The sequence below is a fragment of the Megalops cyprinoides genome, chromosome 5 (assembly GCF_013368585.1).
Source record: "Megalops cyprinoides isolate fMegCyp1 chromosome 5, fMegCyp1.pri, whole genome shotgun sequence".
NCBI classification, from domain to species: Eukaryota; Metazoa; Chordata; class Actinopteri; order Elopiformes; family Megalopidae; genus Megalops; species Megalops cyprinoides.
This window is the reverse complement of record NC_050587.1, coordinates 8,019,998-8,128,260: the sequence shown is the minus strand read 5'-3', so window position 1 is coordinate 8,128,260 and position 108,263 is coordinate 8,019,998. Positions and strand designations below refer to the sequence as shown.

At 38.6% G+C, this 108,263-nt stretch overlaps 4 protein-coding genes across 4 annotated transcripts; 3 read left to right on the top strand and 1 right to left on the bottom strand.

Annotated features, from left to right (window-relative positions):
* Positions 1–11,038: 11,038 nt before the first annotated feature.
* Positions 11,039–27,963, top strand: skor2 (SKI family transcriptional corepressor 2). Its single transcript, XM_036529941.1, has 9 exons — positions 11,039–11,099; positions 13,214–15,035; positions 15,577–15,640; positions 16,153–16,230; positions 18,934–18,999; positions 19,150–19,248; positions 25,546–25,613; positions 26,484–26,546; positions 27,887–27,963. The coding sequence occupies exons 2-8, from the start codon at positions 13,254–13,256 to the stop codon at positions 26,541–26,543; spliced, it is 2,217 nt and encodes a 738-aa protein (XP_036385834.1). The 5' UTR covers positions 11,039–11,099; positions 13,214–13,253; the 3' UTR covers positions 26,544–26,546; positions 27,887–27,963.
* A 16,176-nt stretch (positions 27,964–44,139) lies between these two features.
* Positions 44,140–50,201, top strand: hdhd2 (haloacid dehalogenase-like hydrolase domain containing 2). The gene is made up of 6 exons (XM_036529773.1): positions 44,140–44,240; positions 47,077–47,285; positions 47,511–47,595; positions 47,998–48,214; positions 49,829–49,892; positions 50,048–50,201. The coding sequence occupies exons 1-6, from the start codon at positions 44,140–44,142 to the stop codon at positions 50,149–50,151; spliced, it is 780 nt and encodes a 259-aa protein (XP_036385666.1). The 3' UTR covers positions 50,152–50,201.
* Positions 50,202–51,143: 942 nt separating this feature from the next.
* Positions 51,144–62,548, bottom strand: katnal2 (katanin p60 subunit A-like 2). The gene is made up of 16 exons (XM_036529623.1): positions 62,382–62,548; positions 59,863–59,933; positions 58,832–58,998; positions 58,674–58,710; positions 57,485–57,608; positions 57,162–57,260; positions 56,261–56,359; positions 55,640–55,717; positions 54,679–54,777; positions 53,963–54,026; positions 53,165–53,283; positions 52,829–52,920; positions 52,469–52,579; positions 51,637–51,799; positions 51,404–51,506; positions 51,144–51,283 (listed from the first exon to the last, which is right to left on the bottom strand). The coding sequence occupies exons 1-16, from the start codon at positions 62,430–62,432 to the stop codon at positions 51,144–51,146; spliced, it is 1,617 nt and encodes a 538-aa protein (XP_036385516.1). The 5' UTR covers positions 62,433–62,548.
* Positions 62,549–64,672: 2,124 nt separating this feature from the next.
* On the top strand, positions 64,673–95,873 carry ggcx (gamma-glutamyl carboxylase). Its single transcript, XM_036529844.1, has 15 exons — positions 64,673–64,972; positions 69,416–69,571; positions 71,057–71,215; positions 71,301–71,466; positions 73,984–74,062; positions 76,628–76,734; positions 76,835–76,998; positions 79,666–79,967; positions 80,657–80,788; positions 81,184–81,335; positions 83,738–83,907; positions 85,161–85,291; positions 85,448–85,595; positions 93,399–93,603; positions 94,875–95,873. The coding sequence occupies exons 1-15, from the start codon at positions 64,942–64,944 to the stop codon at positions 95,032–95,034; spliced, it is 2,262 nt and encodes a 753-aa protein (XP_036385737.1). The 5' UTR covers positions 64,673–64,941; the 3' UTR covers positions 95,035–95,873.
* Positions 95,874–108,263: the final 12,390 nt, after the last annotated feature.

The following is a 108,263-nucleotide window of genomic DNA, read 5'->3' as shown; positions in this document are numbered from 1 at the left end:
GATCTGCATTTGCCCTCTTTCTCTCTTATTTTTAGAGTCATACGAAAATAGTCCACCATGTCTATCCGATAAATGGATCCCCTTGTTTATCTGCTGTGATTCTGTAATGTTCTTTCCACCCGGTGCATATACTAGTTACTAGTAGACTTGCATTAAAGGGACATGTTGCGACCTCCTTAAAAACGTAGGCTCGTCTATAATGTAGAGGGAGAAATACGGCAGCAGATAAAGGGCAGAAATTATTTCCATCTGATGTGAGGCGCCGTATGGTAACCCCGCTTTAACTGTTTATCCGTCAAGTGTAAGCATCGGTCCACATCATTATCTGGAAAGGCCTCTGCTTCTCATCAGCTTCTGTGAATGCTGGGATCCAAAAATGGCTGCAGATAATTACATTAATCTTAATGGGAATATAATCCGAAATCACTCTGTCTGTTTTTAATCTGAAATCACAACAGCTATCACTGTTTATTTTGACATTGCATGTGATAAAACACGGGAAATGACATGTTTATTAATCATGATTGTTATTGTTCTTAATGGTTATTATTGTTATTATGTTATTATTGTTTATTTCATTTTCGTTTTCATATCGGAATAATATTTAAATGACTTTGAGATAATCTTCTCAAATGTGTTTCAGCCAAAAGTGAGAAAGCATATAGAATATCATTATGGGCCATTTTCACTGAATGGCCTATTTTTAAGAAATATAGTTTTGCTTGTTATTTATTATTAATTATTGACCAGAATGGTGATCAATGGTGATTTTAAAAATCAGTTACAGGATCAGGAAGAAAATGTGGTGTCTCTCATGCGCGTATTACTCCATTGTTTCAAATTTACTGGGATTGGCTGACATCGCTTGTGGAAAACGGATAACAATATTCTAATCCGATCGCTTTCAGTTGTACAATACTTTCAGGTAGTTTTATCCACTGAAATCGTACTTTTGTGGTTTAGGGTTTGTGATTTAGGACTGTTAAGTACTGTGTAGAATAAAATTCTGCTGGTTGTGTGGTTGGTCCTTTCACTTTTCATTTTTTGCAGTTGTCGCAGTTTTTAAATTATATTTATGTGGCATGGTTTAATCGTGGATTGTGAGCAATGTTGTCATTGCATGTTTCTTGCACCTAAATTAAACACCAATCTGTTTCATTCTTAATTTAAACACTTGGCTTTTTGAAATTCTGCATCAGAGGTACGGTTAGGCAGGTTAAAATCCACTTTAGCCTGCTAGTGCCGTTTTTGTGAGTTCGTTAATGTATTCATAGTTTAGTCTTGAATGAATCTTTTAATTGAGAGAGCTGTCCTGTCATTAATACTGACTCCTGCCTCATACAAAGCTATGTCCAGCTAAGTTGTTTAAGGCTGCGTAGTTAGTATTATGGTCAGTACCTACCCCATGCCCGAACTGACTTTTTCTGCTTTCTTGTAGGCTATTCCACAAGTTCCTGTCTCCTTTAAAATAATACGAATTAAAATAACCATGCGAGTGACTATTTCTAAAGAGAAATAGATAATACCTTTGCTTGTGCCATACGATGACAAAAATGTGCCTTTTCTTATGGCAGTCATTGTAATACTAAGAATGAATTCAGTCGCACCTTACGGTGTTAGCCAGTAAAGTGTTTTGTTTGAAAAACTTACGGTTAAGTGGTTTCTCGATGTGCAGATATGTCATACGTTTTCGTGTCTTGAGGAATTGAAATATGATTTGAAATGATCCTATAAAATATACTTTTACAAGTGAAAACTCTATTCCTATTCGCTCAGGTGTGTGTTTCCTGTATGAACTGTTTGCATTGGCTGAATGAGTGTGTGTTTCATGATTGCCTCTATTGTCTGCGCGCGCCTGTGTATTTTATTTGGTAAGATTTCATATCCCTTTGCACTACCTCAACGATGAAAGCGTACGAGACATAGCATTAAAGCACAGAGTGATCTGAGATATTTAACAAAAAAAAACGTCTTGCAAAACATGGCACATCAGTGGTTGTAAAGGGAAACTGAAACAACTTTCGTGAACTGAGTTCCTTAACGTCGTTTTCTTACCAGAAAGAAGAAAAGGGGAGGGGGGCACGTGTACAACGGGAACTTCATCTGTTCGCCTCGTTTTTTGTAAAGGCATGTTACATCCCATCCTGTATATTCTATAAGGTAAGATGGCTACTGCAGATCATTGTTCAATTTTTTATGCATTTCAGATTGCAGTTTAAACCAACAATGCAATGTAAGCATAGATACAAAAATCCATGGAGCAACAGCCCTGATTGATCAATCTATTTGCATTTTCAAGTAGCGTGAAGGGGAGTAATTCAGAACATTTTATGAGTCTGATGTGGCACTGATACGTATGTAGGATTATCAACCGACGCGAATCCCGGGTGTAACGCAAGTCTTCTGTAACAACAACTTGCTTATACCTTCAAATTGAGTCTGCCTTAACATTCTTGACGTGCAGATAAAATTAACACCTAAATTACGTAAAACGTGACTTTAGCTCTCCCCTTACGTCCCCACAGAGTTTGATACAGAGTAAACGACTATAGACATTCTGCACATAATGTCGTTCAAAGGGGAGTGGGATATTGTAAAATGTATACTGTTATTAAAAATATTTGTGGTCCAAAGGATGTTTGAGATTGCCTGTTGTGCAAAATGTAATCCCAGATGGGTTTTTGAATATTGTAGCAGAAAAATGACGTTTATAGATGCGATAGAAACGTTAAAATAGTTCATTGCAAATATCTGCAGCAATATAGATACTGCAGATACACCCAAGAGTTGGTTGATTGAGCGCTTCACAAGAGAAGACGTCAGAGATATGTGTAAGGGTACATCTGTTATCCGAGACATATTCAAGACTATGGATATGTTATACTGAAGTACTGGAAAATGACAAACAACTAAGATCAAGAAGTCAACATGTCCTAGTGGTAAGAGTTCTGAGACAAATGGGTGGGGTAATTTATAAAAGTTTTATAAAATCTTCTCACAGCCTTCACAAACTTGAGAAGGTCAAGATGATTGGGGGAAAAAAGCAGTATAATTCCAACATACGTGACATTTCACCAATCCAGGCCAGTTCAGTTTGCATTACATTTAAGATGTTGGGTTTAGTCATTAGAGGCATGCTGGAATTCTTTCTGGAAGAAAGCAGTATGATAAAGGGATAGTCAAAATGATTTTTCTGGTTTTCATACTTACCAAATACCTGAAGCTTGAGCCACATGAATGACTCTTTATCAGTAAGAATGAAAGGGGCTTTCTCAAAGTAGATTCCAAATTGTGTTCTGGATAGCACACAACCATAGGGACGGCCCATATCCTTGCCTGTAGTATTTAACTCTCTTTCTTCTGCAGCACAACAGCTGATGGCAACAGCTTCTCACAATTACATGTCATGAGATACAGTCAGACACACAGAAGACTTCTTCCATTTCCACATGCAACTCTAGGGTAGTACCAGCAGCAGCATTTTTCAAGAGTAGTGAAATTGCGTAGAAGAATTGCTTCCAAGCCCCCTTATGTTTACATCGCTCACTACAATACTCCCCTTCTTTTGTGGGTATGCATGACAGGGAGTTAGTTCTGTAGTGTCATTTTCTGAAGCAGTAACTCCTCCCATGCCCTTGGTCAAAGGTCCTATGGTGGAGATGCATGTCGTGTTATACAGAGAGACTCTGCATCGTTCCCACTTCCCTTTATGTTGAATGGGTTCATCACTGCATGAACACGGAAAGAAGAAAAAGGATAAGAGTAAGGATAAGAAGGGTCATGTCAAAGCAGGGTGTTGTGGGAAATGGAGTCCCACAGGGATCCACGATGGAACTTTTGTTTTGCCTTAGTGACATGCATGACCTTGATACATACAGTAGTAACCACATGATAAGATTTGCTGATAACACAATTTGTGGTGAAGCAAATAGTTTGAAATCTCTTGAAAAAGGTAGAAAGAAACAGAATCCTGGTAGAGTGGTGGGGGTTGGGGAAAGATGGTGAGTTGGGTAGCGATAGTGTGTGTAAAATGAAAAAAATATTTGGATGTGATAGTTTTCTAGATATACATACTGTTGCAACATACCAGGTGAATATCAAATAGGTTGTATAAATGTTATATATGGCCAATGTTAGACTACAATTGGAGTATTGTGTTCAGTTCTTGGCACCACACAATAAAACTAAATCAGGGGCTCTTGAAAAGGTACAGAGGAGGGCAACAGGACTTGTCCCACATATTCATCATATATGTTATACAAGCACACTTCAGACATTTCCTCTTTTTAGTCTCAGTAAATGGAGACAGAGTTGATTAATAAAGTAGAAAGCAGCCCTTTTTAAGTTTAGTTCTGTCATCAGAACAAGACAGTGCAAGTGAACACTGACAAATAAATAGATACATTTTGTGCAGTATTGTGTGTCCCATAGACAGATATTAATGTATGAAATTGCCTAAACAGAAGCAGAAACTTTTGCATTGTTCAAGACTAGGATTGATATAGTGTTAGAGGCATTCGAGATTACAGACAAAATAATGAACCAAGGTGGACTGAATGACTTTATTTGACATTATTATACTTTCAAATGTTTATATGTTCAAACACCAGTGTCAAAAGCAGTTACATTTACATTTAGTCATCTAGCAGATGATCTTGTCCAGAGTGTCTTACAAAAGTGCATACATGAAGATTAGGCCAAGGGCAGAGACAACACCAAATCATCAGCAACTGATAGAAAGAGTCATGACATACCATGCAGCTAAGTACCATAGCTAAAAGAGGGAGTTCTTCCTCAAGTAATTTGAGTTGAAATACCAGTTAAAAGACCAGGCTTTTTCATTGACATAAATCTTTGACACAATGATAAATACATATGAATCATTCTTACAGGAAGTAGTGACTGGACTTAGGGCATATGCATTGTATCATTTTGAATGGGGAAATATGTAAAGTAATTAGATTTGACACCTGACTTGTTCAACCCAAATGTTTTAACTTTCTTCATAAATTTTATTTACAAAGAACAGATATGAGTAAATATATGCATCCCTTAATGTCCTTGTAATGGGGACACTGCTTTGACATGATAAAAAAATTGAATGAAAGTGAAATTTACGTTTAAAAGATTTGTTATTCACAAAGAAGTTTTAAATAATAGGTTTTGTCTGTTGTCAGAACCTAGTGTATACAAGTAATGATTATGGTAGATTGTACTGTAGTGTACAGCATGGTAGAGTGCAGTTCTGGCAGCCGTTTCACATGTCAGATTCACTCAGAGTGCACTGTGTTACGAGAACATTTCATATACTACAAAGATTTGGACAGAAAGACCTGAATACAGTAACTATTTTGTGTGTTATACCAAACGTGAGTATGAAATATCACATCCAGAAATAATCCATAAATATCCAGAATTAACTGTGAATAGCTTTGGCAAATATGAAGATACACAGAATTTTGTCTATTTTTGAAAGAGCGTTGTATACGAATGTCCTCCCAAATGTGTTTAACTTTTTTCGAGATATCATTTTACTAATGTAGTTTTATGAAATCACATTCCACTCAGTAATTCTGTAGCAATTCAAACCTAAATAATTAAGATTATGCCATGTTTTCCTTTTTCACACTCTGTGCTGTAGTCTGAATCCATTGTTACATCAGTGCTTGCACTAAAGATTTCTGTAAAAAGCTGATATATAGGACCCCTAAACTGTAATGTGGGCTGGTGCTATTTTAGGAAATGCTTTATAATTCAAATGTTGTGCAAAGGTTTGTTTAGTTGTTTTGCATACACTCAGTGTTTTGGTCTTACCTTGGATCCATAAATGAACGTCACCATCTGTGGTTATCCAAGGCTACAATTTTATGGTTACATCAATTGATATGTTTCTATTATATTTACTTTGCATAAAGTCATGGAAGTACGCGTGCATTAAATATGTCGACTAACTTCTCTCTGGGAGTACAAAACAAATTCTACGCTCTCAGATTTCAATGTGAACCACATCAATGTATATTGAACTTGTCATACTGTTACTCAACATCAACTCCCAAGAGCCAATTCTAACACCTTGACTTAATTTGTTGGCCACAAGACTATTTAAATGTTATAAACAGTGTCTAATTAAATTTAGTAATGACTTCAGTTGTCAAACAACAAGCTAAGGGACTGTGTTGGTAACCTAGTGTTCCAATACATGCAAAGTGTGGTAATATCTTCTTGATTTGTGTATATTAATGGCACTCATATGTTTATCTTCTCCGCAGCAAGAGTTCCATTGATTGAGTACAAAAGCAGTTCACATTACTGGTGTGAAGTTCATTCATTTGAACAGGGAATATGCAATGGTTTCACATTGAACTGTCAGCTCTATTGTTATTTATTACAGTTTTATTTAGTATGGAGTACTCCACCATCATTCTGTAAGGCCAAAGTCCTCTTCATTCTTAACAATGGTATTTTTTATCCTCTTTAAGTCTGTCTAAAATTGGAAGATGAATGTAAGTACTCATAGTTTAAATACAATCTACAGTATAAATAAAACAAGATAAAGAGAATTATTCAGGGTGTGTGTCAGATTTGTTACAATCACACATACAGTGAGGATTGCCAGGTGAAAACAAAGGGAAGCTGAGCAATACAGAACATTCAGACACAGGGAAGGGATTCTTGTAAACTACAGAGGCAGCTCTTGAATCACTGCATTATTCTTTCATGAGAATCATTTTTTGTTAAGGCCAAAACCAAAGCAAGCTGTACTATTAGCACATTACAGGCCATTAGCAATTACAACTGCCTACCAAGTGCAAGTGCACTTGTCTCTTGACCCTGCATATTATTTACTGTGTACCTACATTTGTTAAATGCACATTTGTAAAGAACCAGGAGTTATGCTCTTGGTCAGTATCTTGCTTGCTCTTGTAAACAGAGAAAAATCCGAGTTAACAGCCTTTCTTGAACACCTTAGTATAATTACCGCACTCTGATAGTAATTGGCACTATCAGAGTGCAGAGTGCAGACACGCTCTTAATGTCATATCAATTAGTCAGAGCCGTACACAACTCTAAGGGCCAGTTTTTATAAGAAATTATGGGAAATACAATGTTGTTAGTTGTCAAGATGGGCACAGACGACATATAAAGCCCCCCTGGCCCAAAAGGTGCAAAGGTGCAGCACGCGCACGCACTGTACTACCAGCTGTCTTCAAGCCGTGAAGTGTCAGCACGTTTCTCAGACTGTACAGAGATAAAAAAAAAAAGTGCCAGGCTTCATAAGCCAAGCAGAACGTTGACAGCTCTATGTTGTGCAAGATGTGCATTAAGACTGTTGCATGCTTCATTGCGTCCAGTTATAAATATATTGCATATCTTAGAACAGTCACCGTTTTTTTTCCCCGAAAACCGTATGAGGATTATCAGGAGTGTACAAATACGATAAATTTCGAGTACGTCAATGTTCCCCAACCGCACCCCCCCCCCCCCCCTCCCTCCCGCGTAGTCTCGCAGATTATGCTTTCTAAAACTATTTATTCCATCCAGTTTATCCAACGCTTTTTCACTGTAATAAAATAGGGCTGTGATTCTAATCACTTAGGTAATGCGACGAATACGCTCGAAAACTGATTCGCTTGCGCAAACCGAGAATGGAGCCCAAATACTTCAGGTCATGGCGTCAGTACAAGTCTCAGGAACCACAGGAGGTATTATACCCTCTTTCCAGTGACTGTCTTGTATAATATTAAAAGTAATCAAGAGTAATGGAAAATGCTAATGGAAAACAAACACATCATTCATCTTTGACAAAAAAGATTAATAAACTATGCTTAAATTGCATCGATACATTGTTACCGAACAAGGCGAATTTAGTTACATTTTTGCCTTGGAACTACAGCATTAAGCTTTATGGTTTTATATCTGAGAAACGTTTAAAACCAATTCGACTGTGATGTCGTACAGTGCCTTTTCACTGGATTCAATATAATCAAACTGTATATAAATAACTGACAACACACATAAACTAATTACCATTACAAGTCGAAAAAAGGAAAACTTAGAAAACTTTGTGTGGATACATTACTCTCCACGTGACTATCATAATGGATGAGGAGTATAACTCGTGTTTCATGCTGTGAACAGAATTAAAGCAATATTTAAATCAAAATGAATAATGCTGGCAGAGAAATTTGTCGTATTTAAAAATGATAATCAGTCGCCTAGAGCATTTGAGTTGTTGACAGATGTTGTGGAGAACGTTACAGTTTTGGATTTTTTTGGACGTTTGATTATTATTATTATCATTATTATTATTATTGATCACATAGGTCATAATTCCTTTAAACGCACGATTAATTTCACAGTAGGGTTACTGCATATACGTGTATTATGGAAATGCAGGGAATTTATGCTGAGATGTGAAAAGGGTTACAAACGGTAATAGCACCTGATAGTAGTCCTAATGCAGTTAGGTTAATAGTTGGCATGCTATATTATGCGAATAATGTCTCACTTAAAGAGACTTATGGTATGTTATAAACTGATGACAAAGGCGTATTTGTACATAGTCACTCAAAAATGATCATTTTGAAACAACCCAATTATTTCTGGTTTGAATTAATATATGGTAGATTCCTCCCAGTCTTACTTCATAAATGCCTCATGAAATCGGTTCACTTATTCGTCCAGTAACCAATGATCTTCGTAAGTATCGAAACTGCTCTGGTAGCCTGCGTATAGCTGATCTACATATAAATATTTTCTGTCGTTTTTCTCTGTGATTAACACAATGAATATTAAAGGTTATTTTTTTCAAAACCTTGTGATACTGAAAGAAATGAGAGTGAGTCCCATCTGTTGGGTCCCAAACCTAATTTAGGTCTCATCCTCCCCTCTTTTGTCTCGGCTCCGCTGTCGCTCTCGTAGCACAACGCCGCGCAGCACCGCAACTGCGCGCGGGCGCATAAAGGAGAAAACAGTGACGATGGAAATAAAAAAAAGAAAGAATCGAACGAGCATCATTATTACTGTGTATGCTCACGCTATGTAAAGGCCGTTCATTGCAGTCATGTGGATGAATGTTTATGGAACCAGGGATAAACTGAATCCCACTTTCTTGACATGAAAGCATCGACTTCACGTTTAATCATTTAAACCCAGTAAAGATAATGAACGTACAAGTAATTTGTGAATGCTATTTGACAAAGTGTCTTTTACACAGATCTTTTAAATAAAGGAAGGCTTAAGATATAAGACCCAATAACACGGAAAGTGCGGTGAAAGTCCTTTAAAAATTAAATGCTAACTATCGTGTGGCATTAAATTAGGTATGGAAGATTTCAGAATGTTGTTCAGTTTTAACCTCTCACTTCGATCCGTGAAGATGTATTAATTTTATAAATGGTGATATTCATGAAGACCAATGTGTGTAGTAATAAATCATCGACATTGCAGTGAATCGAATGTATTAATTCCATGACAAAAACTAGATAAATATCACTGCATATCAATAGTTATACCGCTGAAGTTATCGATAAAACAACAATGTCATTTTAACACTATAATCATTTTCAGCTTGAGAGTAGTCGATGGCAGGCATTAATTATCTCAAATAATGACAAAATGACAGGTCGTCCGCATGTCAGCCCTTTCCTCCTTCCCCACTATACTCGGTGTAATTTTAGTGATGAAGGTGTGGATTTTTTTTATTCGCTGAAACATGTACATTTTAGATTTGCGCTTCTCACACTTTCTCGTCTGATCTTGCTGTTGGTGTCATCTTAAATCTACACAGGTGACGAGCACAAATATAAGAATAATAATAAGTCGAATGTCACCTTTGCCCCCTGTCAACAGTCTCCGTATAGCCTACTCTTCTACGTATCATTTGGAAGTGTAGGAATAGAAAATCGATGAAAGCGAGCGAATCGTTTCTTTTTTTCCTTGTAGATTAAAGTTTGGACTTCTCTGTTGAGACACATACTAATTTTAAAAATCATCAATGGATTCAGTAGATTCCGCCATAGGCTGTTATATTTAGCATCGAACTCGTAAATTGATTTTTCATTTTAGCTTTGAATGCGAATGAATGTTTGAATGTTGGTTCTCGTCATGTTTGCTTTTTCTGGTTATGGTAGAATTCAACCAAATAATGGAATTTTGCAAATTAATTATAAATTTAAAGACGGTGCCGTTTGAGATGATGAGTATTTTAAGCAGATCTGTTCATCGGTCGGTTTTAAATGAATCTGTTTGCTGACGACGTGCACATTCACGGACCAAAATAGAATTGATAATTCGTGTATGTTGAAGTTGGCCTACAACTGTTAGAACACTATGTGAGGACAGCTAGATCTATATGGAAATGAGAAATTATTTCAAATGGACCATATAATATAGTTAACTCGATTCTGACTGTCGTAAAATAATAAAATAGTGTAATAACATAAATCTGTGCATTTAACGATATTTCAGAATAAATGATGACTGTAGTCTTATTTGTTCTAGTCTTATTTGTTACGCAGGTGTAACAGGTCATAACCGAAAAGAGCGATGTATGAAATTAAATACAAATATCGTTTAGCGTCTCCGAGATTCGGTCTCTCGCATATTTTGTAGAGATATCCGTCTTGTTCCTCTCGTAAGTGTTAACAAACTGTGCGCGTATAGCGCGTGTGGATTGGTGAGTTTTCCTTATTCAGATGTGCAGTAAGCGGCGGTTTCTGCAGCCTGGGGCTTGGCTCGTATTAGCCTCTCTTTAGAGCTGAGTGGCAGTTAGCGAAACGTCATTGGCTGTTCGCGAAAAGGCATTTCAGTGGCACTACCAGTCCAAGTGCAGAGCTCCGCAAATCCACTCCTATAGAACATCACTACACATCCGTCTTTTAAAAGGGAATAAGTTGTTCGGCAATGCGCAGCTATTCATTGTTCACCGACTATTAAAACGTTGGAAGAGAACAAATCAAGTTTCCAGAGCGGATTCTATCTGTGTGTTTATTTTCGGCAATACGTCAATAAATCTTTTCTTTGTGCACCAGTTTGATCACGGCTCATAGAGATGTGCCATTCTTTCATTTAGAAACCTTCGTTTTTTCTTCCTGGCGGTAAGCATTTATTCCTTTTTATATGCTTTTGATTTAGTAATGAAGGAATCAAGAAATTCCTGATGGTATAATATGATAATATAATCTTAAGTATTTCCCGTTATTGTCATGCAACGGTCTGACTTTCTGTTAGCATGTTTGTTCTGTCACAGTTAATAGCAGTAGTAAATAATATGAATTTTATGTACATATAGCATAAATCCATGTCATTATTATGAGGTGATTTGAGTGAGGCTGAGATGACACTATAGTTTGTTATTAGACTCACAACAGGTTGGAGTAGAGCAGGAAAAAGCCAATATGACAACATATGCCAACTGCACAGTCGTGTATAATAATAAGAATCTAATGATATTTAATAATTAATATAATAATTAAACTGGCAGCATTAGCTGTATATTTTGGTTTAAACGTTTGTGCACATCGTTCACGTGGAGCATGACTGAATTTGTATCATCAAAGCTATAAATAAAATGTAAACTGGATACAAAAAGAAGATTCTGAATGTTGAAGATAATACTCACATTGTAATCACATATTTTAAATATGAATAAGGAATGATTTACGAGCGGGTAGTTTAGATGGACGGTAGTTTAGACAATCAATGGACGATAAACTTTTCAGATGCTAAATTTAAGAGAAAATATCCCGTTGTATTTACATGGAATGCAGTTGACTAAATAAATTTGGTTGATGTTATAAGCAATATGGTAAATTATCTGAATCATGAATTTAGAGGGAGTGTATTTCAAATACACTCTTCTTTCGAAAAAAAAAAAACGTTCAAAAAGTTGTTCTGTTGTGCAAGTTTGTAAGTGAATAGGTAAAGAAAACAGTGATAATATGGGTAAATGGAAAGATAAAAATAATAATTCTAAATATATAAATAAGCGTTTCAGGCACTCGTAAGATTCAATTGATGTTTTTCATGTATTTGTCAAATCAATGAAGTACTACCAAATTGACCGAGAAAGACTTGTTGAGAAATGTTTGAAGTTTTGAAGATGAACATTTCGCACTTACCTTTATTTTACAGTCTTGTTCTCTTCTCCTTTTCATAATAATAATTATTATTGATAAAATACTGTTGTTACATCCAAGTGGTTGTAATCTCTGATGTGAAAACAATAACTAAAACAGTTCATAATGCATTAAATTATAGAATTTTGGTGAGATTGCAGTTTGTATTTTTTGCTTTGTGTTTAAACACCATAAAACATTCAGCAAGTTCAGAGAATATTATTGATATTATTTAAATGCCAAAAGGGCAATACATTGTAAATGCTCATAAAATGAGGATGCCTTAAAAATTATGGAATGTGTTGCGTCAAATCAATTGAGAAACTCTAATTTCAATTCAAATAACTACCTTAAGAGAAAACACCTTTAGCTCACTTGGCCTATTTGAGTTTTAAATTCAAGATTTTCTTGGCACAACTCAAAGCTTTACTAAATCTTGTCAATGTATATTCACTATATACAATCTGCAAGTATTTCTTCTTGTAACTTAACTAAAAGTAAGTGTTTTAAGTTTGTTTCAGTTGTTCTGTAGCGTGACATGCATGACATATGGCCTTGGATAGTGAATGCTTCACTTTCAAGTGTTAAAAAGCACAGCTTATAGGTTCCACTAAGTACAGACTTTTTAATGTAGTTGCGTCTGTCTAGATCAAAGCTACAGAGAGAGGAAAGAACACAGTTACTTCCTACACACAGCATTTCTAGTAACAGTGATTATTGAATAGTATGGTGAAAATATCTGTTGAATTATCCTCTGCTATCTGATGTACATGCAATCTGTCAGTATGTAGCAGGCAGAGTGCTTTGTGCATGATGTTTGCATAGTGCCATGATGAAGGGCATTAGTCTCACAGCTCTATGAAAGGCCTTTTTCATAGACACATAGACACTTTCGTGTCAAGAAAGTGCAAACTTGTGTTTTGAAAATTAATTAAACTTGAACTAATTTAAACTAAGTTCAAAGAACTCAAAACTTAAAATTGAACATAAAAGAACACAGAACCTAAAATTGAGTAGTTAGTGAACTTGATGTAATGAGACCTTTGTCACAATGTACATGTTTATTGTATTTCTTCCTTTTAATTGCTTTCCAGTAGAGGAAGAGCTGTTTTATCCTTAGGAAGTCTCCGTAGCATGGACAAATCCATTCTTCCTGGACCCAACGACATCGTGATGACCTCACCGCCCGGCTCCTTCCAGCAGCAGCCCATCACCCCGCCCCGTCAGAACCACTCCTCATCGCTGAAGCCCAACCAGGTGGGACAGGTGATCCTGTACGGCGTGCCCATCGTCTCCCTCGTCATCGACAGCCAGGAGCGGCTCTGCCTGGCCCAGATCTCCAACACCCTGCTGAAGAACTACAGCTACAACGAGATCCACAACAGGCGCGTGGCGCTGGGCATCACCTGCGTGCAGTGCACGCCCGTGCAGCTGGAGATCCTGCGCCGCGCGGGCGCCATGCCCATCTCCTCCCGCCGCTGCGGCATGATCACCAAGCGCGAGGCCGAGCGCCTCTGCAAGTCCTTCCTGGGCGAGAACACGCCTCCCAAGCTGCCAGACAACTTCGCCTTCGACGTGTCGCACGAGTGCGCCTGGGGCTGCCGCGGCAACTTCATCCCAGCCCGCTACAACAGCTCGCGGGCCAAGTGCATCAAGTGCTCCTACTGCAACATGTACTTCTCCCCGAATAAGTTCATCTTCCACTCGCACCGCACGCCTGAGGCGAAGTACACCCAGCCCGACGCCGCCAACTTCAATTCCTGGCGCAGGCACCTGAAGCTGACAGATAAAACCCCCCCGGACGACCTGGCGTTTGCCTGGGAGGACGTGAAGGCCATGTTTAACGGGGGCAGCCGCAAGCGAGCCCTGCCCTCAAGCCAGTGCTCCAGCATGGGCTCGGTCAAGTCCGTCAACTCCGTCCTCCCCCACATGATCGCCCCCGACCTCAACCAGAAGAGGGCCCGATTCGAGGAGGACGAGGACATCGACGGCAGCAGCCTGTCACCTAACAAGAACCCCCGCAATTACCCCGTCATCCCAGTCCCCAGCAAGGGCTTCAGCATGCTGCAGAAGTTCCCCACCGCCTCGCTCTTCCCCAGCCCCTACACCTTCCCCGCGTTCAGCCTCTGCCAGCAGAAGAAGGACGACAGCGAGGCATCCAACGGACAGAAAAACAGCGGCCTCTCCGGACTCTTGTGGCCCGGGCGCAAAGACGCCTTCTACCCACCGTTTTGCATGTTCTGGCCTCCCCGCACCACCAGCGGCATCCCGGTCCCCACGTACCTCCAGCCACAGCCCAACACTATAACCTCACTGACGGAAAACTCCCCGCTGAGGCAGGCCTTCCTCGACCTCTCGGAGCAGGGCGAAGTGGGCGCCGGCGGCATGGGTGCCAACCCTCGAGCGGGACTCTTTGAGAACGACTGCTCCCCCATCACCCCCAGCCTGCAGCCCGCGTCAGAGAGCTGGCTCAAGCTGCTGGACGCCCCCTCCCTCCACGCCAGGAAAGCCAGCTACCACTCGGCCTTCCGCCCTGTGGTGAAAGACGCGGAGAGCATTGCCAAGCTCCACGGCAACCTGGAGGACTTCGGGTCGGACCGGCACCTGTCCCCCGGCACCAGCTGCAGCTACCAGAGCGAGAGCAGCGACAGCGACGAGGAGCAGGAGGTGGACGTGGAGACTAAGCAGGACGAGGAGCAGGAGGACCTGGGCGGCAGGCAGCAGGCGGAGGCGTGCGGCCTGAACCTCCAGGGACTCGCCAACGGCATGGGGGACCAGAGCAAAGACTCAGGCCCCTTCCCCAGCGCGTCCCCTGAAAATATGCTGGACAAGCGGGGCCTGGCTGTCACTCCATCTGCCGTGCTGAAAGACCCCAGCCCAATTTCTGCTTCACTGGAGGACATGGCCTACAAAAATGTAAATATTCCCTTAAGGCTATTTAGCTAATTATTATTTAAATGCTGCTGTAGGCAGGGGTGATCTATATGCATAACAAGATTGATAGCGAGAGCTCCCTGCAGAAATGAAATATTCAGAGCACTTTGATTCCTCCTAATAAGATGAATTGTGTATTGTTTAATGGCTACATTATATTTGTTCCCCTTTTGTCGTGTTTGCCTATTAGCCTTTTTAATCTTTAACCTGTCGACACGGTATTAACTGGAATTGGTGTAGGAGCTGTACGCAGCTGTGATGGGTTTCAGAAATTGTTCCTGCAGCTATATAGTAATCTGTCTGTGGATAACAGACATGAACAGGCACAATATCTACAACACCTGTATCAACAATTCACCCCAGTTGTGAATGTATGAATTCAGCACACAGGCCTCCGGAGCCATGTTGGTTTTCAAAGAATAGTTTAAGTTTGTTTTTGTTTCAGTTTCAAAGTTCACAGAAATGTCCTTTTCCCTGGTGATATAATGCATAACAATGCATAATATTTGTTTCCTGTATGCAGGCTCATAAAAACAGAGGGGATGGGCAGTCAGCATTCACTACCAAAGACAATAGTAATTTTTCAGGTGAGTAGCGTTGTCACACTGTGCCTCTCTGTGTACTAAACACTGGTAAAAAATGAAATCCCATATTGTCATTGATAAAAAAAAATAATACTGTGTAGGACACTAAATGCATTTTATAAAACAAAAAAAAACAAAAATAAGATGTTATACCAATAAGGAATACTTCTAAACCCATAGATACTGTAAAATAAGGAATGCAAGAATAAAAATATAAATAAATTAATAAGAACATAAGAAGGCCAAGGTCTTTGAGAATAAAAAAAAAAATTAGGTACACTTTTCTGATGTAAAGATAGGTTTATGTTTTTATTAAAAAATAGAGGGATGTATGATGATCATCCAAAGATTTGTCCAGTGTGGGGTAAATAGCCAGCTTTTTCACTTTCACTTACATAAACGGGCATGAGATGAAGTCTGTATTTAAATACTCCAGATTTGTATTCACGCCTCAAGATATAACAACTGGATTGGTGGTCATTGTGCTTCCTATATTGCTCTCTCTTTTCTTCCAGATGAAAACAAAGAGGAGAGAAACTTCTTTGTCTCAGAAACGGAATCCTCTGGGCAGGAGTACTGGAGAGACAGTGCAGGTATGGAGATCCACACATAGAATTATGTCCATATGCGGAATGTTTTATTTGACATACATAGCTATTTATGGAATAATAAAAGAAGAAAAAACAAGCAAAATGGTTTCTATTTCAAAGACATCCATGTTAAGAGGTTCATGAAATGTCAGTGCATTCAGGAGATTAGAGAATAAAATAAATAGATGAAATAAAAATACACTCACAGACAGCAGCTCCTTACAGCAATATTGGTGTATGTGGTCTGTTGGGACCCATTACAGTTCAAGAAGATGATCAGCTTAACACAGGGAAGGTGACAATCATCATTTTAACAATATAAAATGGATATAATTGCCTTTTCCTCTGAAAAACCTTCCATTACAAAGAGCACAGCTTATTGCCTTTTATATCTGTCAGAAAGACATTAAAAGTGTTTTATGACATCAGTGCCAACATTTATATTATCTCGTCGATAATGATCTCCTCACACAACGTATCGTATATTTCAAAAAATTACACAAAACAAATTAAATGAAACCATCTTTGCCTGATTGCTGAATGTCTCCCAGGCTGTTAGGGACGTGATTAGAAGTTCTGATTCCAAAGAGTCCAAGGCACTGTTTTAAGGAGAGTTCTGTTTCTTGGGAGAAAAATAATCTAATTTTCCATTTATGTAATGCAAACTGCCTTGGCTTTGACTATTCACGGTTAATTGACTGTCAAACGAGGTTGTTATCCTCAGGCAGTGTCTGCAAATTTGCTTGTCAAATGAGACAGAGAGGAACAGAGCGAGAGCACCCGCGTTTCCAAATCAAGAAAACGCTGGGCTTAAAAAGGCAACACATGAAATGAAGGGAAAAAAGGAAGATTATACATACAAATGTATGCTTGATTGCTTCATTTAAGGCATTCAATTTTTTATACAATATGTCTTTTGTGAACAGAAAAAAAACACACAGAGACACCATGTATATGTATAACATTGCTGATGTGCTAGTTTCCAATAACCCAAGGTAAAAGGAGACTGATATGCTGCCACAAAAGAAACAGTCTGGTAAAAAAAAAAATAACAGCGATAATGGATTTCTCTATGATAACCATAAATATATGAATCCAGTTTGGATGGGAAAAATTAGACATATTTTACTTAAAACATCTGTTTTTTTTTCAAAGTCAAATGAATATCTATACATTTGTAAGTGCAAAGATACATGAGACACTTAAAAAAAAAATTCACATGTACAACCACTTCGAAATAGTGGCTCCATACAATAATTCCAAAGGATAATTCAAATTGCCGTTGTTACCATGAAGAATACACTGTGCTTCCCAGAAAATATTGGCAGAACAGACTGATTATGCAATTATTTTTTCTGCGGTAATAATGTCTGAACAAAGTTTTTTCATTATTGTAAGTGAATGCAAGTTGTTGTAGATGGTCGCACAATACATTACAAAATCATGCAAATGCTATTGTTATTATTATTTTATTTTGTTTAACTGGAAATATGAGATCCTCATCTAGTGTCCATCTCCCTTAAACACAATGTTTAATTACATTAATTAATTTAACGTAAATGGTTTAATTGAAAAAAGAGTAAAGTAAGAATGGCTGAGATCTCAAATGTATTCATATGTATTTATTTTCTATAAATTATCTTCAAATTACTGAAAAAAAAATCAGTGCACTGCTATCATCTATCATATGACACTTGCATTGTCTGGATTCTTCTGCTATTAGAGTTGAAAACTGAGCCAGGTCATTTGTCATTTTCCCAGACAGACACTACAGAGTGTGTACATTTTTCAAAATTTTATGAATATTTTACAAATTTTTACAAAATTTTCATCATGGTCCATTGCTTTAGTTTTTAGGTTATAACTGGTTATTTGCTTACATACCATTAATTTTTCATTATTGTAAAAAAATAGAGTCTAACAGATTAAGCATCATGCACCCTGTACAAGCGAGGCTTGTGTGGAGGCACGGCCACAGCCTTGTCAATTTAAAAATGTGGTATTAGGTTAGCATCTGCTGGACACATTTGGAACTGCAAGTGGAGTGCTGATTGTTAATTCTGGGTCAAACTAATACAATGATTTGAGTGTTGTAGTTATGTCACATGGTATGACAGTTGTACATATGCAGAAGCAGTATTTGCAATAAAGTAGAGCCTGGAGCATGTGTTATGTGAAGCCTGTGTATTGTAATGATACATAGAAAAAAGTGACATTTACAGGCTACATTGTAAACCCAGTATAGTGTGGCCAGGTAGCTTGTGTGTAGTATACAGTGGGACAGTGAAATCATTCATTGCCTCAGCAGAGATAAACTTTAGCAGCATATAAAAAGATGCAGGTAGCTCATAAGTAGCTCAGTGGTTAAGGCGTTCGCTCTGAGAGCAAGTTGAGCTCTCTGGCCTGGGGTCGGTCCTAGCTGTATCATTTGCCAATAATGATCTGGAGCCTGTGCTGGTGGAACAGATTGGCTTTGTTCTGCTGGGGATAGGGGTAGATGGGTTAGCCAGGGTTTCCTCACCTCACAACTCTGGAGCATGCTGCAATTTCTCAAGCGCTCACACAACAGGGGAAAAGGGCAAAAGAAAAAAAACGTAAACAGAAAGGTGCGGAGCAAAGGCCACAAAGATGATCCAAGTGTGTGCCACCCAGTTTAGAGCAGGAACCTTAATAATATTTATGAATTATCCCTCTCTGGTTTGATAGGTGATCAAAGTCAAGAAGCAAATTCACCTGTATCCCTTAAAAAGGATGTTGAAAACATGGAAAAAGGTATGTCCAGCAGTAGCACTGTGACAGGAATGTAACCACTGCTTTCAGACGTTTGTCAGTCTCTCACACCGTTATTTTTTTCAACTTGAAGCACTTACAGCTTGCATAGTTTTCTCCCCACACCTCAATTTCTCCTGTTTCTTGACCCAGAGGAACTTCAGAAAGTCCTCCTGGAACAAATTGATTTGCGGAGGAGACTGGAGCAAGAGTTTCACGCACTCAAAGGAAACACCACATTTCCTGTATTTCGTAAGTTATTACCATCTTTTCTCTTTAAAATGAAACAAATGCTGGATTCTTTTTGTTTTGTTTTTTTTCAGTATTCTATTTCTTATGGTCTAACAAGTGTAATCTGATTGATCTAGAAGTCTTCCTCAGGCATTGTAGGGGCATATTCATCCAGATTCTTAATATGTGGACCAGGTAGTCAGCTCAGTGGATTCCACATTGTAAATTATGCTTCTGTCATTGCTGAAGCTACAAATGTTCTACTGATTGCCTGACCAATTAGCAACATGCTTGGATCATTGTCGCAAACAGAACATCGATAGGAATACTTAGGAATACAAGCAATATCAGAACCTCCTGTTACCTGTTCCCTCCATTCTCCTAGACAGAAGGAATATTCAGGAGCTGAATATGTGGTCATAATAAAATATCTGTGGTATTTGATCACTTCACATTCCAGTATGATCTTTATAACTTGTACTCATTTGGCTCTGCTATGAGGATGCAAAAAGACATTGCAGTGAGAAAATGCCATTGATATGCACATATATATATTTTGATATTGACATTGATATTGTGAGGCAACAATGAGTCTCAAAGTGTAAGTCCTCATACTGCAGATGTATAACTATGATTTAACCTGATGTGGTACAAGTTGTAACTGTTTTATTTTGGCTCAATAGTGTGATGGAAAGCTTTTAAATGTTTACTGGCTACCCAGTTTAGGCTTTTTAAGCAAACGCAAAGAGAACAAAGCAATTAAGCAGTGTGAATTTAAGTTGTTAACACTGACACTTCATTTTATGTGATTCAAAATAGAATAGAAAAAGGTGTTTTTGACATAACTATTAATGATGTAAGTTTTAATTGTTTTATATTCAGTCATGGGTTTAAAATTCAGTATTTGCGGTTATCATAGCTGCTTTACATGCAGAAGGTCCCGGGATCGAGATTCAGTGGAACCAGTCCTTTGCCTGTGCATCAGTGTGGTGTAGTGACAAAGGCATTAGGCCTAAAAGTTGCATGTTCAATTCTATTCTATCAGCTGCAAAATATTTACTTTGAATTATCTCAGTAAATATCCAGATATATAAATATTTCAAAAATGTTTGTGTTGCTTTAGTTAGGGAAATTTGGAGCACCGCCCAATGCTCCCACAAGGCGTGAATCACAGCAAACATCTCTCTTTAATCTGTAGTGCGTCTGTTTCGTTAAAATTAATTTTAATAATATCAGCTCATTATATTTGTATCTTTATGAAGTGGTGAGCTCACTCTACATTCCCATAATGTCCAGCATATACCAGATACAAAGGTCTTTCTTTAACACATCCAGATTTAAGCAAAAGTGATGGTGTCATCAGGGATAACTTGTCCTCACAAATCATCTGTGCAAGAAATAAAGGAATCTTCGATCTTTGACTTTCCCTGTAGTCCTATAAATAAACGTTGTACAAGGATTACAAGGTTTTTGAGCTTGAAGTGGAGTAGAAAGAATGTAACTTAAATTGATAATTTCACTCACCCTGCTTTCATTAGTTTTGCTTGATTAACAGTTGCACCAATTTGTTGAATAATCCTTACCCATTGGCAGATAATAGCCTTTCTCTTAATTGTATCTCCAGTGGCAGTGCTCTTCTATCCAATCCACATTAGAGTAAGGATAAGATCGCGAACAATTTTGTTAAAGCAGTTTCATCACTGCAAAGACAACGGCTTTTATGTCATGTAATTGTATAGTGTACTTTAACATCCAAGAAGCACAGAAGGCTGGTGAACAAATTCCATTAACCTCCTCCATTTTCATTAGCATTTACTGCACAGAATCTGTGCAGATTAACTAACCTTTTACATCATCGACATGAGTTGCAGACACGAAGAGTGAGTCTATCTATATCTTTTTAGTAATTACTGGGATTTCATTATGTTACGAAAAAAGATTCTACTGGAAGATGCAATGAGGAGAAGGCCATCACAGTTATATTATTCAGCTAATTGATTGCTCCATTGTTAACACACTTAAACGGATTATAGATTAACCTCTGGGACCCTCATAGACATTCTCAGATCTCTTTGGCTCAGAGCGTCCGCTGTTGTGATTTAGAAATTCAAACATACTTGTGAAGTAATAAAACAAGTTTGAAATGTGTCCTCTCTTCTCTTTTAAACTTGTCATTTGCCATTTGCAATCTGTCCATCAGAAGACGCTATCATTTGCTATCTATTGAAAAAATAGACATGCATATTTCACTTTCTCATTTATTATGAATATTTTTTTCTTCACAGAAAATGTAGAATTTTGAATTAAAATGATTTTATTCAGTGAATAGTTATTTCCCATGACAATTATGAGACTTTTTGTTATGCAGATTTTCAAAATACAACTCTTCCAATTTGTAATAATGTTATAGCGATCGCCCCTATCATATAGGGTGACATCACTGGTAAGAGCTTGCACCAGGACATTCCACTGCAATGTGTGGTCTGTTAGATACGTGCTAATGTCACTGCATTACAGTCTGACACCAGCAGCAGCAGTGATCACAGGGTATGTTACATTCATTAGCTTTGTGGCCTTGGTAGCACAATGTATATAGCACTAATCTAGATCATCTACCTCACTAAAGGTTTGTTTGAAAGAACACATGGTCTCTAACATAAATTATTTGATGGGATATATCCTGATAAGTTTTCAGTCAATTTGTAATGCAGCTAATTAGCTACACATTAGCTGCAGAAAGTAACCAACATTTATGTTAGTTGGCTATCAGACCTGGTCGTACATCATTCACTACCATGCAATTCTTCCATGAATATTTTCTAGCAGGCTACCATAAGTTATGACAAATGTCTTATTATATCCCATGACCTTTTTAATTTGTACCACAGGGAATGGCACTAGCTATCTATATAATGCTAGCTATTTTTCACCTTGGCACAAACAGGATAGTTATCTAGTTAGTTACTGGTAAATTGTGTATGTTTTCCAGATTAGCTAGCTATCTAGCTATTCTGTCTGAGCTGGCTTTCCATTTTGCATCAGATTCTTTGATAGCTGTTGAATTATGGTTCAGTATAATATACTATAGGTATTAGACCTGAAAGAATATTAGCACTTGTGCTATACTATACGCACTATATATATACGGTATATATGCATTATCTTGAAGCGCCCTGTGCTAATGCTAATTGAGCTCCATGCTAATTTTTACTATATATACATATATATATATATATATATATATATATATATATATATATATATATATATATAGTATCTGTTGGATTATTTGTAAAATTTCTAGCTAATTTATACTAGTTAGCTGTTTGAGTCTAAACTTAGTCTGATGGCTGTTTTAGCGTGTACAGTCGTACCATACATCGACTTGATAACTGAAACTAATTGGTTGCTTGTCAATTTAATTCTAACCATGGAATAGGAGGGATAGAAAGTAATGCTGATTGTCTTTTAATGAAAAACTTTGCTTTTTGAGTATGAGTAGCCTAGTTAAGAGGCTACTCATACTAGTAGAGGCTAGTAGAGATTTGATCAAAGGCAGAGAGAGACTGGCTGTGAGTTGAGTTTTCAGACTCATACCCTTTGACTTGCACTATTTATTTTCTTAATTTCAATACTGTCAGCACTTCTTACTTCCTCTGGTACAGGTAAACAGGTTTATGTACATTAGATATTCAGAATGTGATGCCCCCCATTTTGTTTGTATTGCCCTTCTTCCAACCCATTATCCAGATGTGACTCAGGACTCAATTTATTTCTCTCCTTCATCATCATTTGTTTTAGTCACTTTATTTTTTAATGAAAATAGTGAGGAGGACAGAAATGTGAGATGAGAGCCATACGGATTCAGCTCCTGAGCAGCAGCTCCACTCATGTGGACAATAGGTTTTCATCGTCGAAGCTCCCTTTTTGTCAAACGTAACTCTCTCTAAAGTGTGTCAGCAAGTTTTAGTCTACATGCGAGAGCATACATCGCTATCACCATTACACACATGGACAGACAGTAGAAATACAAACCAGTTGCTAATTTGGCGATGTCATTTGAATGTGGGTTTTTTTTTTATTCTTTACACTGATTTGCAATTTTATATATTGCTGGCAGAAACAGAGATATATACACTCATACCAATATTTCATGTGTTAAAGGAACACAAACACACATGCACACTATTCCCACATGTACTGTGGGCAGTGAGTCTGTAGGTCTCCTTCATTATGTTTAGTCTTTTCACTATGTCACTAATTTGCTCATCTCAGTTCAGTCCAAATTCTGTGTCTCACCTGTGACCTTGACCATTCACGTATTTTCAAATGTTTAAGGGCATAGCATAAGAATTACACAAAACTTTTTTATTATATTTTATTGTAGCCTTAAAATTTGGCAACAAGAGAATTCTATCAAATGCTGTGCATTGTCTGGCATACAATAAATATTTTGCTCAAAGTAAGGTTTAATGTGTGGGGGTGGACCACTGTATGTATAACATCACACCTCCACTTCCAAACTATTCCACTTGAGCAACAAAATGTAGATGGTACCTGTCCTTGGGCAGACGTATGAGAACAGAAGTGTGACAGGCCACTGGGGCAATTCTGCATTTTCTTTTGGAATGTGTTTGTGCTCAGGCATTATGCACCAGCCTGTGCCAGTTACACTACACTAGACCTTCTTACAGTCACTGTTTTACTGTATTGGAGCTAATCTTAACATGGTGATGTCCAATTTTCTCTGTACAAGTTCCGGATGTCAATACCACAGATGCATCATTCAAAAATATTGATCTCACACACACTGGAGTTAGTGGCATAAAGTTGCCCTGGCTGTTGTCCCATGTTGAATGTGTCTGAATGTATCACAACTTCAGACATGATATTATCAGTTCACACCAAAGTGTCTGGTGGCTCTGTACATTGACGATCATGGCTTCAGCATCCCAATGCCATACCTACTGGCAGTTGTGGCATTTTTTTTCAGCCATGTTCAGTGCAAGTTTTCTCAGTTTTTTTGTATGTATGATATATGTGTATGACATGAAAATCAGCAGTCATCCCAGACTGAGATGAGTTTTTCAGGTTTGGTTAAATGATTCTATTAAATAAATTTGTTCATACATAAATGAAATGCTTTTCACTGATGGATATATTCTTCTGGGGAAAAATTGAAGCTATTTGTTTGTTAATATGGTTGTAATGTCTCTCCCTCTCTCACATGTATATATGCAAATATGTATGTATGTATGTGTTTTACTTGCTAATAATTGGTTATTAGAGAGTGGGTCACAGTTTTGATTTGAGTTTTGACTCTAGAAATAGATGATATTGCAATCTGGTTTTGTTATATTTATATATACAGTCATGCGCCACTTAACGTCCATTCAGACACTGTCCGTTCGCATATGTGTCCGTAGCCCATAGTCCCATTATAATAAAGTTTAAAAATCCCGATCGCAGAATGGGACGTAGTGGACATAACCGGACATAGTGAAGGCAATGCTTCCCACACACAACACATGTATCTCATGTATCATGGAAATAAAGCGATTGCGCTGCCAGGCGGATAATGTTACAGTACATAGTATACCATATACTGTATTTAGTATAGCGTTCGCACAACATCCAAATCACATAAAGTCCTATTTTACAGAACGTATCGTGGACGTTAAGCAATGCGTGGCTGTAGTTTTTATATGTTAACAGAGCATTTTGAAAGGGGTCGCAGGGTATTCAGTAGAGGTGCTTGTTCTGCATGCTAACCCGTTAGTCTAAGTCACAGTGTTTCTCAAACCTCTCCTGGAGTACCCCTTGTCCTGCATGTTTTAGATCTCTCCCTGCTCCAACACAGCTGATTCAAATGATCAACTCGTTATGAACTCCTGAAGCTGCTTAATAACAAACTGATCATTTGAATCAGCTGTGTTGGAGCAGGGAGAGATGTAAAACATGCAGGACAAGGGGTACTCCAGGAGAGGTTTGAGAAACACTGGTCTAAGACATCACACGCAGATTTGTTCTGCTGCTGTAGGGTGGGTTACATTGACCAGACACCTCATTACTCATTAGCACCTTCTAGCAGCTCATCAGGCATCTATGAGTGGCTCAGATGGCCTCAGTGAGAGAGGTGCCTCCATTTGCTCTCCTACGGTGTGCACTGTGGGATTTTGAATGTGAAATCCTTGATGGCGTGGCTGTGTGTCAGAGGATTGCATTCATCATGCTTCACTCATTGTCAGGGTGAAAAAGAGGGGAAAGGGCACACTGAAAATAGTTTTGTTTCACAGCATCTTTATTCTGACCCTACAGATAACTTTCAGGACCAAATGAAAAGAGAGCTGGCATACAGAGAAGAGATGGTACAGCAGTTACAAATGGTAAGTGTATTTAAGTACTGAGGCAGCAATGATAACTGTACTCTCGCTACTGGATGTACTGCTACACTGTGCTAGGCCACTGTTTGACTAAAGTGAATTAAATTCATTGTTTAACGAACAAAAGTCAACAAAGAAAAAACGTTTATGCACAAGTGAATTAAATATAAACACATTTAAGAGTTCCTTTTGTGTAAGTTTAGTCAGTCAATTTTGTATGGTTCGACATAAACGTCTCCTTTGCTCCCTTATTTACCTGAAGTAAAATGGTTAAACATCATTGGCACAGAACAAAATGTGACTTTATACAGCTAGTATTAATCATTGTAAGAAAATCATTGCTCAAAGAGGGGCCACTAGGTGGTTACGTCAGTTAAAATGCTTGTGCTGAGCCCTACAACCATAGACCTTGCAAGTTCAGGGGCTAGGCTGTATCATGAGCTGTCAATGACTGGGATGTCTGCAGCAGCAGAAAGCCATTGGCTTTGTTCCACTGGGGAAAGGGTAGGTTACATTGGCCAGGGTTTCCTGGTCCCACTGCTCATTAGTACTTGGATGACATCAGTAGAATGGTGCATATCCTCTGGTTGCATTCACCATACATCATTCCTACTGCACAAGTGCTGGGGATGTTGCAGAGGTAAGCTTAATGTGCTATCTCTGATTCAGAGAGGGAGAAAAGCATAGAGAAAATCATTTACAAACTTGCTTAAATCATTGTTAAATGATTACTGAATTTTGATTATTATATAAAAAAGTATAACAAGCACTGTGGGCTCAGATTGTATCTGGATTACCCATACACTGTGTAACACCATACTGGTAACATTTATATTTGAGGCAGAGTAACAAAATATTTTTGTACCTTTCCAGATTCCCTATGCAAACATCCTCAGAAAAGAGAAACTTGGAGCAAATCTCAACAAGAGCTAAAAGGTAAGGACTACCATGTATACTAATGTCCCCCAGTGAGCACTTTCCCATAGGACACAATTTTTCAGACACAAAACTTTGGTGCTTTTTTTTAACAGTAATACACAATCTTAGGGCAAGTGGAACTCTGGGACCGTATATTGCAGCCGCATGTTTTTTCCAAGTAGATTTATTGGAGGATCTATAATATTACTCCACCTGCTGTGAGGAGTGTGGACTACAGTAGTTCCTGCCAACCAAGTGTCTGCTACAGAATTCATTTTCCAATCCATGTCTCTGGGAGAGAAACTGAATTGGCATGCCTCCAATTCACTCTATTTTGATGTTAGTCCCAGTAATTGCATTCTGAGTGCAGAGGGGGGCATTCAAATTCTGATGACATATGTGAAAGTGCTCTTAAATCTTCAGTCATTAAATCCTTTATCCTAAATCAATTGCCCAACAATTGTGAATGTTGCACTTGTCTGGGTGAGTGCACCTGGCATTCCTCAGCCTTACATGTGGCCAACACACATGTTAGTGTCTCAGACCAACGGCATAATCCTCATTTGAACATTGAGGGGACCACACACAGTAAATCTTGTCTATAATAATTACTGGGGTGGGGTGGGGAGACATGACAATGACATTACCATCCAATCAGTCTCAACATTTTAGCATAACCATACAGCAAGCCATACAAATATGTACAGTACCCTCCATATTTCTTCACACCCCTGACTGAACAGGGACAAAGACATAATAACAATAAAATGTACACGTTAGATTATTTTATTCAGCTAAAAAAAGACATTAAGTTTACTTTTAATAGAATTGCACAAAACAGTCCTATTGTTCCAAAATCACAAATTTTCTTCAAAAAACACCAGGTTCAAATTTATTCATAAATTAATTAATTTTTAAAAATAAAATAAAAAAGAAGTCTACACCATCATTTGGCTCTTTTGAAATCCAGTGAAACCTTTAGCACAAACTGAGGCATCTGAAGGTTTTAATGTTTCCCACTCATTGCATTATTTTTGGGATAAATGTGAAGCTTTCATCTCTTCGTAGTTAATGGGAACCATATAATAATATTATTGTTTATTTTACATTTCCTTATCTTAAAAAATGAATAATATAAAAATTATGTTCCACTGTCAAAATCAAAACAGTTCATCACAAAACAAAACTGTATTCTGCGTAACAGTTTCACTTTTATATTATCAACGTTTTAGCCATAGTAAAGCGTAGTGACTATATAGCATACAGACAGTGTAACACAGGTTTTTATACTTTAACAATATGACAATAATACACCGCCCAATCCTTGCCTCTCTCATATATTCATGTTGATTTTGCAGGACACCAGTCTGAAAGCACATCTGCCACAAGAAAAATCAACAGGACCAGGCTTTCCAGGAATATCTGGGACAAAAAAATCATCTGAAGCAACTTGGGGATTTCCCACAACACAACAAATGTGACCTCGCTCCTCCCTAATCAGAGCTTCTCTCCAAGTACTGAACAAAGTAAAAAGGACAAGGGACTGAAGTGGTTAGACCACAGACAATGACCTCTGAAACATTGCTTTCTCTTCATCAGTGCAGATTATCAAACCAAATCCTGAATACTCTGTCCCACTAACTTTAAGATGGGAAATTAATCATCATTTTCCATGCCTCAGATCCCATTTCCATTCCTCAGACATCTATATGTACAGTGACCCCGCATTCCTTTTCTTGTCTATTTATACTCTGCAGTATTATTCTGACAATGAAAATTATATGAAATGTAAAAAGGATTCTTTGAAGATTCCATTCATTGAAATTAAATGTCAGAGATTAAACAACCCCTTGTTTTGGATGTCTAATTCCCACAATAAATGCAAAATTAAGAATGTTATTATTAACTGTCAATGCAAATGTATTTAAATATGTTCTTGTAGTTTCTCTACTATTTATGTGGATAAATAAAAGTCTATAAGATATTAAATCCAAACTGTATTGTCAATCCCTGAATTACAAATGTATGCTAATTCTGGTAAAAAAAAAAATGGGCCCAGTTGAGGGTTAGTGTTAGGGTTAAATTAATCTTGCATATGTTCCTTTTTCCTTGCTTTAGCAACATTTTTGTTTATTTCAGCATGAAGCAAACCACAAAGGACATTTTCACAAATATAAAAAGGGTTTAAATTTATTTTATTCAAGAGGAAAGAATTAGGTCCCTTGTATAGGAATGGGTCCTTTTCTGGACCACTTGCTTGATTCTCACTTGCTGGGTCATTCTTTTCAAGCTTTCAATTCAAGCTTTATGTATTTTTCTATTTAAATTGTTTTTGCTTTTTTAAATGGAAAGATGATTACAGACAATAAGACGAATTAATTTCCCTGTGTATATATTCTCTTGAGAAATACACAAATCATACAACCCACAAAGAGTGTAAGAACCATTTACATGCTGCACAGGAATGGCTGAGGTGGAGATCTCCTCTGGCTTTATTGACACTGGCTTTATGAAAGTTAAACTTGTGCAAGTCTTCAAACTCAAACTTCCCTTATTTTATCTTACTTTGAATGCATAAAATATTATTAGCAGTGTTATTTCTATTAGGCAGCCCTGTATTTTCCTTGTTATTGCTGCAATGTGAAAATACTGTGTGGCAACCTGGCCTGATTAGTCCTGTTACCACCGAATATGTGTGACTATTGACATGATTAAGGCCAAATTGATCAGCATTAATAGCATGGGAGGAAATATTGTGCAGTATTTCAGATGGAACACCAACAATTCCCAAACAAACCAGTCTCCCAGGTATGTATGTGCACGTGAATATAAGTACTGTTCTTTGTAAAGAACCTATGGTGCAAGGCACCCTGTTGGTGTTGTTGTCAGAATTTGTCTTTCTTCTGCTACTTTGGAAAATGGTGGTTTAGTGAAATCCAGACAACTTGTGCAAACTTGCAGAATTCAGAATCTGATTAGGCCTCATGGGTGCCCTTTGATTACATGATTCTGCAACAAAATCCAACATGGTGGTCGAATTTTGACATGTAGGACTAAAATAATAAACCCCCCTGAAACTTTAAGGATATATTCCCAATGCCATCCCACACATTACATTGACGGGTCTGTCATAATTCAGTTTTCATGGTAATGAAAATTTAGCACATTAGTTTGAACAACATCTCATATACATTTGATTCTTCTCACTCAGATAATGGTACACATTCACTATTGACAATGAGACCTTTCAAATACATATTTTAGCTAAAAATATGGCCACCATAGGTAAGTCTGCAGTGTTTCTACATGATACTCATATGGGGACATCTCATTTACCATTTAATCAACAGTGTCACATTTACGTGTATTAATATTGTGGGCTGAATCTCATCACTTGTAATCAATTTGTACAAACTCTATTCATGGTTACATTGCCATGAGAAAAACAAATGAAAATCAGGGTTCAACATTAATGCTTGCCCAAATGCCTCAGCCAAGTAAATACATTTATCAGGCAAGAAAAACTGTCCGGTTACTTTAAAAACTACAAACTAGGCAACTAAGCAATTTCACACATTCAATGGGATTGCTGAGTAGACAGCATCAAGGTGCTTCTCTACCAAATGGCAGAAGTACTTAATGCCCTTAACGTATTTGTCAACTACGCTGTTGAAAAACATCACAACAACACACCTTCCACCGCAACAAGTCTGGCAAAGGATACTGGGTCATGGCCGGTCATTCTCTCTGTTGTCAACTGGAATGACATAATGTACCGAATTTGTCATTTCAGCAAACTGCATCAGAGCTCAAGTGTGGCTATTGACACACTCAAAGGGAGAATTCAGAGGTGTGCAAAAGTTTCTACAGGGTATAGAGACCTGAGAAATCACTGAGGCAACTGACATAAAAATAGGTTTTTCATCCAGGGAGAGTTGGAAAGAGAATTAGTCAGTTCCCTTACAAATGTCCCAAGGAATTGACTCTGAATCCCAAAGGCTAAGTCAATCAGGAACTGTACATTCCCTTAGTGCATTCAACTATCACCAGTTTGTTAGATTGATTCACCCACTTGGAGGCGTCCTTTTATTTATTTAGATTTTTCCACAGCACTAGGGAAATGAGCAAGGCAACTGAAGAAGGCCCATTGCAGGGTCACTGCAACAAAACATGGAGGCCAGACTTGGGGACACTGCGGCAGAGGATATGGCATGTGAAAAAAAACAGGCCACCAAAGTATCTGAAGAGATGCTTCTGCTTTTTCAAAATGCTGGATGATGTTTACAAAGACATTGTCCAGCATTTCAAAAGCAGAGGCTCTTCCTAAATTTGAGCAACGCAATATCTCTGCTTGTAATGGTTCCAGTAACTGTTGCATTGGGACAGTATAGCTTCTCCTGTCTCAAGCTGATAAAAGCCTGTCTGAGGTCCACCATGACTCAAGAATGTTTGCTGCCCTGGCCCAGCCCTGGCATCAGCCTGGCTTGTCAGCTTCAGCTCATATGTAGCCTCTCCACTTCCACTCTCACTGCTGCTCCAATTGTTATTAGTGTTTTATTATTACAATGTACACATGTCTATGGTTTATAAATTATTTCAGCTAGGTAGCCCATTGATGTCATCAAAATTCAACAGCTTAGTAAAATCATGGCACAGTATAACATATATTTGTTAATGGTAAATGTCTTAAATACAGCTGGCTGTAACTGATTTCTGTTATTCTCAATAGCACTGTTCATCAAAACAACAATACTGACTTGAAAATAATCTGAGTAATCCTAAGAAATGTATTAATTTACACTGAAAGCCTTTTTTATTTTTTATTACAGCATTTAGAAGGTTGTAATATCTCGTCTTGCTTTGTTTGTTCTGTGGTTTTATGTTGCAGATCAGCACATCAATAACAAGCAAGATTGGTTGCTTGTATGAGAGACTGTCCCATCACATCATTCGTGCTGGTTTGTGGGATGTCAAGCTCAAAGTGACCATTGGTTTCTCCTTGGCTGAGGGCTTATTTGATGGCTGATCTCAGGCACCGCACCTCCATGACTAGGGATTGAGATGGCCCTTAATGCTGGGGACATATCCTTCCTGACTCCCAGAACGAGGGCTTGAGAGCTTAAGGGTGGACTCTGGAATGCAGCATCATTTTTTCTACTGCATTACATCGTCACAAATCCTCTGGTGCCCCAATAATACCTTAGTAAACTCAACATTGGTCAGTCTTGTCTGGATAACCTATGAACACATTCAGCCTACAGCTGCACATGTTTGTTGCAGTGTGTTGCAAAGTATTACACGCAATACCAACTACAGATGCAGCGAAGTGTTAGATGAGATAGCATTGCTGCAATATCTGTCCAGAGGATTGAACACTTGGAACAGCTAATAAGAAATGATTAAAGAACGTCTACACACAAACAAATGCATGTGGATTTTAACATCAAAAATAGGAGTTTATTTACTGCTGCAAGTTGTTTTATGAACACTCACCTGTCCTTCTGCTTTGGTAGTATGTAGTCACTTGTGGTTTCAGCCCTGTGTTTGGCACTGGTGCTTGTTTTGTGTGGATGGTGGTGTCCCTGTTCAACCTTTTGTGACACTGGACGTACTTTGCGCCACATTTTGGGAGTTGAAAATAAAATCATCTTCTAGATGTCAAAAATATAGATGCAATATTAAATGCACTCAGATCTTGTATGTTGCTCCAGATAATAGTGTCAGCTAAATGTAAAGAGCCTGAGTAATATCTTTTTTTTGCCATGACCAAAAAAGAAAAACCGATAATCAATTAATTTCTACTCTAGGCCTGTCACTCGTTCTTCTATGTGAAAGTATCAATTTGACAATATGATGATAATAAACTGTAAATAAAAACAGAATTATGGTAAGCCAGTAGTATTCATGTGCCATTGTATGTTTCATAAATGAAACATGCAGTGCTTCTAATCATAGTGAAACCTATGTGCTTTGTGTTGCTGCTGCCATCTGGGTGAAGGAAATCATAAATTAAACAATAGACAGAATTCAGAGATTGTTCTGTGTCTCTCAACACATGTCTGGAAAGCATTAAATGTCAATATGTAGATCCTCTCAGTTTGATATCTCTTAATTGTATAACAGTGTAAACAAGGAAAAAATCCATTTGCAGAACAGTAGTATGAGAAACCATGACAGTAGGTCATAAAGATGTGTTTAAAGGATATATTCTGTTACAGAGGAAGAATTACGCCTGCACAGTAATCAGAAATCGGATTACTTTGACTTTTACTATATAGCTTGACCTTTTTTTCCTGGATGATTGTCAACATATGGAGGACATTAACTGGGCTCCATTTAAATTTATCATTGAGCAGGACAGATGTTTTTATTAACACTCAATTTCCCCTAAATATATAAAAGTAGGAGATTTTGTTGAATTGCAGCCATATGTTTTTCAGAGGGATCAAACCTACCAGTGTAATCTGAGATTAGTTTGCCATAATCTTAGTCCAAGATTATGTGATGTGGCTTCATTTTTTGTGAAGTATCACAGGTCAGAGTCTTCAATGTTATAGGCACACCAATGACATCTACGTACACATAGTTGTATCCATATATATTTTGTGAAACCTTATATTCTGCATGTGAAAATCTGTGCAAATAACAGTGTTTTATACTAGTTGTAGGCTCCATGGTGAATCTATGAATTATTTTGAAACAGATACATACAGTAATATGTAGTTAATGTGTTTTATAAATGACATTTTTATAAAAGGGTTTATCATTTCCTATAAAGACTTTTGTTCTGCATTTTGTGAATGCAAAATGGGATAATATCCTGACTGTAGTGTCCATCATGAAATTCAGATCTTATTTAATATATGCATAATTATATAGTAGCAATACAAGCAGTAGAGGTAGAACTTAACATTATAATGTATATTTACCTTCGAATAAATTAAAGGATTTCTGTGATAATTGTCAAATGCTTCGTTTGACTTGGTTGAAATAAGCAAAAGCTTTTCATTGTGTGCAAGCTATATTGTAAGCGAAAAGGTGAGAACCTACCTTTTTAGAAAATGTAAGGAAATCATCATAATATTCTTTATCTCTCAATTGTAAAGAAGAATTACAGCATGGCAGAGGCTTGGCATATCAGTTGCAAATGTATAAAGAGGATTTTGGCTGTCATCATCTCCTGTGATGAAAAGGCTTTTCACCATTTTATTTGATCTCTTAGCAAAATACCTTTAAATGCGATGCATCTGTTAATGTTTAGTGAGACACATATGTTTTTAATGAGTGATTAATCCATCTTAATGCTAACCCTCTTAAATGATTACCAAAGAGGCCAGGGTACACAAACTCACCCTGAGCAATAGATCTGAATGTTTTTCACATTAAACTCTTTCCCCAAAACAATCACAGTTAGCCAGTTTGCTTAAACGCATATTTGCTAGCCCAAAAAATAAAATAATTGACCTTATTTGTGGGAACTGCAAAAGCCACCTGGCTTTGGAGCTGGATCTCTGTTATGGATGAGCAGCTGTGTTGACGGCCACCTAACCTTACTGCTTCAGCCAACATGGAGAAAGCTTCAAGTCAACATGAAGTTAAAATTCAATAAATGGGTTGATTAGCTGTCTCCATCTAAACTGGCTTTCACATATACCCTATTTAGAGTGGTCTATTTGAACTACATTTTACAGCTTTAGTTCAGTTCATTTGGCCAGGTGAGAACATGCATTTGAACTTAGGCGTGTACCAAACAATCGTACCAATTTGCCTAAAAATAGTGATCTCGGTCCTCTTCCAAGTGAAATGCGGTGTGGTTTCTTTGGAGTGAGAACTAATCCAACTAATTTTATCTAACAGGAAACAGCCCAAAATATGCAAAGCATTCTTGGCTGAATAAGCTGATATATCACGGTTTCCTTTTTCCCTATAGCAAACCTTTTCAGATGTACCAATGATGATTAGGTGATTTACGCAGATAAATACAGTCTCCTATGGCTGACAAATCTCTGGCCATGTTCAAGTACACCAGCTCTGCGTAGATCCTGCACAAATCATCTGATCATCATGGGTTCATTTTGAAAAGCAAATCTGTTCAGATGTAAAGATCATTTTAACAGGCTTACATGAAGATGGCCTGTCTTCTCCAGCTACATAAAGTCATTAACCTACCTGAGTTGTCTACTCTGTAAGACACTGACAACATGTCATGGTAGGTACACATCAGAGTGTACCTTCTTCTACAGAAACATGTGAATCATTACATTGTTCATGCATTGTAGTCTCGACAAATGTTTGTAATGCACATTTTCTTCATAGCTTGTTAAAAAAACAAAGAAGGATAATAAACATGATATGTAAGAGATGGTCTATGATTGCCCCTGGATTCGAATCAGACCTTATATGTTTTCGAGCATGCAACCTCATAAGACATGGAATATGACGTGTTCTCCCACACACTGACTACACATATTGCTACAACAGAATTTGTACGTGGTAGGAGCCAGAAATTACGTGGTAGGAGCCAGAAGACGATCACCTCTAAGTCTGGCCCCCTGCCATGGTCAAAATCCCCTGGCAGAGCAGCAATTAGACGGTGCATTGACTGTCCTGACAAACAGAAATCCCACTGAAGGTCACTGACTCCACAGCAATAGATCCTAAGGGATACATGGTGATTTATTTGTCTGTAATGTATTTGACTGCTAACCTGAGAAGAAAATGTATAGCTGAGTAAGAGGAATTTTAATCTTGCTTTTTTTGAGTTAACAATGTTTTCTCACTGTTATACGATTCAGTCATAGAACACACATTCAGTATCACTACAGATCAATTCACTGTCATAGAATACACATTCAATATCTCTAAACACATTAAATATCACTGAAAATGAATTCAAAGTCATGGAATATGCACTCAATATCATTTAAATAAATTCACAGCAATTCAGTATCACTGCAAATAATTCCCACACATGGTAGTGAGATTGCACAGGGGAAGGGGGAGTTGCACACCTGCCACTAGGAGCAGTTAAACCACCCTCAGATGGAAAACACCAGATGGAAGGGAAACAGGAAAAGACAAACCAACCCTCGGTCCTGGTTATCTACAGTTTATCATCAAAGTTTACCAGAGAGCCAATGAGCTCTATAATGTAATTACAGGCATTCTGTTTAAAATTGTACATCAGAAAGCATTAAAACAGTTGTGAATCCAAAAGAAAACCCAGGGTGGGTGAAGCAGGACACACAAACAAAATAAAACAAACTTACAAACAAGACAAACGGGGTGGAATACACCTCTGTTAGAACTTATATTAAACACAGACAGCAGGATGAAAGCCTTCAGTTTAAACATAGATGTAGAATTGATGGAACTGATGGAGTCTAGCTAAGGAGTTTGGGGTAGAAAGTGAACTTTTAATTTAATGCTGATAATTGTTTCTTGCTTCTTCTCTGTAGAAATTAGTTGCTTCATAAAAGAGGTGCAGCAATGGCTTGAGAGAGTGTGTAGGTGTTCAGACAGAGGACGTTTTGAGAGAATTTAAGGCACTATCAGTGTCCTTGCTGTTCTGTTAAAAACATTATCTTCAAGAAACACCTCAAGCACTTTGACTTATGCCATCAAAGTGAAGCCAATTCTGTTGCTTCTAAGTCAGGAGCACAACACCACAACATGTCAGGCTTATTTTGATGGCTGGAGTGGAACAGTTTCAAACACATTCATCACATAACTACTGTGTGTTTTGGTCTCAGTCACCATCATAATGTGCCCATCTTCCGACTTCTCCCATAGGATCCTCCATTGCTTGATGCTGTTTACAGATGTTGGGAGGTCAGACTACTTCATGTGATGTACTGAGTAGACGTTGGCATGCTGCCACTAGCCATAGTTTTTCTCTCTCTGCTTGCTATGGCTACACTGCTGGAGGTTACATGAAGCCACCTGCTAAGCACAGCCTGGGATGCCTGGCTTTTGCCCTTTCAGTTGTGCTGCTGATTTTACTGTTGGTATACTCAGGTATGACCTGTTCCCACTGCTCCTCTTTGTAAGATCTTCCCACAACTGCTCCCTGTTCTGTTTTGTCACTCTGTAGAGACATCTACTGTCAATGGGACACCTGTGGAGCTGTGTCTATTTACCTGTGGAGCTGTTGACTGAAATCAGGTACATAGTACTCTCTTCCAAGCATGCTAGATTGCTTGGGGATGGCCACAACTCGTAGAGTGAAAAGAAGCAGCGAATGGCTTTCCTAGCATCTGAGGAGGCTAGTACTATCATGTGATAAGGAGACCTGCAATGTTGGGTATTTCAAAGTTTGCAGTTGGGAGAAAAGTGGGGAGAAAATATATATTAACTATATAAAACTTCTGTCCTCCAGAAGCTTGAGTTAAAATGGTCAAAACAAATACATAGTGGTTCAGTGTGGCTATGATGAGGGGTTCAATATCTCCAGAGATCTCCTAAAAAGTATGTACTCACTGTACTCGCACTCAGACTGGATAAAAATGACAGCTAAGTGTAATATTTATTAAAAATATCAAAATAAGTGCAAATATATAAAAATACTCCTTATTTAACCTTTGCCTTCCACTATCATTGCTCTATTACACACAATCCAACTCACCTGGAGGGAGGGGCTAACCAATTAACTTTTTTCAATATACACACTATTATACAAATAACTACATTGCATGCATAGGATGAAATGATGGTAAAAATATGAACTATGGCTGAATACAAGTAAAATGAGTTGATTAAGGGGATCCCAGATGCATGTTTAAACATTCACAAATTTATTTATTTTATGATGTGTGTTGGTTGTGTTGACTACTGTTTGCAAACCAAATTGCCCCTCGGGGACAATAAAGACTATCCAATCCAATCCAATCCAAATACAGTGTAGAATACAGAAATAAGTTGCTACCTCTGTGTCAAAAGTAGTGGGAATCCATATATCTTATATCCCCAATATTTTGTTGTTATACTATAACAACAGTTTTTATAGCAGGGACATCGGCTAAGAAAATGTCAGTCATGAGATGGAAGCCTGCACACTCTCTCCACATCAGCCAGTGATTCATGGTTTTCCTAGATTTATTTTCACCAGAGCTGTCTAAGTGTATTGATACTAATGGAAAAGGTAAAATCAGGTTATGATGCCATAGACTGTTGAACACTACCTTTACTGAAAATACTTAGGAATAAGTGATTGGGTGGGATATTTGTATTTGCAGTCTTGACAGTATGAGATTCATTTTCATGTATAGTCCAAGTATCTCAATCTTTGAAGGTTTTTTGCAAATGAATTCTATAAGTGTGTGTGTGTGTGTGTGTGTGTGTGTGTGTGTGTACAGTAGGGGGAGCACCTGAAATATTATACAAACTAAGTCTATATGAACAGGGCAGTATGGATTTGGTTGATACAATTCAGCATTTAATAGTGAATGTTTAATTAATTTAATATGTAAACTGAAATTCCCATGTGTGAGTGTGCATGTGTGAGTTCCATTGTAACTTTGCCTGTGTATATACAGGTTTCGCTTTTCCTTCTTTTTTTCAGTGCCATGTCATTATTTTTCAATGGTTGTTTTTTTTCAGTATAATGTCATCTTTTTTTTCCAACAGTCTGTATCTCACCAACATAGGGTCCTCTTATCCTGTCACTTGCCAAATTATTATTTTTTATCTACTTATTTATATATTTTGTTCCTTTTAAAGTATCGGTATCATACTCCTGCACATAGAAATATACAAACATATGTACATACAACGTATGCACACACACACACACGCACGCACGCACGTACACACACACACACACACACACATACACACACACACACAATGTAGAAGGGCAGAAACATGGGGATAGATGGAATTTACCCATAAGCCAACAAGGGTAGAAAGGGAAGGGAGGGGGATTTGAAGGTGGGATCTTCAGCTAGAAGATCCAAGGAACAGGCCATTGGGGGAAGGGAAAGGAAGGGGAATCTTGGGGTGATCTGGGGATAGATAAAGATAGGATGGGATAAATGGTGTGGCGAAAATGTCATTAGAAGTCTTCAGTCTTATTTATTTATTTTTGTTTCTACTTGGTTAATTCTTTTTGTCATGATTAATATCTAACTCTAAAGGAGTAGCCTGCCTACTCTATGAACTGTCATTACTGCTTTTGTGCTACTTGTCATTACTGCTTTCCTTCAAAATAAAAATAAAAAAAGTTTAGTCCATATGGCTACGTGTCCAATGACGTAACAATGACAAATTACTGACAGTATGTTGATTGCACTTGACCAATCAGAGACTAGTGGGTGGATCAGATGTTCATTCTTGGTTGTAACGAATAAGGATTTTTAATTGTTTTTGGTCAAGAAAACATAAAACCAAACGAATATATTCTCTTGGCCATTATCTCTAACAGGGCTCACAGAATATTAACATTATTCATTTAGTTTCATCTTAGACCCTTACAGCTTTCTAATGCCAGTCTACAAACGAGACTGCTTTTTTGCCCCAGAAGCCACAGTGGTTGCAATTGTGGAGCTCAATTTCCGCTTTCGTCATTGCGTACTGGCTAAATTCCTGGAGCAGTGTGTGGCTCATTAAAATGACGCACATAGGGCGACGCTGTCTTGCTGCCATAGGTTAGTAGCCGTCTCACTACGTAGCTAATAGTTTTAGCAAGCTCCTTTGAATGGGAATGCAGCAGTCAACAGTCTTGAAGAAATATGCTATTTAAATTAAAAGGATATTAATTATAAGTCAGACATCTCGACAGGCGCCTGGCGCAGCCTCTGGAAGGTGACAGGAATAGAAGGTCCGTGTGGCGAAATCAGTGTTTTTGTACAGATTTACTCAAATTGATCTGCATAGCACGATAGCTAATACCCGAAAACATTAGCCTAACAGTATCTATCAGCGTTGTTCCTGTATTAAGCTTATATGCGACAGGCTTTCTTAATGCACTGGACGCATTTTACTACTCACAGGGAAGTTATCATGTAGGTTACTATAGCTAGCAATTTTAGCTGTGGCTATTAAGATGACAAAGTGATTTCATCAATTTAGCAAGGTAGACGCAATCTGTCGTTTTGAGAAGAAGAATCCATTGTAATCGTCATATATGTGTATTTGTGAAAACAAGCGAGCTACAGTACAGAAGCACATCCTAACTCCAACGTTGCGGTCCTATCCAACTGTCATACCCCAGCTAAGTTTATGATACAGCAATCCAGCTTGCACGCTATTAGGCTATCAGTGTTGATGTGCTTTCAGCATCCACACCTTGCAAAACTCTGGCTCCAAATTTGCAAATTCTGGAACTCAGAGAAGATAAGGTATGAGTGAGAGAAAATAAATGTGTAAATGACATTCAGAAATGTCTAATTGTGCCTTCTGCTAATTATATAGCTTGTTGGGCTGCCCTATGTAGCAAGCTCAGAACAAATATAGAAAATACAAGTCTTATTTTTGTTATTCAACCAATAGCAAAACACGACATACACTGATTTTTACAGTGTATATGTAACCCAACAATATTGTTGCTGTGTGGGACATCTAGATGTCATTACTATTGCTACATGTCCTTATTATGCCTGCTACCAACAGGCAGGATCTGCAGCACTCCAGAAAAGGTGGGATAATTGCAAATTATGGTTAAATTTCTATAGTAATGAAAAGGAACACGGATGCAAAGAGTTCCTAATGTATATAAGCAGCGTGAAAGGTTATCATAAATGATAAAGTAATATTTTAGCCTACAGTATTTCACAAGTACATTAAAGTGCGCTGTGGGCAACACTACAATATTCTTTGAAAACATACTGAGAACAGGCAACCAGCCCTGAAAGCAGTAGTGGGACAATTTGGCTATGTTGTAACAAGGCTAATAACTAAGTAGCCATTCAGCTATTTCCCATCTTTGTTGCAATTTAAAACATGTATTTGTAAAAAGGTAAAATGTAAACAGGACAAATGAAACACACAGCTAGGCATGAAAGTGTGTATTCAACATCTCTCTTGGAGTCAAATGTAGGAAATCAACGTTCTTGAAGTTAAATGTAATCTACACTTGTTTTCATTTAGCTTGTTTGGACAGTTGATTCTACCTGAGTTGTAATGAAATACAGTACCTCAAAATCAAAAGTGAACACTACCTAAAGTTTGGCTTCGTTCTTAAATGGTGTTCATTGTTTACAGTTTGAGTTGTTGAGTTGAGTTTCAGTGAACGTGCAGGCAGTTATGACTAGCTTGTTAACTGCTGTAGTCCAGCATATGATATGATTGGATGGTTACATCACATTACCATTGACTTGCCGATCCATGTTCCTGAAGCTAAGTATGACATTATCAGTTAAATCCATTTTTAGCAGAGGTAAAATGAAGTTGTAATTGGCTACTCTGAAGATGACAATAGGTACCAGGTGATATTGCAGAATTAGAAAACAATACCTGCGTGCTGCTTCTGAGTCATGTTAGATTTTACCCATAAGCAGTGACAGCCTTTTGTGCATTCAGTATTTGTCATGTAAGAGTGATTATGTGAGCACACCTGTATACTGTATATAGACAGATTGACACATCAACAGTGCCTTCATTGATCTGAGGTTGCACAGTTACACACATTGGAAACTAGGTAATCATATCAGTAAACGATGGAGTACACGTGTTTGTGAATAGATATATCGGCAATGTGAAGAAACATATAGTTGCTAATAAAACAATGTGAGTGAAGTTACATATAAATGCATAAGTTGCACATTAGTTAGAGGTTTTTCTTTTATTTAACAGCTAGAGTTACACATTAGTATTATGATGGCTTGCAAGTGTAGGCTACACATATTTGTAATGGCTCATGAAGATTTATGGATCAGATTAAGGACACTAATAGATACTTTTATTTATTTAATGTAGGACCTTCCAAAGTGTGGACAGCAGGCAATATATTGAGTTTAAAAATGAAAGTGGGTGACATGCAGGCTTATAGCAGGCTTTTACCACCCTTGTAACCTGTCTCTGAATCTCTTGCTTAGTTCCTATGTTTGCTGGGCATATAATAATTTGTTCTAAAAACTCTCATGTATAAGTTTAAAACTTTTGGTAAAAACACAGATCCTGTAGAGCAGCGTTTCTCAAACCTCTCCTGGCGGCCCACTGTCCTGCGTATCTTCTATCTATCCTTGCTGCTTGATTAAATCAAGTGTGCTCAGATAATAAAAAGTGCCACTGATGAGTTCAGTCAGGTAGGTAGAGCAAGGATAGATAGAAGATATGCAGGACAGTGGGCCTCCAGGAGTAGGATTGAGAAACACTGCTGTAGAGGCCTCTGACAGTAGAGGCCTCTCAACATGTTTTTTATTTCCCTTTTATCTAGGAACTATCATTGGTGGAATCTCTCTGAAGTTTCTTTTAAATGTAGTATCTCTCAATTGTCTGTATACTTCAGTTTTGTAATCTGTGATAGTCTGGATCACAATGGCAAAGCCTTTGTCAGTAGGTTGTACAGTAATTGAAGAGTCTGCATTTCAGTCTCTGATTGCCGTCGTCTCCTTCTTTGCTGTATTATTGAGGACTTTGTACTTCCCTTTTTTTTTTTTTTTTTGAAAATTCAGTCTGTCTTTTTCAGCAAGCCTACAGTATCTATCAAGAGGTGCATTTCTGTCATTGGATAGTACAAAGAGGGGTTTTGTCATGAATGGAGTGTTTTTTTTTTCTCTGAGAATACCATTCTGACATGGTAGAAAAGACCAAGGGGACTGTCCAGGATAGTAGAACAGAAATTAACAGGATTCAGGGTTTGTATGCATACAGACATACATAAAAGTTTACAAAAATGTAGTAAATTACTTTGTTCTGGCATATGCAAGGTCTCTCAATGTATTTAATCCACAGATCCATACATTCAGTAACAGCATTAGTAAAGTGTACATTCTGTTACTGATAAGTCAGAAGGCCAGTGTTTCTATCAATGTAATTGAGTAAATAACTACCCTGATTTAGACATGGAGGATTTGTGTCAAATAATCACGACAGTGTTCCTTCAGAATGTACCTGATCATTCCTTTTCAATGGTCATGATTTTCAGTCTTGGTGCTCTTGTGCCTTTGTAAGAGCATCCTAGCAGACAGCTTCATGTATTATTCAGTCAAATTCTTCAGCTTTATAACACAGTACATTCAGGATCTTTTGTCCATTGTCTTGACCTCCATTCATTGAACACTATTTAACATTCACTAATGGCACTGTTTGTGAGGAATAATAACGCCTCCATTGAAATGCTCAGATTTTGCTATGTTAATTTTGATTTTTGACTAACTGTAAATATATTTGCATTGCATTTGAATTGTTTGAGATATTTCCCTTACCTGTGCTATTTCGTTGCATGCTGGGGGACAGAAGTTAGAGATTTTTGGCACTGCCCAGCCAGGCTAGTAGATGAAAAATTCTACAAGCCTAGCTGAAATACCACTGGCTCATGATAATTCTCATGTGTTATGCCAAAAGTAATTTTTTTTAAGAATTAAAATGGTAAATGATTATTGGAAGAAATAGTTTTGTTTATCATACTCCAACAGTAATAAGAAGACTACTATAGAAAATGCAGTGGTCTGTATATCTGTGTACAAATTTTGTCATTCTTAGTACTTGCTCACAGAAAGTGATTGTCCGTACTACCCACTTCTGCATAATATATAATTGGTATACCAGTGTTGCACCATTTTTTTAACCCCCCCCCATTGGAGCTGTCTAACCGTTTAAAGGTATATTTTAGGCCTGTCTAATATAACGTGGGTGTTTATTCCACTCCATTGCTCGAATAGGGAAACATGTTTCAGTATGGGTAAAGTATGGGTAAAGTATGGGTGTTAAATCAGTGCATGTTTTTAATGGGAATGATTCTTGAGGGTGAACAAGTTGCAGTAGTGAAACAAATTTTGCTGGATGGGCAAAACCGATGAATTATTTTTGCAATGGTGAAGAATTTAAAAGATGGCAGATCATCTGCACACTCTCCCCAAAAGCAGCTGCCATTGCTGTCTTCCATTGGAAATTGGCAGGCAAAAGCCTTACATTTAAGGTATGTAAGCAGAAACATTTTTGATTGGGTAACTGATATTTTTGTGCAACTAAGTAAACGTATTTGTATTTTATTCCACAAAAGCCTTAGATATTCATGTGCTGTGTAGGTCTACCACTGTTGAGCTTTAATGAGAACCCATGTCACATCAGGATAACTGTCCTTTCGCCTAACTGTACACGTCTCACTCGCCTGGCAGTCTGGGAACCCAATATTAATACACACCTTTGTCAGAAAACTAGTGTTGGATGTGCAGGTGAATATAATTGCCATCCCTGATGTTGTTGACTCTATGGGTGCGTAATACACACTTTAGACCCAGGTCTCTGTTTAACAGCGTTTGTAAAGGCCATACATTACAGGAACATGTACCAGTGCTGTGCCCTGCTCAATCCCATGGTAGAGCATAAAGTGCCATCCCAGTCATGAAATGATAGTTAAAGGAAATGGAAAAACTCATGTTAGCTTTATGTTAAAGTTCCGAATTTACAACATAAACACTGATGTAAGATTTCCATCTTTGCAGGTGGAGTCATGGCGAAGCAACAGGCACTGAAAGCTGTGCTCATCGACCTTAGTGGCACGTTGCACATTGAGGACACAAGTGTTCCTGGTGCCCAGGAGGCTCTCAACAGGTTAGTCCTTTCAGAGCTGCAAACTGTAATAAATTGTGATCCTGTTATCAGCTGCATCGATACACCAATTGGGTTGTACCTGAACACTTCACCCACTGCTATGTATATTGGAGCTAACTACTTTTCATGATGGATGAGCATGATGGGCCTCATAGATTCAGATTGGAGGCTACTTGTTTTCATAGTCTTAATGAAGCATATCTTGTCATTCCTTTATTAGTAACACATGTATGGCCTCTGTGATCCAAAATGTATGATAACAGGCTGGCTGACCAGTTTGCTGTATAAATGTGTGGCCACTGCTTGTTACTACTGGCCCTTGATTGAAATTTAAAATGATAGTAGAACTATATGTGGAAAGTAATGTGTGGTTTGTAATGCCACATAACTGGGAAGCAAGGCCACTTTTTAAAGCATACAACTTGAGACATCTGAATAACCAAATATCTGTTTTAGTTAACAATAATACATAACACACTATAACCATAAACTGCATTATTGAAATGTTGTGTGTTGGGGAATGTGTTAATTGTTTTGGGGAGGACTACACAAATACCTTCAACAATGACCCATCCACTAAGCCTAATCATGGCAAAATGGGAAAAAATGAAGAAGGAAATATTTGTGAAATCTGACAAAATAATTTCTGCAAGGTAAAAAGAGGGACAAAATCGCTATTAAGTAGGGATACCGAATTAAGTGGCCACTTACTGTATGTTGTATATAGATGGTCTCCAGCAATCTGGCAGAGCGGAATGGCGAGGTGACTCTTTCCTGCTTTTTTACACTTGCAACACAAAGTTAGACAGACACTATACTCTTTATATGTTATGATGAAAAATCACAAGGCCAAATTACAGTACATGATAAAATGTAGGAACTGTTGGATGAGTTTGCTTTGGAAGCATACTTGTTCATTTTATATGAGGGAAAGTCATCCAAATGTTCTGGTATAACTTGGTGTGAAATTGATACCAGTAATTTTAATGGTAGACCTATTTTTTGCAAGTGCTTCTATAGACTGTTATAGAGAAAAAACTTTTTTAAGGTTTATGTCACCATCTAAAATTGTCAAACCCTTTGTATTTCTGCTCTGCTGCTGCTGAGATGTCTTTTTGAGAGGAGATGTGGGAGCACTCAAAGAGCAGTTCATTCCCATTTAGCTGGCCATGCCCGATGGCCTCAATCACTCTGTCTCCAAAGGAGAACAGCATAATAGCCATGCTAGCTTATCAATTTTCCCTCAGTTTAGGCACAAGTGGGTAGTAAATGGTGAATACCCTCTGCATTCTTTTGGATATGAGATAATTCTCTACCTGCTTCTGTTTTGTGACAGTTTGGCAGTTTGGCTTCACCCAGTCCCTTGCTGACATTTTGTAGTTCTGGAGCATGTTCTTAAGTAGTCAATGACAAAAGGATAAGTTTCTCATCTATAACCTCATGATTTATTATTTATGCAAGATACGTAGTAATTGTCTGTAGTGCTCTGAAGAAAGCAGGGTACAGTTCCATTTTGGGAGTGGGTGCTGCCTGGTTGCCATGTTGTATGATAGTTAGGTCTCTGCTGGATGTACAGGAAGATCTGTTTTGTTGGTTCTCTTATTTATAGGTTTTTTGATAAATGTTTGTCCAAAGACCTACCAGGGCCATATTAAGAGGTTTACATAACCAGATGATCACATTTTGTTCTGTAAATTGTTATTATTAGCCAAACAGCACAGGAGATATTCAAAATGCACTGGTGCATGCACTGCTATCAGGAAACCAATTACCAATTATTGAACATCCAGAAATTGATTGAAAATGGTATACTGTACATATTCATTTTTAGGAGGGTACAGTGCAGACACAGCCTACTTCAGATAATGTTTTACATTACAAATTTCCAATTGCTTTTTTTATTGTGCAACGTTTGCACCTGTTATGTCATTGGCCTTAAAGGTAAACACAATAAAGCCAGTCTATTTGTCAATCTGTTTTGAAGAAGTCCCTTTTGCATCTTTGGCATTTACTGTTTTTACATGTTTAGAGTGAAAGTTCAGGACAGACTGCACCCTCAGGCATTGGCTGGAGAAATGTAGTCCAGTCAGAGGAGGTCCCACCTTGTTTCTCAAACTCAACAGGGACACATGGGTAAATTGTCTTGTCAGTCTGTTCTGTTTTATATAAGCTTAAAGAGAGGAATATCAGGCTCTGTACTTAAATATTTCAATGTTTAAATTCATATCCCAGATGAGTTTCATCAAAACGTGTTGACAGTTTGCCCATAGGCCACATGTTCATGGCTTCTGCTGTAGTCCATTATTGCATTGAAATGATAAAACCTCCAGCATTTTGTCACCAGAGCTCAGATTGACAACATCAGATTCTTCAGTTTAAAAAAAATTTTTATGAGGGTACTGTCATCCCACTCTAGACTCTTTGAAACAGTAACACAGACCCTTTCAAACATGTTGACTTGCTGGGTGTCAAGATGTTAATCAGATGAATTTCGCTTCTCAGTATTAACGGCATTCATCACATTCACACAGTCAGCACTTCACTCTGTTATGTCTTCACCATTGTCTGTTTGGTAAGCATTGTTCTAATGCAGAAGTGCAACATAGACGTAAGGAGCAGGGTTTGTAACCAAAAGGCTGCTGGTTCAATTCCCCGCTGGGGCGCTGCTGCTGTACCCTTGGACAAGGACCTTAACCCAGAATTGCCTCAGTGAATATCCAGCTGTGTAAATAGATAACATAAAATGTTTGTAACCTATGTAAGTCGCTCTGGATAAGAGCATCTACTAAATGACTGTAATGTAATGTTTTTTCTTCATCGCTATTCTCTGCCGCAGGTTACGGCAAGCCCCAGTGGCAGTGAAGTTTGTGACAAACACAACTAAAGAATGCAAGCGCATGCTTCTGGAGAGGCTGCAGAGACTGGGCTTCTCCATCCAGGAGCAGGAGATCTTCACCTCGCTGACCGCCGCGCGTAACCTGGTGGAACAGAACAGCGTGCGGCCCCTGCTGCTGCTGGAGGACAGCGCCCTGGAGGACTTCTCTGGTGAATGCACAGATGCGCACACGCGATAGGGTGCACCTCTGTTTGTCCTCAGTGTGTGAATGAGGCTAACGCGACAGCCGTGTCTTGAAAATGTGGATTTGAAAACAGATTCTGTCGGGAGAAGATAGGAAGATATTGTCTCAGCTCTCAAAACAAAGAGCCCATGGGTTGTAAACTTCTGTGCTTCAAGAAAATATATTGCCAGCTTCTCTTCCTGTATTACAGGTATTGCAACCTCAGAACCCAATGCTGTAGTAATTGGACTAGCTCCTGATCATTTCAACTATAAGGTGCTTAATAATGCATTCAGGTAAGAAATTAAGTGATATTTAAGTATGCTTAAATCATTGCTCCTGCTGTTAGTAAGTACAGCCAACCTATGGCGTTATTGGTTTTATATAACATTCTTAGTCACTGTAGTGTTGCCCTCAGAAATTTGTTTTGTTTTGGTGGCAGGCTCTGGAGCATGGGAGAGACGGTTGTGTCAGTCTCTTGTAAACAAGAAAAGCTGAAAACTATTTCCTGTTCTACTACCTGTACTTATATGCATGATGTAACCTGTAGCATCCATGCCAAAAGACAAAATTTCTAAAGAAATAAACAATTTCAGTGTATGAAAATGCTAGAGTTAAATTGTAGGTGCATTTCTTGTTCCTGTTTTCTTCTGTTGTATTTGTACCCCACCCCTGTATGTTCCTTAAAAAACACTAAGGTTGATCCTGGATGGAGCTCCTCTCATTGCGGTGCACAAAGCCCGGTACTATAAAAGGAGTGATGGGCTGGCTCTGGGACCGGGTCCCTTTGTGACGGGGCTGGAGTATGCCACAGGCACCCAGGCCACTGTTGTTGGTAAGCCTGAGAAAACCTTCTTTATGGAAGCCCTGCGGGACTTGGACTGCAAACCTGAGGAAGCCATCATGATTGGCGATGTAAGTAGGAATTTGTAACTGTAAATAATATTTAATGCCACTTCATTTTGATGCTCATATCCTCTATGTTGCACTCACAGGGTGAAATATACAATCTGTGGGAAAAAATGATCCAAAATCCTTTTCTTTTAAAATGGCGCTTAACAGTAAAACAACTTTGTTTTCATGCTCTTCCTGATCTTACATATTTGTCATTTCAGTGAAGTGCACTTATTAGTCATAGAAGCAGATGACTCTCCCATTGATTTCTTAGTTTCATCCCACAGTTAAGGCAGGGTATCTATAAGATTTTATCAATACCCAAATTAATACTTTTCGAAGTTTTCACTATTGCATTGATACCAAATGGACAAAAGGAAACTTCAGTTTCAGTGTCCATTATATTTACTATTTTTAATTATGTCCATTATTAGTTATAAATTTAAAAAAAATAAGTTAAATATTATTCTAGTCCTTATCCACAGAGAAAATTTCGGTTACAAATAATGCATTTTATTCCAGTAAGCACAAGGGCTTATTTATTTATAATTCATTCACGTCACTATAATTAGTATTTTGAAAGTCCTTTCCTGGCATGCACTACTCTGACAATGATACATTCCTGGAGTGTTTCTAGAACATCTGATTGGGATTTTTTATTATTCCCCCTGGGAGAGTTGCCTCAGGTCCTTCAGATCTTCTGGACATTATGAAGACCAGTTGAGAAGATTTATTTTGTGCTCAGTTGACCATTTCTTGGTAGTTTTTTCATAATCGTTGTCATGCTAGAAGGTTGACTTTCAGCCAAGTTTGAAATTTTTGCCAGGGATAACACAGATTCTGGCTAAAATATCTTGGTATGTGTTCAGAAGTCATAACGCCCTCTATCTTAACAAGGGCTCCAGAACCTATAGATACAATACAACCCCAAAATATAATAAACCCATACAATGTTTCACAGTGGGTATGGGTTCTTTCTCAGTTTCACCTTCATACATGATATAACCCTGTGCTTCCTCAACAGACAAATGTACGTATTACTGATGTAAATAAAATTAATGAGGAAGAATATGATGAAGAAACACAAAGGGGTATTTGAATTACTATACTCGTTTACAATTAAGTATGATAACACATTTCATATTAAACACATCTCAGTAAGATATTTCTTGAACATATTATTGAAGAATTGAAGCAATTGATTATACATCTTGCTTGAATGACTGTTTCTACCTAATTATTTGGTAGGCAAGTATATTTGCTGTTAATTAATGCCTTTTTTTCTTATACCTGTTAGCTGATTGCAACATTTGTCCAGAAGCACGTCGCAAGTTACATGTATGGGAGACACATTTGAGACACAAACAAGGCACAAACATGATGCAGGAGTTACAACTATGAGCTTTTAGCCAAATAACTAGCCACTTTTGTCTTCATTGATAATGTGTTATGTAGAAGAAAGACAGCAGTATAATAGAAAGAGCTTTGTTGTTCATTCCTATTACAGTAAAGACATAACTCATAGTAGATGAATTACTTTCAGCACTAAATTTATAAATAAAAATGTTTAACCTTTTTTAAATCACTGAATTTCTTGTGTCCAAGTGAGACATGCATCTCTGTCCTTACCAACAGGATGTCAGAGACGATGTAGGTGGGGCTCAGAATACTGGAATGCGGGGAATTTTGGTCAAAACCGGTAAGAAGATCAAGTCAGAGTGCAACACCTCCCCAGTGCAATATCTTAATGAAACTGTAGTTTCATGTTTCAGTTGAATACATTGAATCTCACAGTCTCCTCTATAACATTGCAGAAAAACAAAAATGACATCTATTTTCATGTCTGCTTTCCAGGTAAATACAGGGAAGGGGATGAGGGAAAAATCAACCCCCTGCCATATGTGACCTGTGACAACTTCCCCCAGGCTGTGGACCACATCCTTAAACTGCTGATCTAGCACTGACCTCAGTACTGCAAGAGGTTGGTGCACCATGGCATCAGCTGTGATGGGTGAGATAAGTATGAGACAGATAAGAATTTTACAAGAACTCCAGGACAAAGATTAACAGTGCAACAGGTTTTCAGCTGATGGCCTTAAGGAATTATGGATGATAATAAATAGAATAAAATATTACGAGTGTAAAGACGTCCATTTAATAAACATTTACTGGTAACATTACTGGTAACATGTTTTTGCCTCATACAGTGTTATTTGATAAAGTACAGTTTTATCCAAGCTGTACATAGGATATTATTTTCTCCTCTCTTCTGGTCTTTTATTATTACTTCCTGTGAAGTACAGACGTGCTTGAGTTTGTCTTCCTTTTTGTTTAAACAGTACTTGAATGGGAAACATAGGAACTGTGTTCTGTTAAATCCTCCCTGTAGTTACTGCACTGTCTTCCTGCTAGGGTGAAGTCATTTATAAAGAATATGTACTGCAAACAGGACTGCAAACTGTCGATCACTTCTCCCATATGCATCCATTATGTTAATATGTCAAAAAAACATGAATTCTGTGCTATCAAACAATGCATATGAATGGTGTATTGACATCTAATGCAAATATAACAATGTAGGGATAAGGTGCAAGAAACAATGAAGGAACAAAAGTATGTTCTGGTTGTATTTTTACTGTTAAGTACACATTTTTCTTTTCTTTTGCCACTCCAAAAGGGTACAGAACATCACATTGTTAGGGATTAAAAATTTTTAAAATGTTGACACTTTTTTAACTGTGTAAGAAGCCCTTTTAATAAATATATATGGAATAGAACGGTGCACATTACAATAGTAAAAATCACATGGCATTGCATTCACAAATATCAAATATGTGTGATGATGCAATACATTGCAAAAACAGTACTTGAAATGTAACAAGATATCCTTGTAATAAAACAAGTGGAGATATACAGTAGTGCATTTCTTTACAACACAGGGTTTGTGGTTTCACACAGACTCGTATTCCCTCTCCCAGGCGACATACTTTTCTGTAAGGTTCTTGGCTGAAGGTTTGGTGTGAGCGATCACATCCAGAAAGTCTGCTGTTGTCACAGTGTCCAGCTGGATAGTAGGCATCTTGGAGTCACCTGTGAAGAAACAAAATTTGCCCCACTTCCTGAAATCACTTCCCAGAACAGTTGACACTATCAACAGGAAAAGCAACTTGTCCGATGTGGATTGTTATGGTGACTGAAAGTCAGTCTTACCTTCTTGGTGATTTTCAAGAGCGTCAAATATTTTCCGGACTGGTCTCATAGCTGCTTCCTTGCACACAAGCTTTACATCCGAGCCAGAGTAACCTTCCGTCTCCTTGAAAGACAGTTACTCTTTACTGTTACCATTACACAAAGACAATGGGTCTCAGTAAAAGCTTGATGACTACAAAGCCCTCAATGTGATTTAAGTGAAACAGCCAATTTAGTGCAAGAGCCTTTCCTACCTGTCCAAGCAAGCTGTAGTCCAGCTCTGTACGTAGTTCGACTCCACCTGAATTGCTGACGGGTGGCAGCCAGTGAGCAATCATTGCCTGTCGGGCAGGGTTCGAGGGCAGCCCAACCAGGATCCTCTTATCCAGCCGACGCAGCATGGCGTGGTCCAGCTCCCTGAGAGAGATCCCAGAGAATACTCTCACACCATGCTTAAGAGTCACTCCATGGCAACCATCTAAGGATGGCAGCCAGTCTGCCTTACATTCTTCAAAAAAAATTTGGACAGGGTATGCATTCAGAAATCAGTTAATTTTTACGACACTGTCCCCTTCAAGTTGTGATCGGTCAAAAATCACCTAGGCTAGGATTTAACTCTTTAACATGAGTTTACTTGTGCTTTCCAGAAGAAATAAAAACATGTGGTGTTTGGTGACTTAATCTTTATCAACTGGCTGGTTTTCTATGAGCTTCACCACTTTGATTTTACTCAGGTCACATATTTTGACTGACTGATTTTGGAATCTAAAAAAAGTGTATTTTTGCCATCAGAATATGAGAAGGAGCTACCAAAGTTGTACACTTGGCAGGGATTAGCACAGTCTTATCAGAGCAGCTCAGATAGCTTGCATTTTACATACTGTCCAGTTATACATGTTGCTCAGCAGCAGTATCCCATCTGAAGTCAAACCAGCAGTCCTGCTCCTATCACTACAGCACACCGCTTCCAAATGATCCAAGATCAACCAACCAAACCACTAACCCCCACTAATATGTGAAGAGGGGGTGCTGTTCAAGGGTCAGCAGTAAGAAGCCAAGTTACACAGTGTCTGAAGGGCTGCCCACCAGGGTAGGTTGGAGGCCGCCAGCACAAAGACAAGGTCATCGGAGTGTGCAAGTCCATCCATCTGGACCAAGAGCTCTGTCTTCATCCTACGACTGCCCTCATGCTCTCCACTGAGGGATGCAGAAAGTTAGCAGCAGGTCAAGTTATGAAAATTGTAGAACTACCATGTACACTGAATTTGTTTCTTTCTCAACTAAGAGAACTCATCACATCTCTGACCCAGTGCTTCTCAGACAGTCTACCAGACAGCTTTGCTCAGTCTTTTAAGGTACTTTCAAACATTGCACTACATTAAATACATAATTAATATCATTATGTGTATGATTTGTGTGTAGGTAGATACTGAATAAGGTTCTCACCCCTGTCCGACCCCTCTCTGGCCCATCACTGACTCCAGCTCATCCAGGAAGATGGTAGATGGGGCATGGAACCGGGCCAACTCAAAAAGAACCTAAAGCGGTAATGGAGCCATCAGGTCAAACTGCTGGAATAAAGAAAGCTGCCCTCTGGCAATTTCTGTCAGTTCAAATGGGTTAATCAGATGTCTACACAGTGCAACAACCCCAAATTATGACACGATGCTACACTCACAAACAATCCATTCCTGAAAAAGGGAGACTGCTTTCAACACAGAAAATTATCCAAGAATTTCTGGTTCATGGAAGAGTTTTGGCTGAAAGACTTTAGTCACTGACCCGGACTAGCTTCTCCGAGTCTCCTCTCCACTTGCTGACAATGCTAGATGTGGAAATGTTGAAGAATGTGGTTTGACACTCAGTGGCCACAGCCTTAGCCAGAAGAGTCTTCCCTGTGCCTGAGAGGGAGCATGAAAGAATAAAAGAGGGAGAAGCCAGTGAGAACAGGATGAGGAAGGAATAGAGGAGCCATGACAAAAAGAGAGACAAAGACACAAAGATTAGCCAGGGTACAGTGACAGGAATAAGGATAAGGTAAGGGTGGGAGACAGACAGGTTAGTTACCATTGGGTAAGATGGAGAGAACTAGATTAAGACATTGTGAGACACATTTGGATAGACTAATACAGCAACAGGAATGGGAAATAGAGAACCAGGACAGGGTTATGCTATGTTCTCACTGGCCAAATACAGATGTAAGTGGCCCATGTTTGCTCTGAGCCATAATATAGCCATTTATGCTTTAGCTGAATCTATGCATGCATGTGTAACTTTGGACCCATTCCAGCAGCATCAGAGGTCAGTCAGGTAATCAGTGTTCATTTCTGAGAAGTATATGCCATAGGGTGCAAACAGAAACAAACAGGTCTGTCACCTCTTCTCTGTCCAGTTTTGGCTTTGCTGAATATCATGTCAAAAAGTGAGCTTAGACAGGACCCGGTCTTTCAGAAGAAACTTAACCATAGCGGAAATCCCAGCCACACTACGGCATTGCTGAATCTGGATGAGTGTGAACATGGCCTCAGAGAGAAGGTCAAGGTGAGAGGGAGAGCAATGTCCCATGAATAATACACTGACCAGGAGGTCCGTACAACAGCAGGCCTTTCCATGGGGACAGGATCCCTGTAAACAGCTGTGGGTACTGAGTAAAGAAAAGGGGAAGCTGGAATTAAACTGGTGTCACAAATTTCATCTTCCTACTACACTTCATTCCTTTCCTTCATTTAATGCTATGGCAAACAAGAACTTATTGATACATATAATATGTGTATCTCCTGAATTATTATCTTCATTAGGGCCTGTTACATTAATAATACAAGTATGCAGAACAAAGCCAGCGTAACTAATTTAAGTCTTTTTTTAATGCACATAATGTCATTAGTTGCTGTGGTTCTTGGCTGTGAAAATAAAGAAAACTTGAAATGGCCTTGTATACATATAGCATCGTGACAATGGTGAAAATTTGGAATTGATTTTCATGTGAAGGTTAGGGTCAGGACAAGGCTGAGACCTTGATAATATTATATAAAATGCACCATTTCAACACATGCTCCCGAACAAAGACAAACGATGTTTTTGTTTCGTTTCTCTGTGTCAGGACACAGATACATATTTATTGTGAATGATGAAGAAAAGGCTCTTAAAAGCTGGGCTTGATGGTATTCAAGTATGGATTTAATGTCACCCTAAGAAATAACAAGGGCATGGGTTCCTGTACCCTTTAGTGCAAACATATTCAGAATCGAAGCGGGGTGGCAGGTTGAGAAATACCACAGCGCTTAGCGGGCCGGCACCTTAATGGGGTAGACGACAGCCTCTTTGACTAATCGCTTGGCGGCTTCCAGCCCGATAATGTCGTCCCACCTCACGTTGGGGTTGTGTAAATAGATATCCTTTAGGAAAAGACAGGAGAGGGATGGAGCTTAGATCTTCATAGATACATGTTCATACACAGCAAGCGACACTTGTAAAATGTTTGCAAAATAACAGCTCTTTGCTGTCCTCTGGTGGCAAAAAAAAATCAAACTGCACATATAAAATCAATTGTACGGACATAAATAATTTCTATATGCCACTGCTGTATTAACTTGTTTTTTATATGTAGTGTGTGTAGTAACTGTGGAGAGCTGTGAAAGTGAAGGAAGCCGTAAATGCAAAGGAATCTAAAAATGTTAGAGAAGAGATGAGGTGATGTGACCTTGGACACAAGTAACCTCCATATTGCAAATAATGTATCTATGATTTGAGGACTGACCTGGTGACCCTCAGTGTGAGGTGATTTCACTTTATATTAAAAATAACAAGGACAGCACAAAGAGACCTTTTATGGATGTTTTACTGACCTTTACATGCACTGAAAGTGGTTTTGTATTTTATCTATGATCTTGGTGAGAGTGACTGGTGGTCATCAAGCCCAATTAGGAAGCAAGGAAGACCAGACAGTGAGAAATTAGTATCTGCACAAGAGACTAATGTTTTTCTTGGCAGTTTTTATGTACCAGGCCAGTCAGGCTCTCCACACTTGTTTCCATCGACACTATCCATTTCCTTGTTATTGGCATATTTGTTAAATTCTTATTTTTGTGTTGTTTACTTTCACTTTACATGATTACAATTCAAAGGCATAACTATGCCTTTATTTCTGTAAGTGCAGTTTCACAATTACAGTGAGGTATTCCTGCTTCACGTTCAGACACCTATATCTGCATCCTGAGCTCTTTTCTCTTGACTGTCTAAAAACAGTTATTCACTCACCCTGCTGATAACCATGGCCAGTTCCCTCATCTCACTGTTCATGCCACTGAAGGCGTTGAGTGGTTTCAGCAAGCGTTCCTGCCAAGTTGAAAAAGGAATAGAAATGGGTGTACTGGGAGAATTATACAACATCAGCTTGCATTGGTGTTTCTCTGTTGTAGCTTTAATCCTCCCCAACTCTTACGTTGACTCTTTAACATTGCGTCACTCCTCTGGGTGAGTTCCAGATCTTTTTAGGAAAAAACACTATTATCAGGTCACTGTTTACGGGCCAAAAGAGATTTATCTTAATCATATTGTCTATCATATTCATATTTATATCATATTGTCTCATATAGGTGGAGCATACTTAAATAACAGGCTATGAAATTACCTTTAGTGTAGCCACATGAATATGTGCAGCACAGATCTCTTACATTATATTACATTACATTTACATTATATTCATTTAGCAGATGCTCTTATCCAGAGCAACTTACAATGATGAAGCCCATACCACCTAACTGAACACACAATTGAAGAGTAAGGAACATCTCCCCTTTTGAACAAATGAAATTAATGAATGAATAAAACGCCAAGTTTAAATTCAAGTAAATACCATGCACACACAGTGCCACATACCGACGGGTCAGGGTTGCAGGTAAAACCATTCACTGCTGTGTTATAGGAAGCCCCTTTAATGGCATCTTGGATCAGGCCTCGAAAGTCCACCAAGTGACCCTGAGAATGAGACCGCATAGGGATGAGCTGTAATATTTGTATTTAACTTTTAAATCTCAAGGCTAGTTTTAATGCAAACATACATTTTTTGTTTGTTTTTAGATCACCTATTAGCTAAAATAGCACGTCTGCATCATATTTATTGTGCACCTTGACACATATTTAAAATTAGAGTCTATATTAAATTAATCAAAGTCTTAATGATGTGTCCTTTTCCTCCCCTTGGCAACTGATTCTGGATCAGAGTAAACATTCCACAAAGTAATGTTTAAACAAGGAATTGGGGTGGGTAACCTGATCATAGGTTTGCTGTGAAGGACTGGAATAAGACTAAGTATTCATTTTGTCTTTACTTTGTGGTTAGCTATAATAAGCAGATGTGGATATGAGCTAAATATGGGGAAGGATCAAATATATTTATATATAATAATATAACAATAGTAAAAAATAATAAAGAGGCAGAAGATGATACAGAAGCAATTCCAAGTTTATTACATGGCCATTTGAGATTGTGTTCAAATTCCTTATATTGAAATCAGGTTAGATGGCACTGACTTAAATGTTTATAGTCAGACCCCAGGGTTATTGTGATTATTTCTGTATATAACTGTAGGCATGGGGTATGCCTCACTAACTCATATCTTTGTGAATGGTGTACCTGACACCAATGGGATTTTGGTATGTTTACTTGAGGGACATTTTCACCATTGTTGTCCTTGGTTGACTTTCACTTAACACCAGCATTGATTCCACTCACACTCACTTTTGCAGCTCAAGTTTATCATCATAAAAGCAACCTCACCCGCTTCAGCTGTGTCCCTTCTGCCGCTCCGTTTCGGGCGATGGGTGACACATTTAAGCCAAAATCTGCTGTGTCTGGTGGAAGTGACTGTCCATTCTCCTGCAGGAAAGACTGACTAAACCAAAATTCCAGCGTCCCTCCATTCACAAAGTTTCATACTGTAACAAATTAGATATAATTTAATATAATGCTTTTTCAGTGGGCCGACTGGAGGGCAGTTTTTGTAATTAGGTGAGCGCAAGCAAACAGGCTTTGTTTACTTTCTGGACGTTTGGGATGGCAGAGAAACATCCTCTGACAGAGTTGAAAAAGAGTAGACTCACACTGTTGACTTTATCGGTGTCCCTGGCGGCCGTTTTTGACTCTGTCTTCTTAATCCCACCCCTGGACTGGGGTCGCTGAACAGAGTGTATTCTGGGCAATGCCTGAGTTGCTGTATAGGAGGTCCTGCAGGGTGAAAAGGGCACTTTGAATGCGTACCACCTAATAGCTACAGGTGTGCTGACCAGTCAGAAAATACAGTTTGAATTGTGGCTTCTTCCAACTCAACCAAGTAAGTAGCAGTGGCAAACTAGCTAGTTGGCAAGTGTGCCTAACTTGCCATCTCTCCAAGGGAGAGGTATCAGGGAATTAACTGACTGTCTTGGCCTGAACTATGGCAAATTTATTTCATGTAGCTGGCTAACCTGGTTTTACTTACTATTGGCTATCTACCAATCTCATATTCAGCATCGTTAATATTTGTAACACATGTATACTTATTAGGTTACTTACAGTCAAATAACATCTCTGACAAGGAAAAAAGCAACCTATCCACAGGATTAATTTACTTTTCCCTCCACTCACATAGGCTAACAGCTAAAAAAATACCCTAAATATACAACATCCCTTTGTTAATGTTGTAGGCAACTGCCAGCTTCTGACCTAGATTTGTATTGTAAAGAAGACATTTGAACTTATGCAGAGAAATCTTCAGGCCTATAGTTGTCTTTCCCCAAAACATTCTCAAGATAAGTGGATATTTTTCATTAGTACAAAGAGAAGAAGAAGTTTGGATGCACTTGTACTGATAGCTGAAACAAACTGAGGTGGCAATACTTTTATAAGGAGTTATGGTTAGACAAACCATGTTACAGTAAATCAGAAATGAAAAAAAAAACTTCCAGACATTCCATTGCAGCTAGAAATTAATGTATTTTCATGGTGTTTCAACCTGACTCTGACCACATCTGACACTGATGACACAATTTACAGATACAACCACAAATATGACTATAGTGAGGTCAGCACACCCCTAGTTAGCGGTGATCATGGACCATCCTGTGTTCCCAAAGCCAAGGTAAATCAATGCTCTCCTCCATCAGTTTGCCAGGATCACCGCTAGAATAAAGGGTCACTGCTGCTAATTCCAAAACAACAAAGGGAAGAGCACAGGCATCTGAACACTGCTTGTCCTGTATACTGTGGATGACATGGCAGACAAAAAATGGGAAAGTATTTGTTTCTGCTCACCTCTTTTTACCGCAACTTCTTGCACATCTGCCTTCCCCTATATTTGAAACCAGGGAAAAATAGCAACAATTTACATATTAACATGGATAAACAGAATTTGCAACAGCGATGTTGGAATTCAGCGTTAGACAAATTCCAAACATAAGAAAATCACCAACCTGCTTCTGGTAATTTCTTTGTGAGCTTGGGGTACTTCTGGAACTTCACAAAATAATAACTTTCGTACTCCATGAGGATAGTATGTAAATCCACATTGTCACAGACTTCAAACCGGCGCAAGCCCAAGCTGGTTTCTTGTTCTAAAGCACTGGCTGTGTCCATATACCTGTGAAAACCAGTTATCCATTCAGGGACAATACAAATGCAACTGCAAAGCTAGATCACTTGTGGCCACCGGAAATTACTTTGGACAGTGAATGGGCTATTGCTGACATCTTATGTTATATTCCATCAATAATGTGTGTATTAGTCTTCTCAACTTTTGTGTATGTAGAGTATGGTTTACCGAAAATCATGCCTCACCAAATGCTGCAATGCCTACATCCACTCATGTTAAATTCTGCACCTACTTCATCTATCACATGTCCATGGGGGAAAAATGTGTTAGTTATGTCCAAATTAATATTTGTTGCATGGTTGTTTTTAAGAGAGCTGTACATGGCGGTAGTTGATTTATGACAAACACTGACATGGACATATATACATTATTTGTGGTAAGTCAGCGTTCATGTGATCAAATAAAATTATCAAATGCTCGGTAATAATGTATATATGTCCATGTGTAATGCCAAAAGCCCTAAGTCTTTCCTCAGTGCAGCAGTTTAAAGGTCAGCAGAGCTGGGTGTATTAAAAGGGCACAATCACCATGTAAGCTTGAGATCAGTGTGCTTCGCACTTGCAAGTCATGGTTACGAACAAAGAGTCACTGTGCAGAATCTTAAGTCCAACACCTGGACAGAGCCACAGAACAGAATCATCACCTTGTTCTGATACTATATACACACCAGTTCTGGTTTACATCCACAGATAGGAAACATTGATGATTAAAAAAAAACCCTAAGTAATGGTGTTCAACTGCTTAAATTGTGGGCTAGGTTTTCCAAGGGAGTTTCTGAAAGGTGCAGTCCAGAGCTAGTTTAATCTTCCATCTTAAACCATGTTGTTTGTAGATCAATAACTAAAAACTTACCCTTCCTCAATTAAATAGTTGAAAATTAGAATCAACAGACTCCTTCTTCTGGCCTCTGTTCGCATCTCATCCTAAATTGAAGGAAAAATAAGTGGTTGGCTACACCTCAGTGACTCTATTTCCATAAAACAAATTACCTATGCAGTAGGGAACAGTGATGTGAATACAATCAAAAGCCATTACACAGGAACACTAAATTGTATGTAAACCTAAGAAAAAAAGGAAGTTGTTAAAATATCCAGCAAAGAGAAACAATGCTCCACACCAAAACACATGCACTATAGCATTTTAATTGCAAATTACATCAGCAAATTACAATATTTTTTACCCAACATTCATCATCATCATCATCATGATCATAGCATAGTATATTCAGAGCAGCAGTTGTTGCTAACAATCATAACAGTGCCAAAAATACTTGAATGTATTTCATTTTGTCTAGGGGGGCATTCTTGGCCTTCAGAGAAAGCCTAAACATTTTTTTAATTGCATTTTTCTTTATTTCTTTCATTTCTAATTTATAGTTTCAGTATTCTGATTGTATCTACTCAATGTGTGTTTTGGAAAGGGAAGGTAATGCTGTAGAGAAAAATATATCCAATCAGTTTTTTTTTTCCTCTATTTGATGGTCTCCAGGGAGAATATAGTTAGGTAGCTCAACTACTTGTTAGGACTTCTCAAGGATTCTGCAGTTCATCCAAATTAGGGTATATTCTGGGCTGTGTTACTGAGAGCTACAGTAAGTGGTGAATGTGTCACTTGCTATTCTGATTTGCATATGCTAGTTATGATGGCTGAAGTAGCTATAAGGCATTGTGGTTTTATAGATATGTATAATGGGTTGTGTGCCCAGGGGGTGGCAGATTACATTAGTGAAGGCCTAGTACTTGACCCCACAGTTCACTACTGCAGTTTGTACTGCTGAACATATAAACTACATCTGCATTGTGCTATTTGAATTTTTATCATCTGAAATTCAAGTTTAAAACTATGCTTGGTTTAGCTAATTCAGTTTTCATTCAATTAGCAATTTAGATTTTAAATTATGTTTCAAAATGTTGAACTTTCCTGTAATTCAATTTAACACACCTTAAATTCAAGTTAAGTATCTTTTGCATTCAACTTTTCAGATGTATTCATATTCACTTATTGAAATGCAATGTTTCAAATAGTAAAGCCCCATCCAGGATAAGCACTTTCTTTAGTAGCACAGACCACAGAATAAGAGATAAAGCATCACTGTTAACACTGAATACAGAAAAACTGACTGCACTCAATTACGTTTTGCACTGATACTGTTTCATATTAGTATATAACAACATATATAAATACATAAACATGCACACATACTACTTAAAAATCAGTGAATACACAGCATAGTGATGGTGGAATTGTTTCACTAACAATCAAATAACAATCAATAACAATCAAAAACTCCATAGGCCAGGCATCCTATTGCTGTTGTTCAGATTTTTTTCTGGAGTTTTACAAAAATAGCTGAAACCCCAGTAAGTGACACAAATATAACTGGGCAACAAAATTTGTGTGACAAAAATGTCAATACATCAACTGAGCCCTGAAACACTTTGCACACTCATACCCTTTACTACAAAACATTTCCCCATTTAAAGTGTCACACTGAGTTTCCATCATTTTGACAAATTAACATACTGGTTCATAATCTCACAATTTTGTTTGTTGGGTGCAGACATTATACTGTATGTAGACTCCAAAATGTAATTAATATTGTCAGCACCTTCCAGAATTCCTGTGCAGGGAACTCCCTTCTGACAGACTGGCATGGGAATGTTTATGGTGGATTTGATCCTAAATTTATTTCCTAAATTTATTTCCTCCATTGGTCAACAATTACCTTTTCAATAGTTTATTGGGTCTTAACGACAACCAATGAGCAACATCCTATCATCTGAATAAAATAAATAAATAAATAAATATCCAGAAGATAAGAAAGTTGGGCGTGAAATGAAAGCAGGAGCCGAATATCTGGTCATACCTCTGCTCTTGCTGGCATGTCATGTGACCTTGGTTGCCTAGACAACCGACTAGGACGCGTTGACAGCAAACACATGAAACAATCTACCAATTTTGCTACACATTAGCTTACCTCCAGCTAATGCGCATTGATATTTTGTTGCAAATGTCAGTCTTACATTCTGCAGTTATGTTGTTAGCAAATACTGCTCGAATAACGTTAAACTAAGTAGTGCTAGCTAGCCAGATAGATAAATTGATAGCTACTTGTTGACTATCTAGCTATCTAGCAAATTGTCTTCATGTTTGTGAAACTTGACGTTTTCACGTCTATCCAGCTGATCAGCGGTAGAAGTCAAGTTAAATAAGGTTCACCAAACTAAGTTGCTTTTACGTCTTGCAATTCCCTTTCGATAACACGAAGATATCTAGACCTAACTAGCGATAAAAAAACATAAGAAGACGATACATAGGTGGCAAGATTCGCGCTGAGCTGAGCATTTAGTTGGACTTAAAATAAGACTCACCGTCTCTCTGGCTTGGTTCGCCGTTTTGATGGCTTGATATGAAAGTTCCATCGTTGGCTGTTTCTTTAACTTAGCTAGTTAATAGTGTGAGCTAACATTAAATTAGCTACGTTAGATAGCACCAATTTTCAAAATGTTACACTCGCAACTTTCTAGCTAGCAAGCAAAATGCATTATACTGCAAATTTACTCCCGAAGCAGTCAGACGAAAAGTATCCACGGAGTTACAAGGGGTAAAATACGGGAATAATTTGTCAACTTGTCGGATCTAAGCAGGGAATGTATGTACCATGAACGCGCGGAGGCAAAGACCTCATTCCTGCTGTCCTGCCCTCGCCAGCTTCTCTGTTGCGGTCCAAACGTCACAGTGAGCGTAGCTGGCAATGCGTTCGACCGCACCAGTAACTCGCAGGCGCTGCGTACCACGTAGCATTATTCGGAAGCACGTGACACCGGCAGACTCCGGCTGCAGACCTACGTGTTCTACGTGATCCACACTCAATTACAATAGTTGTCGATATGTTCTTCGCTACTGGTTTACACCGGCCAGTAAACAATGGGGGAGGAACACGCAGCATGAGTGATAACATTACAGGAATTCCCCACACGGGCAAATGCACGTTTGTCAAAAACGCGAAGTTAAGCAAAGCAACAAAGTAAATTGAACTGACTGGCGCATGAACAAAGTACTAATTTAAATTTCTGTTGAATTTCAAAGTCATTTAAATAGGTTTTGCTTTATAAAAGTTGAATTAATATTGTACTTAATACGAGAAACACATTAAATAACAATTATCAACCACAGGTCAATCCTTAGGTCATTAAATTACAGTTTTCTTAGGGTCAATCACAAGAAAATGGAGAGACAGTCTTTATTTTTTATGCTCCTGAACTATGGAACATAATTCCATATACATGCCATATGAATGGCTCTTACTGAACACCAATTCGTTACTGCTTTGATGAATAGAAGATATTATCATCAGGAATGTTTTTGGTCTGATCATGTAGCCTATGATCTTCATACTGTGTAAATGAACATATATACAACTGTAAGATATCAGGAAAATATTTTTTTCCCTCAAATCATTTTTCAGACGCTGGAAACAGTAAAAAAAAAAAAAAAAAAGTTTCATCCTTATTCCAATCCTCTTCAGGATATGGTACAGATGCTAACACGGACTGTGCTGAGCAACACGTCAGTATCCTCTTTGGTTTGTTTCTTTTTTGTAACATCTGTCAAGTGCACCCAAACTTTTGAAAACTGAAAAACAATCTGCCTTTGACTTCCATATACCCTTAGACGGGGTACACAACAATTAACAGTAAGCTATGGAGTTAGATCCTTGTCATTGGAGAAATTAATTTGAATTTAACTGGTTTGAATTGGCATTGCTGAAATACATGGTTGAATCTGGATACCAATGTCTTAGGCAGAGCAATTTAATAATTTAAACTGAATTTCATGTTTGAAAGTTGTAACTTTACTTTGCACTTTATGTTTGAAATTCAGTTAAAATGTAATCTGTAATCAACTTCTCTATCTTATTCAACCTCTCAATGCATTCACTTCCATAAATTCAAATTCAGATTCAAAACAGATTCTACTCCACTATTTCAAAAGTAGTAGAGTAGAAGAATACAGACACTCAGAATCCTTTACAAGTAAATATGCGATGTGACAACTTTAGCCACTAGACGTACATGTTAGAATAAAGCAATAAGGCATAAGGGATGCTATGGTATATAGTCACAACAAGGGTATTGTTAGACACAACACATTTTTAAAAGTTATTTTAATAAGTACATCGCATCTTTTGAATGTAAATTTTCACATTGATTGAATTTGAATTAAATTTCAAATATATATTCCAAAGTAAAGTTGTGACAGTCCAACATGAAATTCAGTTTCAATAATTAAATTGCTCTACCTGAGATGCTGAAATTCAGATGAAATAACTTCTTTTAAAAATACAAATTCTTCTCAAATCAAGTCTCCAATAACAGGGATCTAACAGGGGTTTTTGTGCAGCCAAACATTTCTGGTAAATTCGAATAATTTTGCTCTGACTGTTTCACGTGAAAAGACATCCACTCTGAACTGGAATGAAGCAGCACCCGCGTTAAAAGAGGTGGTCGGGGACTAGTGCGCTGGTTTACCGGTGCCTGCGTTTGGCTGCAGTTGAGGACAGATTTTGCGCATACGTACGCGGCGCCTGATCCGGGGCACTGTTCTCTTATTGGTGTTCCTACGGGTTCTATGCGAACTTAGTCTCTTTTTTCCACCCCTTATTCCCTGGAGCTAACGCAATCCGACTGAATCCGTCTGCATTGCAGTCGAAGGCAAAACTGCACGAACAGGACCCATGAACAAATAAACCTGCCCAGAAATCAGCATAGCATTCCTAGGCTAAAATGCTCTTTTGCGGTCATTGTACTGGATGTGACACGTAGCAAACTGTTTGCGTGGACCGCAGTTTTTCGGAACCGGTAAAGCGCTAGAAAGTCCCGCTGTACTTTGTTGTGAATCTGAACCTGTGCGGTTTGGGAGAGCAGGGAAATGACGGAAGGCGTTGAAGACGTGACAACAGGTAAAGCGTGAGAAATGGCCCTCTACATCACTGTGATGGTGTGATTCTCCAAGTAATACATTTAGCTAGACTGTTTTGGAGCTGAGAGAATGAAAATTTTCACAGAACTCGAAACATTCACGTTAGCCAGCAGTGCCTGCGAATTGCATTGGCTAGCTAACTTAATGCTGATCGGCCAGTCACCTAGGCAGGCCTAAATGTAGGCTACATTTCCCAGGTGAGCTACCCAGCTAGTTAGCTTTCTGCAGATCAGAGCTCAGATATGTGCACAGAGGGGATTTCTTAACCCAGTGTCGCCAGCTTCACCAGTTTTCCCCCCAATCCCAAATTAACATTGTTTGATTCGGCTTCTGACAGCAGTAAGAGGTAATCGTGCTTATGCATTTTATGCGTTTGAAATGTTTCTTAGCAAGTGGTACAGCGGCTTACTGAACCAAATGACGCTCAGATCAGCACAAACTTCCAGTACACGTTAGCGGTTTGTAGTTAACACACGAGCAAGTCTTTTAAGTATAGGCATTGTTTTGGTTAGTATGAATTGTCATTTGGGTTAGCAGTTGGGTAACCAGAAAATACCACTAATGACCACGTCTAATGACTACGTCAGTCTACAGAAAATTTCAAAACCAAAAACGACGAGTGGGGGAAGTTATTACAGTGGGGCGGGCTGCTACATGAAAAATACTGTAGTATGTTAGAATGTAGTATTTACTGCAGTACATACACTGATATTTATGTAATAGACAAAAGTAGTTTTACAGTAGTGTTTGTATTATAACATGCATGGACGCTGTACTGTATTGCAGTATGTGTAATGTATAGGAAGAACATTAACAGCAGTGTACACAAAACACACTACAAATACTACAGATAGTACTGCAAGCACTATAAGCACTGATTCTGGAAGAATGCAGTAGTGGAAGCATCAGAAATGTCAGCGGGGGAAAAGGACAAAATAGCCTTCCTGAACTTTGCAGGAATTTTTCAACTTCTGTTATGACCTTAATGTGACCACCCAAACGTCGTGGGGATTTGCCTTTTATTGTCTGAAAATAAAATGAAATCTAAGACATTACTAATAAGTTATTGGTGTGTCATGGTTAATTTCTCATGCAACATTTTGTAGTATAGTGTTTGCTTAGCCGATGTGGTGTATTTGTATTTCGTTAAATAGTTAAACAACATTTAATTGCTGCAACTGTTTGGATTCCCTGCAAGGAGGACTGTGCACATGTCGAAACATAGCTGTTATCTACACCAGCTCCATTTTGGGAAGCCAGGTTTGGACCCTTTGATCCCTCATGGAAATGGCTGGCTGTGGAGACACCGGCCAAAACTTCTCACAAAAATGAACCAAAAGAGCAACCATTTAAAAGCAAATAACTTATTTTAAAAAGCAGAGGTTTGATTGGTGTTTTTGAGAGGTGTTTGACTCAGTTCAAAATAAATTAAAACCGAGAGCTTTGCTTGAGACAATAGTTACAAGGACCACAAGTGGATGGTATTTTAGTAATAGGGCAGGGCATTCAGAAGAAGAGAAATCCCCAAAAGCAGTTTGCTTCCAGCTGTGTCTGCATAAATAGTGGTGTGAGGAAAGCTGTAATTTAGGGAGACTGTAATTTAAGAGAGACTGTCCCAGCAGTGCCAAGCTGGGCTTGTGTTCAGTAATAATATCATATGGATAACAATAAAAGTTTTACGTAGAAGTGATCTTGCTTTCGAAAGTACGACATTGCACTCGTTAGGAGCTAGGTGACAGACCTTTGGTGGCATGGAGACATCGATTAGATTGTCAGTTTTAACACCCACCTCTAGAACAAGAACTAGAGGTCCAAATTTTAGGTATGCATACAATAGTCTTTATACATGTTACCATAATTTTTAACAATATCAAAGATGATATTTTAAAAATGAAAAATATAAATATATAAATTCTTAATAAACCTCAGAGTCCAAAATGTTTTGCTCCCTCCATTAATATTTCCAACAATATTTCCAAATTGTAGGTGAATGAGTCACAGAAATTGCAAAATTATTTAATATGTAACAGGAAAACCATGTCGAAAATCATGACAGCATGCGCCAAAGAAGGAAAAACTGCATTAGAAAGGAGGAACCGTGATGGCAAGTCAAAGCTCACTGACAGGGATAGACAGACACTTAAAAGGATAGTTGATTAAAAACCACAAAGCAACAGCCTCAAAAGGTACAACAGAACTGAATCTATACCTCCATGACCATGTCTCAACAAAAAGTATATGTTGTGATCTGCACCAAGTTGATATTTATGGTAGAGCTTTCATTCAAAAAATGAAGGTAAAGTCAGTTTGCAATGCCAATATGGAACAAAGCATAAGCTGGTCTAATAAGCACAAAACCTGGACTTCTGAGCAGTGGAAGAAAGAAGTATTCTCTAATGTGTTGGCTTTTACTCTTTTTTCCTACATCTGTATGGATTTATGCTTGGAGAAAGCCAAAGGAAGCTTTCAACCCCAACTGCCAGTTCCCAACTGATAAACATTATCGTGAATCTGTTATGGTATGGACAGCCAATTATTACTCTACGGGGTAGAGTTACAAGGAATACAAAACCATTTTTGGAAAACCAGGTGTACCATTTCGTGCAAACCTTATTTCTTAAAGATGTTACCACATTCCAGGATGATAACACCCCCCATGCTCACTGTTAAACGGATTCAAGAATAGTTTCATCAACACCGTCCATGGCCTCCCCAGTCACAAGATATAAACATCAATGAATCTTTATGGGAAGTTCTAGAACATAAAATGCGGTGTAGATTTCCACCTGCTTAATTTCTCCAAGAACCCCTTGAAGAATGGTCTAGTATGCTCATAAAAACAAACAGTTAAAAACTTGTACAACAGCATTCCAAGAAGCACTACGGTTGTGATATGTAGTATGCCATGTACTACCAGAACAGCTTGTATGCAGCATGGCATGGAATCAACCACCATCTAGAATTTTGCTGGAGGGATGCGGCACATGTCAGTCAACTCATACCTTTTGATGGAGGATCATGCTGTCTAAGACACTGTTTCAGAAACTCCCATAATTCTCAGTTGGATTGAGTTGACATCCAGTTTATGCTAACAACGTTTGTCATGTTGAAATGATCAGGCAGATGGATGACACAGTCAGGGATGCATTCGCTTGTAAGGTTAAGGCTGCGCTCTATTTGTCGGTTCAGGGATATTAATATTACTATTGAAGAATGTGAGAGAGTCTATGTCCATTTCATGGAGGATGGGAAGGCAGTTAATCAGCTAGATAGCAGATGCTTCAGCATTCTCTCACATCTGGTGAGTACATCTGACAGTGTTCAGATTCTGAATGCTCTGTCCATGCTGTCCCTGTTAGAACCATGTCAATTCCTCCCATGTCAGCTCCATTAGAAGCAGTCTTCATGTATCTACCACAGGAATCTAATCAGAAGCAGCACTGACAGAACCTCTCTGGAAAGTTTTGACCCCATTGGCTGTGTGGAGAACAGGTTATCTTTCTCCAGACATTTGAGGAGACCACACTACAAAGGCTGGACTTCTGAAATAGTCACTGCTGACTGAGCAAATTGTGTGTGTGTGTGTGTGTGTGTGTGTGTGTGTGTTCACTTGTTTGTGTCTTCATTCAATAAATTGTTGTGCTTTACAACAGTAAAAGCTAAATGTAACACGTCTGTGCTCCTTATCTATGTGTGTGTGCACACGCCACTAAATTTTGGATTGTGCCCCTTAATGTGTAAAACTGGGGGCATGCATGTTCCTAAAGAAAAAAAGTAAGTGTAGAGCCCAGGGTGACTGCACGTGCTCTGTGGATAGGGGCATTAATCACCTTGGAAGACAGCACTCCCAAAGAAATGCCACAATATGGGATGAAGGTGATTACTTAGAATCATCAACTGATAATTAGCATTGACCTTGCCTTCTGAGGGAGTGCATCCCACACTGTTACGGAGCTGTTCGAACAGATTAGTCAGGCCTGTAGGCTCCTTTGAGTGTGTCCCACACATTCTCTTGTCGGCTTGCAGACAATATGGTGAAGGATGGTTCACCTGACCATGTCACATTTCTCCACTACTCGGTACTCCATCCCCTGTGCTGTTTGCAATGAGTGTTTTATGCAGTGCAACTCAACTGTTATCCTGCTCTGTGGAGTTCTCAATGGGCTTTTCTCAATGAAACTGTCTGCTTATATCCTAAAGTTAGATTCAAGGTCAACTGATGGAAAATTGCTCTTCTGTCTAGCCTTGCGCCTCAAAACCACAGACATCAGATAATCCAGGAGGGTGTGTCTCTGACCACAGTTGCCCTTTGCTGATTTATGTCTTTTCCCTCTGAGTTCTGAATTCTTAAGGACATTTTGCTAAACAGAAGAATGACCAGTTTTGCCATCCGTTTCTTATGACACATTCCTGCCCCTTACAGGGAAGAAGGAGGTACAGGATGATACCCCACAGCAGAGCTGGATGAAACGTATATTTGGGTTTGAGCTCAAAGACCTGGCTTCATGGCACCGGCTGGTGTGTCTTCTGAACCGTCCCACAGACCCTGCCTCCCTGGGGATCTTTCGCTTCTTGTTTGGTAAGCAGCAAGAGTGGAGAACGGAGCTCTCCTTTTTAATCTTTTCCTTAAATGACAATCTAGATCCTACATAAGAATTGCCACAATGAGCTTTGTAGCTAATTTCATACTGGCAGGAAGCCAGGACTGGGGCCTCATTTTCCAATTAAAATGTCAATATCTCCTCAGATCACTCAATTCCAATTCACATACCAGTTTTTTACAATCAGATTTAAATGGACTTCATTTTTGTTCAGAAATGGAAATATGTGGACAAGTCAATTTAATGTGTTATCTCTCTTTCAGAAGATGATTAGTGGAGTATAAGATCATAAAGAAAACTGTAGTGAGGAATGCTGATAAAAATGCAAGGAAAAAACATATAATACTATCTTTAGTAGGATTTCAGGAGAATTGGCAGACAGTTCCAATCTGAAGGTACATCAAAACGGAAAACTTTTTTTCATATTTCCTTGCATACCCTTAGGACATCGAATATATATTTAAGTCTAGTCCCAGAAAATGACTGCTATCCAAAAACAAAATGACACAAGCAATAAAGACTACCATTGGGAATAAGTACATAACTTTGAATAGGGGATTTTCCAAACAAACTATTGTGTCAGTACAAGACAGAACCAGTTCAACCATGGATACACCAATGGGTCAATACATGGCAAGCATTAACTTGCTAGTATCCTCTGTAAAGGTCTAAAGTTCTAATTGATTTTGCCTGACTAAGCAAGGAGATCTTTAAATTCTTGGTGTTAGATATGCATCAAAGTCTCATCAAATAAGACAGCTAGTGACCAATTGTTGTTCATGTTTTGGAAGGGCACAGGCAAGAAAAATTAAATCAGTTTCTTAGGTGGCTGCAACAAGAGGTGAAGAAAGTTTCATAAATGGATAATATGAATAAATGAAGTTATTGTAAATATTATAAGTGAAATGTTTATAAATGTATACACACATAATACAAATGCATATCTTGATGACACACTCATCTTGTCAAATGTTAGATATGCATCATTTTGATCTAAAGACTTATGCTTAAATACTTGAAATTTGTTTAGTAGACAAATATACTTAGTGAGGTTTATGTCTATGTATGAATTTCTTTCTAAAATTTTTTGGCTACTTTGAAAAATCTAAAATACAAGATTTGATTTGTATAACACTCTTTTTACTGCATAATTCCATTTGTGTTATTTCATATTTTTGATGTCTTTACTTTTATTCTAAAATGTGGAAAATAGTAAAAATAAAGAAAAACCCTTCTATGAGTAGGTGTGTCCAAACTTTTGTTGAAGGATCATGCCCCCTGTGTATTTTGTAATTAAGTTGCATAAAAATACATAAAATCTAAGTGACAGGCTTTAAAAAAGAGGCTTCCTCAAGGAAACCATTTGCCTTTGATGCCATATCAATGGACATTTTCCCATATTTTGCTCTTGGAGCTGTCCTAAATGAACTAATCTGACTGTAATTGTAATTGTTTCTGCTCAGGCATGCTGATGGCTGTAGACATCACCCAGGAGAGAGGGCTAAGTCATCTGGACTACAAGTATCTTGATGGTGCACCTATATGCCGTTTTCCCCTCTTCAACTTCCTTGAGCCGTTGCCAATGGATTGGATGTATCTGGTTTATGTAGTAATGCTCTTAGGTGAGCTCCCTCTCCCACAGCACAATTTGGCATGAAATCCCATTCACCAGGTAGCAGCTTCTGATGTATTTGTGTTGTCAAACAGGTGCTCTGGGCATCATGCTTGGCTGTTTTTACCGCTTCTCTTGCTTGATGTTCATCTCCACCTATTGGTACATCTTTTTCTTGGACAAGACTGTCTGGAACAACCATTCCTACCTTTATGGGCTTATCGGTTTCCAGCTCACATTAATGGACGCAAACAGATACTGGTAAGTGATGAAGGGCCCCCACCTTTCCAACAAAGAATGTTGACATGTTTCACCTAAAATTGGTGCAAGGTCCAAATATGAATTGGTATAGAGGCAGGGAGGTCTGAAAGGAGAAGAATAATATTGTCAGTGTATAGTGAGATATGGTGTGTGGTATTCTTGGTATGTATTGGAGAGATCAAAGAGCTCTGTCTGCTTGAGCTAAGGGTACCAGTGATAAAACAAACAAAATTGGAGAAAGGGGGCAACCTTGTCTTGTACCCCTCTCAAGACAAAGCTATGAAAAAACTGTGTGACCGGTGGAGACACATGTTGTAGGGTTAGTGTAGAGTTTGAATCATAGGGATAAATGAGGCTCCAAAGCCAAATCTTCTGAGCACAGCCCACAGGTAGCACCATTCCAATCCATCAAAGGCCTTCATAGCATCTAGACTGAAGACTGCACATGAGTTTTGTTATCTCTGCTGGCATCAATTATATGCAAAAGGCACCTGACATTGTCTGAGGCCAAACGGCCTCTGATAAAGCCACTCTGGTCCTCATGTATGAAGTCTGAAAGACATGTGTCCAATCTGTTAGAAGGAGCTTTTGCATATACACTATATGGACAAAAGTATTTGGCCACACCTGTTTTTCAGAGTTTGGGCTCGGCCCCTTATCTCCAGTGAAGGGCACGCTTAATGCTTCAGCATACCAAGACATTTTGGACAATGCTACGCTTCCAACTTTGTGGCAACAGTTTGGGGAAGGTCCTTTTCTATTCCAGCATGACTGTGCCCCAGTGCACAAAGTAAGGACTATAAAGACATGGTTTGATGAGTTGGGTGTGGAAGAACTTGACTGGCCTGCACAGAGCCCTGACTTCAACCCCATCGAGCACCTTTGGGATGAACTGGAACGGAGACTGCGAGCCAGGCCTTCTCGTCCAACATCAGCGCCTGACCTCATAAATGCTCTACAGAATGAATGGGCACAAATTCCCACAGAAACACTCCAAAATCTTGTGGAAAGCCTTCCAAGAAGAGTGGAAGCTGTTATAGCTGCAAAAGGGGGACCAACTCCATATTAAAGTATATGTATTTAAATACAATGTCATTACAGTCCCTGTTGGTGTAATGGTCAGGCGTTGGAATATTTTTGTCCATATAGCATATCTTAATGTCAGCATTTAACAATGATAAAGGTCTGTAGCTCCCACACTCCAACAGGTCTTTCCCATTCTTTAACAGTAATGAAATCAGCGTTGCCCTATGATCTCTATGAAAGTAACCAACATCAAGTGAGTATTGAATAGAATTAAGCAACAAAGGTCAAACCAAGTCCCAGAGATGAGATGGGAGGCCCAGGGGATCCATAAATGCGTTCATGTCTGTGAGATCATCTGGTGCCTCCAACTTGTAAAGTTCAGAGTAAAAGTCACTAAAAATGTTAACAAGAGAGGGATGAGTAAAGACAACGCCTGATGAGTCCCTGACAAGACTGCTTGAGTCGTAATGTTGCGAGTTGTTCATTGTAGAGACTTCCATCTCTACTTCACTAAGTTTCCTTTGAAAAGAGTCCATATCGCCCCTTATTGCTTTCACATCCAAACAAAGTTCACATAAGTATCCCCTCATGTCATAAATTAACGTGGCTAAATCAAGACTTTTCGTCTGGAGGGCCACTAGCCTCCGCCATGGAAGTTAGCTCAGAGTTCATAGAATGAAGATTGCAGATTTAGATTATGGAGACTGGATAAAAGGGGCACATAACCTCCGCTGTTCTCTTCTCTGCCAACTCCCTTATGATTGTAATATGAATACAGCAGTTACAAAAGTACTGTTGGCTCAGTTTTAAAATAAAAAAAGCAGAAAGTGGTTTTGCAAGTTTTAGGTTAAGCAGCCATCTTAGCTGGAGTCCAACCAGAAGACCCCTGCTGTTGCACTTTTTAGCAAGGTACTGCATCAGCAAATATCCAGCTGAATGAATGGCTAATATCCCAAAAAACAAAGTAAAAGCTTTTAGGCAGGAATTACACGGTGGAGACTAAAGCAGGATAATAATGTGTCACAGCAGGGACTTCTGAATTAAAAATTTGGTTGAAGGCCACACAACTACGTATCTTGTGAACTATGTGTCACTCAAATTACAGATTCTCACCCTGTCATTTCCAATTTAATTCGCAGACATTTGCAAAGATCTACTAATGAAAGGTCTACCAATGAAAGCCATTGGTAAACAATCTGGGTGACACTACCTCACATAAGTGTCACACATTTTTTTCTAGCCCTTTGCAATGAAGGTATGTTCCTTTTTTAAATAAAAAAAAAAAAATCCCACAATCCCAAAATCCCACTTCTAATGATTCTAGCTCATTGTTTAAAAAAATTGTGGGAGTTATGGCCTGTTCTTCGAATGCCATATAGGCGATAATAATAAAATTATGAACAATATAAGGTAAATACTTTTGTAATGGGAAGACTTTTGTTGTGTCACATTTGCCTTTGTTAATGTCTGTGTGTCTGTTATGGTCTGCAGGTCAATAGATGGACTGTGGAATCCTAAAAAGAAGAATGCCCATGTGCCACTCTGGAACTACACAGTCCTCAGAACCCAGGTATGTCAATGTGTGACATCTAATTATTTCAGTTTCCATTATTTGGTATGTTGGTTGCATTTCCCATCCATTCCATGTGGCTGAGGCAGAGTTACACTAATGAAAGGTTTTTTTTTTTTATTAATCTGCTTATCATCTCTGCTTTTCTGTTCATTTGGGAGCATCAATTGAGATTTTTATGTTCCATTTATATCATCTCATCCACATGCTCTGTTAACTGTCAGAAGGATACACAAAGCCGTCAAAATTGTTCACTCCTTCATAATCCTAAATAAATGAGAACCCAAAAACTGAGCTGAACTTTGGACATGCTCATCAGCATTATGTGTGTCGTAAAAATCGACAGATGTTGAAAAAAACCTTGCACCCACTGTGAAGGGGTTGTTCTACATCTATGGGTCCTCAATGAATGCGAGCTGTGAACTGAGCACTTGCCAGGAGATTTTGGCCAAAAAATCTGGTTACCCATCCAAGAAGCTCAAGCTTGCCAAAAAGACATGTAATGAAATGCTCTCAGTGCGCATTATTTGATATTTTTAACTTTAGGTATAAACAAGTTCAGCATTCTACATGGTCTTATCCATGTTATTGCATATGGGCTAGCAGATGGCAGAGGAATCTATTCACTGGTTAGATTGTAGTTCCCAGTTATTATTACTAGGTTTTAAGTTTCATAATTGCTATTTTGCATGCAACAACTTTTCATTTTCAACATTTTTAAGTTTCTTCATAAAAATAGCCTTTTACACTACTCTTCATACAGTGCTCTGGCGTGATCTGATATGCTGGTTTGATTGAGAAGTAGGTCTGGGCCATCATTAATAGTTTACTATTAGCATGTAGTACATTTAGTTACTGTGGTTTCATATGCCAAAAAATGAACATGAAGATAAACATTAATGAGAATGAATGCACCATTAACTGAAAATAATTGATAAATTAATAATAGTGACAATTAAACTCACCTAATTAATTGACATTTTCTAAATTCTAAAATTTCTGAAATATTTAACCAAAATGGAGTTGTCAGGCCTGCGTTTATCGTAGTTGAGGAGGGGGTTCACACCGCAGTTAAGGCTCTGCTTGGTTTTTGACATGGTTTCTGAATTTTCATGATAATAAGGTTTAAAGAAGTACCATTTACATTTATGAAGAGACAGTTGCCTTTCAGTTCATTAAAAACAGTAAAAATAGCACTTTTACAGTGATATGAACAGAATTTACAGTGTGACACATATTGAGCTGACTGTCTAGTTGGTCCATATATAAAATATGCGCAGCCAGCACTGTGAGGCAACAAACTAGTGACTGCTCATCGAGGCCTGAAACAATGCATGCATTTATATCAGCATGCTTTGACACTAATGACCCACAGACATTTTATGTCTGAAAGGAAACTTATTCATTCCCTGGATATTCCTTTTTTTGTATTTACAGTTGAGATCCCCTTTCTGAGCTTTCAGTGTCCTGTGGGACACATCATTGAGTCTGCATCCAGTAGGCAATCCTGAAAAACCCATGCATCAGATTGTTTCATCAAAACACTGTAACAGTTGAGCAGGGGGAATCCAGATGCAGAGATGAGGCAAAAGCACACACAGAAAGACTAATAATCTTTACTAATGACTAGAAACAAGCAAACTTAGGGCACAGGAAAACACACAAGGCAGGGTAGCTCAAGACTGAGCACTTAACGAAGGAACAGGCAGGGCTTATAAAGAACACAAAACGCATGACTGGACTAACTACACAGAGGTGAAAACATTTAACTAAATTAGACAAGGTACAAACAGGAAGAAGGGCCCTTTGGAGGAAAATCAGGGAAGCAGCAGGCATCAGGACCCAAAAGGCAGTTACGAGATTACCTGCTGGTTGTTGTGAGTGGAAGTCTCTGAAACCCTAACACACACAGTAATTTACCAAATTACCGAATATGGGAAATGAAATTCCACAGTTTGGGGTTCATCCTGAACTGAGGCACTAACAATAATAATATGTACTATATATTATTAAGGACAATAATAATGTTGTATGTTCTGGCAAAATCTGCATTATTCTTATTCTTACCTGCAAATACAAAAATACATAATACATCAGAAAGTACTGTTGAGGATGCTTTATTTTAATGCAAGTCAGTGAATACATTGCTATTAAACACAGTCTCCATTGACTGTTTTTAAGTAGGTCTAATCTTGTTTTGAATGTGTTTTCTTCTTGTGTGTTTAGCTCTCCACCAAGAAATGTGTCAACACAGCAACTGTGACATGACCTTATAAGTCAGTCTGCTTCTTTCAGTTAGCAGCCCTGATCAAGAGATCAGGTTATTCTCAGAGACAAAGTACTTCTGAGATGATTGGTATTTATTGAGATTCCTGAAGCGGATTTAGAGAGTCAAATGTGAGGATGTCATACATTGATTTTAGCCACAAACACGATTATCAAAAACTTCTTGTAGACATGCAGAATTGTAGATTGATATATTTGTAAAATCAGGTTAAAATCATTGATTTGTGAATGACAATAAAAGACTTTGGTAATTGATTTTTGCTTATTTTCCTCATGCAGATTTTTATTGTATACTTTATTGCTGGGATCAAGAAGCTGGATGCTGATTGGGTGGAAGGATACTCCATGCAATACCTGGCCCACCACTGGCTGTTTGACCCTTTTAAGTAAGCAGTCTTAAAGGAATTGCTAGGCTCTGTATTTGGACTGATGTGGGTATAGGTTTATGTGGGCATTGTGCTCATGTGTGTTTGTGTTGTCCTGTAGACTAATTCTGCCAGTGGAGATGGTCAGTCTGCTGATTGTTCATGGTGGGGGTCTTGTACTGGACCTGTCTGCTGGATATCTGCTCTTTTTTGATGCCACACGACCCATTGCCATCGTTTTTGTCTCCTACTTCCACTGCATGAATTCCCAGCTTTTCAGCATTGGTGAGAATGATGCTTTTATTTTCTTTTAGTGTATTAATTTTCGTTAATACAGTGAATTCCATGCCCACTGCTATGAGTACAATTCACAAAAGACATTAAGATTCATACCCAATGTAAATGTCCCTACCATGCATACATAATTACACCATGAATATAGCTCAGAATGCTGCATCATGTCTTAACTACTCTGCATAATTAAATGCAATTTGAATTCCAAGCTCAACTATATCTGCCTGCAGGATATCCACTACAATCCTGCATACCTATAACACCACAACTGCCCTACCCTCCCATCCCACAACTACTTCTACCCTCCCATCCCACAACTACCCCTACCCTCTACCCCCAGAATGCACTCCTAACTTGCATAATTATTTACCCTGACTGTAACTACAGACAAGATCATTATCTCTAATGCACCATGACTGCCCATACTCTTCATACCAACAACACTGTCAGTGCCCATAATGACTGCAACCAGGGTATTACCTGACCCAACATAATTACCTTATCCTACATACGTACTGAACTGACACCTACCATATCTCCTACCCAAAACATAATTCCAGACTTCATACTCTGTATGCAATGCAACCATAACACTGTATCATGCTTTACATGCCCTATGCTATGTGCTATGGCAGGCATATTTAACCTCAGGATATCTATCCCAACCCATCATAATAATTCAACATAACTACTCATACCATAGAAACCCCTTCTGCTCTGTCTGCTCACTCTATGACTTATACCCTACTATGACTCAGTCCCCTATGATGTCTATGTCAAGAAATGCAGTGGATAGAATGGCCACATGCAACTTTACATTTTTATCTGCTGTTAGCAAATGTTTTTGTTTGTTACTAATTGCTTTGTGTTGCTAATTGCTAATACTATTGTCCTAGACAAATGTTTTTGCTATTTGCTATCATCGATAAGTATCTGAAATAAGAGTAATACAGAAGTCGGCGTGTGTTATTGCAACTATTGGCATGGCAGTGATGCAGTCGCTAGGTATGAGCTGAAGCAGAGTACCTTTGACATCACCAAGTGCCAATAGTGTATTATTGCTTACATAAATGCTAATTTTAAATCAGATGTTGAAATTGCATATAGGAGAGGCAGAATCCACTGTAAACTTTATTCCTAAGCTAAATGTCTTCATTACACCAAAGACATTGTTTCTTTTTTTCTTTATCTTTTTTTTATTGACAGATAAACAAGTATAACACAAAATTATTGATAAACATACAAACATAACATACAACACAAAACATCACTGGGTCTAATAATCTTCAGTCATCAATCATAATATTAATGATAATAATGATAAATGATAATAATAACAATAGCAATAATAATAATAATGGTAACAACAATATAGCAACGTCCATAGCAGCTAGCTACTGGCACAATGAACTTCCTTAGCTAGGTTGTTTCTCATTTTATATAAATGAGCTTACACACTAATATTAAAGGTACAGTGTGTGAAATACAAGGTTCTGGCCATGTTGCTCCAGCATTTTTTGTTCTCAGGGGACAGCTTCCATTTGGTCTAAAGGGAGCTCTCAGACATGATCTGAAATGATCTCCCTGGTTTGTAATCCAGAAACAGAATGCATTTGCAGGGTTATGTAAACCGTAAAAATTCTTTACATAAGAAGCAGTCTTACCTTAAGGGACATTTGTAAAACACTGAAACAATAACTCGCCTACATAGATAGTTAACAGCGACACATTAGCAGATGCAGACAATCAACTTTTAAACTTACAGTTGGAGGGTGCGCTAATTGTTTAAATTCAGAAAGTCTTTGTCAGCAGCGAATGAAATGTACAGCTAGCTAGATAACTAAGAGCACTACATGTTTAGTATTTATAGTGAATACTAACTGCAGTTAGTGAAGAAACTGATCTTTTTAAATGTGGAATTTAAAGTCAGTGGTCTGATTTAGGTGCTGCTAGCTGCCAGACACCCTTACTTTGTGTTTTGGTGAATGACAGTTTGCTGTTGATCGCAGAGTAATATGTAAAGTGATTAGGAAATTTTTAATAAGATGGCTAGCCATGGTGTTATCAGGAATAACCGTAAACAGATTGCACGGCCCGAAATGTTTGTTTTGTGACATTGACTAATGTTTACAAATACTTTCTAATGCATGTGTGCTGCTAATGCAGTTATTTGCTTGTGCTTTGTAACATTGCAATGTGCTACGTCTCTGATAAGGATCAATTACATGGCAACCAAAGGCTAATCAAAGTGTAGCCATTTGAAAATGCTTTAAACTCTGAACTGTTTGTTTCTATTCTTCAGATATGATTCTATGAACCAAAGCACCATGTGGTGGAAGAAAGCATTATCCTTAAAGAGTGTACAATATTTAAGTAAAAGTAAACAATAATTATGATTTAATGTATTTGTTGTTTATCACCTGAAAAAAGCCTGAAACTACCTTGCTATTACTCCTGGGTACTGATGGTAGAGAGCAGCAACACTGAGCATTAGAAGACCTCATCACCTAAACACACATATTAAGAACATAAAAACAGAGCAATATTGATTTTTGCAGACTTTTTAAATGCACATTTCTTCAAAGCCAAGGGAACGAAAGTGTTGAGTGGGGACTGACTTTTCTTTTTATTTAATTTTATTTCAACTTTCATTTGCAGGAATGTTTGCCTACACCATGCTGGCTACCAGTCCCCTTTTCTGCTACCCTGACTGGCCAAGGCGCTTCTTTGGCCACTTCCCAGCCTGCCTCGGGGCCATCCTGCCACTCACTGGGCCAGCCCCACAGCCTAGCACTTCCTGTGTGTACACCCAGACCCCACCCACGCCTGCAGACACGCAGGAGGCTCCCTCGGTCTCTAAACCTTCCAAACCTGGATACAGACACAAGCTTGGGACACTGTTCACACTGCTGTACCTGAGCGAGCAGTTCTTTATGCCTTACTCCCACTTCATCACACAGGTATGCTTGCAATAAAAATGACAGTAGTGATTATGATATTGGTAACTGCGACATTTATCATCTGGTTTTGGTGAAAGCTTAAAGCCATGGATGGAAAATATGCAGTCTCTTAGTTCCAGTTTAATGGGTCATTACCATCACCACCAATGTCAGCACCTACACTACACAAACCCATCTGGTTTGCAGCAAAATTAGTCACGTAATGTATGTTGTGCTATTATCATTTATCAAACTATCATCAGCTGTTAAATTTGTGCATTTTTGCACAGTAGAGTTTGAATAAGAATGACATGGCAAGGGAGTGAAATACAGATCAAGCATGTGCAGATTGCACTGTGCTGTTGCAGTTGAGGTTGTAGATTTCTTGGATTTTGCCTTTAGTGCAGGACCCTTAAACTGAGATGAGTTTCATCATGTCACCTTAAATGGAATTTTGTAACTTCAGCTAAATGGTCTTTGCAAAGACGACCCACTTGCCTTTCTCTCTGCTCAGCATAGAAATGTTCTCCCCTCTTCCTACTTTTCTTGAAACACTGAACAATAGATAGAATGAACAAAGCAAGTAAAACCTCCACAAACATTTTTTTTTCATTTCATCTTGCTTTCATTCCTGTTTTATTTTAATGACTTTACTTTGAAGTCAAATTGAAACCCATCAACCATTTTTGTTTTCCCACTGTCTGGTTTAGGGCTACAACAACTGGACTAATGGTCTGTATGGATACTCCTGGGACATGATGGTTCACTCCCGCACTCACCAACATGTCAAAATCACCTATCGAGATGGCAAGACTGGAGATGTTGGATATCTTAACCCTGGGGTGAGTTATAAGGGACAAGGTCCCAGGAAGGCCCACTAATCAGTAATGAGGCAACACTGTATAGCCTTGCCACTTATAACAGAAATCCCACTGAAACATAAGTAACCAGTCTTGGTGCATTATATTGGTGACAAGCATTGTTTGGAAACTGATAAACTGCACAGGGGTAGTGTTAAATCGGTCTTTCATTAGATTGGAATATTTCTTTACAGTTTTATCAGAATGGAAAAAAAACATGTTGTCTTGCTCAGATGTGTATGTGAATATGTGTAGTCTGAAACAGTCTCACATTTCTTGTGTCATATTTCAGATTGCCATACTGCCTTTAGGCTGAAGGTCAAAAAATGTATTAAAAAGATTAATTTCACAACACTTATTGGTATTGTGTCGTACAGGTATTTACGCAGAGCCGACGCTGGAAGGACCATGGAGACATGTTAAAGCAGTATGCCACCTGCCTGAGCCGCCACCTGCTTCACTATAACATCTCTGAGCCCCAGATCTACTTTGATATATGGGTCTCTATCAACGAACGCTTCCAGCAGAGGTACTGTATGGGATAGGTGGGCATAGACATGAAAATAGACATAAGACGTTGCAGAAACACAAGCACCAGACATGTTCCTGTTTGTTGAATTAATCAGTTAATTAACCAGATTTCTTTTACATTGCCATCCATTCCAATATTTCACTTATTTGTTAAGAATTTTGCTTATACAGACATACAAGAATACAGGTTTGTTGAGAATTTTCACGGGTTAGAATTCTCTATCATGAAAACCCTGCTTTCATCTTGTTTTTAATAGGCAAGCGGTATTTATCACACTATCAGACTGCTTTGGGGGAAATTAGAAAAATCAAGCCAACCTAGATGGCCAGCTACTTCTGAGCTTGTTATGGTGTCATTGTGGTGACGGCAACCATCTAGCAAGATAATCAAAAGCAGTACCTTACTGTCTGTTACCTGCGTATTGCTTTGTCTTGATATGCACTAGTGTAATTAACTTAAAATAAAAAAGTCAACCAATTCTTTTGATAGAATGCCATTCCTACTGATTAGCAACTACTTGCTTTGACCAATTCCAAAACTCACTGACACATGCAGACTGCTTTTGCTACGCTCAGACTGTGCATGTTCTTTCAGTCAGAACCTGAGAATAAACACCACATTACAGAACTGTACTTTGATCGTGAAGAGTGTATGAAGATTATTTAGTTAGTTGTGTCTGTCAAACGTACTACACATGGCAATGTAACTATCTTGAAAATTATGTGAATTGATCAATCCACAGTAACTCCAACTCAATCATGATGGAGTTATTGTGACAGTATAAATAATTTCACAATGTTTCTAAAAGGGGGTGGTAGTGGGGTGTATTTAATGTTAAATCTGTTAAGTAGGTGGCATTAACAGGTTACATGCTTCCTAATGTTTTATTTAAAAGTGATCATTTTAATGATAGCACTGATTAATGATGGCAGGGATTAAGTAACTGTAGCATCTAAAAAGCCATCTAATGTAACTTTGAGTGGCTGTCCTGGGAAAAGATGAAAATTTGGAGAAGTGTTTTAGCCACACAGCAAAGATAGAAATATACAGGCCTTTTAAACCACAGAACATCTGAGATTGACATGGGTGAGGTGAAATCAGAAGCACAGGGGAATAAGAAGGATGCCATTCATTATTTTACAGAAGCTTTCATCTGCACAGATATTCCCCTTGAAAAATTGGATTAAAATTACATGCATTTTTAGGCTATGATGTAATAAAGCTGTGGGGCATTTTCACCAGCCGGCAGTTTTGCAAGCTGCATCTGCTGTGGAATGCTCATATGAAGTCAAAATCAAAGAGCTGATTAAAACATACAACAGCATATGTTTAACCCCTGACCAATCAACAAATGCAAGAGATCAATATGTTTTGCATATTTTGCTATGCAAGGATACTTAATTATGGCTGATCTGACAGTTATTATGGGTGACGCATAAATCCTCAGTGGCAGTCATCGTGAAATGTGCTAACTTGAAATCGATTTCAAAAATGTGACTGTGTTTGTGCCGAGTAATGAAGAATACACGTTCAAGGCTTGCAATGACACCCTCCTAGGCCTTTTGCCAGGATGACGTCAGAATCCACAAAACCTGATCTGACAAATGCATATCAAACATTGGCGCAATAGAGGCACTGCCGAGACTGAACAGTTAACCTCCGATATCCTAAAACATTCAGTGAGGCACGATTAAGAAAATGCGTTCCAGTCAGCCAGCTTATAAATTTCTTAGGACTGTCAGGATTTTTACCCTTTAACAAATGTATACTGGCATAGATCTGAAAAATACTTCATAGTCTAATGCAAAGGGCAAAATGATACCAATTAGCTGTTTTTATGAATTCTGAGAGAAGTCATATGAGTAGGTTTTCATATAAGCAGTATCAACAGTCCTTGAAGAAGACGTCCGTAAATCAACTGAAAATTATTAAATGTAACCTCAAAATCTATAACACTGGACTTTCTTTGATTAAGCTGTTTAAATGACATTCATGTGCTGCTTTTATTTGTTTTATTTGATTGTTTCATGTGCTCTTGCTGCAAATAACTTTTTTGCCTTTGCTCTATATTATATATGAAAGTGCATTCATTCATTATTCATTGTCATGTCAGTGCAGGTTCTTTCCTAAGAGAACGGTACTTGCATGCAAACTAACTTGGGAAGCCATTGTTGTGTGAATGCATAAAGAACTCTCCCTTGTTTGTGCAGATCCTGCATGTCCATCATAACTGCTTGGCTGCTTTGAGAATACACTAATTACTGGACAGCGCATTGGCATTCCTAGTGTAGTTTGAATGGAAAAAGCCATGAGACTTTCAGCTTGGTGGTTTTCCATATTCACAAAGTATGCTTATCATTTTGTGATGCATTTTCAGTCACTCTTGTTCTTGCCCTCAGGATCTTTGATCCACGGGTGGACATTGTGACTGCAGACTGGTCACCATTCCGTCCCAACCCTTGGCTGATGCCCCTGCTAGTGGACCTCTCCCCCTGGAGGACTAAGTTTCTGGAGATTGAGGGCTCGCTGGATAACCAGACAGAAGTGGTGTTTATTGCTGACTTTCCAGGTTTGTACTACCACACTTCTCTTATAGGCCTCGTACACATTTGCATTTCTGTCATATCAAATACACTATAAAATAGTGGATGTATTACAGGAATACATCTCACCAGTACAGCTGACAGTGAGAATGGATGCAGAAGAATATAATGTGAAAAGTACATTGATTTTTTTTTTCATTATTAAATATGGCTTCACTGACTACCAAAGTGGTTAGTACGAGAAGTGACAACAGTATGAGATGAACATAGGTTTGTTTTCAAAACTGAAATTGCAATAATTTGGGGACGTACAAAAGTAAAATGATTCTGATGATTTGAATCATTTAATCTGAGTCTCACAATCTGGAGCAAATACTTAATATGGAGCCAGATACTTAATATGGTATTTGACCCATGGTACTGGTACTTCACCATAGACATGCTATGGTATGGCTGTCATGTCTGAAACATACAGGGCTGTTTTTGTCAGAAATACAGTTACATGCTAGTCATTGATGTAAGGATTCCTTTCGAATATGGTGGGTAAATATATTGTTCCTTTTGATATGCTCATTAGTTTTTAACATTAGTTGCACACAGATATTAAGTAGTTAAATTTAAAAGGCACACTGATAATTTACCACGGATCCCAAATTTTATAATCAGGGTCTGCATTAGCAACGGTTTGGTGAGGTATTGGCTGTGGCTTCTTGTAGCAGAGTTTGAGCCCATGTTTAATTAAATTGGGCTCAGATTTTTAAATTCACTTAATCTGTGAAATAATTAACCAAAGTAGAGCTGAAATAAACTGTTGTTTTCAGTGAGTTTATCAAAGTTGAGGGAGGGTGAGACACTGAAGTTAAGGCCAGCATTCTCCATTGTTTGTTAAAAGCTACCCCTTTTGGCATATTATTGCATTTCAATTTTCTTAAACTTTAACTAGTGTAATGTTTTTTGGTATATTTTGCAATTGATTAAAACAATTCATTATTTCATACATACAAATGGATTATAATCCTGCAGCATTTTCCATTATATGTATGTATACATGGCACAGACACTCTGTCAGCCACCCCCCAGTTGGTAACACCCTGTTCATTTAGGCCTTTTAAATACCACAGTAGATTCTTTTATGCCTTGTGTTTGTGTTTGAAAGTTAAGCTTACATCCTCTGAATGGGGCCTTTGGTGTAATCTTCCTAATTTTGGATTTCCTGTACAGCCAAAATCAAATCTGGATGTGCATATCATATTTTCTAAGAATGATATGCATGTTTTAGGCCTCCACCTGGAGAACTACGTTAGCCCGGACCTTGGTAACACCAGTGTGCAAGTGCTGCAGGGCCAGGTAAAGGTCGAAATTGTGGAGGAGAAGAAGAACTACAGCCTGCTGCCAGGAGACAAGATGATGGTACACGCCTCTACCTGTGACTGTCCGTCTCCTTTTTCGCTTGCTTACTTTTCACTCCTTTCTTTAAACACAACGAAATCAAAATAAGTTCAAGTGTTTCCCTGTTGGAACTTCCACTCACTTTGCTAATCTGTGTGTGTCTGTGTGTGTGAGCAGCTGCCTGCTGGAGAATACCATAAGGTGTATACCATATCAGAGGAACCATCCAGCTACATGTACATCTACGTCAACACCACAGAGGTTGCACTGCAGAAGAACTTCACCAAACTATTTGAGCTGCAGGAACGAATCCGTAATGGCACTGGTAAGTTTTGAGACACAGGCAAATGTACATAGGACACGCAGAAATCCAGATGTAGGCATGTACACACAATTACCCAGGAGTAATACAGTTATATAGGATATACATTTATGGATATATAAATAGACAAAACAAAGGAGAGCATCCAACAACCTCAGTCAAGACAAACTGACAGAAGGACTAAGGGTGTCACTTAAACTCCAAGAATAAAAGCAACATTTTTCAGCAGTACAAAGCTTTTTTCCTGATATGTCAACTGGCATGCAGGCATTAAGATAAACTGCACAACACTTTTTCCTAAAAAAAAAAATTACATACTAGCTGGCACAAGATAAGAAACGTACTGTCTTCATATTCAGTAAACATTTCCACTAATTATGCACCAGTGCACTCCATTGAGTGTCATGTTATATGTTGAGAGTGAATGCTGTATGTGCAATGTAGTAGATCTTTGCAGCAGTCTCACTTTTCTTTATCATAAGGATGTGATATGTGATAAAGGATGTGATAACATTTATAGCTAAATGCTAATATAATGCAACTTAAACTTAGTACCCCCCTGGTGGTAGTCAGGTGCCCATGATCAGTGTCTCACAGAAAGAAAGGGGGAGAGTAACACTGGTGCTAAAAAAAAGATGACGGAGCGGGTGGTGTGCTGAACACGACACTCTCAGCACGTCCCATGTAAATCTACAAATTTACAAAGTTGCTAAAAACTAAACTACTTCAAAAAACAAGCTGGAACACAATGAGATCGGAAAACATGAGTTTTATTAATCTTTATTATTTTAAAATGAGTTCTAAACAAGACGCAAAATGCCCGAGAGAACTATTAATTTCCAGTGAAACGGAGCCTGAAATGACGACGGTGCTATCGGAAGAAGACCGCGCGATGTTAGCTTCAATGAACTCATAAAAGACCTAAAACAAGAAAATGCAGCTCTCAAAAATACCATGAGAACCCTCCAAACAACAACAAAAAAACTCTTTGATGAAAATAAGCAAATGAAAGCTGAACTACTGGACTTAAAATGTAGAAGCATGCGAAACAATATTGTTGTAATGGGAGTGAAGGAGGAGAATAAGGAAAATTATACTGAAGCTTATAATTAAGATGAAATTGAGAGAACGCATAAGATTGGCCACAAAAAGGATCCCAAGACACCCAGACCGATAGTAGCGCGATTTCTCAATTCAAAGTGAAAATGGCAGTGCTAGAGCTTGAAAGGGAACTCAAAGGAACAGCCTTTTCTATGTACGAGCAGTTCCCTCCCGAAATCTTGGAAAGGAGATGCGCTCTTTTACCCATAATGAAAAGCAGCAGGGCACAGAACAATAAAGTGCGATTGGCAGTGTATAAACTGTATATTAACAACCAGCTTTTCAGGGACTCCAAGATAACAACGTGGCTGTAAGTGGGCATTTTCCTACCTTTTTTTGGGTCTCACTGTTTTTGTTCCTTCCTTTTTTTTTTTTTTTGGAAGATGTACATTGCGATCAACACTGCCTATTTAGCAACATGAAACGTGTTTGTGGGATAGTGTTGAGGGATGCCCTTTGTGGATGTAGTGGTGTTGGAGATGTGTGAAGTGTGGTGAGGGAAGGAGAGGTGGGTGGACAGAGGTAGATGTTACTTCACAGTGCGTTGGGAAAGGGACGACACTGGGAGGGGGGAGGGAGGTGGGGGAACAATGCATAATTTATGTAAAACTCAACCATCTTCATTTTATGAATGACATAACTACACTGACTTGTTTGATCCATTGGGTTAAAAACTCTGTCAGACTCAAACCTTAATATCTAAATATGGTTATAGGAGAACTGAGAATAGCCAGCTATAACTGCAATGGTTTAGCAGACCATAAAAAAGACAAGCGATTTTCACCCGGCTGAAAGATAAAGGATTCAAGCTAGTCGTATCGACTACTTTCTAATTTCATTCTCTCTGGTACCAAAAGTTAAAAAGGCATTAATTGAAGACAAAATGAAATCCGATCACCAGCTCATAGCGCTCCACCTAGTACTTAGGCCTCTAGATCCTTGGCCTCTAGATTTCCCTAGAGGCCAAGGATACTGGAAATCAGAATCTTTTAATGGACAATACCTTTTTAGCCAAAACAAAAGTTTTTATTACAGATTTCTTTTCTAATAATATAGGTTCAGCAGATCCTCTCATTGTGTGGGATACATTTAAATGTGCCTTTAGAGGCCACACAATCCAATACTCTTCTTTTAAACAAAAGCAGTTGAGGTCAAAAGAGAAAAAACTAACAAAAGAGAAAAGCTTACACTAATTATTGATAGCACTGATAATATATCAATAGATGTGTTAGATAAGTTAGATGAAAAACCGAATGAACTTGAAGAACTTAATCATGAAAGATCAAGTAAGGTATATTTTAAAAATAAAGCAAAATGGATGGAGAAGGGGGAAAAATGTAACCAATTCTTTTTAAATCTTCAATACAGAAACACATCTAAAAAGAATATACAGAAACTAATCACAGCTAATGGTGAAACTTTTGTGGCCCCAGCTGACATATTAAAAGAAGAAGAAAAATATTTTACAGAAATGTTTTCGTTTCAGGGTCCACCACTGCCACTGAATGAGGCTCATTGCAAAGACTTTTTCCCAAAAAATCATGTAAAGCTTTCAAATAAACAAAAAGAATCCTGTGAAGGCCTAATTACAGAAGATGAGCTCAGATAGGCAATTAAGTCACATCAACCTGGGAAAACACCTGGCCTTGACGGCATCCCAGTTGAGGTGTATCAGACTTTTTATGATCAAATTAAAGAACCATTACTTACATGTTTCAATTATAAGGTTGTACTGTCTGAGACCCAACAAGTTGGTTTAATTTCTCTATTACTAAAACAAGAGACCAGCGGCCAAAATAAAGACCCAGTCTACCTAAAAAACTGGAGACCTCTTACACTTCAGTGTTGCAATGGTAAAATATTAGCAAATGTATAGCCCATCGCTTTAAAAGTATCTTGTCCGATATTGTCCACTACGACCAGTCTGGGTTTTTACAAGGTCGAAATATTGGGGTCAATATTAGGCAGTTACTGGAAATTATAGAGAATTACGAAATATCAAAAAAGGCTGGTTTAATTTTTATAGCGGACTTTGAAAAGGCCTTTGATAAAGTTTGTCTAGATTTTATTTATAAATGCTTAGATTATTTCAACTTTGGCAAATCTCTAATAAAATGGGTAAAAGTTATGTATAGCAACCTCAAATGTAAAATTATAAATAATGGTCATATTTCATGTAATATTTCATTATCAAGAGGGGTAAAACAAGGTTGTCCTTTATCGCCATATCTGTTTATAATGGCAATTGAAATACTTGCATTAAAGATAAGATCAAATAATAAAATCATAGGTTTAGAATTCCAGGGTCTACATACAAAGGTTTCAATGTATGCTGATGATACCAGTTTCCTATTGTCCCCCCAGTGTTCTTCCTTGCAAAGTCTAACACAAGACCTTGATTACTTCTCCAATTTGTCAGGTCTGAAGCCAAATTATGACAAATGTACAGTACGTAGGATTGGGTCTCTGAAAAATACAGCATTCACCTTACCATGTAATTTACCCATGAAATGGAAGGATGGATCCATTGATATACTTGGTATTCACATTCCTGAAAATACAGGTAATCTCTCAGAAGTTAATTTCAATAACAAACTCATTAAAATAGACAAAATTCTGCAGCCATGGAGAGGGAAATATTTGACAATTTATGGCAAGATCACCTTGATTAATTCCTTAGTCGTATCTCAATTTTCGTATTTGTTTATGACATTACCTACACCAAGTGAATCATTCTTCAAACTATAAGAGCAAAAAATCTATGTAATCTCTATGGAATGGTAAACCAGATAAAGTTAAACGTATATATCTATACAATGAATATGGATCGGGTGGCCTAAAATTGTTAAATCTAAGGGCCTTGAACCTCTCACTTAAAGCGTCCTTGATTCCAAAAAAAATTATAAACCCAAAATGGTTCTCCAGAAGACTATTAGAGAATGTCCACCCAATGTTCAGAAAGGGACTGTTTGCCTTACAGATAAAACACCCCCAGTTCTCACAACATATCACCCTTTTTGAAAGAAGCCATACAACACTGGCTGCAATTCCAATTCCACCCTCCAGAAAACACAGAACAAATCTTATAACAAATCATATGGCGTAATTCCAATATCCTGATAGGGAGAAAGTTTATCTTTTGGAAAAACTTGTTTGATACTGGCATTATTTTTATAAATGATATAGTAAATAAGGAAGGTAAACTAATGTCCTATGAAGAGTTCACCAATATTTATGGTAAGGTTTGCCCTTTACAAAAAATTTAATCAACTGATTGCAGCTATACCACAAAAATGGAAAAGGAGCATTGGTAAAGGAAATGGCCAGGAGCTAGTCTGCAGACCACATATGAAAAATTTTAATTGGACTAAAAAGACGAGCATAAATAGAATATTATATCAGTTTCATCTAAAATAAAAAAAATCTAATAGCTGCTCCATATAATATTTTACACTCTTGGGAGTATATGCTAGACTGTCCGATTCCATGGAATCAGGTGTTTAATTTAATTTACAAAGCAACAATTGACTCATCTATACGATTCTTTCAGTTTAAACTAATATATAAATTTCTGGCCACTAAAAAGATGCTTCATACTTGGGGAATTGAAGAGTCACCCTTGTGTAGATTCTGTCAAGAAGAGGTTGAGTTGGTGGATCATTTATTTTGGTACTGCCCCTTTGTGGCACTGTTCTGGACAGGCGTTCAGCGGTGGTTGTCCCCATACTGTAGTCAGTTTTCACTAGACTTGCCCACCGTGCTGTTGGGTGATCTAAGAAATGGCACCCAAAAAATAGTTAACGTTATAATACTTTTGGGGAAAATATTTATTTTTAAGTCAAAATCTGTGGAGGCTTTGAGGACAGAGAGATTCAGACTCTTTATAAAACATCACAGCACAATTGAGGGTTACATGGCACAAGAAAACAGTAGGCTAATTGTATGTAGGGACAGATGGAAGGCACTGAGAGTGGCAGTAGGCTGGGAATAAAGAATAACAGACATACATAGATATGTGTGAATATTGATATGTGATTTGGATAAATGTACTTACTGTAAAAAAAAATAGATAAATAGATCAATAGGTTGTTATATAAATATAATAGAAAGAAATGTGTAAATTATTAGCACAAAATGGAAAAGGCGTCATGAGTGGATCGCATAGATAACCAAATATGTCAAGTAGCAAAGAAGTGAACAGCTACAGGAAATATGGTTGAGTTGTCCCTGTAAGGGGGTTGGATAATGATGGTCTGTGAAGTGAAGGAGAGGGGACAAGGGCATAATGAAAGAAGGAAATCAAAAAGTAATGATTAATGTATTTCTTTCCTTTTTTCATTTCTTTGTCCTTAAATGTATGTTTTGTTTTGTTTTGTAAATATATATATAGATATATATTTACAGTTATACGGTGGGGAAAATAATTATTTGATCCCCTGCTGATCCCCTGATGAGTTTGCTCACTTACAAAGAAATGAACGGTCTCTAATTTGTATGGTAGGTTCATTTTAATGGAGAGAGACAGAATATCAACCAAAAATCCAGAATAAAACATGTTACATAAAAGTTATAAATTGATTTACATGTCATTGAGTTAAATAAGTATTTGATACCCAAGCAAAACATGACTTAGTACTTGGTGGAGAAACCCTTGTTGGCAAGCACAGCGGTAAGACGTTTCTTGTAGTTGGTCACCAGGTTTGCACACATCTCAGGACGCATTTTGGCCCACTCCTCTTTACAGAAACTCTCTAAATCCTGTAGGTTTCTTGGCTGCTGCTTGGCAACTGGAAGCTTCAGCTCCCTCCACAGATTTTCTGTAGGATTGAGGTCTGGAGACTGGCTAGGCCACTCCATGACCTTAATGTGCCTCTTCTTTAGCCACTCCTTTGTTGCCTTGGCGGTATGTTTTGGGTCAGTGTCATGCTGGAGGACTCATCCACGACCCATCTTCAGTGTTCTGGTTTAGGTTCTCATCCAAGATTTTATGGTACAGGGACCCGTCCATTGGCCCCTCAATGTGGTGAAGTCGTCCTGTACCCTTAGCAGAGAAACAGCCCCAAAGCATAATGTTTCCACCTCCGTGCTTGACTGTGGGGATGGTGTTCTTCGGGTCATACTCAGCATTTCTCTTCCTCCAAACACGGCGAGTCGAGTTGATGCCAAAGCGCTCGATTTTGGTCTCATCTGACCACAGCACTTTCTCCCAAGCCTTCACTGAATCATTTAGATGTTCACTGGCAAACTTCAGATGGGCCTGTACATGTGCCTTCTTGAGCAGGGGGACCTTGCGGGCGCTGCAGGATTTCAATCCATTACGGCGTAGTGTGTTACCAATGGTGTTCTTGGTGACTGTGGTCCCAACTGCCTTGAGGTCATTAACAGGTTCCTCTTGTGTAGTTGTGGGCTGATCCCTCACCTTTCTCATGAACATCCTCACCCCATGATTCAAGATCTTGCATGGAGCTCCAGACCGAGGGCGATTGATGGTTATTTTACATTTCTTCCATTTTCGAATAATCACACCAACAGTTGTCACCTTCTCACCAAGCTTCTTGCTGATGGTCTTGTAGCCCATTCCAGCCTTGTGCAGGTCTACAATCTTGTCCCTGATGTCCTTTGACAGCTCTTTGGTCTTACCCATGGTGGTGGAGAGGTTGTAATGGAAGAAATTGATTCTATGGACAGGTGTGTTTTATACACATAACGAGTTGAGATTAGGAGTAGTTTCTTAAAGTGACAGGACTAATCTGTGGGAGCCAGAATTCTGGCTGGGTGGTAGGGGATCAAATACTTATTTCACTCGATCAAATGCTAATCAATTTATAACTTTTATATAATGTGTTTTTTTCTGGGTTCTTTGTTTATATTGTTTTTTTCTGTTTTCTTTTTCTTTATTTTATTCTGTTATTATCCTTTTTTTCTCTTTTTTGTGTCTTCACCTTCATCTACTTGCTGTAATTCAGTAATATTATTGATCCTGTTGCCTTTCTTCTTGAGCTTAATAAAGAAGTCCTCCAATTAGGGGGGGTGGTGGTAGGCAAAAAAAAAGAAAGGGGGAGAGTGCTACAGATATCCCACAGTCATGGAGAATAAAAACCATGTTTTACTTTGCTGTAAACTTTTTAATTTCAACTCCGAATCTAAATGACAGTTGGAAGCATGGATACATGGAAAAAATTGATCTGTTTGGACATAGGGATTTTATATAAGTATAGGTACAGTATATGATGTGATTTTTTCTGGCTGTGTTAGCATGTGCCACCAAATACCATAACACCAACCCATGTACACCTGGTCCTGATTTGCACGCCAGTGAAGTAATGTATTAAAAGAAGTACATTACAAATATTACTATGGGTTTTACTGGTATTGCCATATCTTGTCTTTAGCAGGTAACGAAAATTATGCATTGGGACAAAAAAGATTTGACTCATGTAACTATGAAATTGTGGGTTTTCAGGATATCCAGTTTGAAAAAATTCTACATTAAAAGAGTTATAAACATATTCTGCTTTCTGTTTCTGCTTACCTGCTATTGTTAGCTGGGTATTTTTACTGGTGCTGCATTATTCATTGTCGTTGACTTTGTCATTTACATACTTAATTTCATATATTTGGATATATCACCAAATGGCAGGTTTGTGTCTATACCCTGTAGTGTCTTGTTCCTTGTGTGTGACGCTGTCTGTTTCGGTCTCTCAGAGACAGAGCCTCTTCCACCAGAGCTGCAGCCACTGGCCAGTGACTTTGAGGGTGAGGAGTCTGAGCTCAATGTGACAGATCCAGTGTTGCGGCTTTTCTTGCGGCGACAGCGGCGTATGCAGGATGTGAAGAAGCGGCGTGAGGCCTCCATCTTTGAGAGGCTGCAGCGGTTTGCCGTCAAGAAGTACTACATGCTGCGACGCGGGTAAATACAATATGTGTGTATGTGTAATTGTATGAACGCACACAGTATGTATGTGACTGTGTGTCTTCAGCTACTTAACTCTCTGGAGACACAAATTCCCAACTTCTGCATAGATTGGATACATACAGGTAACTGCAAAAATAGAGTAAACACCAACATAAAGTGTCTTAATGGGACACTGGGCCACCGCAAGCTGCAACAACAGCTTCACTGTGCCTTGGCATAGTTATACAAGTGTCTGGAATTCTACTGGAGGAATATGACATCACTCTTCCACAAGAAATTTCATCATTCACTGTTTTATTTATGGTGGCACTGTCCAATGGGACATAGTTTACACTGTCTTCATGCTCATCAACCAATTCAGCGACCACTTATTTCCTGTGCATGGTCCTAGAGGAGCCCACTCCCATCAGGACTGAAATGCTTCAAAGTAGGATGCAGGTGATCACTCAAAATGACTTTGTAGTTATTGGTGTCTTCCTTGCCCTCAAAGAAGTTGAGTGGACCTAAACCATGCCAGGAGAATGTACCCCACACCATAACAGAGCCACCAGAAACCCTTCAGCATGGGAAGCAAGCACTCAGGCCTGTAGGTTTCTTTTGGAGTGCACCACACATGCACTTGTCCATTTGTTGAGAATGTAATAAGGGGCTCCTGTGAAGCTCTTGATGGACTGACAGACCGCCTGCTAATACCTTAGATTGCTGTTTGCAGTCAGCTGATTCAGAGTGGCTCATCTGTTGTGCCTTAATTCTCAAACCAATGCACAGGCATCACAGTTGAGGAGTGTGTGCTTTCAACAACAGTTGAAATCCCAGCTGATGTCTTCCCTCAGACTTCCATTTTAATATTGACTTAATTGCTGTTCCTTGTGAAACATCAGCAAATTGAGCAGTCTTTGTCACTGGAAAACTGGGACTGCCCAGCATACTTGTACATGACCCTAAGCATGATGGGATGTTAATTGCTGAATTAACTGAGGAACCACACCTGTGTGGAAGCAGCTGCTTCTAATACATGTTGTCCCTTCTTTATTCAAGTGTTTCCTTTATTTTAGCAGTCACACGTTATCTGTTTTATGTTTTTACAAATTAAAATTGAAAATTTTTATTAATTAACACCCCCCATAAGATGGAAAATTGGGGATTTTTACCAGGATGATGTGAAATTTCAGACCCCAGTGTTGCCTCAAATAATGAGGTTCATTGTTTTGTGACATAGCCTCATCTACTTCAACACTGGAATCTCTCTTTGTGCCTGTGTGCAGTTTCCTGATGACAGCTATTGCCATGCGCAACTTGGCAGTGGGGCTCCCCCCACTGGAACAGCTTACCAAGGAGGTGGCCTACGCCAACATGAAGGAGAATGGAGCACAAACCTCTCTAGACGACACTCTCAAGGATGAAGTTGGTCATCTGGAGCTTTAACCTGTCTGTCGCTGTATGCAGCATGTGGGTGACTGTTGTTGATAGGTGCCAATAATAAAACCAGTTTTATCAGTGTAGATGGCATTGATTAAAACATTGCATTTTTATTTTGAATGTTACAATTAAATTTGAGTTCTACATAGTATTTTAAGATCATTACTACCAAAATTTTAAAACCATTTGTTTTGTTTGTAATTTTTTAAAGTCAGAGCAGTTTCAAGTATTATTATAAATGTAAATTGTGTTACATTAAGTTCATTAGAGTGAAAAATTGTTATACTTTTGTGATTGGCATTGTCACTTGTGACAAAACTTTCACCCAGTATACAGTGCCACACTCATTTTTGCTCTGAGATGAATTCTTCTATGCTGTGCTTTTGATACAACAAAGTAAAATTTTTTGAAAACGACAAATATTTGGACTTCAGTTGACTTGTGGTAAGCATTCTGGGGCATACTGGCTGCCACGCATCACCTAGGTGGCTGTAATTCCCCTCCCCGCCCAACCCGCCTCCCTGCCTCTCCGCCTTCATCATAAAAGTGCTTTGATGTCCTTGAAAGGCACTGCATAAATGCAATCCATTAAGACTACTCAAAGCCATCTGTTAGGGTCCACATTACTCCTCTGAGAATCGACATCACATGTTGCTCTTAAAATAGTCATATGAATTTATATCCTGCATAGTACAATTTTTATTGGTGGCATGTGACAATATTCAGATTTATTATAAATCCGCTGCACCGTACTGATCTTTGTTAAGGGGAAGCTTTGTACAATTGCGGAGATACTTTTTCTTAAAAGCACAAACACCAAACACCAAGTGCTGGTGCTTAACATGCTATCTAATACCTCGCAAGTATCTGGTGAAGTAGAATCAATGATATAAAGATTAATGATATAATAAAGGAGTTGACTGGTTAACTATAAATATTTTGCCAAAATATTCTTGTTTTTTGGTTTCACAAAACTATGATGCAAAACCTGCTTGGAATACTTAGCAGCGAGGACAGCTATTGGGTTGTTCCAACAGGGGTTCAGTTCATGTATCTCTATGTACATTTGGTTTGCTTGTGTTTCACATTTTCAATGTAAATGCATAGCACCATCTAACCAATAATAGACAGTGTTAACCCATACCCATTCTGCAGTAGTTTATTTGCTCCCTCATGTCACGTTTTGAATTATGGAATGAGCCCTACCACTGGTATTCGAAATCGGCCATGTCATCTGCCGACAATGACCAGGATCCCATAGCGGCAGAACACATTGACTTTGTTCCACCAGGGACAGAGGCGGGTAGATCAGCCAGGGTTCCCACTCTCACCTCTCTCAGGCACCCTGCAATTCATCAGGTACATGCCGGTTGTTTGGTTAACCTTAGTGGAACAGTCCCTATGCTCTGATGAGTGCCCACATCACTGTATTGCATCATGTGACTTGTACTGCAAAGAATGTTTGTTGGGTGCATGCAAGTGTGTTGGTGCATTGTATTCGTCTTGCTTCAGCACTTGTACATGAAAGTTGAGGTGGTCATGATGATAAGACAAGCTTTGTTAATCTGTGATGCATAAAAGGAAAAAAAATCCATACAGTATTCACCAGTTAAAATTGCTAAACCTAATGCGAAATGGCCAGATACATTCTGGATAGATACATTCAGAAGACATACCTCTTGTTTCATATTCCATCGTTCCCCTTTTTCACAAGATGATGGAATCACTAACTGAGCATGAAGCTCGCTATACCACAACACCTTTCTTAAGTTCTGCAGGGATGCATTGAACATGGCATCTGTCATTCTCTCATACACATCCACAGCCAAATCTACATATCGCAGAGAGCACCACTGCAGTGCTGTCCATACTGAGGAGTCCACAACAGCAGAATGGATTTGCTTTGTTTCACTGTAAAAGCAGTGCACTCTTTCTCTCTTTCCTTTTAAAAAGGATTTCAAAGAAGTGAAAAGTATAAAAAAAAAACTTACAACTTAAAACTTTCAATTTACAGTTGAATACATTGACATTGACATATCAGTTTTGTTTTTGAGTAATTTTGGTGGCATACAGACTGACGAATCTCATAACTGGTTTAGAACAACAAATTGTACCTGAATGTTAGTACTTTCAGTGATGATATTTTTGGTTTGGTAGTTTTTTGGTTTGGATTTTTGTCATTTTTAATCATGCAGGGGGGTTAGCCTTATCATTACAAACCACCTTATATTCAGCTCAGTATTTTCTTATGAGTGAGTGGGGGCTAATTTTCTTCTCTCTTGCCCTCTACCTTCTGTTGCACTATATCAAAATGCCACACCCAATTTAACATATTCTACTCAGGTTGGCAGCAAGAAATTCAACTTCTGGTCTCCATAAAGGCCTTCACTGGATCATGTGCCTGCTTTACTCCATTACAGCTGGTGATAGCTATGAATTCTATGACTGCTGCAGTACACATGAGCACTGAGTGGTACTGAGGCAATCACCCTAGAAAATTCCCAAGAGCAAGCTGAAACTGAAGTGAAAAGTGAAAAGATGATCAAAATAAACAATCATGAAGGAGAAGGTGGCTGAGCTTCCCAGGATGTGAACCCACTCAATGCGAAGCAAAATATCATTCCGTGTTAAGTCTATTTGAAAAGTGCTTTTGATGACTCATATCATGACTGCTTGTTAGTCATTTCACAGTTCTTATCCCGAGTGGCTTACAAAAGTGCATTCAATAGGTTGGTCAATTAACTAGCTACTAAAACATTAGTGAGGGAGATAATATTTCGCATACCTGCATTCAGCTTCTGACTCCACCAGATCCTCATAGAATTTGCATCTCCAGTACGATTTGGTTGTTTCAGATACCATTGTCTCAGTTTCTGTCTTGCAAAAGCAAGCCGGTGTTGTGCTTATCCTGATCTTTGATCAGCATTTTCAGGCCTTGTTCTGCACAGGACATCACTTTGGTGGTGATATCACCCACAGCTGTCAGGGATATGGCTGCTGCTTCCCAGGATGGCCACCAGATGGCCTCACAACTTCCTGTGTTCTATGGCTCATTTGGTTAATGTCCTCCACCTGTGTTAATTAGTTGTTAGTTTCACCTGTGCTTTTTGTTATTTAAACCTGACCCTTTGTCAACATATTTGCTTAGTCTTGACCTGCTGTTGCATAGTGTGTGAGATCTTTGTCCTAAGCCTGTTTTGGCTCTCTTGGGTCTCCAAGGAAACTTTATTTTCTTTGAACCAAATCTCTTGTGTGCTGAGTCATCTCTGCACTTGAATTCGCCTTGCTCCTTGTCACAACAGCATTCTCTTCCCTAAGTACATGGATTTGTTGTTTACCGTAATGTATTTGGAGCTTGCGTTTGCACTCTGCAAGCTTCTTGTTATGGCCTTGCATGGGCCAAAGAGTGCCTGCCTCACAACAAAGTAGGCCAAAGAAAGTTCTCCCCTCCATCGCTTATTCAGGCAGCCTTGTCATTTTGGCCTTCGTTTCCCCCCAAACACTGGGACTGCGTTGGAGTGCACAGAGGATAAGTAGGCTGAATGCACACCACCTCCTGAAAATTGTCTTTGTCTGCACATGCCACCTGGTTGGACACAACCCAGAAATATTGCATGCTACATCAAGGTGACCAAAAGAAGAAAACTGCGATGATCTATACAAAGTTTGGTGTGTCATCTAAAAGGATCCTGTGTTACTTCTTGTAATACAAGGTCCAAAGAATGATTTCAGCAATGTACAAATTACAAATGAGGGCTTCTAGCCCTGATAAATGCTCAGACACGTTACCAGTACCATCAAAGCAAAAACTGTGTCAATGGGAATGTTCTAATGCAGGCAAATATCTCTCACACAGGAAAAGAGAGTTTTTGAGATTGTATCAGGTACATTATGGAATCATAACAATGAACTCTGCTAGGCAAGATTTGCATCAACCTAATGTCACTTATATGAGAGCTGCTTGGATGATGTAATGTCAGTTGTTCTGTTGACAATATGTCTGCAGTAAGGACAATGAGGCTTGAGACACAATTTTGCACTGAGCTGCATGGGTAAGCCACTCAATAATTTCCTTAGTCCTGTTATCACACAGATGCCTCAGTCAACCAAGAGGAAGCCTTTGAAGGCCTGGATGTGGGTGGACATAGACTGTAAAAGACAGTATTGATAGGAATGATGATGTTACAATGTCTATAGGTAGTTGTGAATGCTTCCACAGTTGGAAGGGAGAAGATCACTTTTTCAGTTCAAGTTGTGGGTGACAGGTTGCCCATATTTCTTTTGAATATGTGTGGGAGCTGGTTAGACCCATTACAAGCAGAAGTAAAAAGGAAACAAAGTCAGAAAGCAGGGTGTCTTTGAGGTAGCTTGTGGTGTAGTGTCCAGTGAACACAAGGTCAAGATAATTGCTATCCTTGTGTGTAGGGGAGGACTGCTCCATCTTGAAGCTATATGAATGAAGTAGTGGTAAGACAACCCTAAAACCCCCCAAGAAGGTCCATATGGGAATCATCTTCTGGATGATTTGTAAGCTGAGGATGAAGTTGAGGTCCTCAAGAAGGCTCTCAAGCTAACCTGGTGGGCAATAAACAACTACAATGGCGTGTGATTTTGGCAGCATGATCCTCAAATACTGAAATTGCCTGACAAGAGAAGCAGTACTGAATATTGCCACATGTTTGAGATGAGTATGCCAGTTCCCCTTTCATCCCAGAGGGTCAGGGTGTGTGGGAGAGGGAATACATAGCAGACAGAGCAACCACTGTGGCAGTATTATCAGTGGTATCCAGGTCACAGTGAGGGCATGAAATTGCAGGGATACAGGGATGCAAAAGGCATGTTGAAATCAGTTGTAATCAGTAACAGATTGACAGTTCCATAGGCCTCCAATGATTGTCAGGGCAGGGCTGGGGGAGTGTGCTGGGTATGTCAAGATGGATGGAGAGTCACATCATGTGGGGTTGCATCAGTGGAAGTGTTTGGCTTTCCCATCAGAAGACTGGGATAGGACGTTGACATATTGTGCTGCAATACCATTTTGCTTCCCAGCCTAGCTGTTCCTCTCTGTCCTTCCTCGATGGACTCTTGTAGATTTACTCATTTTTCTATGTATGACCAACAGTAGCAGACAAGGATGCCACCTTAGAGGACACAGAATACTAGGAGTACCAGCTTGCTAATTGAATAGCAGCCTAGCTGACAGGTGTAGACAATAAACAGAAATTGGCTAACTAACACCAGGTAAAAAACCAAATTCATTCTTTAGGAAATGTCATACATTTTTAGAAAAATTTTTGCCTCAGCCTTGATTTGAATGAATTTTTGTGAAAATCCCATGGTACTTGGTTAATGCTGTTTACAAGCTCTTACTGTGAAAAAAATAGCCTGGCAGTGGCCATTCCAAAAGAAAAAAAAACTTGGCAGAGAACCAATGGAAAAAATAGATGGCTGGGGGTAAGAGAAGTCATTCTATTGTGTCAGACCACTTTGATTTAGTAACCCCAAATAAAGTTAATTGCCTGCAATGTACTCAACAGATGACTTTCAGGAGAAACACGTCAGCAGTGTTTAGACGTTACAGAATAAGATGCAAGGTCATGCTGCAGTGTTGCTCAAGCAACATTTCTGGTGCTGCTGGACATATTGTGCTAGACATGTTCCTTTGGAAAAAAGGTAGAATGAAAATTAGGAAATTATTCTAATGACTTTTAAAATTGATCTGTTTAAGGCTACCATGAAGGTGAAAGAAGCTGAACTGGTATATAACCTAAAGTTAGGTTAAAACATTGCAAGCATTGCAGCTAGATTTCAAAGCATATAGATCTTCTAAAAAAGATGGTGAGCTTCTTCCCTTCTTTTCCATGCTTATACATTCAAGATATTGTCTATATATGACATGAATTTATGCCATATACACCATATATAATTCTGCAAGCGTTTTATTAAGCAAGAGCATTTCTACATCAAATGACATGGGTTTTCAATAAATTACAGTATTAAATCTCCTGTTTCCAGATGCTTTGAACATGAATTAGAGAACTTGAGAAATATATTTCGGACATACATGAATGCACTGTTGGTCCAAAGAGAAGTCACTTCACATTTTCCTGAAGTTAAGAATGCCTCCCAAAAGGTTTTGTCCTGGGGCCCTTGCTCTTCTTACTTTACATGCTACCACAGACATTTGTTCAAAATGCTATCTCAAAAATCCTGATGAGAACAAACAATCTGCTTACCTTCACGGGTTACCAATAAAATATTACATTGATTTCACACCGCTCCTTCTAACTTGTAAGAAATACTAAATCTTGTGGTCTGCCATGGAACAGCCCACCAATTATGTCTGAGAATTGGGCACATTCTCAGTTTTTAAGATTACAGGATCTTTTTATGATCAAATTTGGTGCTGGGTGGGTTGGAGGTTAGTGGTCATACCCTACTTCTGGTGCTGAGAACTTTCTTTGCTGTAGCCTCATTTCAAGGGGCGGGGGGGGGGGGGGGGGGGTCACCTTTTGTTTTCAACAGGTTTCTCTTCTGAAGGGGGCGGGGAATTCTTGGACACTTTCATGACCAAGGGCCCTGACCTTTCTGCTCATCTAGGATTGTATGTTGGCATAGGTTATTGTTTGTTGGGTCTACATAGTGCCGCACAACCTAATTACATGGTGGATCCAGATCCTGTTCACTACATTGCCCCTACATTTGAACTGAGGTAATGAACCTATGCCTTCCTCATATTATTCTACAGTTAAAATTCTACTGTTTTCCAAGAGTCTCTCACCTGCCCTTTCCTGGGGTCAGAGAATAATTCCCCAATTTTCTCCCAGCAGGGTCCTGGATTTTCTGGTTGTAAGACCTCTCCTGGAACAAACACAATGCACAATGTTCAATACTTTGTAACTATTTTTATTTTAAAAATGTGCTGTAATATATACAATTTTGTAACATATAAATATGTTATAACATATAAAATGATTAACAGATTAGAGAGGCTGACCTTTGAACAATATCTACCTACCTTTTAACTCTACTTTTCAACGACTATCTATCATGAGTGATCATACAAGACAATACATACATACAGATGTTGCTGTTAAATGGGAAACGACAGGGAAAGTATCTTTTTATATTCAGTCACATGCTACTGGCATGATCTGAGTTACGAATGATCAGACAGAAATTCAAAAAAAATGTTTTTCAGTATGCTAACTAGAATTTATTTGGTCATCAAGGGAGGGAATGACTGTACAAAAATGAATCTTCACGTCTTTCCCTCAAATGGTCCACCACGGAAATAACTAAATAATAACTAAAACAGCAAAGGCAAAATAACAGAAAATCTCCCTTTTCAGGGTTTCAAGACCTTTTCCACTTAACTTGTTTTTCTCTGTAGCTTTGCTTTTTCTTTGTCCAACTCTGTCTCTCGCTCACCTTTTCCTCACTGTAAACAGCTGGCTTCTCAGCCAAGCAGGAAGGAGGGGTCAGGCTGTCCTTACCTTTCCCCACCGACCAGTATGCATCACAATTAGTATCATTATTCATCTTTTGTGTAGGAGCTCAACTAGTTAGTTGCTAGGTTACTTTAATGCCCAAAGAAGATGGCTATCATCTGTTTTCTGCAAGGGCAGAAAGTGACTTCCATTTGGCTGCAATGAATAGGTATGACAACAGGCTAAATATGAAGAAAGAATGGTGGTCAGACACATAAATCAGCCTACTGTTATTGCATTCGCATTTTGCATATGTAAATGAGGTTAGATGGCACAAAAGTTAATTTTTGTAATGAGTCAGATCTCAAGGTCATTGTGGTTGTTTCCATTTGAAACATGGAAATATGCCCCACCAAATCTTGATGGATGGCATACCTGCCATCCTACGAGAGGAAAAAACCAAATGCAGTACTAGGGCAGGAGGTCAAATGCTTACTCACACCTGTTCCAGCTGGCAAGGCAATACCTCTGTTACTGCAGCATCTGTTCTGTGTGAACATGTCCCCTCCAAAGTTGGCGATCAGATTAATTATAAAGACAGAGGCACCACCAGCTTTGGAGAAGGTGCATTCACACAGATCGGATGTTGCAGTACCACATTGAGTAAATTATGGTCCTTAATAAAATCAAATGTCATTAGTCATTAGCTCAATTGATCTTTTATTTCCCCCACCGTCAGCAATTATTGGTGCAGCACATCCCCAAACACTGTAATTATTTAATTTCATGCATATTTTTATGTACTTTTCACCCCTAAGCATCCCAATAGTGTCAGGCCTGGTACACAGTATCAATTACACAGGGTACCACTGAGCAAAATTTAGAGAACAACACTGACGGAATTGAGAGATTTTTTGATTTGCTCCTACATCCAAACTCTTTTAGTCTTTCCTAACCTTTTGCAATTAATTTGAGATGATTATATCACTTCATATTTATAACAATGATCTGCTCTGTATACATTTGTCAAAATATAAGGCAATACTTTGCATCATACCCCTCATACATACAATTGTCACTGAGCATAATTATAGCAGTTTACATTACATTGCATATTACATTGCCAATAATGTAATGTAATGTAGACCATTAAACTTGAGATGAATGAAATACAATGAAACTGATGGAGCTATGAGCTGAATATTTTTTTGTCCATAACATGTTCAAGTGCTTGGATACTCCTGTGATGGTTTTAAATAACAGGGTTGGGGGTTGGTTGTCCTGATGTACCAGCAGATGTCACTGTGGCATGAGATTTTAGAGTTTTGAAACCTTGACCCTCTTTGGAAAGGTGTGACCATTCACTCCATGATTATTAAACACAGGGTCAAAGGATGTGATGAATTCTCAGCCATACTTATAGTACAGTAAAATATAGTAAAATAGTCTTTTACACAAGTGAGGTGAGATGTGTTTTGAAATAGGATCTCTCATTATACCATATAATTTGATGCAAAGTCACACAATACAAGCAATTGGACACTGGAGCTACGCAAATGTTACGATGTTATATTATGCTTGGTGTGACAGATTAATTGAGATGATTTAACGAGTCTCTGCATGCTACAGAATGTGAATATTTTGCCTAGGAAACATAAAACGTATATTTTTGAGATTATTATAAAAATTCATTACATTTCTATGGAAGAATTACATCACTTTATTTGCAAGTTTCCTTTGTTATTTAGAGTGCTTTACTGTACATGGACGAGGTATAAAATATTTTGTATAAAAGTAGTTCCTGCTTTCACAGCAAAATAGGCCCCAATTTAATAACAAAAAACATGCTGCAAACGGCAGATGCATGCTGCACAATGGGTAGCAATTTCATGTCAGCACATTTTGGAAAAACTGCCAGCTGCGCCGGGTTAGCAATTTTCATCCCCATTGTGCTAGTGTTTCCCCCTGTGTGGGAGGGTGATGAATGGTGGTTAAAGCATTTGGGAATAGCGTGAATATTCAGGGGAAAGTGATATTCTGAAACAGCACAGCAGGTTTTGCATCTGCAACGCTGCCGCCTGAAACTGGAGGGAAAATTCTGGTGCAGTTTGTATTAAAAAGGTATGAGAGACATGCGAAAGGAATCCACTGACAAACACCAACATGTAATGTTGTACAGCTGACACAATGACACTTTGGGCAGTGTCTTAGGAGATTTACAGCTAGTTAATTAAAACTACTGCTTAACAAAGTAACAAACATGCTAACTAAACTACAAAAGGTAGCCTAATCCTTTAGACTCTGATGTTTTTTCATACTTGAAATCTGGCGCTACAGCAAACACTGTGAGCTGTAGCAATTTTCATACATGAATTTGTACTTCAGTGAATGCAACTTCCCTTAAAGTGTATAACTAGGTAACTAGCAAACACAAGTAGTTATTTACTACTTACACACATTTTGACTAATGCTGTCAAGTTTGGAAGGGGAAAGCCAAGGGTTAAATCCTTTTTTCTACTATCTCACGAAGGACCTGACAAAATCCCATATTCATAATGTAACATTTTTGGACATGCAGCCTGAGCAGTCTGGACCTTGGACCACAAACTCTTACCACTGCTCATTTGGACCACTTGGCAAACTGGAGCACTCTACTCCATGCTCACAACTAATTGTACCTATAATATGACAGCATTCTGTTGCTTGTCACAAACATGTGTAAATGAGCAAACACTTGAATGCAGAAAAAGCACTGCTACCACTTCCAGTGGTTAATTGTCATTATTCCTATTCTTGTTATGTTGAATTATTTGGGTTAGGCTGGTAGTGACAGCAGACATTACAAAAAACAGCTTTGTTGTGCCATCAGCATCTTAGATTTAATGCTACAAACAGCAGCAGCTCTGAGTGAAAAAAACATCAACTCAGAGCATGTGTCACGCAGGTTCACTGACATGCACTATCTTTGTCTGACCACAGCCACATAGATAATTATTTAATATATCCATGACCGTTAATGGATATGCACAGCAGCTACCTATAACTGAAACCTCTTAGCAAACAGAATCTCAATACAAAAGCACCCATGACTGCTAAGCCTGACAGCATGGGATAACACAAAAGTGATTATTAAATGTGTCCCAAAGTAGTTCATTTTGAGTTCTGACATGAGCCCTCCAGCGCTTGGACACTTCTGAGATTCCTTCAGCAATATATTACCAAAAGCACAGAGCAATAACAATGTGAAAAAGAGTGAAGAATTTGTATTTCACAACTTGAATAACAAAATGTATGAACTCAAATGTTAAATATTAATTTTAACACTTGCAATTCAACTTTACAAACCTTACATTGAAGGTAAGTAATATCTTCAAACTTGCTAGGTGGTTGCTAAGGTACATGAGGTGGTTGCTAGAGTTTTTCTTGGTGGTTGCTAGGGTGTTGCTAGATGGTTACTAAGGTACATGAGGTGGTTGCTAGGGCGTTGCTGGGTGATTGCCAAAGTGTTGCTAAGTGGTTGCTAGGGAGTTGCTAGGCTGTTGTTAAGTGGTTGCTAGGTGGTTACTAGGGACACATCCACCTTTACTGAGTGTTGGGTCATATGACCCAAAGCAGCATATCAGGTCCCCTGGCTATTGGTCAAATGGTGAGGGAGTGGTAAGACTTTGAAAAATGAACTGAAGTGAATGGGAGGATGGAGGGATAAATAAATGAATAAAAGACAAGTGTGGGTCAGTATGGGTTTCAATGAGTGTTGGGTGATTTGACCTGAGGCAGCATATGTGGTACAGTGGCTGTCGGACCAAAGGTGACAGAGCGGTAAGACTTTGAAAAATGAACTGAGGTGAATGGGAGGATGAAGGGATGAATAAACGAGTAAAAGACGAGTGCAAGCCAGTATGGGTTTCAATGAGTGTTGGGTGGCATGACCTGAGCCAGCGTATGAGGTACTGTCACCGTAGGCTGAAAGATGACCGGGCGGTAAGACTTTGAAAAATGAATTGAAGTCAATGGGAGGATGGAGGGATGAATAAACAAGTAAAAGACAAATGCGGGTCACAATGGATTTCAGTGAGTGTTGGATGGCATGACCCAAGCCAGCATATGAGGTACGTCTGCTGACGGCCTAAGTCTGACCATGTGATCGGTACTTGAAAAATGAATTGAAGTCAATGGCAGGATGGAGGGATGAATAAACGAGTACAAAAAAAAACGATGAAAAAAATGACAGCTGCTGCCTCACATTGCAATCACACTAATTATCCTATAACCAGGAATCCCTTTATTCCAGCTGGAACTGCTGTAATCAGACTGTAAGCAGCACTGTTCCAGAATATGAAGCTATTTTGCACAAATCCAGTCTGTAGTAATTTGTAGCATTACACACAACCTGGACATTTAGGGAACATGTATGTTTCCTATTCCTGATGACATTTTTGTTCACCCATGGTGGTATCAGAGGAAAATGTGCACACTCAATTACACAGATCATTAGGGAAGGCAACAATATTAAAACCCATGCCTTCACACTGTCAGTTCCCCATCTGCTGCTTTGGGAGTGGATGTGCCTCCCTTGTCTCAGGGCAATGGCTCTTAAAACATTTTACACTACTCTGCTTACAGAATGCTGAGAGATGCCAAATGCACAATCAACAGTTGTTTGAAAGAGACACAAGACCATGGATCATTTATGTACTTTAACAATTGTAGCTATTAAAAGCAATCTTTGCACGGCAGGTTCAATACTGTCTTTAAGCTCCTCAAGCAACTGAATTATTGATGGATGTAAGTCCCTCTCTCTAGTTCACCTAAGATCATGGCAAAGTCTTAGTCTCATTGAATTGGTAGCTTCCATGGTCATTGTCAATTTTGCATACCACATGTAAACACCACTAGTATATGTTATTCATATTTTTTGCATGTTTCCCCCTTTTCACCCAGTTGTCACAGGCTATACATTTAGCAGCAAGGGGTGAGGTACTTGCAGTCCTTCTATGGGTGCATCGCAGACACCAGCTGAGCAATTCATAGGTGCTAAAGCAAACCCCAGTGACAGGAGCCACAACGGGATCCTGACAAACCTATCCACTTGTATCCCTGGCATGACTAAACCAGTTTCTTGTGGACTGCAGTCACTGTGGACAAATGACACAGGCAGTTTGAAACACAGGCTCAGTCTGCTATTGGAACAAGCGCTTTTACTGTATTAGCCACTCAGGGGACCAATACATTCAGCCTTGATAAGTTCTTTAAAAAACTCACTTTAATTATGAGTGGCAATCAGTGATAATCTTTGTGAATTGTACATACCATGTAATGAGCTCCCTTTGCATACAGTTCAACCATTTTAGCCCTGAAATACATATGAATAACACAAATTAATTACTGATGAATACCAACATTGTGTTTTTATTGGCAGCACAATTAAGGCCCAGTCGCATGAAGTACCAACCTACCTAGCAGCAAATTATTTAATTATGTACATATATTTACACGTAGGGACATAATCAATATATAATATAGTAATAATAATAATAATAGTAATAATAATAATAATAATAATAATAATAATAATATATAACAATTTTAACAGTATACTGTACTTAAAATGTGAGTGTGTAACATGTTTCATCATTTCTTCTTTTCCCAGAATTGCTAGAAAATTCTCAGTTGCAGGTTGCAATTTTTTTTTTTTTTTGCACTCACTCCCCACTCCACATCTCATACTTCCTGACAAATTGCCCCTGGGAAAGCTGTACAAACAGGACTCTGCTAGCAACATACAGCAAGCATCAGTACCAACGA

What these genes read in the sequence shown, in the direction of transcription:
- hdhd2 (XM_036529773.1), top strand. Translation starts at nt 44,140, where the DNA reads ATGGCGAAGCAACAGGCACTGAAAGCTGTGCTCATCGACCTTAGTGGC. An exon ending in GCCCAGGAGGCTCTCAACAG is followed by an intron (nt 44,241 to 47,076) that starts GTTAGTCCTTTC and finishes TCTCTGCCGCAG; the next exon opens with GTTACGGCAAGCCCCAGTGG. An exon ending in GGGAATTTTGGTCAAAACCG is followed by an intron (nt 49,893 to 50,047) that starts GTAAGAAGATCA and finishes TCTGCTTTCCAG; the next exon opens with GTAAATACAGGGAAGGGGAT.
- skor2 (XM_036529941.1), top strand. Translation starts at nt 13,254, where the DNA reads ATGGACAAATCCATTCTTCCTGGACCCAACGACATCGTGATGACCTCA. An exon ending in GTACTGGAGAGACAGTGCAG is followed by an intron (nt 16,231 to 18,933) that starts GTATGGAGATCC and finishes CTGGTTTGATAG; the next exon opens with GTGATCAAAGTCAAGAAGCA. An exon ending in CACCACATTTCCTGTATTTC is followed by an intron (nt 19,249 to 25,545) that starts GTAAGTTATTAC and finishes CTGACCCTACAG; the next exon opens with ATAACTTTCAGGACCAAATG.
- ggcx (XM_036529844.1), top strand. Translation starts at nt 64,942, where the DNA reads ATGACGGAAGGCGTTGAAGACGTGACAACAG. An exon ending in CGTTGAAGACGTGACAACAG is followed by an intron (nt 64,973 to 69,415) that starts GTAAAGCGTGAG and finishes TGCCCCTTACAG; the next exon opens with GGAAGAAGGAGGTACAGGAT. An exon ending in TTCCCAGCTTTTCAGCATTG is followed by an intron (nt 76,999 to 79,665) that starts GTGAGAATGATG and finishes TTTCATTTGCAG; the next exon opens with GAATGTTTGCCTACACCATG.
- katnal2 (XM_036529623.1), bottom strand. Translation starts at nt 62,432, where the DNA reads ATGGAACTTTCATATCAAGCCATCAAAACGGCGAACCAAGCCAGAGAG. An exon ending in AACTATTTAATTGAGGAAGG is followed by an intron (nt 58,999 to 59,862) that starts GTAAGTTTTTAG and finishes TGGTTTTCACAG; the next exon opens with GTATATGGACACAGCCAGTG. An exon ending in AAAGAAATTACCAGAAGCAG is followed by an intron (nt 58,711 to 58,831) that starts GTTGGTGATTTT and finishes TTTCAAATATAG; the next exon opens with GGGAAGGCAGATGTGCAAGA.